This window comes from Rhamphochromis longiceps, linkage group LG2, assembly GCF_057381845.1.
Source record: "Rhamphochromis longiceps isolate RC_006_pf linkage group LG2, R_longiceps_female_GT1.1, whole genome shotgun sequence".
Classification (NCBI taxonomy): Eukaryota; Metazoa; Chordata; class Actinopteri; order Cichliformes; family Cichlidae; genus Rhamphochromis; species Rhamphochromis longiceps.
Window position 1 is genome coordinate 20996253 of NC_140558.1, and position 144179 is coordinate 21140431.

At 45.1% G+C, this 144179-nt stretch overlaps 3 protein-coding genes across 5 annotated transcripts; 1 reads left to right on the plus strand and 2 right to left on the minus strand.

The window, feature by feature from the left end:
- Positions 1-1881: 1881 nt before the first annotated feature.
- Positions 1882-31723, minus strand: arap3 (ArfGAP with RhoGAP domain, ankyrin repeat and PH domain 3). 2 transcript variants are annotated; one of them, XM_085418939.1, is made up of 36 exons: positions 31583-31723; positions 23271-23433; positions 21434-22363; positions 21018-21058; positions 19394-19476; positions 19233-19297; positions 18834-19073; positions 18623-18745; positions 18407-18476; positions 17965-18085; positions 17144-17328; positions 16962-17068; positions 16470-16669; positions 15609-15694; positions 15113-15295; positions 14239-14374; positions 13780-13884; positions 12933-13086; positions 12751-12853; positions 12373-12571; positions 12226-12289; positions 11983-12146; positions 10415-10627; positions 10130-10235; positions 9843-9990; positions 6039-6107; positions 5633-5707; positions 5431-5548; positions 5226-5354; positions 5009-5145; positions 4655-4737; positions 4243-4278; positions 4025-4088; positions 3811-3948; positions 3673-3711; positions 1882-3598 (listed from the first exon to the last, which is right to left on the minus strand). In XM_085418939.1, the coding sequence occupies exons 2-36, from the start codon at positions 23363-23365 to the stop codon at positions 3116-3118; spliced, it is 5292 nt and encodes a 1763-aa protein (XP_085275065.1). In that variant the 5' UTR covers positions 23366-23433; positions 31583-31723; the 3' UTR covers positions 1882-3115. The 2 variants fall into 2 exon arrangements, with proteins under 2 accessions (XP_085275065.1, XP_085275058.1); XM_085418932.1 differs by lacking the exon at positions 18623-18745.
- Positions 31724-36290: 4567 nt separating this feature from the next.
- On the minus strand, positions 36291-52509 carry stard15 (StAR-related lipid transfer (START) domain containing 15). Its single transcript, XM_085418898.1, has 6 exons — positions 52248-52509; positions 40801-40948; positions 38800-38903; positions 38349-38466; positions 38070-38122; positions 36291-37934 (listed from the first exon to the last, which is right to left on the minus strand). The coding sequence occupies exons 1-6, from the start codon at positions 52392-52394 to the stop codon at positions 37719-37721; spliced, it is 786 nt and encodes a 261-aa protein (XP_085275024.1). The 5' UTR covers positions 52395-52509; the 3' UTR covers positions 36291-37718.
- An 8188-nt stretch (positions 52510-60697) lies between these two features.
- On the plus strand, positions 60698-78235 carry arhgef37 (Rho guanine nucleotide exchange factor (GEF) 37). 2 transcript variants are annotated; one of them, XM_085418909.1, is made up of 17 exons: positions 60698-60827; positions 61469-61551; positions 65161-65360; positions 65560-65658; positions 66526-66980; positions 68010-68139; positions 68644-68791; positions 68883-69082; positions 69159-69289; positions 71117-71221; positions 71719-71832; positions 72199-72368; positions 72858-73005; positions 73083-73211; positions 73985-74180; positions 74367-74536; positions 76257-78235. In XM_085418909.1, the coding sequence occupies exons 5-17, from the start codon at positions 66537-66539 to the stop codon at positions 76473-76475; spliced, it is 2304 nt and encodes a 767-aa protein (XP_085275035.1). In that variant the 5' UTR covers positions 60698-60827; positions 61469-61551; positions 65161-65360; positions 65560-65658; positions 66526-66536; the 3' UTR covers positions 76476-78235. The 2 variants fall into 2 exon arrangements, with proteins under 2 accessions (XP_085275035.1, XP_085275046.1); XM_085418920.1 differs by lacking the exons at positions 60698-60827; positions 61469-61551 and adding an exon at positions 63846-64172.
- Positions 78236-144179: the final 65944 nt, after the last annotated feature.

Below are 144179 nucleotides of genomic sequence, written 5' to 3' on the forward strand. Positions count from 1 at the left end.
AGCAAACTCCACATCGTTTTCAAACCCCCGCGGTCTTTGGCTATCAGGTTAAACATGATATATAAGTCACTTTGATAACTTAAAAATGTTATTGTTTGGCTTTTTTCAGTTTTTATTTGTTCGTGAGTAAATCAGTTTGGCTGAGATAAGTTATTAGATTAGATTAAATTAAATTAAATTTTATTAATCCCTTGGGAGGGTTCCTCCGGGTGTTTTTACACAGCTGAATAAACGTCAAACAGAAAACTGATTAAACAGAAGTGTGAGACGGCCAAAAATTTACGCCAGCGTCTGGTTATATTTTCGATAGCAAGGAGCAGACAGCTGAGTTTGACTCCACCGAGAGAGGTCGTGACGTAATTCTGAAGGCTAGACCGTCGCTCACTTCCGGCCTACACAGCTTTCGGAGGACCCGGTCCATTTAGACCGCTAAGGCCAGGTCCTCAGGAGGACGCAGCTTCTGAATTTGGACACCCCCGCTGTTTCCGGCCAGCCAATAATAACGGTGACATTTTTATCCGATAAATAAACACTGTAAAATCCAAGTTATATATATATATATATATATATATACACACACCACCCCCCAGCAGCCCTTTTGAATGTCTCCCTAATTCTGAGGTCTCAAGGTTGGCAAGAATGCTCCTGCTTGCCTTTCCAGTAAAGGTTTTATTGGCGGTTAAAGGAACAGTGCATGAGTTCAAAGTCTCACTCATGGCTCCACCTCCTTCATGGTGTGTAAACAGACTGTTCATATACTGTGCGTAGCTTGTAGTTATAGCATATTCATAACATACCTTCATACCCTGTACACTGTAACATAGATCCATATTCTGTAATATGTCTGTATTATTGCTGAAGCACTTTCTGGATGGATGCAAACTGCATTTGGTTGACTTACTTGGACATGTGCAATGACAATAAAGCTGAATTCTATTCTGTTCTATTCAGACTTCGACTCCACGTTAACCTGTGCCAGTGTTTCAGGTTAAGGGTGTCTGTGTCTGTCTGCCAGAGTGTCAGGCGGTTTCACAAGACTGAAGACCTCAGCAAACAAAGTCTCCATCTGCAGCTCGCACAAATGCATGCACGTATTGACATTATCCTCACGAAACCACCGATCAGCTCGACGGACCCTCCGGTTTACCTGCATACATCCTGTTCACCTGTGAGCTGTTACTGATTCAGGAAACACGCACACCCTCCTCACAGCTGCTGGAGCTTGTGTTTCTCTACAGAGTGACGGACCAGGAGAGACGATGGACACTGAGATAACTACAGAGCTCTTTAAAAGCCAGCGGGTGGGATCATGGTCTTTGCTTCATGTACACATTAATAACTTGTCAGTTTAGAAGTGATAAAGTCTAAAAATTGGACGTAGCTTCCTGATCTTAAGAGTGAAGCCAACATGGAAGCGTGTTCCTTCTAAAATCCAGCAGGTGCCGAACCTTCTGATTGTGAAACAGAGGTCCGTGTGAAAACCGACCATCACTGACCCCTCCCTGTGATCAGTCAGCTGGTATTTTAGCTGACAAACCGATGCTATGGGTTCTCTGCGAGCTTCTGGATGGATCGCTAACAGTGCCGGCACAGTTATGACGTTCCTTTGGGAAATTTGTGTCTTTGTTAGGAAAGTCTGAATAAATAAAGTTGGATGTGATCTTTGTGTTCGAGTTTGCTCTCAGATCTGATTAATTCGGCTTCTTTGAGAGGCTGTCCACACTCTGACACGAGGACCCTTCCCTCGGAGGAAGCAGTTTCTCTGTAAGAAGACTTCCCTGCAGAATGTTTGAATACCTGCTGCTCGCTCTCTGCATCACATCCTGCCAAGCCATCAAGAGGAAGCTTTTCAGAATAAGAGGAAATATTGGATAAGGCATGACAGCTCTGAACCAATCAATTTGCAGCAAACCAGCATTTTAATAACACATCCCAAATCTGTACAGGAACATGAGCACACAGAGGTTTCAGCAACACAAACCAGTGAGGCCAGTCTGGCCTCACCAGCAGCTTTACTGGAACACTGTGGCTACTGGGAAACACTCCCATAAATACACACGTGTGTGTTACTGCAGATATGTTTACAAGTGTCTTTATATGATTAACATGTCTATAAAAATGTTCATACAGCTTCCAAACTAATACAAAGTGATAACTGATGGAAGTACTGCAGTACTATGAACTCCAGCTGGATCATCACATGACTTTTATTATGAAATCCTCACAGGAAATGCAGCATTAGCACTGACAGAGCGACAGGAAGAACACGTTACACTGTCCCAGCAGGAGGCGCCAAACCAACGCATGACTTCCAGACAGCCAATTTAAGACTGAGGCAGGCGCCTCATTGGTCACTTTACACACAGACGTGTAGAACTGACCAATGAGGCGCCTGCGTTTAGATGTGACCAACTGTGTTCACAGTTTGATTTGTTCCACACGTTGCAGCTCGTTTACTTCAATTTAATCTTCACAGCTCCGCGTTTCCATGATGTCATCGTTTGTGTAATCTGATGTGTAATCCCAGAGTCGTCACTGAAGCCGGCTCTCTGTCACTTAGTCTCTTCTAACTTTATTTAAACACATCCGCAGGAACAGCGCTGTGGGTTACCTGTGACACCTTCCTCCTTTACCTGTGTGAGCTTCATCGAGTATTTGAACTGACAGGTTAGAGAAGGTTACTGATGTGAGATATCAGATTAGACTCGTTGGAAACATTAAAATATCATAAAAACATTTTTCACCGTTTGTGAGTCATTCACAATTAAACACGTGTGATCAAACTTCCTGTTACATAAAGAGAACACTCAGCTCTCAGTCTGTTAAGTACAAACTGATACAGCGCCCTCTCCTGGCTGCAGAGGACGCTGCACACACACAGGCTGAAAAAGTCAGAGAGCCACTGATGTTAGTACAGCCCCGAACTGAGCTCCAATCACCTACAGGCGGCCGAATCACATGGCCCTCCTCAGCCGCAGCTTTTACAGTAAAGTCTGCCTGACGGGTCCTGTATGAGGTCATGTGATCGTTGTCTCTGTAACCTGAATGGCTACCTTGAGTCGACTGCTGGCGTGCTGTGAATGGAGGGAGATCATGTGACTCCACTGTTCGGTCCTCAGACATCGTAGGGCCTCTCCTCTTCCTCCCGCTCCTCCTCCGTGGTATTCTTGATGAAGGCGGAGGACAGCTCTTGCAGGAGCAGTTCCTGCGATGGCGTGCAGACTCCCATCAGCGTCTGCCTGCTTCTCACTGCAGGCTGGCTGGCAGCATCTGAATCTGGAGAGCCTGCATCTCCATCGCCTCCGCCGGCTCCTCCGCTACTGCTGCTGCTCTGCTCCAGAGTCTCCACGGAGCCTCTCGCCATCCGGACTACTTCCGGGATGATCATGTGATCCAAATCTCTGGACTCCACGGGAACCAACCTGAGTGGGGGGTGGTCTGGCACTTCCTGGGTCTCTGCGATGCTGCTGGACAGGAAGCTGGTCTCCAGAGACTTCAGGACCTGCAGGCCGAAGTCGCCGACCTCCTCATAGAGCGGCTCAGGCAGGTCAGGAGACTCCGAGCGTTCCTCGAACGAGTCCTGCTGGACCTTCATGGGCTGGAGACACACACGAGACCCAAGGTTAAACTACAGGCTCACGAGTGAGACGAGAGGAAGTACAGAGTACTTACAAAGTACATGGAGAGAGTTCTCCGGTCGTGTAGTTTCCTCTGCAGGGGGAAGACAAAGTACAGATGACGGGTTTGTGCATTTGACCTGTGAGAGTTTACTGAGCATGTCTGAGAAACAGCAGAGATTTGGACCCTAACCAGCGTCTGATTGGCCGACAGCATGCTGCTATTGCTCTCGTCTCCTCTGATGGGGACGAGCGGCATCGTTCCGAACTTCTGCTTGGAGATGTCAGAGGAGGAGTGGCGGCGCAGCACTGGAGGACCCGGGTCATCGTTCTGCAACAGAAGCACATCCATGATGGCCAGCACAGGAGCGACGGCTGATCCCAGACCAGTGTGCAGGTAAACGTACCTGAGCTCTGAGAAGGCTCGTGATCCAATCCCACAGCTCGGCCTCACTGCTGCAGCACAGGTACCTGGTGGAGGGGAGGGGCAGATACTTTTGACTTCATGCAAAACTCAAACCCTCAGAGCTTTTATTTTAATGCACAACGTCCATGTGTGACTGAGTCAAACATCAGCTGCAGGTGAGTGTGACGCTGAGGAGGACAGGTGAGCCCTGATACTTACAGCTGGTGTTTGTCTGACATCACTGTGAAGCCCCACCTGCACAGGAAACACACAAGCCATCAGCCTCTGACGCTTAGTGCTCAGTTCAGACTGCAGGAGTGTGTGTGTGCATGTGTGTGCATGAGTGTGTGTATGTGTGTGTCTATGTGCGTGTGGGTGTGTGTCTGTGTGTTTGTGTGTGTGTGTTTGTGTGTACGGGTTCTTACTATACTGGTGGGGACCAACAGCCCAGGGTTGAGGCCATTTTTCACACTCAAAATGTGGTTTATGTGTGAAGCTACATTTGAGTTCGGTTTAGGTGTAGGGTCAGTGTTAGTCATTCATTTTTGATGGTTAGGGTAAGCAGCTAGGAAAAGCATTATGTCAATGGGAGGTCCCCACGAGGATAGCAAACCAGACTTGTGTGTGTTACCTGGTTGGAGCCTTCAGCTTCTTGCGGATGCCGATGTAGATCTTTAAGGACTTCAGAGCCCACTCCTTCTCAGGTTTGATGCTCTGCAGACACAGATGTTGAGACTTTTGTTTTTTACTATTGTCTTACTGAGATTTGCTGGTTTTCTGTTCTTATTTTGGTTTTTAATGTTTTCCCAGGTGTTACTCGTCTTCTTGTTCTCCAGTATTTTGTACACATTTCTCCTGTTTGTTAAGTATTCGGCCACAGTTGGTGTGGAGCGCCTACAGTTTTGTTGTCCATGTACAATGATATCTATTCTATTCTATTCTTTTTTAACTGTTTGTTTTACTGCTGTCTACTGTTCCCGACTACCTTCTTGTCTTTGAGCAGCAGCAGTTTGTGGTGTCGAATCTGGAACGTTCTCTCCTGGAACCTGGTCCCCTGAAGGAGCTTCGGAGGCTCCTCGCGACACCTCAGCAGACCCACCTTCATGATCTCGCTCTTATAGGCTGACAGGCACACACAGGTGGACACGTTAGCCATTAATGCAACATCAGAAGCTTATTATTGCACAGCTGTGTCCACCTACAGGTGAGGAGAGTGATGCCTTCTCCTTTAGGGACCCTCTTCACCACCAGGTAGGCGGAGCTCGGGTCGGCCATCTTACACCACTGCAGAGCTTGCTCCAGGACCTTCTCTTTGGGGTGTAACGGACGCTCTAGAAACATGACAACAACCAACATGTGAGACAGGTGACCTCTGACCTCCTGAGAGAGACAGGAGTGTTTGCTCACCCAGCTGACCGTCCTCGATGGCCTCGAACGTCATCCAGACGTCTTTGTCCCCAGCTGGGACGTTCCTCATGTACAGAACCTGATTGGTCAGCTCCTCAGCACACATGGTGGGAGACACCTGCACGGGTCAGAGGTCACACAGCTTTAGTAATTGTCATTATTGCTATCAATAAAAGTTCTGATTAACGATGCCCAGCCTTACTTTGAGAGTTATGCAGCAGTCGGGTATCTTCATCTCCAGATAGATTTCAATGATCAGATCACCGGCCTGAGAGAGCTGTACAGAATCAACCAATCAGGCGGCGGTTTCAGACACAGAGGCAAAATCAGCTAAACTTTAAAAGGAACCGCCGAGGACCGGCTGAGGGAACGCATCGCACAAAGGATGATGAAGATGGAGCTGCCAGGCAGGAGGAGAGGAGGAAGGCCTCAGAGGAGGTTCATGGGTGTAGTGAAGGAGGACATGCAGAGGGTGGGGCAACAGGATGCTGGGATAGAGACGGATGATCACGTTGGTCCCAGAGACCAGGACGCTGAATGAAACACTTAACACATGTTCTACGTTCTATGGTTCACCTGTGTGTCTGTGCAAGAGTGAGTTTGTGTACCTGAGTGTCCTTCCAGGTGGTGATGAGGCTGATTTCCAGCTCAATCTGGGTCTGATGCTCCTCATCGATCTGAAACACAAAACAGAACGTCACACACGGGACACCGTCACACACAGGGGAACATGACAAAGAGAGGAGAACGTCACACACAGGAGAACGACACTCAGGAGAACGTCACACACAGGACAACGTCACACACAGGAGAACATGACAAAGAGAGGAGAACGTCACACACAGGAGAACGACACTCAGGAGAACTTCACTCAGGAGAACGACACACACAGGAGAACGTCACACTCAGGAGAACTTCACTCAGGAGAACGACACACACAGGAGAACGTCACACACAGGAGAACGACACTCAGGAGAACGTCACACACAGGAGAACGTCACACACAGGAGAACGTCACACACGGGGGTACATGACACAGAGAGGAGAACGTCAAACACAGGAGAACGACACTCAGGAGAACGTCACACACAGGACAACGTCACACACAGGAGAACGTCGCACACAGGAAAACGTCACACACGAGGGAACATGAGACAGGGAGGACAACGTCACACACAGGAAAACGTCACACACGAGGGAACATGAGACAGGGAGGACAACATCACACACGAGGGAACATGACACAGAGGACAACGTCACACACAGGAAAACGTCACACTCAGGAGACCCTCACACTCAGGAGAACCTCACACACAGGAGAACCTCACACACAGGAGAACGTCGCACACAGGAAAACGTCACACTCAGGAGAACCTCACACACAGGAGAACCTCACACACAGGAGAACCTCACACTCAGGAGAACTTCACTCAGGAGAACGACACACACAGGAGAACCTCACACTCAGGAGAACTTCACTCAGGAGAACGACACACACAGGAGAACGTCACACTCAGGAGAACGACACACACAGGAGAACGTCACACACAGGAGAACGACACACACAGGAGAACGACACTCAGGAGAACGTCACACACAGGAGAACGTCACACACGGGGGTACATGACACAGAGAGGAGAACGTCAAACACAGGAGAACGACACTCAGGAGAACGTCACACACAGGACAACGTCACACACAGGAGAACGTCGCACACAGGAAAACGTCACACACGAGGGAACATGAGACAGGGAGGACAACGTCACACACGAGGGAACATGACACAGAGGACAACGTCACACACAGGAAAACGTCACACTCAGGAGAACGTCACACACAGGAGAACGTCACACTCAGGAGAACGTCGCACACAGGAAAACGTCACACACGAGGGAACATGACACAGAGGACAACGTCACACACAGGAAAACGTCACACTCAGGAGAACGTCACACACAGGACAACATCACACACGAGGGAACATCACACAGAGGACAACGTCACACACAGGAAAACGTCACACTCAGGAGAACGTCGCACACAGGACAACATCACACACGAGGGAACATCACACAGAGGACAACGTCACACACAGGAAAACGTCACACTCAGGAGAACGTCACACACAGGAGAACGTCACACTCAGGAGAACGTCGCACACAGGAAAACGTCACACTCAGGAGAACGTCACACACAGGAGAACGTCGCACACAGGAAAACGTCACACTCAGGAGAACGTCACACACAGGAAAACGTCACACTCAGGAGAACGTCACACACAGGAGAACGTCACACTCAGGAGAACGTCGCACACAGGAAAACGTCACACTCAGGAGAACGTCACACACAGGAGAACGTCACACTCAGGAGAACGTCACACACAGGAAAACGTCACACTCAGGAGAACGTCACACACGAGGGAACATGACACAGAGGACAACGTCACACACAGGAAAACGTCACACTCAGGAGAACCTCACACACAGGAGAACGTCACACACAGGAGAACGTCACACACAGGAGAACCTCACACACAGGAGAACGTCGCACACAGGACAACATCACACACGAGGGAACATGACACAGAGGACAACGTCACACACAGGAAAACGTCACACTCAGGAGAACCTCACACACAGGAGAACGTCACACACAGGAAAACGTCACACTCAGGAGAACCTCACACTCAGGAGAACCTCACACACAGGAGAACCTCACACACAGGAGAACGTCACACTCAGGAGAACGTCACACACAGGAGAACGTCACACACAGGAGAACCTCACACACAGGAGAACGTCGCACACAGGAAAACGTCACACACGAGGGAACATGAGACAGGGAGGACAACATCACACACGAGGGAACATGAGACACAGAGGACAACGTCACACACAGGAAAACGTCACACTCAGGAGAACCTCACACTCAGGAGAACCTCACACACAGGAGTACCTCACACACAGGAGAACGTCACACACAGGAGAACGTCACACACAGGAGAACCTCACACAAAGGAGAACCTCACACAAAGGAGAACCTCACACACAGGAGAACGTCACACACGAGGGAACATGACACAGAGGACAACGTCACACACAGGAAAACGTCACACTCAGGAGAACGTCACACACAGGAGAACGTCACACACAGGAGAACGTCACACACAGGAGAACCTCACACACAGGAGAACGTCGCACACAGGACAACATCACACACGAGGGAACATGACACAGAGGACAACGTCACACACAGGAAAACGTCACACTCAGGAGAACGTCACACACAGGAAAACGTCACACTCAGGAGAACGTCACACACAGGAGAACGTCACACTCAGGAGAACGTCACACACAGGAGAACGTCACACTCAGGAGAACGTCGCACACAGGAAAACGTCACACTCAGGAGAACGTCACACACAGGAGAACGTCACACTCAGGAGAACGTCACACACAGGAAAACGTCACACTCAGGAGAACGTCACACACGAGGGAACATGACACAGAGGACAACGTCACACACAGGAAAATGTCACACTCAGGAGAACCTCACACACAGGAGAACGTCACACACAGGAGAACGTCACACACAGGAGAACGTCACACACAGGAGAACCTCACACACAGGAGAACGTCGCACACAGGACAACATCACACACGAGGGAACATGACACAGAGGACAACGTCACACACAGGAAAACGTCACACTCAGGAGAACCTCACACTCAGGAGAACCTCACACACAGGAGAACCTCACACACAGGAGAACCTCACACACAGGAGAACGTCACACTCAGGAGAACGTCACACACAGGAGAACGTCACACACAGGAGAACCTCACACACAGGAGAACGTCGCACACAGGAAAACGTCACACACGAGGGAACATGAGACACAGAGGACAACGTCACACACAGGAAAACGTCACACTCAGGAGAACCTCACACTCAGGAGAACCTCACACACAGGAGTACCTCACACACAGGAGAACGTCACACACAGGAGAACGTCACACACAGGAGAACGTCACACTCAGGAGAACCTCACACAAAGGAGAACCTCACACACAGGAGAACGTCACACGGGACAACGTCACACACGGGACAACGTCACACACGGGACAACGTCACACACGGGGGAACATGACAAAGAGAGGAGAACGTCACACACAGGAGAACGACACACACAGGAGAACGTCACTCAGGAGAACGTCACACCCAGGACAATGTCACACACGGGGGAACATGACACAGAGAGGAGAACGTCACACACGGGAGAACGTCACACAGGAGAACCTCACACTCAGGAGAACGTCACACACAGGAGAACGTCACACACAGGACAACGTCACACACGGGGGAACGTCACACACGGGGGAACGTGTTGGTGTGCCCCTACGGCTTACTCACTTCAAAGACGTACAGGTAGTTGTCTATCAGGTCCTCCACGATCTTCACCTCATGCTCACCTTTCCCATCCGTCTGGAACAGACTTGGAGCGAAGAGCAGCGATAGGTTCTTGGTGCACATCTGGTTCAGATCTGCGCACTTCTGGACCCTGAAGAACCGCAGGTAACCTCTTTAGACTCATCGTTTGGCTCAGTGTCCTACACTCACCTGCTGTTTTCTACAAAAAGGCAAGTTCCTAAGCCCCACCCCCACCAGGTGTAACCAGTGCAGCTTCTTAGGGAGCTCACCTGTACAGGTGACTGATGAGAGCAGCCAGGGTGGTCCGGTTGACTCGGGGTAGAGTGCGGATGATGTCTTTGTAACGGTCCAGCCTCGCACGCCTCTGAGGGATTTCTGAGCATGAAGAACAAACTCGTTACAGACACCAATCACTCATTTAGACAAATTACAATCAGCTGAAGGTGTACCGCCGACCGTCCCTGAAATATAAGTAAAATCAGGTGATGTTCGGGTTGTGGTCTGGACCTGAACCCTGACAGCAGAAGCACCGCTCAGAAGAAAGGTGGACTCACTGGCAGCTTCCTGCCACAGTGGGTGGAGGTCGACCATGAAGATTGGGTCATCGATCTCTCTGAAGAACCTCTTCAGTACGTCGGTCACGTCCTCGATGAAGTGGTCCCCGATCCGCAGCTTGACGTTTCGAGCGTCTCTGCGGAACTCCTCCATCAGCAGCTTGATCCTGGATTTGGCTCCGTTCTTCCTGTAGATGCCTTCGTGACCCAGACCTGCACAGACCCAGAGCGGCTTCGGTCACACGGCTCTGTTATCCTGACATGAGAAACCAGGGGAACAGAGCTGCGTGCCTCTTTCATCACATCTGAGCACATCATTTATCAGCAGAAACAGTAAAATCACACATAAGCTGGTCTGCAGGGTTTTTCTTCTGGCTCTAAAACATCCTGCAGGGAAAAACACGCCAAGTTCAACCCGGCAGCAAGTCGTCCTGATGACAACGGCAGAAGAACCATGCAGTGAGGTTCAGTCTTCACAATGCATCTAACACACTGCTCCTCCTCCTCCTAAACTCAAGCAGCTCATCGGGGAGGAGCGCAGGTTTGCTTGGGTTAATCACCTGCTAGAAGCACCTTTTCTACCCAGCAGACGAGTATGGTAGAAAATTATAAAGGTATGTTATTTACCTTAAATATACTGACTAAAGTTTTACGGGTTTAATAATAGGGAAGCCCCAAAACATGTGCCAACGGCCCACCTAACCTCCAACAGTGTACCTGTGTCCAGATGAAAAAACACATCAGACATTTCCAGCTGGACATATACTGGAATTTGTACATTTCCACAAGGAGGAACATTCGTCCAACGATTCTTCATTTAATATTGAAATGTTTCCTTCATTTTCTTTATCACAGCCCGTAGAGTGAGGCTTCTTTGTCAAAACCCTCGCAGCCTTACCTGTTTCCACGAAGAAGGATCAGTATTGGATCATATAGATCAGTTCTGGTGACAATGTTCTGCTGGAAGTAGGTCCTCAATTGGAGATATCTAAAATAGTCTGAATTATTAAGATGATAATCAGTCTTTAAATGATCGTTTTCTCATGTGTGAGCGAATAAAAGGTCTTCACATCCTTTGAAATCCAGTGTTTACATGGTTAGGCCCCAGGGTCAAAAGGAAGTACGTGAACTGTATCGTCTAACTCAAACTCCAGTCCTCGAGGGCCGCTGTCCTGAAACTTTTCCATGTGTCCCTGCTGCAACACACCTGAATACAACTAGCAGGTCATTAGCAAGACTCTATAGAAGCTGCCTGCATGCTGAGGTGGCAACTCAGCCATTTGATTCATGTTGCAGCAGCTCACGAGTGAGTGAGCACGGTGCCATAAAAGTACTTCAGAAGTGCATTTTTCCAAATATTTTCATTTATTTAAAATGACCTGAGGAGGGTTAGAGGCTCTGTTCATCTCACTGTCCTGTCACCATTGAGACCTGAAGCTTCCTCCACCTCTTCAGTTCAGTTTAATCAGACGATCCTCCATCAGCAGCAGAGCCCACAGTGGCGTAGCTACAGTCTCCTAACCCCAACCCTTACCAACAAGGAAAGTCTGTCTGTCAGTCTTCCTCACCGTACTGTGTGATGAAGGCGATGCAGCTGTCCACGATGATGGGGATGTCGTTCCTGCTCATCTGCTGGTCTCTCAGAGCATTTCCTTTACCGCCGGCTGCTCGCTGAATGTCGGAGTACCACAGAGAGAAGTCTGCGCGACCGACGCCCTGCAGGTGGAGCGTTCTGACGGGAACACCGAACGCATGTGCGTCAAAATGTGAAGCAGACAACAAACTGAAGCCTAGACCAGACAAACACTCACCTTCCTTTTTCCACCAGGACCAGGATGTCTTTCTTCTCCTGGTTCTCCATCTCGGAGGTGATACCTGAACACAGAGCGCTCCGTCAATAACAATCAGACTCCATCAGAACTATTCACCAGGACCCGGACCGGGACCAGCACACATACTCAGCTCCTGCAGGCGGTTGAGGTTGATGATGTCCTCGGCGGCGCCGTCGTTGCGGGGACAGATGAACAGGTTGGACTTCTGCAGGACAAAGTAAGCCTCCTTCCACTGCTGAGGGTCCAGCATCGCCCGGTACCGTAGAAGCCCGACCCGTTCAAACTCTCGGGTCAGCAGGCAGTGACAGCTGAGCGGCGTGGCAGCCTGGTGACGGTCGCAGCACAAACATGGATCAGTTTTTTATTCAAGGAAGTTTTTAGGGAAAATATTTTGTGTTAGAACAATTTTGTAACATTATTTATTTGATTGTTTGTAACATGAACAGCAGAACAAACGTGTTCAGCTGCTCTGTGAGGAGGATGCAGACGAAATGCGGCGCAGACCTTTCCGATGGCTTTGGTCCAGCTGTGCAGCTCGTCGGACGCTTCCAAGCCAAACTGAAAGAGTTTCTCCGACGTCAGATACAACTCGAAGGTGTAACGAAACCTGAGGGAGAAAAGTTTGAGTTTGACCAGGCTGACCATCTGAGCTTTCTGTTTAACCGTGGAGCTTGGCGAATAAAAACCTGTCAATGAATCCGTTGTTGTTGGAGGAGTCGGGTCGACTGACGCCCAAACACACGATGTCTTTAGCGCTGATCTGCAGGCTGGGATCAGCTGATCGATCCGACTCGTAGAAGACCAGAGACTGATCCACCGAGCACCAGAACTTCTGGAAGTCTGATGATGAGAACAGAGAATTTTACACGAGACTCAGCTATGAATGTTCGTTCCCCTCCTCTTCATCTGCAACATTAGTGCTGCTCACAGGCGGGCGGTGAAGCAAACTGTCAGTGCCATAAATGATTCTGCATACGTCGACAGCTACGTCACGATGCTACAGAGTGGCTGTAGTCTGCTCTGATTGTTATCGTATCAGCGTAGCCTCAAATTCCACAAGAATTCCCAGAATTCCTTTGTGTTTGCTGCCAGTGCGCACACGGCTCAGAGAATCTGATGGAGTTTGGAAGCTGCGCTTCAGCCGTCGGGGCGAAACAAAACCACAATCTGAATAAACGTCTAAGGAGCAACTTTTACTTTGTCAGCACTGCTCAGAAATCAGATAATCCTTATGTTGAGGGAAAAGAGATGTTTGAAAAGAGATGACGTTAAAAAACACCACATTTCAAGCTCGTGCTACAACGTCCTGGTCTGTGGTACCAAGCCAGCAGCCTTTGTGAGCTAACACAGCTAACATCCCGCCCTGTGCTCTGAGCCTGAACACTGAAGCAGAAACCTGCTGAAGACCTGAAAACGTCTCTGACAGTTTTTGGTTTAGGTGAATTTTGGCAGGTGTTGGAGGCGTTTACCGCCTCTTTGTTCTGATCTGAGGACTGTTTAAACCTTAAACCCTCTGACCCCGCCTCTTCCTACCTTCTCTGTTTTTTCTGGACATTGTTCCTCTGTTGGCAGAGCTCGACTTGTAGAGGTACCCAGAGTGAAGAATCGGCTGCATGATTTCATCGTAGACGCTGGGATCTGACCGATAAAAGCACAACATTATCAGATAAACACCGTCAGCCAATCACATCAACGAAAGAGAAATATTGCACAGCTGCGTCTGGAGCAAACTGACACTGACGCAGGTGTTCTTCTGCTGAGCCAACACTCGGAAAACTGCTCAGTGAAGCCGAGCGTGACAGTGAGAAAGCCTCCCTGCAGGACAGCACTGATAACGGAGCGGCTGACCTTCAGCGCCAACGCTGCTCCGCACCGAGCTCAGTCACCGACTTCACACGTTGAATTTAATCGGATCAAATACAACGCCCTGCTTCCTCGCAGCTCAACACTGCAGAGTGCATTAGAGTACAGCAGAGCACAGTAGAGTCCAACCTGATGTGCTGCAGTGATCCGCTAGGTGGGGGTGGCGGCCGTTGGAGTCGTTGGCGAGGTGAGCTGACTCCGCCTCTGAGAAAATCTGAGTCACCGTTTTCAGGAGAGTCTGCTCAGAGACGGCTGAACACAGAACCTGTTGGAGACACGAAGTATCATCGTCAACACCAGAACCATCTCTGCACACTATCACATCATCATCGTTGTTATTGCTGTTTGCTGCCATGGAAACCTCAGGCCCTGCGAACCCGGACACACAAACGCAGGAGCCATCTTCTGATGATGTCACAGATGTACTATAGACTGACAGTAACTCAGTGTGTGCGTGTCTGAGACAGACTCATGGCTGTGCTGCTGTGATTCTGTTTCGCGATTGTTTATTAAGGCTTTAAATGTTTGGATCAGCATGTCAGCTGATCAGGGTAACCTTTGACCTTTTGATGCAGAAGTTTCTTAGACGAAAGGTGTGAGTGAGTCGAAGCCTCCTGTTTTTATCTACCAGCTGCTTTTATCTTCGTCTCTGATGCTTTAAACATTTGGTCACTGAGCCCCTGTGCACTCTGGAAAAAGGCTCCCCCCACACAAAGAGCAGCTGCTTATGATTTGCTGCGGTCTGAGTCTGACCTCATCTACAACATTACGATCTATGAGGCTGACGCGCTCTCCCAGCACCACACCGCACACACCACATGTGTGCATTACAGCGTCCTAACTAGCTTCAGTTATGTTCACAGTTGCAGCTGCATGCAGCTGTAGTTAAAGCTGCATGAAGCTATTTCACGCATGAACCTTTATGACCCGTCTTGTTGTGGCCCTTCTCACCCCAGCATGCCAACATTAAGTGTATTTATTTCATGAAAGCAGTCGGGCAAACCTTGAGCAGCTCCTCCTGGCTGCTGAACGCCGGGTGGGCAAGGCGGTATCGACCCTCGCGATACTTCTGGGCGATGAACTCTCTCCTCTGCTCAGCCGACGCATCGCAGTCCAACTCCTCAGAGACGGACAGACGGGCCGCCCAGAAGTCGTTGGCCCGGTCGTTCCCCAGCATGATGAAGAGCTGGCCCACAAACATACACACAGTATAAGCAAACAAACAAACACAACAGCACGGCTCTGCTTTCAGGCGTCTGTGAATGCTGGTTCTGAACCGGCTGCTCCGAGCTGGTACTTTAGAGCTTCTCTGTCACATTCTCAGTAGCTTCAGTGTCCTTTAATAAGCTTTTCCACCTTTACAGGTGAATACTTCATAAAAACAGGTGGATGTTAGACTACACCTGCCACTAACCCCCCCTACAGCTGAAAGCCTGTAACAGCAGAGAGCCGCACTGACACCAACCTCAGATCGAGAGGCCACCTGAAGCCGCTCTCACCTGAACGATCTCGTTGCTCCACACGCTCGTGTCCAGTTTCAGACTCTGAACCTTGGAGACCATCGTGCCCAGCCCTCTGTGCTGGCCTACACACACACACACACACACACACACACACACACACACACACACACAGTGGGAAACACAGCTGTGACACACACTGGTGTGTTTCATCACTGACTTCTCCAAACACTAGCACAATACCAATGTATCACCTGGTGACGATCTTGCAGTCTTAACAGACTTGTCTCCTAAGTGGCAGTTTCACCTGCAGTGATTCGTGTCTGCACAGGTAAACAGGCTCCTGTTTACCTGTGCAGGTGTGTTTATTGGCCTGATATTTTCAGTGAGCCACAGAAACAACCTCACCTTCAACATGTGGTGTTTTTCTTTCTGCTGCAGGTCTCCATGCTGACCTCCTGACTTCAGAGCAGCTTCCCTGGTGATCTGTGGGGAACCTGTGTGTGCGTGCGTGTGTGCATGTTGTTAGGTTCTTACAGTTGTTGTTGGTTACATTTCTGCTTTGTTAGTTGCTGCTTGTTGGGAATGTTACTGGGCCACTGTTACCTGTTGTGACAGGTAAGAGATAACATCTGGCCTGCCTAACCAGATGTCCCAGATAACGTGAGTCAGTGTGCTTCTCTCTCTGTGATGACACAGACTGTAAATAAGAGATCGATGGGCGGATGAGATGAAATGTAGGCTTTTGCTGCAGGTTGTAAATGTGTTTCTGTCACGCTAGCTCATGTTAGCTGACAGCTGACCGCCGCCGTCATTAGATCAGAGCTAAACTGACAGCAGAGAAAGAGGACTCTGATTCTGGTATCAGTGAAGATGTCGAGCCTCGAGAGCAGGTCGTACCTGCGCAGTTCTTGCAGATGACCACACACAGGTTGATGGAGGCCCAGTCGGGGTTCAGGGCCTTGCAGTCCGCGCACATCCTGTTGGAGCGGTTGGACCAGATTTTCTCGGCCACCTCGTAATCTGACAGAGTTTCTGCGATCGCCTCCTGCAGTGCCTCCATCCAGTCCCGTTTGTCCCGGTCTGAGTCTGCGGTGAAGCTGAGGAGGCGCAGCAAAGGTCATTTAACGACATCTACATTGTTTGTCTCAGCGTTCTCATTAAAACAGAATTACTCAGAACTCCAACTGTGTGGGACAATAAGAGATTTTTCTCATTCAGCGACCCGCTGCTGAGGGCAGGACTCAGTTTGATCTGCAGAGCAGGAAAGCCCAGAGACTCAAACCTGAGTCTTTCTCAAGAGTTTGATTGATGCAGCGTCAGCGAGGCTGGTAACTGCAGACAGTACTGACAAAATCAAGCAGCAGCTGAGCTGAGTTTCAACTCACCCACCTGAAAGTTTTATACGGCGTGATGAGGTCGAAGCTCTTGTGTTTTCCATCTCGGATCGTTGCTCCGCGAGCTTCGATCACCGTGATGCCGATGCCGTTACGGAAACACTGGAGAAACATGGGAAGTGAAATAGTCACAGGACCCTGAGAAAGTCACAGGAAGTCAACTGGTGGCGCCCTCACCTGCTCGCTCTTGTAGAGCCAGATCTGGTCCGTGTTGATGGCAGCGTACACTTTGGATTTTGTTCCTTTGAGTTCCAGGCCCCCATGTTTCTGGCAGTGAGCTCCAGGACCAAAACGCCGCCGTCCAAACACCAGCTGATCTCTGACGTGTTCCTGCAGCGTGGACACCCAGCGCCGCCGCAGCACTGACGCACAGGAAACACATCAACTGCTTTGCCATCATCAACAGCATCATCATCATCATTATGGTCAATACCACCATCATCATCGTCATGACCATCATCATCATCATCATCATCACCACAATCATCATCATCCTCATCATCATCATCCTCATCATCATCACGACCAACATCATCATCACGACCATCATCATCATCATCGTCACGACCATCATCATCATCATCATCATCATCATCATCATCATCACAGCCATCATCAGCCTCATCATCATAACCATCATCATCTTCACGACCATCATCATCATCACGACCAACATCATCATCACGACCAACATCATCATCATCATCACTATCATCATCATCACGACCATCATCGTCATCGCCATCATCACCATCACCCCCATCATCTACACCATTACGATCATCATCACCAGCATCATCGTCATCGCCACCACCATCAGCATCATCCCCCCATCATCATCACCCCCACCATCATCACCCCCATCATCATCACCCCCACCATCATCATCAACACCATCATTATCATCAACCTTGAATTTTGTTGCATTTTGTGTTTTTATTGGGAAAACGTTTACAACAAGAAGAGAAAAATCAGAGAATCTGACGTCGTGTGTTTACCTTCGTTATCCGTCCTGAACACAAAGATCCGGTGACTCGTCACAATTTCAAATTTATTGTCTTTGGCTGGACGGGCCATCTGGATGGCAGCCAATGGGATGACTCCTTTTGGGTAGGCGTCCTGAAACAGAGAACAGGTCAGAGGAGATGAGTCCAAACTGTGCGGTCAGCAGGGCGACAAGCTCTGGTGATAGCAGTGTTTCCTTTTTTTTGTCTTTCCGCTGCTGGGATCAATAAAGCTCTGAAATGTTCAGGAGCTTAATGAGAGGATGCTAACAAGGGCCCACCCTCCTGAACCTGTCGGGGTGACTGTTACGTTAGGAACACGAAGCCTGACAGGCTGAACGCAGGGCGCAGAGTGACCCACGCCTCTGACCTGCAGGATGACAAATTCTAAGCTCGTCCCACGAGGACGGCGGCAACATCATAAAGATCTGAGTACCTTCTCACTGCCAAAGTACATCAAGTTTTTGCCGTCAAACTTCACGAAGCGTTTCTGGAAAACATAGTTCCTGAAAAACACAAACACACACCAGGGTCACATTACCACTTACACAAGAGAGGAGACACATTTAGGTTTCATCCAATTCCACCACACTGAGTGACTTTCAGTAAGGGAAGGAAGGAAGGAAGCAGAGGAGAAAGGAAGGAAACACACCGAGTGTAGGAAGAGGAGGAAAGGACAGTGACGAGGCAGAGGCATGTCCTCAGGAGGAAGGAGACACAGGGAGGAGCAGACAGAAGGACACACAGCAGAACGGGCAGAGATGACCTCTGACCCCTGCCAACCACAAAGACAGAGAGAACAGGGTCAGACTTAGAGTCTCCTCCCACATCCAGGCCCCATCAGCTGTGTGAAACAAACGCACCCCTGCGGAGACAGCTTGTCCAGCCAGCCGCTAATGATGGGCGGGGCTCTCTCGGTCAGGGAGGTGTAACTGGCGTAGGGGGAGATGGTAAGGTCCTCGTCGGCCTCGCAGGGGAGGGCGTGGTGGGGCAGCGAGAGGCAGCGGAGGGAGGGTGGAGCTTCTCCCACAGTGCTGTAACCTGGCGAGTCCCCGGGGTGAAACGGCTGCGAAAAACGCTTCGTCCACGAGAACCTGTGACCCCTGAAAACACAAAAAACTTTATCAACGCACGTGAAGCAGACAGCGTGGGCATGACATCATCACGTCCATTAAAGTAATTCGTGCAAATGTTTCTGCATTTTGAATCGGTTCCAAGGCCACGTTTACGTCTCGTTTCATGAGGATGAGTAGCCGCCTTACCCATGATCCTCTGCGTGCTTCTCCTCTTTCCTCGCCTCCCTTCCTTCATGTCTGCTTCTCTCGCTCTGCACATAAATGATCAAAGCAGCACATTTTATCAGACCTGTGAAAGTCAGAAGAGCGTCTCTGTCAGTGAGGGGGAGGAGCGGTGGCGGTCTGACCTCAGCGGCAGGAGGATGTCTCCGGGTCTGGAAAACAGTCTCACAGTACGGGCTGATCTCGTCCTCGGGGTCGTCCGTGGAGGCTGCCAAACAGAAATGACCGGAGTTAGGATTCACCTGCGTCCCGTCCCTGTCCGTTCTGATTTGATAACATCAAAGTTAAAATAAACTGTGACCAGTATGACAAAGCCGATCTGTGTAGCATGTTAACACTATTGGAAGTAAAAATAACTTGAACTCCAATTTTGAAAACACAACTTTCTTTTTTTCTTTCTTTTTTTAAATAAAGCTCTGACTTGTATTATGAGTCTGTGGTCTGGGAGAGAGTCTGTAACTCTGTCTGAATACAGTAAATAATGACCAATGCTGGGCAATTAATTATATAGTTACTTCTTCAAAAAAGTAACTGAGTTTTGCAAACAACAAAGTTTTTTGCAGCTGTTTACCTAAAAATGCAGCCAAGGCGTTTTTTAAATAAACATTTCAAACTATTTACAGAACAATCAGCTGTTCTGCATCAAATCTAATGCCACACAAATTATTTGTGCCGCTCCAAAAAATAATTTCTGTCCACTATAAGATAAAGGAGAACAACAGCCTGATACCTGCAGGCCTGACAGCAGCAGATGTATCACTGCTGTAACACCTGTAACATTCAGCAGTCACCTCTTTGTTCTGACACACACAACAAAACTATTGACTACACTACACGCTAACTACACAAGATTTGTGCTAAACGCAAATCTCTCACATCTCAAACACCGCCGTCACTCCTAAAACTTCCCCCTTCCTAAACAACTAAATGCCATGTTGCCATATCATTTTTTGATTGGTCAACATGGTGCATTTTTCCACCAATAGGAAAGGGTGGGGGTTTTTTTTGGTGTTGTTTTTGCTCACAGGCAGAGAGCGCTTTCGAGCGTTTTCCTTATAAAACGCAGTTTTTATATAAAATATAAACAACGACAGTATTCAGGAAGAAAACCAAACATTGCAGATATTTTTATCATGACTCTGGTTTTACGTGGCCGATCAACACAATTTAAAAACTGGCATAAAGTCCACACTTTTTCCGTCAGTTGTTCCTTCTGTCCTGCTCACATCTCCAATGGTTGTACACGTTGTCATTAACGTGGCTTCACTCCACATCAGCCGCTTTGCTCGCTAAAACACCGGTGTCGGCACATAAGGACGCTGTCAGAGCCTGTCAACGTTGATTAGCTGCGTATATACGAATGTGAATCGCATTATTGGCTGGAGCGGCCAGTTGCCGGTCACTTACAAACTCACACTGTAAAACAGAATCAATTGTTAACGTATTTATTTTCATTGCAATTCAGGTTAGATTTTTTTTTTTGTGTGCAATGCAGATTTCCTGTGTGCGGACACCGTGACAGCAGTGCGCAATTGCGCGCGCGTGCAGCTTAGAGGGAACATTGTTCTCAAGTGTGCGTGCACTGTCTGGGAACTAGGAGTCTCACACACCAGTCACTAAATAGTTTTATGTTTCGATCAGGCTGACAGGAAACGAGTAATGACGTCTTCCTGTAGGCAGAGCTTACAGATAAGGCTCGACCTGCCTGGGTTTTAGGCTGTTCTGTGCGACTCAGAGCTCTGAACTCACCTCTGGCTGATTCTGAAGAGTTGTTACTTAAAGTGCTGCCACTGAAACAAACACAGTGAAAATGATGAATCATGTCAGGCCTGGGCCTTCACATAAAAACTGATTTTTAACAAACATATCATGGATCCTGGGGTACGCTCGAACACGCAAAAACTCCTTTTCCTAACCCATCCTCCTTGACCTCGATACAGGTGAAGGAAAGATGCTTTAATGCAAAAACATCCAGATGATCGCTTTTAGGAATGATCAGATGGTCTGTAGCTATGAATTGTGGGATGCTTTCATGAAGAACGTGTCTCCTCCGCTAAAGGAGGTGCGGACTTCAGACCGCTCGGACCGAGTCGCAAACCTTGCTAAATGAAACTGAGTATTGGAACGTACCCCGGTCCAAATACTGGTGCATCACGGTGACTAACCTGTTCCTCTCGCAATTCCTCTCAGGTGTCTGTCTGGGTGGAGTGGGAGGAGCCGACTGCTGGCTGCAATAATTCCTCTTCCCACCGGGGGCAGCAGAGCTGTGTAACGTGCCCCAATATATCTCATTGGAGACCATCTCTAGGCCTCCTCCTCGGGGAGAAGCGGAGGGGGAGGATCCAGAGAGCCTGCTGTTGTCATGACTACCCGTGCAGGAAATGAAGGACGGCGCCTGCAAATGCTCTGTGGGAACAGGGGAAGAAGAAGAAGCGCGAGGATTCCCCTGCATCGAGGCGGGGGGGACGATGCGGTTCAGCCTCGGGGGAACCGGCGGTAACCCTCCAGTGTCTGACAGAGACCTGCAGCGGCCATTCCCAGTTCTCTCCCCATGGCTCGACCTTCGGCTTGGTGACGGCGCCTTGTCACTGAGGTCAGAGGTCAAAGCACTGTCTGCTGTGGGCATGTCCGCTGAGCTCAGACTTTCCAGCACAGTGAGGCAGATGGACTCCTGGGAAAGCCTCCTGGGTAGGGGTGGAGCAGGGTCGGGTGTTGGGGTGAACTGGATGGGCGCGGTCCTGCGGCGATTGAAGACAGTTCTCGGTTTGGGGACCGGCTTCACTGTTGGCCTGCCGCCATCGGAGTTTGCCAGCATGGCGGCGAGATCGGGAGCAGAGCTGTTCCTGATCACCTCCTGACGGGGCGACTCGGTGCGACCGCGCTTCGAAGAACAAACTGACTGACAGCGGTCACGAGGGAGATCTGCGTTCCGATTGGCTCTTTGGCCTTCTGTCCTCTCGATGTAACCGACCAATCGTAGGATTCTCTTCCTGTGTCCTGTGGCAGTTATGCCCAGACTGACCAATGCATCGCTGTCGAGGTGTGTGAAGTCTCTAGCCAATAGGAGACCGGCTCGATGGAAGGTGTCCAGGTACCTGCAGGAAGACAGAGGCCTAAAGTAATTCTGATTGGCTAGATGGGAGCTGCCCTTTGATTGGTTGTCAGTTTCTGTGATAACGTGTTAAAAATCACATTTATTGACATGGACAGAAGTTCATTTTTAACTGTTACACGTGCACCCAGTTCTGTAGGCAGCTGAGCCCACTCAGTCACACTGAGGACCACGTGTTTTCATCTGTCTGCATTTCTGAAGTAGAAAAGCAGTCTGTGAGAATGACTGCAGTCAGCCTGAGGCTGTTCGCAGACAGGTTGTCTCCTGTGCGATCGCAGAACGGTGAGTGTGCAGCAGCAACAAGCGGCGAGCTAACCATGCATGGCAATCATAGACAACCTCACACTGTTTTTGTAGCTGTGAGGAGGATGCTGCCCTGATTTTCCTCGTGTGGCCGAGCCATCGGCTCGCTCCGAGTTTGGAGGTAGCTTTGGCGAGCTCAGTACGTATACATTATCTCCGGATGGCAGTGCAGGTAACGAGCCCTCCAGTATGTTCATTTCCATCCATCCAGCCGGAGCCTATCCCAGCTGTCTTAGGGCCAGAGGCAGGGTACAACCTGGACAGGCCACCAGTCTGTCACAGGGATGACACATAGGCACAGACAACCATTTGCACCTGTGGGCAATTTAGAGTTTCCAGTGAACCTAACCCCACTAACTGCATGTCTTTGGACTTTGGGAGGAAGCCAGAGTAGCCAGAGAGAACTCACGCACACACGGGGAGAACATGCAAACTCCACACAGAGAGGCCCCGGCTGTATTTTAACTTATTTAATAGAATATCAATATTTGGAGTCCCTGTATCGATACAACATTGCCACACAAACTATCTGATGATTGTGCCGTTTCGGTTTCCCCCCATTTCATGCTGCACTCCTCAATCCTGACCTCTCCAGATGAATCGCAGAAAGCAGCCTCTCAACCGGCGTGCTTCCATCCAGGGAGCCCATGATGACCAACACAGAGTCCGGACTGGGCTTCATCTCCTCCACCAGCAGGAAACACCTGGGCCATCGCTGACCTACAGCAGTGGCGGATGGCGGTCGTCCATCTGGTGGAGAAAGAGGTGAAAGATTGATCTGCTTTAGATATCATCAGAAACTGGTTTAAGTTCTGCTGCTTCACTAACCCCACACTGAAACCAGAAAACCAGAAACACTGGATCACACACACACACAACAGGAGCCAGCCTCTGTAACCATTCATTCCTCCAGCAGGGGGCGTTAAATGTTTCTTTGAACCGCATCCTCTAATTAAGATCAATTAACAAACTGCCTCCACACACCGTGTAGATGGCACCACTGTCACCTTTGACCTCTGGAGCTCACGAGCCCCTCTTTCTGAGAACTAAAACCACAAAAGAAGAAGAAAGTATGATGTCAGCAGGCAGACACAGCTGCACGATTGTCTCTCTGCGTCTGCAGCAGGCTGACCTTTGACCTCTGCACAGCAGCAGAGAATCAGACAGAGGGTCACTGTGGGGATAAAGGCTGAGGGTTCCTGCCATGAAACCCTGACACCCCTGCTGCTACAAGGAAAAACTCAGGGAACAAACTGTGGGCCCAAAACAGACCCACATCTGGATCATCTGCTGGATCAACAGCTGGAAGTCACACACAGCCAATGAGACAAGGAGAACTCTCCAGCTCGGAGCAGCACGCTTCACTTCAGCGGCTCCCTGCATCCTGCCAGTGTGTGTGTGTCTGTGTGTGTCTGTGTGTGTGTGGGTGGGTGTGTGTCTGTGTGTGTGAGTGTGTGTGTGTGGGTCTGTGTGTGTGTGTGTGAGTGTGTGTCACCTCTCTGTGATGTGTTCAGGAGATGTCAACTAAGAAGCAGATGCAGCTTCCTGTTGGACCTTTAACAATAAGAGCCTGTGAACACAGCAGATATACTGAAGTCCAGGTGTGACAGTAAAACTGCAGGTGTGATGGAGCTGGGGAGAGCTCTCTGTCAGCATCAGGACGTCACTCAGAGAAAGACAGAAGAGCATGTGTCTAACACCAAAGTAAAAATAACTCACTCACACACACACTCACACACACACGGCTGCAGCGTCTTGCAGGAAGACAAAGGCCGAGGAGGAAGTGAGTCACAGCAGCTTCCTCCAGCCGACCTTTTTCCTCCTCCTCCACTCTTCAGACAAAAGCTGCGTCTGTTCTGAGATCAGCCGCCACACAGCCAGGAAACACGTTACACAACAGCTGTGACACACAACATGATCAATGCTGTGTCAATGATGTGATCGTATCATAAATAACACAGTAATGCATGCTTCCGTGCAGTCACGTGACCACAGAGAGCCGCCGAGTGTCGTCAGCGCCAGCATCTCTCTGTCAGGACTTTGACGTCTCCTCAGACTGAAGCCGGCGACCAACAGGAGGAAAGAAAACGCAGGACAGCTGCAGCACCTCGTCTCAGAGCTGAAATCTGCAGCGTCCGTGGACTCGTCACAGCGCACGCTCACAGACTGAAGCTGGTTTTATTTTGAGAGACTCGATGCCTCGTGCTGACATGTGTGCTGGATCGTGCTCTATCTTTAAACCTTCCCTTTCACTGTCGCTGCCATCCTCGTGTCACAAATCCGCCCCGATACCCTCCTCCACAAACTCCACCCTACCTGGACTCTCCCGTCTCTGTGGATGGCTGACCCCAGGTATTTAGGCTCATCACCTTGACCCTCTGTACTCCTTACACATCCACCCTCTCATTCACACATGTATTCTGTCTTGCATCTCTTCAGAGCATGCCTCCACCTCTCCAGGCTCTCCTCCACCTGCTGCTTACTCTCACTACAGATCACAGTGTCGTCTGCAAACATCAGCGTCCACAGGGACTCCTCTCTGACCTCATCTGTCAGCCTGTCCATCAGCACTGCAAACAAGAAGGGGCTCGGAGCAGATCCCTGATGTATCCCACTCCCATCTTTAACCCATCTGTCACTCCACCTGCACACCACTGTCTCTGTCCCCACACATGTCCTGCACCACCCTCACAAACTTCCTCATGTTACTTTTTTCCAGGATAATAAAGGTAGAAACAGAGGAGAGTCATTTTAGGCACTTTGTAAAAGGGGAACAGGAGGTCGGTCGCTGCAGTCTAGTTTACTCACCGTTCACTCAGAGATGTTCACAGATGGTGGTGAATCAACACCAATCCACAGGAAACCACACTGAGTAATAATATCAACATGACTCCTGCAAACATTTCCACATGAGACCTTTTCATGTCTTGATACAAGCACATGCATCTGCTCGGTGGGAGAAACGTTTCATCATCATCATCAGGTGACTTCTTCAGTCTCAGCTGACTGCAGGTTTCCAGCCAGGACATTTACTCATGACTGAAAATGGGCTGCGAGGTCACATCTTTGTTAATGTGCAAACTGTCACGATCAGTGATCAGCGCTCTTTGATTAGTGGTTGTTGATCATTGATCATGACAATTTGCATATTAACAATGATGAAACTGATCTCATAGCTCATTGTCAGTCATTGTGTAAATGTCCTGTTTAAAGGTTGGGGAGACCTGCAGTCAGCTGAGACTGAAGAAGTCACCTGATGATGACGAAACGTTTCTCTGAAAACGTCCAGATGAACAGAATCAACTTTGTGGGAGACATTTTAATGTAAAACTGGAGAGTTTCTCAAATCCAGCAGGAGTAAAAAGCAGGAGCCTGAGAAAAACTGCAGTGACAGAAAACAGAAAGTCCGGTGTGAGAGGAAAAAGAGCGGCCGAGGAGGAAAAACGTTAAAGAACCAGGCAGGAAGTCAGTGAAGGCCACAGATAAAGACCGAGCCAAGGAAAAGCAGCCAGAGGATACAGACCCTCCCATCCGACTTCCACTTTTAAACACTGCAGCTGAGACAGGAGAGAGGAGGGCCGAGCGCAGGCTGACTGAAGCTACAGCTGGAGCTCATGTCTGAGGTTTGGGTGTAAAACCCAGTCAGAGTCAGGACATCGAAGGACGTTCATATTCTGACCACTGGATCCAACACATCTGTCCCTGTATTGATTTAATGTGTACATAAAAATCTTTCACTGGCCCGGCCCACTAAACATCACAGTGGGTTATACGTGGCCCACGGTGTAAAATCAGTGAAACCATCAGCTCTGTCGGTGTCTCCAGCTGATGGTGCTGGTCCTCATGAGCGAGGGGTAGAAGGCACCAAAATCACATTTGTGGTGTGATCTACTCGAACCAGTTTCCCTCCACACACCAGCTGATTCAGGGTGCACAGTGCGGGGTCTGCAGGGGACTGACCCTCCATGTGATTGTGAAGAAGAATCCAATAAATGACAAGAGTCAAACCTGAGGTCAGAGAGTGGGCTTGGAAATGCATGCTGGGAGTCTAATTTATGATAGCTGCTTTAGTTCCGATGATATTGATCCAAAGTGGGGGTCTTTGACACGACTGGATGTTGATTACTGATTAGAACTAGGTCATCATCGACGCCGCGTGGCCCAAATAAAGTCACGCTGAACACAATGGGCCACAAACAGCAGACACCAGGTGTCAAACTCCTCGAACAGATTTTCACAGGAAACTTTACGAGTTCTTCATGGCGGCTGTTAAAAAGAGCCGATTCTGTCTGCTGGCTAAGTGTCAGCCGACCAAACTGCAAAGACACACAAGCTCACAGCTCCAACACACAAACAGGCAGTAACGCAGACGCACAGCTCTGTGCGGTCAGCACGACACCATCGCTAACAGCACGTGAGCAGCCGGCCCGGGTTTGAGTCTGACCCGCAGCCCCCCCAGCTGCTTTCCTGTCATTTCTTTACTGTACCTGTCAATAAAGGCCAAAAAAGTAAAATAATCTTACTTTATTATTGTTATGCAGGTTTGTGTGAGGCAGCATGGATTACTACAGCATGCCCATGTTCTGTTCAGATGTGACTACATCATGTGACTCTGATAACCCCTGAATGATGTGCGCAGGTCACCCTGTGTTTGTTCCTGATGACACCCCGTGACACGCTGCAAGGATGGACGCGGGGATTTTCAGCAGCTGGTCGTACTGCACACGTATCTGCACCAGTTTCCTTGTCACAGCTCAAACTTTGGCACTGACTATTTAAAAGAGTCCCTACAAACATCACTGTCTTCGCTGTTACTGAACCAAGAAAAACAGCAAAGACGTACAAAGGTGTTAAAGTGCTACAACATCAAGCTTGCATAACAACCCTGTTTACACTGTGCCAAATGTTAGGCTGTCTGAGACTTCCTCAGGAGGACTGAAGGCTCGCAGCCTGCAGCCTGAGAGACAAATCTGGTAAAAACGGTGAAAGTCTGTCCGGTGAAGTGCAGCTCTCATGGAGACCTGGTTGGCCTGGCTGAAGCGGTCCTGCTCTGACAGCTGAAATCAGACGCAGAAAAACGTCTTGGTTCAGACGCACCCGCGCTACCTCTGCCGTTCCCATTTCTCCCCAAACACCAAACACACCCTGTCCTCGTCCCATCCCTCCCTCTTCACCTCCCTGACATTGCTCCCATGCCGCCCGCCTCATCACTGGTGTTTCTGTATGTTAGCTGATTTTTCACATGATAAAGACCTGGGAGAGCGAAGCTGGAAGACAAAAAGCTGTCATCTAGGGCTGGGCGATATGGCCTAAAATCCATATCGCGGTATAATTTGAAGCACGTGCGGTAACGATATATATCACGATATATTCTTTTATTCTGTATAATGTATTTTCAACACTATAAGGCACACTTAAAATCCTTTAATTTTCTCAAAAATCGAGAGAGTGCCTTATGTATGAATTCTGGTTGTGCTTACTGACCTTGAACCGATTTGGGCGTGCAGAAATCTGTTAAAAAATGTTTTAGTACAACTTTGGTAAGCCGCACTGCTTAATGGATTGTCAGAGCATTACGGCTGCCGTAGTGAGGAGCTTCGCGGAGTAATCTGGGTCCAAAACTCCGTCAACTTCAGGTCCCAAAGTCAAACGAACACTGAGAGTTAAAAACAGTCTAAATTCTTTCATCTTTAATAAAATCATCAGCGTTGCTGCTTTACCAGGTGTAACAATTAAGTTTAACATCCATGCATCCATGAAAACAGAATTTATTAAATTTAACGGAGTTAGAAGTTAACAGGAAGTTAGCTCGCTAGTTTCCACCTAAACATTTCATACCATGTTCTGACAGAGATTTTTGAAACTAATTCAAACGTACAGCTCTGCTATTACTTCCAACATAAATGAAGACAGAAAACTAAACAGCAGTGACGTTTGCAGGGTTACTGAAGTTGGACTACCTGGTATATAATGTTGTGCTACATGATTGCTAGCGACACAGCTATGTTAGCATAACATTAGCACAGTGAAGCTGGAGGATGAACGCCAACGTGTTTTCCACTCGATAAAAGTTAACGTGAGGGATTCTGGTGGTCAGGGACAAATGCAATCGCATATCAGGATACTATACACGGGCCAAACTTCAGTCAGGAGAACAACTAAGATTTTTCATCCACAATACAAGGTTAGTTATTAATATACTGCAACAACATGGGAATAGAGCAGCTGCGAGAGAATTCAACATTAAGGAATCAATGTTACGAAAGTGGAGGAAGCGCAATTTTTGGCTTTCCCCATATTTCAAAAGTACTTCATCTCTTTGCTATGACTGCCGCCTGGCATAATTTGCAGACGATAATGGTTGTAGCCGCTGCGATGCTTTCTCTCTGGGTCTACAGGTTCTCTCTGGCCCTGCAGGTTCTCTCTCAGTCTACAGGTTCTCTGTGAGTCCACAGGTTCTCTCTGCAGGTTCTCTCTGCCTCTAGAGGTTCTCTCTGATTCTACAGGTTCTCTGTGAGTCCACAGGTTCTCTCTGCGGGTTGTCTCTGGCCCTGCAGGTTCTCTCTGCCCCTACAGGTTCTCTCTGGCCCTGCAGGTTCTCTCTCAGTCTACAGGTTCTCTGTGAGTCTACAGGTTCTCTCTGCAGGTTCTCTCTGCCCCTACAGGTTCTCTCTGATTCTACAGGTTCTCTCTGCGGGTTGTCTCTGGCCCTGCAGGTTCTCTCTGCAGGTTCTCTCTGGGTCTACAGGTTCTCTGTGAGCCTGCAGGTTTGTGCTTGCTGCAGATATGTCGGACCGAGGCGTTGCTCTGTAATGAGGAGGAGCAGCAGAGAGGAAGGCTGGGAGAGTGAGGGTGGGCGAATGAGGCAGTATAATAACAGTGAGCCTCTATTGTGTGAAACAGAGGGCTGATTGTTCCTGAGCTGTGACTGGAACCACACACTGACGCGCACTGGGAACACTGGGAACACTGGGAACACTGGGTTATTATTGATTCTACACCTCTATAGATTTCCTCTGAGCTCTAAAGTCTGATTAATTCTTTATTTAAATAAAAGAAAACTGGTCAGCTGAGCAGTGAATGTCGTGATGCATTCAGTTTTACCTGCTGAGGTTTAAAAAGCCCTCTGCACACAGAGCGACCTCCTGTTTTACTGAGTGTGTGCAGAAACACACGCTTCTCTTACACTAAAAAACTATTTTACAGCTTCCCTGGAAATCAAAGCGAGCCATCAGGAGGTGATCAGATAAACAGGAGTTTCACAGTTCGAGCTTCTCAGGATAAATACATCACATGATCACAGAAAGGCAAAACTGAGCCAAACCTGAAATCCCCATTTAACCACAAACTCCACATGCAGGAGATCCCAAACATGCAGGATCACAGCAGAACTCAGTGAGCGAGTCTATGAAGACAGATGTCTCACTTTAAGAACTGAACCAGGAGCAGCCCTTCAGACCAACCGGCGGAGCAACATGTTCTCAGGGCAGAGTGGCGTGTTCAGGTGGAGCACAGGATTTATTCAGGTGTGTTTTACAGACAGGCTGATGTGAACCTGAACTCTGACCTGGAGCATCATCACTGACTGGACTGGATTAACAGTTAAAGTTTGTGGTGTACATTGTGTGAGGCTGCAGGTAACTATTAAAGCCCAAGGAACGCACATGACTACCTGTGGGCACCAGGTGGGACATTCACAGATGGCTCTAAAATCAGGAAACCTGCTTTCCTCTGTTGAAAACAAAGATTATTCTCTGACACTGATGGCTGTCGGGGGAACTGGGCTCCACCGACCTCTGACCCTGTTGTGTGTCACGTTCAGCATCATTCTGCCCCTGAACCCGTCTCAGGGCCCTGAAACAGTGAGACGAACGAGGAGACGCTTCACTCTGATCAGAGACCTGAGGTACGAATCAGCACAGAGCCAAAGATAACGGTCCAGGCTGAGGTCAGAGGTCAGATATAATCCCACAGGGTGATGATTTTACAAATATTCACACACAGAATTACGAAGCAGAGACATGCTGAGCAATAACCGGACAATAAAACACAAAAACATCCAATCAGAGGCCATGACACGTTGATAAACAGGATGTTACATCACAGGGAGTTTTCCCTTCCTGTTCTGTTCTTCTCAACACAAACACACACACACGGTGCTGCTCTGTGTGTGTGTAACACCTCAAACACTCGGCTGTAGAAATCAATCCTTTCATTGATTATCAGCTGATCAACTGAAATCAAAAAACAGGAAAAGGAACTGATGAATGACCAGCTGATGATGTCATGATGAAGTTGCTCAGAGGACAAGATCAGCTGTGATCATGATGTCAGCAATCACGATGTTGTCCTGCAGCCAGTGAAGGCAGAGACGGACTCCAACAACCCAGCACACACCCTAAAACCAGAACTAGAACCCTGAAACCAGATCATGCACCAAATACACCAGCATCACCTTAAAACCAGAACCAGGACCCTGAAACCAGAGCCAGGACCATAAAACCAGGACCAGGATAGCAAACCTAGACCTTCAAAACCTCAGAGATCCACTAACATCAGAAGCTCGAGTCAAATCAAATCACTTTTATTGTCACATCACATGTGCAGGTACGCTGGTACGGTACATGCGAGTGAAATTCTTGTGTGCGAGCTTCACAGCAACAGAGGTGTGTAAAAATACAATAACATAAGAGAAGTCCTGCTGTCCCTCACACTAATTTACTCTGACTCCAGTCTGGATCCCCTCAGACCCCTTGTGTGAATCCAGACCCTCAGAGACTCGAACCTGTGGCGGGGTCGGACCCGCGGACTGTGCGCGGCTCCGCGGCAGGAGGAGCCGCTTCCTGCGGGACTCTGAGAGACTGTTTAAGTAAAGTCTGAAGGACTGGGAGCGCCTTACCTGCGACCCGGTTCTGCCTGCCTCCTGCTCCGTGTTCCGGTCTCTGTGCTCGGTTCAGTCCGGTAAGTAGTGCGCGCGGCTCTCAGTGCGCCGGGAGGAGAAACTCTGAGCAGCTACGGTAAGCTACACGCGACCACTGCGGGTACAACCTCTGCTCACTTTCACAATAAAAGTCCCAAGGAAGTACAGCTTCCGGTCAGACTGTGTCTCCAGATCCACTTGCTGGCATTGATCCGTAAGTTCTCCAGATCATCAGTAAAGGTTCATGTTCATGTCTTCGTTCTTTTTAAACGTGCTTTAAGGCGTTTGCATTAAAAACCTGAGCAAAGTACAGCTGTTCTCACCTGCTCTGTTTAAACCTGTTATTATTATTATCATTATTATTCTGATTGTTTCTTATTATTAATTTCTTTATTTCTTAAAAATCGTTTAAATGTTCACTAATACATATAAAAAAGACAACAAAAGTAGTCAGGAACAATGCACATATTCATATAGCTATGTATTGCAAGAAGGTCAACTCTCAGTTCTCTCCAGCGCAGCTTTGATTTATGATCATCAGGAAAATGATTAAACTGCACATGCTCAGTTCATTCCACTTCTGATCATACAGAATTAACATGTTCGTGCTTCTGTAATGTAAAAGAAAACTGTGATATCATCTTTATGCATTTGTGATTTAAGAAAAAGCTCCTAAAATATAAAGAAGATGTTAAAGCTGTAAAATGAAGTTAATCAGGAGTTTTATCACAGACCCCTTCATGCTGGCCTCGGGCTTCAGTCGCTCAACAGCCTTTCTGCTATTTAACTGTAAAACGTGAGATGAGCAGGTAAATAAACCACTTGCATTAATTAGGTTTCACAGTTGCTCTGTGGGTTTCATGGCTTCATGTACACTCGTCTGCAGGTAAGTCAGTCACTTCACAACATGAGGGAGTTGTCCCGTGGGCGCTCAGAGGTCCTCGTGGACACTGTGTCCTGTCCTCTCAGCACTAAGGAGCTGGACAGCGGTGGAGTTTCCTCCTTGCTGCCCAAACAACAATCTGAGCAGAGCAGACAGGAAACAGGAAGTGCCTGAGACAATACAGCGCTGAGAGGATCCGGAGCCCAGCTGCATTTTTCTGCCTCTAAAGGAGGATGCAGTCCTCATGAAGCTTTCCTCATCAAGGCAGGAAGAGCGCGCTCAGCAGCACTCAAACAAAACCACACAGGAGGTCACCGGGCTGCACACGCCCTCTGACAGCAGGAGACCACACATACATGCACAGACACAGTGTAAGGAAGAGGACTCCCTTACTACATTTATTTATATTATCTGTATAGCACTTCAGAGCACACCTTTCACTTCATTAAAAGCACATTTTCAAGCACTTTATTTAGCATTGCACTTTAAGCATGGATTTGCACAGTAAAACATTTGCACACAAGAAGTTTAAATATTTGACTATTTATTGGGAATTTTAAAATCAGTTGGTAGGCTTGTTTCAGATCCTGCACAGCTGCTCCTCATCAAGGAATGTGGTGGTTGTCTGTCAGGAGAGAAGAAAGGTGACTGAGATTGAGATTAAGGTTTACCAGTAAGGAAAACTAATGCAAATGTGTGTGTGTGTGTGTGTGTGTGTGTGAGAGTGAGAGAGAGAGAGAGAAATCTAGGAATAAAAGTGGCGCAAATAGGTGTTTGTACGATAGTGATTACTCCCCTTTCTTGCCTGTGTCCTCTTCAAGGTGTTTGGGCAAATGTTTCCCTGGGGGTCCAGACACCATTTAAAGATTCCGGGAGAGACCATGGGTTAAGCGAGTGTGGTGAATCTTTTTGTGCTTGGGTTTTTATAATATTGAGTTTGGTGTAAAATTAAAGTGTGAAATATTTATTAATATAAAAATGTGAAATGTATTTATGCATTTATTTATTCAAACTGGTATATTGTATACTGTGGTGGAAGGTTGGGATTTAAGAATTTACCTGAGAGTGGAAGAATGGTTTAGTCTGTGACAGCTGAACATATTTAAGGCTGCCGGTTGTCATTAGAGGGTTAATTGTGCTGTGAAGAAGCTCGATTAGTGAATTGTTGTAAGGAGAGCTGTATGGCAAATAAATACTTTCTGTTCCACTACACTTCCCTCACTGTGTTTCCAGCCACTAAGGGCCGCCCTGTTATATATACACACACACACACACACACACACACACACACACACACACACACCCCCACACACCCCCTACCTCTCCTGGGTTACCTGCATCGCCCCCGGCAGGCTTCATGAATCAGAAGACGCTTCATCTTTGCCACGGCCACCAGGTTGGACTGATTCAGGTCGAAGGTCACCGCTGAATCAGTACTGTACCGCTGTAAGCTGAACATGTGCCACCTCCTGCAGTAACTTTAACTGTGATATTTTTAAAATCCCCACCGTGATCAGCCTCAGGTCGTCTCACCTGTCTCCTAGTGTGTTCTGGAGGGTTACCTCTACACCCCATAAAAGGATTTAAACACACTGATTCTGAACAGGAAGTTGTTCAGGTGGAGGCACTGCTTCACCTGAGCAGGGTTCCAGGTGAGCTGAGTCTTCATAACGTACCTGTAAATGTGACGGCAGGAAAGAGGTGTGTCCCTCTGGGGTCACCTGGATGAAGTGTGGGAGTTGAGCCTAGACAGAAGGAGGATGAAGAGCTTCAGTTCTTCTCATCAGAGGAGCTGTCCAGCTTCATTCCACCTGTTTGCACCAAAGACGAGCTGCAGAGACACCTCAGGCAGTGACTGTCTGTGGATTTGTGTCTGTGCCTCACTCACACACCTTAATGGGAAGCAGCTGGGCCAGAGATTTGGGCACACACTCTGCAGCTCAGACTGAGTCCACTCGGGGGCGCTGCAGCCTCACGCAGACAGAAGAAAACTGACACGGTTTCTTCCGTCTGTGCTGAGATTACCGAAGGGAAGTGTGAGGTTCAGACTTGGTGTTTCCTGCTCTGAACACAATCTTTGGTTTTCTGGATGATCGGAGGTAAGCGGACACTTTCAGCTTCCTGCAGACTCACTAACAAAAACCCAAACATGAGGTCTGACACAGACAGAGGCAGCTTGTTGTTGTCCTCGTCCTCACATCTTTAATTAATGGAATAAACACAGGGATCAGATTATTTTTTTTACATTTATAGTATATTCCAGGATGTAGGCACCGGTTGCAGGTTCGAGCCCCGGCTTGGACAGTCGTTGTGTCCTTGGGCAAGACACTTCACCTACCGCCTACTGGTGTTGGCCAGAGGGGCCGATGGTGCGATATGGCAACCTCGCTTCTGTCAGTCTGCCCCAGCTGTGGCTACACCTGTAGCTGCCTCCACCAGTGTGTGAATGTGAGAGTGAATGAATAGTGGAATTGTAAAGCACTTTGAAGGTCTCGAAAAGCACTATATAAATGCAATCCATTATTATTATTATTATTATTATTATTATTGTTGCTGTGATAACAAAAACCAACAATAGCATGATTTGAAAGAGCACTGAGACAAAGAAAGCTTGAATCAGGCAGAAAGGTGAGAGGTGTGCTGGTGGCTCAGGGTGTCATGTTGAGGAGAGCCAGGATGAAGGTCAAGGTCAAAGTCAAATTTATTTATATAGCACATTTCAAACAGCTGATGCTGCACAAAGTGCTTAACAATATAAAAATGGTATTAAAAAGCAACAATATAATACAATAATAACAGTAAAAAAACAATAATAGGACAGTAAAAGAATTAAAACAATAACTAAACTAATACAAATAAGGCCAAAATGCTTGGGTCATAGTGTGTTAAAAGCCAGGGCATAGAAATGTGTCTTTAGTAATGATTTAAATTGCTCAAGTGTTTGTGCAGATCTGATATTTAAGGGGAGACTATTCCAAAGTCTGGAACCTGCCACAGAGAAGGATCTATCACCACAGGATTTGAGGTTAGTCCGTGGGATGGACAGCATTAGTTTTGAGCTAGACCTCGTGGTTTTTCCTGGAGCATAGGCAGAGAGGAGCTCAAACAGGTAAGGAGGGGCTCGGGCATTAAGTGACTTAAAAACAAAAAGTAGAAGTTTAAATTGGATCCTGTAGGAGACAGGAAGCCAGTGTAAAGAAGCTAAAACTGGGGTTATATGCTCTCTCCGTTTGGTACCAGTTAGCAGGCGACCAGCTGCATTTTGAACCATCTGAAGACGATGGATGGTGGCCTGATCTAGACCATAATACAATGAATTGCAGTAGTCTAATCTGCAAGTAAGAAAAAGGTGAATAACACGCTCAAAGACGTTAGCCAGAAGGTATGGCTTTACCTTGGCTAGCTGTCTTAACTGAAAAAAACAGGACTGAACTCACCTGCTTAGTCAATTTAAAAGAACCATCAATGTAGACACCGAGGTTTTTTACATGTGTTTTACAATACGAGGAAAGGGTGCCCAGAGTGCACTGGTCAACGCCCTGTAGAGGTTTTCTGGCCTCTGTGAGGAGAAACCTAACTAACTGATGAGGTAATTTATGTTATGTGGGAATGCCTCGGGATCAGCAGAGATTTCTGGAACTGCCTCTGCGACCCGACACTAGAAAAAAAAAAAAAAAAAAAAAAAAAAAGAGGCTGGTTGCAACTTTTCCATCAGCTGCCATTGTAAGAACATAGAAATTTGTAAAGATGGACTTGCAGTGAGCTGAAACATGTTCGCTCATCATCTGTTGACGTAGATCATGTGATCACACATCTTACTTCACGGCTAGACTACTGCAATTCCCTCTATGCTGGCCTAGATCGTTCCTGTCTACATCGCCTTCAACTGGTGCAGAACGCTGCCGCTCGCCTGTTGACCGGTTCAAAAAAAAGAGACCACATCACTCCGGTTCTCTGCTCTCTCCACTGGCTCCCAGTTGCCTTTAGGATTGATTTTAAAATCTTATTGCTGGCTTTTAAGGTTTTAAATGGCACTGCACCTTCTTACCTGTCAGAACTCCTTAGTACTTATCGCCCCAGGAGATCTTTGAGGTCAGCCGACCTGATGCTTTTAGATGTTCCCAGGTATAAATTAAAGACAAAGGGAGAGAGGGCGTTTGCTGTGGCTGCACCCAGACTGTGGAACAGTTTACCTCCTCACGTCAGACTCTCCAAAAGCCTAGAAACTTTTAAAACCGCTCTTAAAACTCACCTCTTTTCATTGGCTTTTAGAAAGGTTTAATTTATTTGTTTTATATATTTTTATTTTATTTTTTTATCAGCGAGGTGTTATTACGAAATTGTGTTCTATTGTATTTTATCTGTATTTACTGTACAGCACTTTGGTCAGCCTTGGTTGTTTTTAAATGTGCTCTATAAATAAACTTGACTTGACTTGACTTGACACTGACTCACACACTGCAGAGCTGATTTAATGTGGTTTTATTGCTCAGGTTAAACATCCAGGAAAACAAATCTGAGAACCTGCAGAAGATTCATGTGGCTTCTGTCCCACACAGATTACAGACTTTAAATATTCAGCACAGAGCCCTGACAAAATCAACACATCATTACTATTATTATTTACACTCTGAACATCTACCAGGACACAGCGACCCTCTCAGAACCGTGGTTATAGTTTGGTTACTTTTTTACCCACATGATGAAAACAGAGCTTTCACCTTTCTGATCAACTCTTACAGACATCGCACAGTTGTTCGGTTAGAAACTCTCTATGAGTGGGGTAAATATTTAGAAATCCACACCCACCTGAACCAAACCCCTACCCGACCAGGAAGTGGATGTTGTTAGGAGGCTAACACTGATTGTCATTAGCTTCTAAACAGACTGCAGGAAGTAGATTCACAGACGAGTTTCTGCTGCACGCTCTTTGTCTCACTGCAACACAAATACAATTCAAGGAAAGATTAGATGAAACTCCAGCCACCTTCAATGTGAGCAGAGGCCATCGCGGAACACCTGGAAACAGCTGTGAGGGCGGTCTCATGTTTGTAGCTGCCATGAAACAGATTCCGTCCGATTACTGTGAGCTGACAGAAGGTTTTCAGAAAGTTGTGAAAAGGTTTGTGAGATCCAGCAAAGCGAGCGCAGCTGCATTCAGAAAGGTGTCCAGCATGAGTTTACCTGATCAAACAAACCAACAAACAGTAAACCAGACAGAGTCCGCCATCTTTACGGCTCCTCGTCGTCACTCTGCTGCGTCTTCTCCTCGCTCAAGCAGCTCTCATCGATGTTCTCCAGAGAGTCAGCTCGCTGCACCGTCAGCTCTGACACGCTGATGCACGGCAGCGTGTTCTGCTCTGGGAACATCCATGGCTTCAGGCCCGGGTTGTGTTTCCTCTTCCACTCCGGGTACTTTACAGAAGCCTTGTAGATCTTCCTCATAGCCTAAGATGACCAAAATGAGATGGGACAGAAACACATTCAGATGGGTCAGAGACACGTTCAGGACACGTTCAGATGGGACAGAGACACAGCCTGATGGGACAGAGACACAGCCTGATGGGAATAGAGGTCGTTTACCTTTGGAGCTACAAACTGGGACACCCTGTTCACCACCCACTTTGGTAAAGAACCTGCAGACAGAGACAATGGTGCCGAGGGTCAGGCTGAGTCAGTTCAGTTTAAACATGAAGCACAGATCGAGTTTACAGAGAGAACATTTGTACATAACACACACACACACACACACACACACACACACACACACACACACACACACACACACACACACACACACTGTATTTGGCCAGTAGAAGAGGTACTGTATTTAGTACTTCTTCCACTAGCCACAGGTCTCACCTCTGGGGTCCACCTGAGTCAGGTAGTAGAGGGTGGAGCTGGTGGCTCCGTTGGACTGGATCAGGTACCCCGTGAGCAGAGAGACGGCTCGGACGTAGTCCTTCTTTGGAGGATATTTCTGAGGTGGACAAAGGAGCAGTGAGTGATTGACTGCACTGTCCACTTGGCAGATATAACCTCACACATCACACCTCAGTGTGCATCTGTATACTGATGATACTGTGCTCTATTCTCTGGAGTGGTATTTACAATTAAAACTTTCACCTACTGATCTGAAGTCTGTGATTGATTGTGCAACCATGAATCTGCTGGGGTCTGACTGGGTCCTAGTGATAAAGCTCCCCTATGGAGTCTGCTCTTCTAATAAAATGTTTTTGTGTCTTTATGCTCCATATGTCACTAAATGAGTATAAAACCCACCAAGTCACAGTCAGAGCAGTGAAATACTGACCGGGTGTTTGACCGAGTAGTTGATGATCATGTAGTCGTTGCCGAGTGGAAGCCAAGATCTCATCGTCACAAAGTCTCTGTTTTTCAGCGGGCTCGGGCATTTCCCTTCAAACAGAACACAAACACATCCACAAAGGTTCAGACAGAATCAGATATTTGGCAACTAAAAACCAGCTAACCCTTTTGGACCAGCACAGACTCCGGCTCAACCTAACCTCAGTTTGATCTGAATTAAGAAGCAGAAAGTTAGAGGCCGCCCAGGTCCTTTAGACCTGAGTCTATTAGATAGATATGATACAAACCACTGCAGCGCAGTACCTGTAATACCTACAGCATGTTCTAATCGCTCTAATAGGATATTATGGTCGACAGTATCGAACGCTGCACTGAGGTCTAGCACTGCTATGCAGATGATACCGAGCTCTATCTGTCCATGAAGCCAGATAACACACGGCAATTAGTTAAACTGCAGGAATGTCTTAACCTCCTAAGACCCAAACTCTTCCACAGCATGCATTTTTAATTTCTCTTTGATATTTGGGCATATTGGGACCTGATGAATGTAAAAACAAAGTATTGCCTGATTTTTTTTTTTTTAAACCTGATTTTTGGGGTGGTTGGCCCGGAAAAGGCCCAACCACAAAAATGAGATCCACATGAGGATATTCATTTAAAATTTCAATAGAACAGTGGCAGTATGTCCTCATAAGTGGATATCAGGCCCATGTAGAGCAAAATTTTGTATTTCGGTCTAGACAACCCAAAATGTGATGTCCACATATGTGGACGCCAGGTCCTAGGGGGTTAAAGACATAAAGACCTGGATGGCCACTAACTTTCTGCTTCTTAATTCAGATCAAACTGAGGTTATTGTACTCGACCCCGAAAAGCCTAGAAATATGGTATCTAACCAGATTCTTACTCTGGATGGCATTACCTTGGCCTCCAGTAACACTGTGAGCAACCTTGGAGTCATTTTTGACCAGGACATGTCCTTCAATGCACATATTAAACAAATATGTAAGACTGCTTTCTCTCATTTGTGCAACATCTCTAAAGTTAGAAATATCCTGTCTCAGAGTGACGCTGAAAAACTAGTTCATGCATTTATTACTTCCAGGCTGGACGACTGTAATTCATTATTATCAGGAAGTCCTAAAAACTCCCTGAAAAGCCTGACAGACACAGTCTCTACTTTTAAGATTAGGCTTCAAACTTTCCTTAGTTATGCTGCAACAGGTGTAGGCTGCTGGGGGAGTCCCACGATGCACTGCGTTTCTTCTTCACTCACTATGTGTTAACAGTCCTCTCTGCGCTGAATCATACCTGTTATTAACCTCTGTCTCTCTTCCACAACATGTCTTTATCCTGTCTTCCTTCTCTCACCCCAACCAATCACAGCAGATGGCCCCGCCCCTCCCTGAGCCTGGTTCTGCCGGAGGTTTCTTCCTGTTAAAAGGGAGTTTTAACAGGAAGTGCTTGCTCATAGGGGTCATATGATTGTTGGGTTTTTCTCTGTATGTATTACTGTAGGGTCTACCTTACAATATAAAGCAACTTGAGGCGACTGTTCTTGTGATTTGGTGCTATATAAATAAAATTTAATTGAAATTGAATCAAATCTTTATTATTATTTATGTATTTATTTATCAGCAGCCACGGCGTAGCCACAGCGGGCTGGGGTGATGTGCCCACAGGCTCTGCCGGGAGCCAGCTGCGCCATAGCGGGCCGAGCCCAGGCCCAGAGGCCCAAGATCCCCCCCGTCCCCCCGGAAAAGGCCCAACCGGTTAGAGTATCTTTTATACCTGTCATTTGAGTGTCATGTTAAACCACATCACTGGGTCTCCCTACTTCCACAACATCGATTGCTACTTCCTCTTGTTCCCTTAGGTCTTTGTCCACCATTCACCTTATTGTTCCCTCTGCCTGTCTCACCATTCTGGTGCTGTGCTGAGGTGTTTTATGGCATGTATTACATCACCGCTCAGTAAAGGAACTAACAGGAGTAATATCCCACGTCTGCATTGACCGTCAGCCTGCCGATGTCATACGTATCGATCATGTTGGTGTCCCACTTCTTCCGGTAGCTGGTGTCATGGAGGACGTCGTACAATGTCTCTGCTGTCACGTCCTTACAGACTATCCTCATCTGAAGCACAGAAAGAGAGAGGGAGAGAGTCAGGCAGAGGTTAGGACCAATCACGCTCAACTCTAACCACCAGTTTCCATGATGGTGTACTGTGACATTTAGATGTGCCATGGGATTTTATTACTTGAACTCTGCAACTGCATGAAATGTTAGAAACATACATATGTTGGGATTGTAGGAGGAAGACGGGGAACTCAGAGGGAACCCACAGTGATGACTCCTAAGAAAAAAAGTTCATGAATTTGAGTCACCTGGTGTCCAGGTTTTCCCTGGTAGTGCTATCTTTAAGGGGAGGGTGTGATGACCCAGGAAACAGCAGGTGTGCTGTGTTCTACAGGAGCTGATTGGAGTGCTGCATGAGCTACATCCACACTGAGTTTCTTCAGTGGAACAGCCTGTCTTGGAGATTCTTTACACCCTTCAGTGCTTCCCAGCACAGGATTATCCCATACTCACAGGAGCACGCTGCTCATGATGAAGAAGGGAGGTCTAGCTCAGCTATTGAGGAAGCAAATATAATACAATCTTATTCCCTTGCCACCAATATTCATGGCTAATGTGCAGTCTGAGGAGTAAATGAACTGCATTTGAATGTCACACATTTATGTGACTTCAGGGATACATGTCTAATTGCATTCACAGAGACTCACAGATCTTTTAGCTGATAAACTTCTTAAACTGTTTAAACTTGATTTTAAACCTGTGGGTTAAATTTTAGACTCTTTAACTAACAGGTCTCCATGTGTGAGAGTCAGCATCTGTTTTTCTAATCAGCTGAATTCTTCTATTGGGTCACCACAGGGATGTTGTCTCTCTCCGCTACCATATATTTTATACACTAATGATTGTCGTAGTACACAGGCTAACAGGCATTGTAAGCCTCCTCCATGGTGAAGAGTACAGGGAGTGCAGAATTGTTAGGCAAGTTGTATTTTTGAGGAATAATTTTATTATTGAACAACAACCATGTTCTCAATGAACCCAAAAAACTCATTAATATCAAAGCTGAATGTTTTTGGAAGTAGTTTTTAGTTTTAGCTATTTTAGAGGGATATCTGTGTGTGCAGGTGACTATTACTGTGCATAATTATTAGGCAACTTAACAAAAAACAAATATATACCCATTTCAATTATTTATTTTTACCAGTGAAACCAATATAACATCTCCACATTCACAAATATACATTTCTGACATTCAAAAACAAATCAGCGACCAATATAGCCACCTTTCTTTGCAAGGACACTCAAAAGCCTGCCATCCATGGATTCTGTCAGTGTTTTGATCTGTTCACCATCAACATTGCGTGCAGCAGCCTCCCAGACACTGTTCAGAGAGGTGTACTGTTTTCCCTCCTTGTAAATCTCACATTTGATGATGGACCACAGGTTCTCAATGGGGTTCAGATCAGGTGAACAAGGAGGCCATGTCATTAGTTTTTCTTCTTTTATACCCTTTCTTGCCAGCCACGCTGTGGGGTACTGCTGTTTTATTTATCTGTATAATGGTCTATGTTCTGATTCTTTAGTTATCCTATTTTGAATATTATATTCTATGTTTCAGTTTATTCTGGTTTAGGGTTTTGTTCTCAGGTTTTGCATTCTTGTGTTTAATGTAGGTTTAGTTCAGTGTCAGTGTCAGTGTCTTCCAGAAACTGGCAGTAGGACTGGGAGTTGAGCTTGACTCCATCCTCAACCCGAAAAGGCCCCACAAGCTCATCTTTGATGATACCAGCCCAAACCAGTACTCCACCTCCACCTTGCTGGCGTCTGAGTCGGACTGGAGCTCTCTGCCCTTTACCAATCCAGCCACGGGCCCATCCATCTGGCCCATCAAGACTCACTCTCATTTCATCAGTCCATAAAACCTTAGAAAAACCAGTCTTGAGATATTTCTTGGCCCAGTCTTGACGTTTCAGCTTGTGTGTCTTGTTCAGTGGTGGTCGTCTTTCAGCCTTTCTTACCTTGGCCATGTCTCTGAGTATTGCACACCTTGTGCTTTTGGGCACTCCAGTGATGTTGCAGCTCTGAAATATGGCCAAACTGGTGGCAAGTGGCATCTTGGCAGCTGCACGCTTGACTTTTCTCAGTTCATGGGCAGTTATTTTGCGCCTTGGTTTTTCCACACGCTTCTTGCGACCCTGTTGACTATTTTGAATGAAACGCTTGATTGTTCGATGATCACGCTTCAGAAGCTTTGCAATTTTGAGACTGCTGCATCCCTCTGCAAGATATCTCACTATTTGTGACTTTTCTGAGCCTGTCAAGTCCTTTTGACCCATTTTGCCAAAGGAAAGGACGTTGCCTAATAATTATGCACACCTGATATAGGGTGTTGATGTCATTAGACCACACCCCTTCTCATTACAGAGATGCACATCACCTAATATGCTTAATTGGTAGTAGGCTTTTGAGCCTATACAGCTTGGAGTAGGACAACATGCATGAAGAGGATGATGTGGACAAAATACTCATTTGCCTAATAATTCTGCACTCCCTGTATTCCCATGGGCTGCCTCCCCATCTTGCCCTGACAGTAGTAAAGGGTGCAGCCATTGATGGTGGTGGATATTCTGTATTTGGGGGGGGTGTTCTTGATAAGCCTCTGTCCTTTGAATCAACTTGTGCTGTTACAACAAAAAAGTTCCAACAATAATTGGACTTTTTCCTGAGGTTGAGAGTTTTTAACATTTCATTTGAAATGACCATTTATTAAAAAAAAAAAAGAAAAAAAAAAGAGGGTTTTTTTTAGTACCATTGCTTGGCTACAGTAATCTGTCCTTGACCAACCAGACTTGGTAACCTGGTTAGTAAGATTTCAGGGAGGTCTCAGGTCCAGTTTCTGGACAGGTGCTGAGGAAGGAAACATCTGTCATGTCTGAGAGGATGGTCTGAACATCCTCTCTTCAGGTCGTTGGTATAAAGTGCCTGCAGTGACGAGACCACAGAGTGTCTTTTATACCTGCTGCTGATATGATGGTTATTAAAGCTAACCTATAAGTGTTGTTGCCATCACTATTGCACTTTGTTACTGATAAAACTTGGGCTGTTCTTTAATTTTTTAAATGTTTGTGTTGTTTGATGTGTGGACATGTTTCCCATTGGGGACAATAAAGTTACCAATTAGTAGTCTGACAAACTGTCTTAAGACAATTGGCAAACGATTTTCTGCAGCTTAATGCAGACGAAACTGTTTCATTAAGCCCCAAATTAGACAACATCCTGGTTCTTTCTCATTGATGGTGAAAGATGCTGCTCAAAATCTTGATTTTTGATCTTTGACTTTTGATGCTCACATGAAGTCTGTGACCCACTCTTGCTTTTCCACTTAAGAAATATCAATCAGAGCTCCCTGACCTGCTGTCCATCTACACCAAGCAGTGCAAGTCCAAAGCTAGGAAGATTATGATGGACCTCTCCCATCCCAACAATGGACTCTTCTCACTGTTGAGGTCTGAACCAGGTGTAGGACTAGACTCTCCCACACATCACCACACGCACCACCACACATTTCCTATAATCCCATAATTCCTAGAATTTATAATCTTTATAATCTCTTCTGCTATTTGCACAGTCTTTACTGTAAATTCCTAAGTTAATTTGTAAATTTTGTAGTAAACTGTAAATATTGTAAAACTTTTCTTCTGTCATTTAATGGTCGGGCATTGTACAGCTACAAGCATTTCACACCCATGTCATACTGTGTATGGTTGTGTGTGTGTGACAAATAAAATTTGAATTTGAATTTGAAATATCACTAAACTCAGAACTGCTGTCTCCATAAATGAATTAGAGAGGCTTGTTCATGCCTTCATCTCCTCCCGCTTAAAATATTTTGATGCTCCTTTCTCCCGTCTGTCAAAGACTTCTATAAATTACCTACAAGCTGTTGAAAATGCTGCAGTAACACTTTTAAATCACTCAGAAATTCTCACTTCATTGTTAAAATCTTTGCACTGGTTTCCAGTTTGGTTCGGATACCAGTTTAAACTCTTACTTTGACTGCCTTACAAGGAGAGAGCCCAACTTATATCATCCTTATAAGATCCTTAGATCTACAGATCGTGGTCTTCTGGTAATTCCACAGAGCTGTTTGAAAACTAGAGGGGATCATGCTGTCTAAATCTCAGCTCCAAAACTGTGGAACAGTTCATCTCCCCCTCTGTGCACCAGTGGCTCTGTGGCTGAAAACATCTATTCAGGCACACATTTGGATAATAATCTTGTGTAATATGTTGTTATTTTTAATATCCCTGAAAAACACTTTGTAATAGATTCTTGTCTTAAAAAGTGCTCACACACACGCACGCACGCACGCACACACATGGAATACTTGACAGATACATTTAAATAACTAAGATTTTATATTTTATGATTTCAGTTTCACAGTGTCACAACTGCAGTGTTGGGGCGGTGCAAGAGAAACCCTTCAGTTTCTTTTGCGGTTTATGTGACGTCACAGTTTTCTGGTTCTGGCTGATAATAGTTTGATTCCTGTGTTTTCTGAATAAAAGAACCAGCGGCTTCCATTTAGTTTTATTCAAATGGCGCCAAATCCCAACAGTGCTGTGTGCTGTAAGGCCAACATCTTAGAATAATCCGCCTCATTCAGAGCTCTCGTGTGGTTTTCTGTTGGGTCTTTTCAGGATAAACCAAAGTGACCTGTTAGCAGAGGAGACACCTGATCAAGTGTTGCTCAGAGGCATCTCAGCAGCTAACCTGAGCAGCTTCACTTTCTCTGCTCTGACCTTATCAGGTGTTCTCAGGTTTCAGTGCTTTAGCATCCGGTTTTATCTCTTTGAACTCTTTCAGGCTCAGACCATCTTCAAACTCGGACATCAGTCATCCTAAAGGGAGCTCCACAAGGATCCATCTCAGGTCCTCTGCTCTTTTATAGTTAGACATTTAACATCTGCTCCATTTCTACTGTGATGACACAAAAGATCATCTTCAGCTTCCTTATTTCAGCAGCTTCACCAACTCAGACCGAGGTTTCTAACAAAGCTCAGCTCAGGTTAGAAGATTTCATCGTTCCCACAAAATCTCCAAAAAAACTAATCACGTGTTCTTATCTAACAGTCGACCAATATTATCAGCCCAAGACTTTATTCCTAGCACAGGGACAGAAACTTCATCTGTTAGTGAGGATAATCCCTGATAATCTGAAGGCTGTGATTGGCTCTGATTCTCTGTAATAACCAGACTGCAGTCGTCTCCATTCTCCTCCATGAGGTTACCTGCTGTATTGAGTTTTTAAGTCCATCAGGGTCGTATTTGCAGTTCTGGTGTTTTGTTGGACCTGATGAGTTTCTGCATCACGTGTGAGGCAAACAGAGCTACAGTGGGGCAAAAAAGTATTTAGTCAGCCACCGATTGTGCAAGTTCCCCCACCTAAAATGATGACAGAGGTCAGTAATTTGCACCAGAGGTACACTTCAACTGTGAGAGACAGAATGTGAAAAAAAAAAATAAAATCCACGAATCCACATGGTAGGATTTGTAAAGAATTTATTCGTAAATCAGGGTGGAAAATAAGTATTTGGTCAATAACAAAAATACAACTCAATACTTTGTAACATAACCTTTGTTGGCAATAACAGAGGTCAAACGTTTACTATAGGTCTTTACCAGGTTTGCACACACAGTAGCTGGTATTTTGGCCCATTCCTCCATGCAGATCTTCTCGAGAGCAGTGATGTTTTGGGGCTGTCGCCGAGCAACACGGACTTTCAACTCCCGCCACAGATTTTCTATGGGGTTGAGGTCTGGAGACTGGCTAGGCCACTCCAGGACTTTCAAATGCTTCTTACGGAGCCACTCCTTTGTTGCCCGGGCGGTGTGTTTTGGATCATTGTCATGTTGGAAGACCCAGCCTCGTTTCATCTTCAAAGTTCTCACTGATGGAAGGAGGTTTTGGCTCAAAATCTCACGATACATGGCCCCATTCATTCTGTCCTTAACACGGATCAGTCGTCCTGTCCCCTTGGCAGAAAAACAGCCCCATAGCATGATGTTTCCACCCCCATGCTTCACAGTAGGTATGGTGTTCTTGGGATGCAACTCAGTATTCTTCGTCCTCCAAACACGACGAGTTGAGTTTATACCAAAAGGTTCTACTTTGGTTTCATCTGACCACATGACATTCTCCCAATCCTCTGCTGTATCATCCATGTGCTCTCTGGCAAACTTCAGACGGGCCTGGACATGCACTGGCTTCAGCAGCGGAACACGTCTGGCACTGCGGGATTTGATTCCCTGCCGTTGTAGTGTGTTACTGATGGTGACCTTTGTTACTTTGGTCCCAGCTCTCTGCAGGTCATTCACCAGGTCCCCCCGTGTGGTTCTGGGATCTTTGCTCACCGTTCTCATGATCATTTTGACCCCACGGGATGAGATCTTGCGTGGAGCCCCAGATCGAGATTATCAGTGGTCTTGTATGTCTTCCATTTTCTGATGATTGCTCCCACAGTTGATTTTTTCACACCAAGCTGCTTGCCTATTGTAGATTCACTCTTCCCAGTCTGGTGCAGGTCTACAATACTTTTCCTGGTGTCCTTCGAAAGCTCTTTGGTCTTGGCCATGGCGGAGTTTGGAGTCTGACTGTTTGAGGCTGTGGACAGGTCTCTTTTATACAGATGATGAGTTCAAACAGGTGCCATTCATACAGGTAACGAGTGGGGGACAGAAAAGCTTCTTACAGAAGACGTTACAGGTCTGTGAGAGCCAGAGATTTTCCTTGTTTGAGGTGACCAAATACTTATTTTCCACCCTAATTTACAAATAAATTCTTTACAAATCCTACCATGTGGATTCATGGATTTTTTTTTCACATTCTGTCTCTCACAGTTGAAGTGTACCTCTGGTGCAAATTATTGACCTCTGTCATCATTTTAAGTGGGGGAACTTGCACAATCGGTGGCTGACTAAATACTTTTTTGCCCCACTGTACAAGAGATCACCAGCTAATCCAGATCAGCTCCTCTGTCTGCCTGAAACAAACTGAACCATCTGAACATTAATCAGACAGACAACTGCCGCCTCCCCCTGTGAATGATTATGTGGAGCAGGTTATTATTAACGTGGAGCTGACCGTTCATGTGGACCACAGGAAGTTTCTCTGTACCATTTCCAGCTCTGCTGCTTTGGTCACTGTTTGCATCGTTGTTGCAGCGCAGCCTGAACGATGACAAACCAAAGTGTTCATGTAAAATATTCTCAGCCAGGAAACACCAGACTGTAATTTCCCCCTGTAGGCATGGAGAGATCTGAGCTCCAGATTTCCACCTGTCAGAGTTTCACAGTGGTCATGTGAGATGGTTTGTTACTGTAGGACGTCACTTTTTTCCACTGCTGTAATCGTGCTGGAGCCGGGGTCATTGATATGGTGATGGCAAGCGCTGTAAACTCTCCGTGTAACTCAATCAGCGAGACTCCGCTCGCCGTTAATCATTCATAAAGTCCCGAGCGCCGAGGCATTGTGTCTGTCACTCAGTCCGTCTCTCCTGCAGGAAACCTTTCAGCTCACTCAGGAGCTGAGCCAGGGTCTGTAGTTCTACTCACTGCCTTGCTTCACAGCACGTTGGAGACGACGAGCAGAGGTTCATTTACTTCAGATAAAATAAAGACACCACGATTACAAAGACCTACAAGTTCCCCCCGAGGTCGTGCACACGTCCCCTCCCCCTTGAGGTCATCCACACGTCCCCCTCCACCCATCATCTCCAGCTTTCATCAGCAGGGCGAGGTCATTTATGGTGCTGGAGAGTTTCATTTACTCTTTACAGCCTTCAGCAGCAAGAGATGTGACTCGCAAACGGCAGAGACTCCACAGCCAGTCACATAAGATGACAGAAATCAGCTGAACAGGTAAAACAGCTCTGTCAGTGCCCAGAATTACCACAGCGCCCTTCAGCTGGTGATAACAGGAGTATCACCCCCCCCAACCCCCACATAGATGGGCTTCTGCAGGTCAGACGTGAGGAAGCAGCCCGTGTTTTTGACTGGGCCATGCAGAAAGCTTACATGGAACCATTAACCAGTAACCATGTCCGTGTTTGAATCCACGTGTGCTAGGAAGACAAATCAGACTGCAGGACAATGTTTTTAATCTCGGTTTTGTGGTTTTCACATGACGGGAAGCTGTGACTTAGGTAAATCAGCAGGTGATCATGTGACCTGTTTGGTCGCTGGCTCCATCAGCAGCTCTGAATTAGTCATGAGGCAGAAGAAGAAGAAATGCCTCGCTGCTTTCCAAAGAGTTTATAAATTATTTACACACAGGAATCATCATCATCACCTCACCATCACCTCTGTGTACTTAGAACAGAGACACTCCTCCTCGCACTCACACTTCCTCCCGTCTGCTCAGAGACTTTCTGTAATTGGGCCTGGGTCACCAGAGAAAAGACGTGAGAGAGAATCACCCAAAGAAGTCCCTTGAATTCACCAAATACCAGCTAAGCGTGTCATCTTGCTGATGTCTTGACTCAGATGCCAGAGGACACCTTTGGTGTAAACAAGACACCAGCAGCGCTAACAAAACACACCAATTACCTGGTCAGGTAACTGGCAAGACTCAGAACTGGAGTTACAGCCAACGACCAATGACTGTGTCACATTTTAACCACAAGCAAACTTTAAAATGTCTTCAGCTCAGTGAGGTCCATTAACAAGAACTTTCCAATCTTCTTATCCAGGTCATGGCCAGGCTGGAGCCTATCACAGAGGTGGGAAACACCTGGATGGGCTGGCAGCTCATCACAGGGCTAACCCAGAGAGAAAGACAACGGTCACACTCACATTCACTAGTAGGTCTACTTAACTAACTTAGAGTCACCAGGTAACTTCACATGAAGGTATTTGGAGTGAGCCTTAATGCTGAATGCTCACTTCACTTCTCTTCCTTAGGTGTGGAAATGCTGGTGTGCACATCCACCTGCACAACACCTGGCTCATTTATCACCATCCATAAGTGTCCTGCAGATTCGCTACAACACTTCCAGCAGCTGAACACGAAACAACAAGACTGTATGCATATTCATCAGATTTACTCTCATTTTTAAGTTACAAGAACATTTTTTATTAAATAACCTTTGTATGTTTTGTGTTCTAATGTACAGCCACATGTGTTGTTTAACCACAGCCAGTCACAGTGCAATGGTAGGGATGGACAAGAGGAGTGAGATGACTGTAAGTACTACAGGAAGGAATGATGGCGGATTCAGGAAACTGAAACAATGAAAGAGGTTATAAATAGATGCAATATGGTGCAAATCTAAAAAGCTTTTGATCAAGAAATACACTTAACTGTTACAGATATTAATTTGATCGAGTCTAGATGGCCCGACCAAGTGATATACGCAGCCTTTAACACCTATTGTGGCAGAGTACTTAATCACAGGACAATACCGGCTCAGGTTATTGAGATCATTCAGGACTTCTGGGGGGTATGTTATAACACTTCAAAGGAGAACTTGATAAGTGCGCACAGCCCAAAATAATCAGTGTCCCCATTGGGTGCTGGCGTATGTATAACTGGGGGTGATTTCAGATTAGATCACAAGATGGACTGCTCAACAGGTAAAGAGTAGCAGGTGACCAAGTGCCACATGACTGGGAGCGGCCGGCCCAGGTTCCAGTGTGATGCACGGCCCTTTGCTGCTGTCAGCTCTGTTCAAGGAGTTACCCACATTCAGTTTCGGTAATACTTTTCTCAAGTGGACCAAAATCATATCCAGTGACCCACCCGTCAGGGGTGCCCTCTTTCACCTGTTTGCCCTTGTTCTCAGGAAGAATCTCCTTCTCCAGCAAGCTATCCGACTTTCCCTCTGCAGAAATCCTCAAATTTAGAGTCGCTCTGACTGAAGCCGAGAGCTTTGGTTTCACTCGTCACTGTCCCCATGCTGCATTAGCTGCTCTAGCCTGAGGTAGGGATTCAAACCTTCAGTGGGTTGCTGTAACATCAGAGTTCTGTACCACCCACCCTCACAGAAGTGACTGAGCAAAGCTTTAACCTCCTTCACACTTTTCGCCTTTAACTTCATGGAAAATGTTCTTTGTGTATTTGAAAATGAACCTTCAGGTGTGACTGCATCCATCAGAGTGATCCAGCTGCACACCATGGATCTGGATTCAAAACCGATTCAGTCGTCCTTTATTCATATAGCACCAAATCACAGCAACAGTTGCCCAGAGAAGCTTCATGTTGTAAAAAAACAGACCCTACAAAGGAGCTTCTTGCTGAGGAACCTCTGACTTTCCTCAGCACCAGTTTGCGGCTGCGAGTGGGTTAACAGGCTGAAAGATGAAGCTTACTCCGAGGATCGAAAGAGCCTGTTAGAAACTGTAAAAATACTTAAACATGAACAAACGCTCAAGTTTGTTTCAAGTCTTAAAGCACCAAACAAAACTGCACACACTCCATAAAGTGAATGTAGGCAGTCTGGGGGCCCACTGCAGCGTCCAGGACCCAGAGTACTGTGATCCGCCCCTGTTCTCACATCAAACAGTGGCTCCCAAGATCTGATTGGTCGTCAATAAGCTGAAACTGGCTGAGCAGGTTCGGGAGGAGAGCTGGTTAAATGTTTGCAGAGCTGCTGAGGTACCTGCCTCCAGGTACAGGTGACACCTGTCAGGTGGGCAGCATCACACATGAACCGTAACAGGAGTTCTGATGAAGCAGGCCTGTTAACCCTTCTGTTACCCACAATGCACCTGGACCTCTGACAGCTGGCACTTTAATGAGGCTGACGCCCTGTGACAGGTGTAGATTTCACCTGTTTGTACCAAAGTAACACAGATTCACAGGTTGCACCACTTCCAGGAACTTTCAGGTGTTTACACTGAGCAACTTCCTGTTTCCACCTTAAAGATAAATCAGTAAAAGTCATCAATCGATTGATCAGTGATCAGATTTCACCGATCATTCGATTGATTGATGGATGTGTTTCTGTGTTTACAGTCCAAGTACCTCATTTACTCCAGTAGCTTCAGCATCAAATCTTTGTGAATCACCATGGTGACCTCAAACTCCAAAATAAAACAACCAATCAAACTTTCTGAAGAGATGATGACACATGATCAAACCCTGTAGTTAGTGACTAACGGACTAACCAACCCACCGACTAACTGACCGTCTGCGCTAGCCCGTGCAGTTCTCAGAGGAAACTTTCACCATAATGTTTCCAGAGTAACTCTGGGATGAAGTAATGGAGTAAATGTACTCAGTTACTTTGAGTATTGCTTTTATTGTGAAGGAGCGCGGTCTTTTCGCAGTAAAAGCGTCAGCGGTGACGCGGCTCACCTTGAGCTTCTGCACGGTGCTGCTGTCCTCCTCGCGCCCCCACACCGTCACCCCTCCCTTGCTGTAGCGGCTGGTCCAGCCCTCCGTGCTCAGGCACTGCTCTCTGAACGAACAGAAGTCCGAGTCGTCCGGGATTTGCACCGGCATCTCCGATCAGCTGCCCACCGACCTTTGCACCTCACTGCGCCTGCGCGCCGCCCTCACACCACTAACAGGTAGCTGCTGTCCCGGCGGGGGGATGTGAGCGGCAGCGGCTGATGATGCCGCTTTTATCTGCTCCAGCACACAGATAGGACGGAGAGAAAGAGGTCCCACTCTGCTGCTCAAACACTACAATACCCACAAGGCTCGGCGAGGGCGGGGCCTATTGAGCACCTGCTGGACAGGTGAAGGCACAGTTGAAGTAGTCCAGGTGGAAGGTTCACCAATGAGATGGAGGACAGAAACACCAACAGGAGATGCACAAATACGACTTTTACACGGACACAAAGACACAGAGAAGCTATAAACCAACAAAAAGAGGTAAACACACAAACACACACACATTTGGAGATTTCACCCCGCCATCCGATGGGTGTGGCGGGGTGAAATCTCAATGGTAACTAAGATGTGATTGTCTGTGTGTCTTCCTCCTCCTGCCTGCGAGGAGCTGCAGGAATCAGAGCGGAGGGAGTCATCTGTCTTCGCGCATCACCTTTGAGGCCCTGCAGCGTGCTGCCTTCACGTTCCTTTGGAAATGTGAGCTTCCCCGGCCGCAGAGAGCTACCTGAATCTCTCTAATCTGAGCTCTAGATTAGCTTTAGATTAAAAACACAAGTCAGCGTTTCCGCCTGTCACCTGGTACAGCAGATAGACAGTGAGACGGTGTAGTTTGGTTGAAAGAAAATAGTTCCTACATAAAACTGTTTGCCCTGACCCCCTGATGGAGCTGCTGAGGTTTCAGTATTTATTTTTGGGAGTCAGCTCCATCACGCTGAAGTAAAGGCAGGCATCTCCCGAAAGGTGGAGAGACAGAGGGCTGAAATATGTCTGAGCGCTTCCTTTAATGCTGACTGTTTGATTTCCAGAGGCTCTTGAAGGCATCGATAACTGATACCTGTTCTCCAGGTGAAGCAGTGGGCGGAGCAAAGTGTGTGCGTGTGAGTCAGATCAGGTGTTATTTTCCATCATGTAACTGAGTCTGTAATGAAGGTCAGAGAGGAGGAGGAAGAGGAGGAGTAAAGTGTGATGAAGGTCAGAGTGTCATGTTCAGGTACTGCCTGATCTGTCAGTGAAACAGATTACCTGGATAAGTGAGTGTGATGTGATGTGAGTGTGCCCCCTGCTGACAGTGCACTGAAACCTGCAGGACTCGGCTCCAACCTTTAACTTCTGCACTTTGATTTTCCAGTTCAGGGGTCATTTCCACTGTAACGAACTCAGTGCTGGACTGTCTCTGAAAATGCTTCTTTTGGGTTTGCTGTGGTTTCTCCAGCTGTTTCCAGCTGCTGTGCTTTGTGCTGTACAAACTAAAGCTGCGTGTGATCTCATGTGGTGCTGTCTGTTCAGAGCAGCGTGCTGCATACGTGCACAAGCTTGGCAGATGATGCAAGTTTATTTTAAAACGATGAGACCCAAATTTCATCCATCCATCTTCTTCCGCTTATCTGGGTCACGGGGACGCTGCCAGATCGCCACCTCCTCCAGCTTCTCTGGGGGAACGCCAAGGCATTCCCAGGCTAGCCGACAGATACAATCTCTCCAGCGTGTCCTGGTCTGCCCCGGGGCCTCGCTGGGGACCACCCAAATTTCATTAGCAATTAAAACCATTCATGTACTTTCAACAGCATCAGGTCTCCTTCTTAACACCAATAAATGTGAATTAATGCAAATTAAATATTGTTCAGATATTATTGTTCCTGTTAAGAATGAGATTTCATGCTTTGGTACAAGCAGTATGGTGGCACGGTGGTTGGCACTGTTGCCACAAAGCAAGAAGGTCCTGAGTTCAATTCCACCATCAGGCCGGGGTCTTTCTGTGTGGAGTTTGCATGTTCTCCCCGTGTTTGGTGTTTGCATGGGTTCCCTCTGGGTACTCCGGCTTCCTCCCACTGTTCATTTCACATTTAAGGTTGGCTGGATTCAACAATTATTGAGCTTCCTACAAGTATGTGTGATGTCATCCTCTTCGTATCCTTTCTAAAATCGCAGGTTTAAATTAATTTCTTGTCTGTAATTATGATGTTGACAAAATGTATTTTAAGCTTTCAGGTTTTCATCATCAGGTCTTCTTATTCTGGTCGCTCATGTAAATCATAACTCCTCCCATCATCACGATTTCTTCTGGAACAACAAGAAAAAATCACAATTCTGTGACTCCTGGTTCTGAAACACTCCTTGTGATAGACTGTTATAGACCGTTATGTGTTTAATTATTGAAAATTAAAGAACACCTCGTCACCTTCCTGTAACTCATGGGAACATGTCTTTGGTGTGTCTCATCTAAAATCAGTGTTTCATCACGGGCCCAGACTGGATGAGCACCACCCTCCTGCTCTGCTGTAGGTGAAGCGGTCAGAGCTCTGTTCCTGGACCATCCTGTTCCTAACCATATACAGTCTTCTGTTGGAATCACCTCATCTCTGCTATTAACTGGAAGAAGGACGTGTCCTTTAAACGTGTCCACAGGTGTGTCCTACCAAAGGTGTCCTTAAAACTGCTATAAAACGTGACTCTCAGGGGTTTTGGAACGACGTCTTATCTGGACCACATCAGGACAGCAGCATAAACTCGTCTCTATCTTCCATGTCCTCACTGTCATGATGGAAATGCACAACTATACTGACACTATCAAACTTTCTGCTCTTGTCCTTTTGTCAAATAAAGCTTTTTTTTTAAGTGTGCTGTGTCTGGGTAAAGGTTAAAAGTTAGTATGTGAGTGTGTCACGTGCTTCAGAGCTGCAGACTTCACACTGATTCAGCTTCAGAGCTGTGAGCCTGTGCTGCCCCCTGCTGCCTGCTGCCTGCTATTGCTGAGTGTGGCTTTACTTTGTTTCTATTAGATCTAAGAGAGTTCTGTTGCAGTGCTTCCAGTTTAGTGACTTATTGATTAAAATTATATTTTATTTTATTTCATGTATTCAGTAAAGGAAATACCAACTTTTAGAATAAATAAACTCTAAGATTATCTTATGTTATTGTGTGTGTGTGTGTGTGTGTGTGTGTGTGTGTGTGTGTGTGTGTGTGTGTGTGTGTGTGTGTGTGTGTGTTTGTGTTTTAAGGTCAGGTCTGAGCTGAACGGTTTGAACTTTATAACACAATCAAACATTACTATGTTTGTTTACACACGTTGATAAGAGGATGAGGTGTGGTGTAATAACACATGTGTCTGTGCAGATTCTTAGTTTATAACAGACTCGTTTTCCTTAATGATTGGTTATTGGAAAACATAAACATTTGAAATTTATGTTTCAGCTGTGTTGTATTGCTTCAATCAATCACCCAGTGCATCATGGGAATCCCCAGCAGCCTACACCTACTGCAGCATAACTAAGGGAGGATTCAGGGTCACCTGGTCCAGCCCTAACTATATGCTTTAGCAAAAAGGAAAGTTTGAAGCCTAATCTTGAAAGTAGAGATAGTGTCTGTCTCCTGAATCCAAACTGAAGCTGGTTCCACAGAAGAGGGGCCTGAAAACTGAAGGCTCTGCCTCCCATTCTACTTTTAGATACTCTAGGAACAACAAGTAGGCCTGCAGAGCGAGAGCGAAGTGCTCTAATAGGGTGATATGGTACTACAAGGTCATTAAGATAAGATGGGGCCTGATTATTTAAGACCTTGTATGTGAGAAGCAGGATTTTGAATTCTGGATTTAACAGGAAGCCAATGAAGGGAAGCCAAAACAGGAGAAATCTGCTCTCTCTTTCTAGTCCCTGTCAGTACTCTTGCTGCAGCATTTTGGATTAACTGAAGGCTTTTCAGGGAGTTTTTAGGATGCCTGGGTCGTTGACCCAGAGTTTTGAGTTTATTATATTATTTATCATTTGTAGTCTTTGGTTTCTTAGAGTTCTATCTTATGGTTTATGTCTCTGTGTCTCCCTGGTCCCACGTCTCTGTTCCCCCTGTTGTAGTGCCTGCCTGTGAGTCTGTGTCTGTAAGTTCAGTCTGTGTTATGTTTCCTGTTTTACTTTGAAAGTCCTTGTCTCATGTAAATGCGTCTGGTTGTGCTTCCTGTGTCTTGTTAGGCCTGATTTGCCCCAGCTGTGTTTCCCTCCTGTTACCAATTCCCTGATTGCTCCCTCTGTGTATTTAAGCCCTGTGTTTCAGTTTGTCCGTGTCATGATCTACCCTTATTTTGCTGTATGTTCTGTCTGTGTAAAGTTTACCTTGTAGTCTCAGTTTTGTTACTTTTTTGGAGTTCAGCGTTAAAGCTGTATTTAAGTTCACCTTTGATTTCTGTGAGTCTACATTTTGGGTCCTTCATGTAGTGATGGGCAGATGAAGCCCCATGAAGCACTGAAGCTTTTCATCCAATTGGTTCACCCCAACGCGAAGCTTCATGAAGCTTCATTTGCTCTAGCAGGACACCTACTGGACGTAAAAATAATAGCTGGCATGAATTTGAAGAGTGTGGCATTTTGCACACAGCCTGTAAATGTCAACAACAAAAGGAGTGTGTAAAACATGTATATTGTAGTGATGGCAGTATACTGTGTATATTTATAGTGGCAGTATGGGAAATGATTATTTGGAAATGCTTGAAATGGAAATGATCATTTACTGTGAGGTGAGGTGTGGTTGGGGTGTGGACAGTGGTTGTGCTTTTGTAACGTTGAGGTATGGACAGCTACACACTGAGGCTTTGAGCCTCAGTCCTGCCTGTTCACATTTTATTCTGTAAAAACAAAATTTTCACTGCTTTTATGACCTTTTTAGTGGGGAGAACATAGCTAGGATTTAATGATTTAACAAATCTTTTGAATCCTTTGTCCTCCACAATGCTAAATGGCTGGGAGTCCTCAATCACCATGCTGACCAGGTCTTCATCTATTTGAGATTGTTCTCCTGAGGAAAGACAATAAAGATAAAGCACAAATATAAATATCACACACGTAACTTATAACAGTTGTATAATATTGTTATATCATTTAGTAACATTACTGCATCCTATATTATCATTGCATTTGATGGCTCACCTGGTCTTGCTCCACAATCGGTGTCCCCCTTATTCTCATGCAAAGCTCTGTAGTGCCTAAGCATGGATGAGGTGTTGTTGTTGTTATATCCCAGCTCCCTGGCACATAGCAAACACTTCACCTTGTACAAAAGTCAAGACAGCTCAACATAAATTGTATTGCACCATCAGTATCATGAAAATACATCTTCTGTAGAAATTTACATACCTTGTTGGGAGGAATAAGATCAAAATGTTCCCACACAGGGGAGGACATCCTCCTCTTCTTAGCTGGCTCCATTCTCTCCTGACTTTCCTCACTCTCATAAACCTCCAAACTGTCTCCAAACTCTCACTAACCGCAACTCTCCATCAAACACCCACATTTTGAATGAAGTCTGAGGGGTTTATATCGCTGTCATATCTCGCGGCAAAGTTCGAACCACTTCATGAACCAGTCACGTGGTACAGCCGGGCAGCGAGGCTTCGGACGTCATCATTTTCAGCTCCTCCCATAAATGAAGCAAGCCTCGATACGCGCTTCGCGGAAACGCCCCCTCCATTACTCGACACACGCTCCGAAGCCTCGATACAGAACGTCCCATCACTACCTTCATGTCACCACTCCTGCCTGCACACAGCCTTCCCATAACACAGTCGTCCAGCCTGGAAGTAATAAATGCATGAACTAGTTTTTCAGCGTCACTCTGAGACAGGATATTTCTAATTTTAGAGATGTTGCGCAAATGGAAGAACGCAGTCTTACATATTTGTTTAATATGTGCGTTGAAGGATATGTCCTGGTCAAAAATGACTCCAAGGTTCCTCACAGCGTTACTGGAGGCCAAGGTAATGCCATCCAGAGTAAGAATCTGGTTAGACACCATATTTCTAAGATTTTTTACTGTGAATATTAGAGATAGTCTCATGGTCCTCACGTCTTCTCTGGTGTTCTCTTTGTGGTTCTTGCTCCCTCTTCACTCCTCCCCCAGCAGGGTGGCGCTCCTCCCCAGCAGACCTTCCTGGACCCCTGCCTGTTTCCTTTGGGCCCTGTTTGGATGAGCATGAGTGAGTTTCTGCGTGGGACTGGACTGAGAGTGTGTCAGTCACAGACTGTGTGTAGAGGAGTGTGAACGAGTTAGCCTTGCCCTGTACTTTTACCCTGGAGTCCCAGTCCCTTCGTCACAGTACATATGTATATATGTCACCTGGTGTTGTAAATAAACCTCCCTTTAATGGCACAATTCTGAGTCCTGCCTGAGACAGATTAATCATATTTAAGACTGAAGCATTAATTAATGGCAGGACTTCTTTGAGCAGTTTTGTAGGAATGGGGTCTAAAAGACACGTTGATGGTTTGGAGGAAGTAATTATGGAAGTTAACTCAGAAAGATCAATTGGAGAAAAAGAGTCTAACTTAACATCAATGGTACTAAGAGTAGCTGTAGATAATATTACATCTGTGGGATGATTACTGGTATTTTTTTCTCTAATGATAAAAATTTTATTTGTGAAGAAGTTCATGAAGTCATTACTAGTTAACGTTAAAAGGATGGTTGGCTTAACGGAGCTCTGACTGTTTGTCAGCCTGGCTACAGTGCTGAAGAGAAACCTGGGGTTGTTCTTATTTACTTCAATCAGTGACGAATAGTAAGATGTTCTGGCATTGTGGAGGGCTTTCTTATAAAGCAACAAAATATTTCTCCAGGCTAAATGATGATCCTCTAAATATGTGACACGCCATTTCCTCTCCAGATTATGAGTCATCTGCTTTAGGGTACATGTTTGAGAATTATACCACGGAGTCAGGTACTTCTGATTTGAGACCTTAGTTTTCACTGGAGCTACAGTATCCAGAGTCGTACGTAGTGAGGAAGTGAAATTATTAACAAGATAATCGACCTCTGTTGGGATAGTGTTCAGATAGCTGCTCTGCTCTATGTTGGTACAGGGCATTGAAGATGATAACAGTGGGTGGATTATGTTAATGGATTATGTTATCTTAAACTTAGTTACAGCGCTTTCAGAAAGACATCTACTTTGATAAAGTCTACTCTCCACTGCTGTGTAATCAATTATTGTAAATGTAAATGTTATCAGGAAATGATCAGACAGGAGAGGGTTTTCAGGAAACACTGTTAGATGTTCAGTTTCTATGTCATATGTTAAAACAAGATCTAGAGTGTGATTAAAGTGGTGGGTGGGTTCTTTTACATTTTGAGAGAAGCCAATTGAGTCTAATAACAGATTAAATGCCATGTTGAGGCTGTCATTTTTAGCATCTACATGGATGTTAAAATCACCCACAATAATTATTTTATCTGAGCTCAGAACTAAATCAGATAAAAAGTCTGAGAAATCAGACGGATTTTTGATTCATTTAAACAACATAATCATCCTGCTGTAACCAGGTTTCAGTAAATCAATTTGTTGATCAATTATTAAGTCATGCACTAACAGAGACTTGGAAGAGAGAGACCTAATATTTAATAATCCACATTTCCTGATTTATTTAAAAGCAGCTTGTCATCACTGTGCCACCACGAGAGGAGAGCAGAGACAGGAGCCTGCTTATCTTTGTTTGGTCTCCAGTTTGAGCCTAAAACTCATTTCATGTTTATTTATAATAAGCCCTCTTCTCCTGTCTTCTTCCAATAATAATTATCTGAGTAATAAAATCAAAGACTAACAGGAGGAGCGTGTAAGTCTGTGCTTTTACCGATAATAAACCTTTGTCTCTGATGAAAACACTGAGCGCGATCCGCAGCCTTCACATTGAAACCTTCTCTGTGTTACATAGCAAACATGGACAGAAACATGTAGACTACTTCCTGTGAGGCCAAACTGAGCCTGTGTGTTAATTAAAGCCTTCATCAGCCTCCTCCTCCTCACGTTTTGAGGACAGACAGAAAGACATGCTGTGATCTGAAACTGGTTTGAAGCACATGAGAACATGTGGAGGTACCTTTGGAGGTCAGATGACAGATACACTGGATAATATTTCCCCAGAAATCCAACCAAAGGTATCAGTTTAAAACTTATTTCATATATTTATTGTCTTTAAAGTGTTTTCATGTCTTTTAATCCTTATTTGAATTAATGCTTTACTTCACGGAGGTGTTTCTAACAGACAGGAAGCAGTGAAGCCGATCTATGGTGAACGTCATCACTCAGGTGTTTGCAGGTGTTTGGTGGTCCTCTGTGTGAGTCCTCGTTGATGCCTTGATGCGCTCAGTGACAGCACGCTGAAAGTCAGACCGGTGAGCCGCTTTTATTCTGAAAAACCGGAATGCTTTTATTTTGTAGAGCAGAAAGCGGATGTCCTGTGTGTGTGTCGATCGAGTTCGTGAGCTGCAGTACATCAACAGGTGAGAGAGACGGCGCGCGCTCAAAGGAAACGGAGAGGTGCGAAGGCGAGAGGATGGAAGGTGAGGAGGTGTCAGGGGGGGAGGTGTCAGGGGGGGAGGTGTCAGGGGGTTCCGCTCCTCTCTGAGCGGAGGACGGCAGAGGGTAGCAGACCTGCGGAGGAGGAGGTCCGCTACTTTCCGGAAAAACAGTCCGTGATTTGTTTCCGCCTGCTCGCGTTAATGATCGACCAGGCTTCGGTTAATCGACGCGCCGAGCAGAGTCATAGGAGTTGAATCAAACGCCGCGCTCAGATCTAACGACGCTGTCATCTTCAGTATCCAGTCATCAGTTACATCGCTGTTCATTGTTATTATTAAACACACAGGTCAGGTCATACACTGTTCTTCCACCATCCTCTCAGAGTAACACACTGATGGTTTCAACACATTTATAGTTTCATTCAATCTCTGTCAAACCTTGTATGACTTATTTATTGTGTTATTTCAATCACTTTCATGTTGTAGATGTCTTTCCTTAGAGTCCAAACTTTCTCCTTAAAATAAACACTTTGGTAATATCAGCAGGTTTAGTCTACAAATGATGGGGTTGATTTAGCCCTCTGCCCATGGACTTCAGTTCTGTTACCATTTTGCCACATGAATCTTACAAAATTAAGTAATAACTTAATTTTGTGCATCTCCTGCCTGATGTGCTTCGGCAGACGTGTGTGTTTCAGGTGTTTGCTGAGTCCCGTGCTGCGGAGTCCTCTGCTGTCCCCGCGGTCCTCGATGAAGATCCATGAAGGTAATTTGTGTTTCTTCTTTGTGGCGTCGCTTTAAGCAGCTGGACACGGTCACGGCTCAGCGATTAGGGGCGGGTTTTTATAATCGATTCATCGATTAAAATCGATTCTGGCTTGGATAACGTAAAATCGATTCATTAAAATCCTGAATCGATTTTTTTTAATATAAATTTATTTTGCCCGAAATGCCAGAATCTCTGGTGACATCTCACAAAATTTCAAGAACCACCAAACAGTTAAGACAGTAAATGAGAGCAGGAACACGGATTCTGCACATAGACTTAAACACACAGCGCGACCCGCGGATCAGAATCAGTTAGATGTCGCCTTTCTCACGGTCGGGGCTGAAAGCCGACAGCTCGCTGATCCTGATGTTTCGGCGGGTTCGCGCTTTGTGTTTACGCCCTTTTTGCGCCGATTCTAAAGCTGTTAGTTTGATCTCTCTCCAAACAATATTGACCGAACCAGCAGCAAAAAAAGATCCAAACGCTTCACATAAACATCATCATGAATTCACTCTGACTTTTACTGTTTTGCTTCCACCGCGATGCACAGCTCTCTCTCTCTCTGTACTTCAAGAACAGTTTCCCTTTTGTCATTATTCGCTTGCTTGTTACGCACAAGTCTACTGTTGTTTACAGCGCTGTCGGCCGCTGTTTTTTTCCCTTTTCCATTCTTCCGAAAAGACAACCTCATTTCTGCTGTTCAATACTGAACAAATTTAAACTTTTTAAAATTATATAAAATGCAAAATGCTCAGCTGTGTCTGTAAAAAAACCCGCTGTAATTTCAGAGGTAATGTTCATAAGGTGATCAATGTTTTTCGTTCGTTTTTGATGTACTGCAGAATATTTTTATAAAATCCCAGGCCAGGAAAATCACCTTCATGTTTTTCTGTGTTTTATCTTCAGCTACTTTGACACAAAGGTATCTGCTGTGACGCTCACACCTGTGATAAAGTCTTGCATGTGTCAGCTTCCTTTTTATTGATACAAAAATATGTAAATGTACTGATCTGAATTATAATATTTCTCACTGTCAAAATTTCCCAGATTTAAATCAAATCGAATCGAATTAAATCGAATCGTGGATCGAATCGATTCGGGACCTTGTGAATCGGAATTGAATCGATTCTAGAAATCAGTGACGATACCCAGCCCTATCAGCGACATCAGCAGTGACACATCTGTGACCCTGTCACAGACACTCACAGCAGTTTCCTGAGTGATTCACTCGCTCCGCTTGAACTCTGCTCTCTGATTGGACGGTTTCTGTCAGTGGTGACGTGACTCTGTGGCCGGTCGTGGTCACTGTGGACCCAAAGAGGCGACTGGACGTGCCTGACAGGAGAGTGTGACCGCAGACTCCGAGGTCAGGCTGAGACACGATCCACCCACGCTGAGTCAGAGTCGAGCTGACATCACCTGAGCTGCTGGAACAACAATAGCAACCAGACTGAGATGTCTGTAGCTTTACTCTGTCCAGTCAGGCTGTGATGGGTCTAGATTTAGACCTCAGAGAGCTCAGGTGTGTCAGGTGTGACAGGTGACACTTTGTACAGCTGTGAGTCAGATTCCTGTCGACAGCACGTATTATAATATTTACTGAAACTAAACAGTAAAATAAACGTTTCCAAATTGACACTGCCTGTAGGGGGCGCCACAGCGGATCATCTGCCTCCATCTTTTCATCCACTCTGATGCGAATCCCCCTGTCGTCTCTGCAGCTCCGCCCATCATCAGTGCATCCTCTCCTCCTCCCCCATCCTCCCCCATCCTCCCCTCTCCCTGAGGTCACCTCGCAGCCTGAGAGCGTTCACACCAAACCTAAAACTTTGTTAGAGTCAGTCATTGGACATTGAAGTTTACTGAGCACGAAGCATCGGATCAGTTTTCCTCACTGTGTGAAGGAAGTGTGGCAGAAGAGACAGGAACCCTGGATCTGCTGCTGATGTAGAGGTCCGTCCCAGGAAGCTCACAGGTAGACGTTGTCAGCTGAGTGAAACCTCTCGCTGAACGATCGGATCGGTGAGGAGCGACAAGGCCTGTCTGTGTCATGTTTCACTCTCAGGTTTGTCATAGTTGCTGTGATTTAATATGAAGGCGTGGTCTAATCCCGGCTTGGAATGTGCACGGCTCTGAAAGCTTTCCAGGTACGAAGCGTACGAGCTCTGGACTCTGAGCAGCGTGTTTGCTCTGCAGGTGGTGAATGCCTGAAGTGTCACGTCACTTTTAAGCCTTTCTTTTCCTGCAGCACACCTGAATCGTCAGCCGATCAGCTGACCGAATCTGGCCCCGCAGCATTCCTTGCCCACATTTCCGAGGATGTTATGAGCAGGATAAGCCGCTCCCGCCCTGCACACTCACCCAAACACGCCGCTGTGAATCTCATCAGCCTGCCGGGCTGCGGCACGAAAACGTCTTCCTGTTTATTCCCACTGACACGCTGGTCATCAGGCTGAAGCTCGGGCTGAGAAGGTGTGAACCTGCGCCGCACACCAACTCTGTGGAATAATAAACTGAAGTGAAAGCTTCGAGTGAGAGGCGCTTTCTGTCAGCTGTTCCTGCCCTTGGACCTGGATGATGTCACTGAGGAAGGACAATGGGATGGTGTGCGCTACGAGGTGAGTCCACCGTTCCCTCTCGGTTCCCCGGGTATCCTGACGTCAGAGATCAGGGCGGTCGGTTTCCAGCCCGCTGACTGAACATGGCTTTCTTGATCCAGGCACGAGGGCGCTCACCTGAAAGTTGGCGGAATCTGACCAATCACAGTTATGTTAGGAGAAGAATAAAGTATAAAACCAAGACGACTCCGAGGTCAGTGTCAGCAGCTCTGCATCAGTGTGTGTGTTAATAAAGTTTGAAGCCTGGACAGGAAACCATCCATCATTCAGGCATTTTATCAAATAAATGTCTGTAAAGTCAGTAACCGTTAGAAACGCGGCACGTGTGCGTGTGAGGGCCGAATCGCATGTTAAAGGTTATGAAACAGAAACTGAACCCAAAACGAATCGCATCAAAGTTGTGACTGAGAATGAACATTTGTCACTCGGAGTCACACAGACTTCAGACCTGCTGCTGTCGACGCTCTGAGGGATCCTTAGGAACGGGGACGTTGTTTTCCTGAGATCTGATTGGGTGGGGATTTCATACCTGCTGATCGCTAATCTGGAGCAGGTTCGGTTCACAGCATCAGTTTATTTTTTTTAACCCCCTTCACAGAAACCTGGAGTTACCGGGGTTACCTGGATCAGGTGAAGTCCTGCTATGTGCTGCAGACCTCAGATCTGACTCTCTGTTTCTAAACGTATCCCCCTTACTGTCAGCCTGCTGCTCCTTGTCACCCCACCCGGCCTGCCGTGTTTGCACTGCCCTCTAGTGACGTCTGGAAGGGGGCGGGGTTAAAGCAGCTTCTTTCACACACAGGATGAAGCAGTATCAGATACAGAAGGATTATTCTGAACTGCGAGTCAGGCAAAGCTGCTCTGTTAGAGTCTGGATGTGCAGTTCACTCACAATACAGGATAAAGTCTTTATGTTTGGGGTGGTGTTCACTTCCTGTCAGGGTCAGAGGTCAGAGAGAACCTAAATGTAAACCCTCTTTGTTCTCAGAGAATCTGAGTGATCCCTGTGAGGAGGAGGAGGAGCAGGAGGAGGAGGACCCACAGCACTTTGTCTCCTGTGAGAGGGAAACTTCAGCCTCTGCTGCCTGAAGCTCTGCTGCATGGACCCCACCGTGTTTCATCAACATGTCCTCTGATTGGTCCTTCCCTTCAGTCTGAAGATCTGTCAGCCAATCAGTTTCTGTCTGGGTGAGCGCCACTTCCTCTCCCCACCAGCTGCTGCAGTCACTCAGCTTACTCAGCAGCACGAGTGTGTGTGTTGTCCTGTGTGAGCCCTCCCACCTTCTTTTCCACTCCCATCCCCCTTCCTCACACACGGCCTGTGTGTGTGAGTCAGTGGAGAAAGTTACACTCTGTGTGTGTGTCTGTCTGTGTGTTGTCCTTGCAGCAGACTTTGCTTCAGTGCAGCGGGGGAGAGGAGTGAGCGAGGACGCTGCAGCTGGGTGAGGATCGGAGCTGAGGGGATCGCAGCGTTTCGGGGTTAAAGGTGAGCGTGTGCTTCCTTCAGTTTGTCCCCGCCTGCATAAAAATGGCTCTGACCCGGTTCAGACCCGGTCTGAGGGTTTTAGGTGATCAGGATTATTTGTGAATCATTGGTTTTCTACAGAGGGTGAAGGAGTTTACCATCAGAGGCAGTGCTTTGGGGCTGTTTAGACTGAGGATTTTAAATCTCAGTTATCCCCTCTGTGGGTCACCGTGCCCCCCCAGATGTTCCAGCCGTGGTGGTGGGGAGGGGGGGGTGGACACTTCCTGACTATTTGTGAAGGCTCTCAGTCATCCAGGTCATTGCAGTCTAAGGAGCTCGGGGTGTGTCTGGACTTCTTAAGTTTGCTTAAAGACGTTTCACCTCTCAAGGAAACTGAAAGACGTGCAGACACACTTCCTCAGTCATTTATTCAGTGTGTGTGTGTGCTGGAAAATCTTTTTCTTTAGTTTCTGTCGTCTGTAGTTCAGAGTTATCTTTATTAGTTATTATTAGTTATTGATGATCTATATTGATTAACAGTGGTGTAGTACACTAGTTTAAATGACGTGTAGGTGCCCTGTGTTTGTACGGCGACTGCAACCGTCTCTGTGCTTTTCTTCCTGCGAATGATGATGCTGTGTGTGAGCAGAGTGCTGATTGGTTGAAAACTCTCCTTCCAGCTGAAGTTGTTCTTTGGCGACCTGGTTGTTTGTGTCAGGCTGAGGACGTCTGTGTGAGTCTTTGTCATTTGCTGTTATTTCCCATGGAGACAGCGCGCCGTCCTCTCAGTCATCAGGGAATGTAAAGTCTGCAAGCTCCAGAGCAGACTGATGACAGCAAAATGCTCAGACATGTAATGAAATACCTGACAGTCTGTTTCTTTCACAGCCGTCTCCATCATGGAGGTGCCCAGGAGGCTGTCCTTCCCACTGGTTCTCCCTAAACCAGCCTCGTCTGCTCGGTCTCCTCTGGGAGCTGCAGGTCAGACAGCTGGAAGCAGCAAAGATCAAACTGGAGGGGAAAAGTTCATCTCAGAGGAGAAGACGCCTGAGTCAGGGGTGATTGTAGTGGTGGAGGCGCCACCTGAAGATGGAAAAGCTGCTCGGCGATTCTCCTCTCAGGACAGTTTCTCAGAGGAGAGCTCGTTATCAGAGGAGAGGCTGGAAGAGGAGGCCAGAGAGACCCAGAGGAGGGCCGAGGAGGAGGAGGCAGCAGCCAAGGAGAGGGCGGCCCAGAGGCAACAACTGGCCATCCAAGAGCTTGTGGAGTCTGAGAGGAGCTACCTGCGCCTGCTGCAGCTCAGCACCGTGACCATCAGGAGCAACCTGCAGCAGCAGCTACAGGTAGGACCTAGGAACACACCTGCCCATCGAAGCAGGAAGCAGGGGGAGGGGCCAAACTGCTTGTTTCAGACGGAGGGCGACCCTAGGGCCTTCACTGAGCCCTGGGATCAGACACAGAAGGATTATTATCGACTGTGAATCATGCAGAGCTGCTTCAGCTTTATTTATATAGCACCAAATCACAACAGCGGTGGCCTCAATTTGCTTTATATTGTAAGCTAAATAATGATAATATATAATAATACAGAGAACACCCCAACAAGGACGTCTGAGAACAAGCACTTGTTCATCGAGCTCATCCAGCTGGGGAGGAAGAAGGGCTGAGGGAGGGGACAGAGATTAATAATAAGCAGTGAATAAATGCAGGGGGGTGTATACAGTCACAGTGACAAACTCTGATAGTGACAATACAAAGAAGCAAAAAGAAAGTGGCTGAACGTAAAGCTACTGCTCACCTGTGCAGCAGGTGAAGGTTTTAGCATCCTGCGCCCTCTCAGTGGCTTCTTATCACCTGCTTTTCATTATGCCTGTTCTGTTGCTTAGTACTGCTAAATGACAGCTTATTATCACTGTGCTAATGAAATGAGGCCTCATAAAACATAATGAAATCAGGCTTTATGGGCAAGAAGAGCTGAGCTGTGGAAACACAGCAAGGGAGCAGGGTGAAGGCGTGAGTGAATGGCGGCTCTGTGAGACAGATGAGCCACTGGATTGTGCATTGTTCAGCCTCCCAGCGCCCAGCGCCCCCGTCTGTCCAGCATGAGCACAGATCCATCTTTATTATCAGAGGTCAAAGGTCAGCCAAGCTCTGACGCTGCTGCAGCACATCCCCATCACTTTTTCAGCGTTCCTCAGATGTTTTTATATACTCAAAATACATGAACACAATATGTTATAATGGGTAATATGGGTTATAATGGGAGCGTATGGGTTGTAATGGGGAACCTTCAGACTTTGGGGTTAAAGAAGTGTCTGATATCAGGTAAAAACCCTTATTTTCTGTCTCCCCTCCACCTGCTCTGACCGAAGCCGCCTCCAGCTGGACTGGACAGCATGTTTCTGCACATCGAGGAGGTGATCGATGTATCGAGCCGTCTCCTGAGCCTGCTGGACCAGAAGCAGCTTCAGTCTGGAGAGCCTGACTTCCTGCAGAGTCTCTGTAAGCGACCTGACACCAGACATTTACTTTGACGTGTCACCCTCACAGCTTCAGTCTTTCTGTCGTTGTAAACAGGAAGTCAAACAGGAAGTGGTTGTTCTTTGTTGTTTTTCTGACTCTTATCCTTTTTCTTTATTGACACAAATTTAAAGATGGAGTATTGTGATTCAGCTCAGGTGAGTTCCTGAATCACACAGGTGTCACCTCTTTGTTTTTGTTCCGGGGAAGACTCTTCTTCACTGACCAGCTCAGCATGTAAAGTCCACCTTAAAGTCAGACGTTGTGGCGCTCTGACGTCTGATAAGCTGATGTTTCTCTAACTTCTCACAGTTTTTGTTGGATAAACACGAGATGATCATCATCGAGAAACCCGGGAGGTAGACAGTGAAAATGATGATTGTCTTCGCTCTTTACTCGGCACAGCCGTTTCCCGTGATGAACGTTAAAACTTCCATTCTGCTGCTTCTTGTAAAGGAGTAAAGGTGTGTTTTCCTTCGCTGACAGGTGACTCGTTTCTCAGCCTGTCATCAGAGATGGAAGCCGCCTATAAGGAGTACCTGGCGCACTACAATCATGTGACGGAGGTGGAGAAGAGCTACAAACAGAAGGAGGCTCTGTGGAACGAGGTTGTCAGAGTCATCAAGGCTGCGGCGTAAGTTTACGGCGCCTCGTATCGCCTTGGACAGGAAGTGCTCAGAGCCGAGGAGCTGACTGATGAGTCTTGTGTCTCTCTTCACCTTCAGGCCTGACGTCAACGCCACGTCGCTGAGCTTCTTTTTGGTGATGCCCGTGCAGCGGATTGCCCGCTACCCCCTGCTGCTGCAGACCATCCAGAAGCACACCGACGCCTCCCACCCGGCCTACGCCCTGCTGGAGCAGACCGCTCACACCTCTGTCGCCTTAAACTGTCGTATCAACGAATACAAGCGCTTCCGGGAAGTCGGTGAGGAGCGTGACTAATGGGGCCGGATGTTGGCGTGAAAAAGCAGAAGGTTTTAACTGTCACTCGTGTTTTCTAGCTGACAAATACAGGAAGACGGAAATGCTGACCATCAAGGACAAGATCGTCCGCCTCAACACCCACAGCATTGCCAAGAAGACCGCCAGGCTCGGTCAGCAGATCAAACACGAGGCCGGACTCAAACCTAAGGTAGACCGAACCCTGAGCCTCATCCACAGGAAGCTCCGCCCACATGTTTGTGAGGAGCAGCCAATCAGCAGAATGCTGTCTTAAAGGAGGAGGAGCTAAAACAGCTTGTGTCAGACAGCACCAGGATGACGCATAGAAGGATTACTGTGAACTGTGGATCATGCAAAGCTGCTCTGTGTCATGGCACAGTGGCCCGTGGAAATGGGATGGACTCAAGTGCAGATTCAAAACCGGAGGCCAGGGGTGAGGTGTAACGAAAAGAGATTTTATTTTACAATGCTCAGAGGCTAACAGAAAGTGCAGACTAGAATCAATGAACATAAACTAGATGTCTGAGGCGAGAGAAAATACTGTGATGATAACTAGATGGCAGGGATAACTGGGTGCAGGTACTGGGCAGGGGAAACTGTGGCGGGCCAGGGCAAAGCTTGCAGGTGGGGTTGCATGGAGGGGGAGGCAGGAGAGGTCCAGGTGGGTGCTGTATGCAATGCAGGGAGGCAGGCAGGAGAGAATGGCAGTTCCAAAACGGAGAGGGATTACCGGCGGCAGCAAACTGGTATCCAGGAGAACTTGGTAGGTGGGTTTCAGAGGCTGACGAGAAAAACAGAGATACGGTTAATACACACGATGAGTCACCAAGGAATGGACATGAGGCCGAGAACTGACTAAAGTTGGCAGATAATCTGGCGAAGACCAGTTGAGTGCGCCGGTCATAAATACTGCTGGTACGATTGCCATCAGGTGAGGAACAACAAAGACTCCACCCAGTGGGGAGGAGCCGATGCTGTGGAAAACCACCCAGACCACGACACTCTGGTGGAGTCCAGGAGTGAGAACAGCAGGTTACAGCTCATGCAAGGCCTCCGTCAATCATACACTGTAATCATACGTGTGGAAGGATCAGCAGGGGGAGCAGGCTGCAGACAGGAAGTGTCTGATCAGACCTCCCACTCTCCCCAGGCCACTGCTGTGTTCACAGTGGGTGTGAACGTCCGAGCCAGAGTGACTGTACAGCACACGTCCTCCATGAGTATAAAAATTACAATCGATGTCTTGCAGTAAGTTACTGTCAAGTTTGTTGGTGCTGGACTCTGAACTGTGGAATCAGACAAGTGGGTTTATTTACAACACCGGTGATGTGTACATGTATAGAGTGAGGCAGGGAGAAGGGGGCTGGGAAAAAGGGGAACGCACGCTCAGTCCAAATCCAGAGTCCACACCCTGCTCACTCTCACTCACACTCATCTGGGAAGGGTCCAGAGACGGATTGTACAAGGGAGATGGAGATAGACGTCAGAGCTAGGCTCAGGGAGATCAGCATCAGTCTGAGCCGGGCTACACTAACATGCATTTGTGTTGGTGTGAAGCTCAGGTGACCACTGGCAGGTCTGATCGACCAAATGCTGTTAGGTGGAAGCACAGCTGTGGACTAGGGAGAGTGGAAGGTCTGATCAGACACTTCCTGTCTGCAGCCTGCTCCCCCTGCTGATCTTTCCACATGTATCATTACAGTGTATGATTGACTGAGGCTTTGCATGAGCTGTAACCTGCTGTTTTCACTCCTGGACTCCACCAGAGCAGCTTTGCATGATCCACAGTTCACAGTAATCCTTCTGTGCGTCATCCCGGTGCTCCTCCTATAAGACAAATGTCTTCTGATTGGCTGCGCCTCACAAACAGCAGGTCTTCTCTGAACCTCTGGCTCCTACTGACACTGACCCCATTACTACACGTTTTAAAGCAGTGTGTCACACAGCTAGTTTATGTAGCGCAGCAGTGTGTGAGCTCAGAGCATCTCTTTAGACCGGTGTGTTGGATGTCTTGCAGCTGGTGGACGAGGAATTTGATGCCCTGGAAGGATTCTTCTATGTTCTGGAAAACGGCATCCTGGAGCTGCTGGACAACGTGGAGATGTACCTGCAGCACCTCCAGGTAAACTCACGGTCACACTTTGTCTTGGCTCTCGACTTCAAAGCTTTAGTGGACTTTATTGACTAAAACTTCAAACCTGAATAAACTCATTTGTAAAACATAAATTTGCAGCAGTCACTGTTTCAGGCTGTGACTCACGGTCAGACGCTATAATTACAGACGTGCAGTCATGAGTTTGTGAGTCTCTGTCAGGAGGCCACACACACACACACGTACCTTTCTGTTTTCCTCATTCTGTCCTTCACACCAACACTCAGCTCTTTGTATCTCTCTGCTGTTTAGCTTGTTTAGACGTTAGCGAGGATGACCCGCCCACATCTCCTGCTCTCCGTCTGCAGCACAAACACAGACTTTAAGAAATGCTCAGAAACGTTTCTTTGCTTCAGCTTCACTCTGATGTGTTTGATTGTACATGTTTGGTTTGTAAAATAACGTGCTGAGGGCGGCGAGTCGTGTTTGGACAGCCAAGTGCTCAGCTGTGTGTGGTTGCTCTGCAGGGCTTCCTGTCCTGCCGCACGGAGGACTTTGACTTGGACATGGATGGAGAAAAGGCACCGATCTGCTACAAAGAGATCACGACGGCGCTTCGACAGTGGATCCTCCCGATGTTTGTGAGTGATTAACTCTGAGAACGGTGCTGCGGTCTTTACAGGTGCAGGAAATGTCGCAGCACTGCATCCTGTCGGCTCGTGTCCAGTTAAGAGGACAGGATGAGCTGCGATTACAGACACAGCACCAAACTTTACAGATTACATCACAGACTTCTCTCTGTGTAAACAGCTTCTGATTGGTGGATGGTCTGCATCCCACCTCCGATCTCCTCTGCACACGCTCAGAACATGATCAGAGGTCAGACACAGGCCGCTGTGTCTCTGAGCGCCTGCAGAGGTGGACATGCATATTTTGCCCCCTGTGAAAGGATGATGCAGTGAACGACGGTCTGCTAATGTCGATCTGTTCTTTGTTCCTTCTTCCAGGAGAAGAGGATGAGGAAGCTGATCCACCAGCCGCTCTGCGCTCTCCGGGACCTCCTGGTGGGCCCGAGGAACCTAATCAGGAAGAGACTCGACAAGCTGCTCGACTATGAGGTGATCGAAGGAAAACCCAACCTGAGCTACGAGGAGCAGGCTGTGGCCAACACGTACAGGTGGGAACTGGTTTCTGTTGGTTCCTGATGGTTGGAGCTGTGAGTGACCTCGGATGATCTAATATCCTCATGTTGGTGTTGTTCCCAGACCATCGTGAAAATGTTGTTCCAGGTTCAACATTGCAAGTGACCAATCACATTGTTGTGACGTTATTCTTTTGCGCGCCAAGCCATTCGTGCATTTATGAAATTCCAATGTTGCAAGGACAATATCAATTCTGCTCACTGTTTATTAAAGGGTTACGGTTAGGGTTAGGGTCAGGGTCCGTTGATCGGCGGACAGAGGCGGTTTCATGCAGCTTAAGTACAGTTTTTTGTTTTACGCCAGTTTTTCCCGAAGTCGCAAAAGTATGATGTCACAACATTCTGATTGGTCACTTGCGATGTTGATCCTGGAACAACATTTAGTATGATGATCTGGGAACAACACCAACACGAGGATATCAGATCGTGCGAGTGACCTCCTCTACTCCCCTCTCCTCCTGACAGGACGTTGAACACACTGCTCCTGACGGAGCTCCCTCAGTTTAACGGGCTGGCTCTGCAGATGATGTGGAGCACGTTGGGGACGTTCAGCTGTCTGCACAGAGATCTCGCAGCAGACATGGAGCAGCTGTTTCACAGCTTCGCTCAGCAGGTGACGTCCTTACAGACAGGCTGATGCACAAAAACACGTTGGATATCTGTGCTCATCCTTCACGTGTCTCCCTGCAGCTCCCTCACAGCAGCCTTTCTCCTGGTGCATTCTGGGAGTGGGCAGAGTCTTCGGTGCTGGAAGGAGCGAGGAGGCTGCAGCATTTATGTCGAATGGTGGAGGACAAGCTCAACGCGCCAGATGCCCAGGTTAGCGTTCAGATCGGCTTTCATTCATTTATACAGCAGCAAACCACCTCAGGGAGCTTTACACTATAAGCTACAGAGCACTATGGGCAACAGTGGACCACTCAGCTGACCTCAGACATGTTTGACATGTTTCAGCTGATTGGTTACTGCTGAAAGGTCAGAATAAAAAATATAACAGTGATTTTATCATCCAGCAAACATCCTTCTCCGAATATTTAACCACACCGACGCGATGGTGTCACACCGACGCGATGGTGTCACACCGACGCGATGGTGTCACACCGACGCGATGGTGTCACACCGACGCTCCCAGTCTGAGCTTCAGTTTCCTGAGATTGTTGGTGTTCGGTGGGGGCAGTGGAGTTTGCTGTGTGAGCGTTGAGCATCGTTCCTGAAGTAATCTGTCTAAAAAAACGCCACCTGTATTTCCTGTTCTGCCGCGTGTTTTGTGTGAACTGGTTCAGCTACTGGTCCCAGTAAAGATCTGAAGTTCCAGTCACGTCACACTTAGCTGGAGGTTATAATACAAGGTTCTGGCTGAAGAATGTGGCGAATCACCATCATACGTCATTCGCAGGCGATAATGAGTCAGAGACGAGGAAGCGGTGAATGTGCCACTTCTGGTTCTTCAACTTTGCAGCTGCAGAACCAGAAGTGTCTCTTTCTGAGCCATTGTTTTCATTTCTGAACACCTTCCAGGTAAATTTGAGCACGTGTGAGTAATTCAGCAGCTCTGCCCTCTCTGAGATCTGACGTCTGCTCGTGTCTTTCAGCCTCTCAGCCCGTCCTCTCAGCGCCGTCTGAAGCAGCTAACGGATAAGCACGGCTCTGGAAAGATCTTCCAGGTGATGAGCACGGTCGTGGGCACCCGGGACCTGGACCTGAACTTGACTAAGGGCGAGCTGGTGGCAGTGATCAGCGAGGCCGACAGCCGTGGAGACAGGAGGAGGTGGCTGGTCGATGCAGGAGGTGAGACTTTTTATGACGTTTGCACTAAAACCTGAGAGGAAGAACTGTGGTGCCATCTGCTGGCGAGCCGCTGTTATTGCAACTGAAACAGACGAGCAGCCAATGGGATCGCTCTGTGAGGGCACACCGGGTTGGTCTGACACTGTCAACAAATAAATGTTAAACTATATTTACATCTTCACGCAGGGAAGCGAGGCTACGCTGCTGCCTCGAAACTCATTCGCTATCACCAGCCAACAGACGAGCCGCCCCCTTCACCACACCCGAACCTGACAGAAGACGTGACCGCACGCAGAAGACACTCCTACAGCCCGGCGGGCAATGCCCCACTGCCCATGAGTCAGCCCTGCTTCCAGGTAATTGAATTCCTCTGCATTAGACTGTCCAGGAGACGGAGGCCACGTGCTGTCCACCAGCGCAGGGCTGCAGGTTGATCATCCAGCTGCAGTCAGAATACTTTAATAATCCCGACAGTCGCCCCGAGATAATAAGAACAGACTGAACTAATTAAGTAATACAACATGTTACAAAGTTCGCTCTGATATATACAAACGGGCAGGAATGACGTCCTGTGTCATTCAGTGGTGCATTATAGGTAATGTCAGTCTCTGACTGCGTGTGCTCCTGTGACTGGCCAGCACGTTGTGGCGTGGGTGGGAGGTGTTGTCCTTATCTTGGACAACACCCTCCTCTCCACCTTGACAGCGTCCAGCTCTGCCTGTTACTGGCCGTCCCAGCATGCAGCAGCACAGAGGACGGCTCTGGTCACGACAGTAAGACTGAATTTGTTGTTGTGCACAGCAAATGCGATGCTGTCACATCCTTGTACGCGTTGATACGCTGCTAGATGGAGCGCCGGACTCTCAGCGGTCTGCTCCTGAACAGTAATGTGACACAGAGTGGCTCTACCTGAGCAGGTGATTTAAAGACAGGTAGCTTGTTGTTGATACTGGATCCTGTCTAAGCTGTCAGTGTTTACAGTGTTTGGCCCACCCAGTAACAGCCTTCACGTGGATCTGACTCGGTCACACGCTCTGGGCTCCTACGACACGCTGCTGATGCTCCAACACAGCATCCAAGGAAGCTTCACGTTTTCATTCAGTGTTTGCACAAGTTTGTAGGGATCATTTTGGTTTGTAGGGATTTTTGTAGTAAATTGTAAATATTGTTGAACTTTTCTTCTGTCATTTAATGGTCGGGCATTGTACAGCTACAAGCATTTCACCCCCATGTCATACTGTGTATGGTTGTGTGTGTGTGACAAATAAAATTTGAATTTGAATTTGAATTTGAATCAGTAAGAATGTCAGATACAATCCTGTTCCACCCACAGCCCGTGGGTATTCTGTGAGGCGTTCATGGAAAGATCTGCTTTGTGCCAGTGCATGCACACGTCTCCAGTAGCAGCAGCAGGCCTGTGTCCACCTGTCCTCACACGCTGTCTTTCTGTACCTCAGAGGCGCAGTCCACACCGGTCTCTCAAACCTACGGTTTTTATACCATCATCTGCTGATTGTTTCTTAAACGGTAGAAGAAGATATGTTCTGTGCTGCCCTCGTCTTACACGTGACGATGTGTGCTCGGAGTACTTCTTCTTGTCTTCGTGTTGATGCGTTGCACTTCTCTGAGCGTAATTCAGTGCAAAATAAGCGCTGCTGCTGTTGAGCACGGTTCATTAGAAAGAGCCGGGTCAGGTGGTAGTAACGACCCCACGCTGGTGTTTACAGCCGAGTGTGTGTGTGTGTGATGTGTGATGACACACTGATGTGTGTAATGCTGCTGTATCAGCCTCTGCAGCTGGAAACATCTGCGACTCGCAGTGTTGTTCTGACCTTTATTTAAACGCCGTCAGGGAAGACGCTGTCACTTCCTGCCTCTGTTTCCTGTGTGCGGTCTGCAGGTATGAAAGGAGCGACTGAGTGGAGCTTAATCACAGATGGGCTCTGTAACGCTGATGATGTGTGTTCCTCCTGACAGCCAGGAGGTGCATGTACGTGATGGAGGAAGGATGTGTGGATACAAGTGACGGTGTGGAGGCGGAGACTGTTAAATGCTGCTTTTTTTTCATGTTTCCAGGTTGTGGGCGCCTACGACTTCACGGCTAGATCCAAACACGAAGTATCCTTCCGGGCCGGAGAACCCGTTCGTATCCTGGAGCCTCACGACAAACGAGGGAGCCCCGAGTGGAGCCTGGTGGAGGTCAGAGGAGGTCAGAGAGGCTACGTGCCCTCCAACTACCTGGCAATCATGCCCGTGGGAGCGGGGCTGCCCCCGAACCCCGGCTTCTTCCTTTAGGGGGGGAAACTGCAGCTGGTGCAGATGAGAGGATGGATGGAAGAGCCTCCCGGGATCAGCTGTTTACAGTCTCAGTGTTAATCCTGCCACTTTATCCAGTTTACGAATGGAAGTGTAAAGTTTCTCCTGTGGCGTTTCCTGCTTCCACTTCCTGTGCAGCGTGCACAGGATCGAAGCTTCAGGAGCAGCAAATGAAGTTTACTGACTTTAGCTTTAATAATGAAGGTTTACTGGTCTGCAGTGATCTCTGCACTAACATGCACAATCATCCAAGAACGCTCTTCAAACATGGCGTCTGTAACGCCATGAAGCTCTGACGGCGTGTCACCTCAAACAGCCTGAACATTTGGACGATGTTCGGTGTGCGGCGAGGACACAAAGCTGTTTTTAAGATGAAGGACGATTTTCATGGCTGCTGTACGGTGAAGCGCTCATTTCCCATGAACCTCAGAGTGATGCTGCATACATGCAGGGTGTGAGCTCTCTCAACGTGTGTGTGTGTGTGTGTGTGTGTGTGTGTGTGTGTGTGTGTGTGTGTGTGTGTGTGTGTGTGTGTGTGTGTGTGAGAACCCTCTTCACCTGCAGCAGCGCTGACAGGTACACAGCGCTCTCATCATCTCAGACTGAGTAATGTGATGTAAATGTGAAACGTCTCCGAGGCCGAGGAAGAACAAGACTCAGCAGGAGGAGCAGCTGGGAGAGGGGCGAAGGACAGCGGCAGTTTCTGCTTTGCCTATGAGCGGATTTAAATTTCGTTGTACTTTGATTCCAGAGTTTTACGTAGGAGTGAAATGGGTCAGGAAAGAATAACCTCCTCCTGCATTCACATTCACCTGACGATGCTTGTTGCTATGGATACGGCTCAGTCAGTGCAGGTCACGTCTGTGGCATTTGCTCGGCCGGACTAAAGCTGCAGCAGCATTTCTTGATTCCCGCACTTTTGGGTCAGAATCATTTGAAAGCATCTCTGAGCCTCCTGATTGGCTCTTAGGTCATAAACAGGAAGCTGAGCTCCAGTAGTTTTGCAGCTATGTTTGAGCACCACAGACTCTCTCCTGGCCTCCTCCTGTGGGGCTGAGCAGCCTCAGCTGCTGTGAGCGTGGAGCAGAGGGAGGGAGGCCGAGAGTCAGAGCTGCTCAGCTGTTCCCATCAGGCTGAATGTCAGGAGGAGGAGGAGGAGGATGCTTCTCTCCTAAAATACCAGATGTCCTCAGGGTTAGTCAGATGGACTGAAACCTCAGCCTGAGAACATTTACCTGATTTCCCCTCCTCAGAGCCCGGTTTAGGATGAGGGGAGCGGTTCATTCCTCAGTTATTTTGGGAAGTTTTAATTCCACAGACGTGCAGATGAAGCTGCAGCGTTCCTTATTTGGAGGAAGTAGATATTTGAACCCATACCCACACGGAAACCACAGAGGGAACATTTCTGGTCAGCATCTTCCTCACATGCTGTTCTCATTTTCACCACCAGAGGGAGGCAGAGACTCGGAGCGTGTGTGCATGATCAGACTAACTGTGTGTGTGTGTATGCATGTTTGGTAATCGTGGCCACAGTGTGTACTTCCTGTTTTGTTTCTGTGTGGTTTCACGAACCTGCTGCTCAGTCGGTCCTGCTGAGTCATTCTGTTTCCTCGATGCTGCAGAGCTGTGTGACCTCTGCTGAGCTGCCACAGTTGTGATATTGAACTCAGTCACACAGCAGGTGGGAGGCTGAGCAGCAGCAGAGAGTGTGGCTTCAATAAAACTAAACTCAAAACTTTTTTGTGGCATTGCATCATTTCATAATCAGATGTTAGTTGTGAGAAGAAGCACCTGAATATTTGTGATGATTTACGACGCTGTGGGGTCCACACCCACTCAGCCCCTTTTACAGTTAAACATCTGGAGACACAGCTGTTCTTGTTCATGCATCATCATCATCAGTGTGCACATTTGCACACAGCCTACAAGTTTTCGCCATCTACTGAATAACAAGCTGAAAGAGGAACCTGCAGTTCCTCTGGTGTCCAGCAGAGGCAGCAGTCCCCATACACGCCAGTGTTTTTTTTTTTTTTTTTTTTTTTTTTTTTTTTGCCTGTCCCGTTTGGCTCTTTTGCCATCAGAATTATTGTCTAAAGGCAAAGAAAGATGCCCAACGGATTTACTTTACCAAATTGACCATCCCAGCCTTGCCGTAATGGTCCATTTGATTCACCTTTTATTGTTTATTTTATTTTCACTTACTGAATACGGGACAGACTTGACTGGGGGAAAGAAGGGGAGAAAGAAAGAGGGAAAGAGAAACAGCTGAGAAGAGGGACGGGGGAGAAGGGCAAAAGACAAAAACCAACAGAATGGGCAGAGAAAAAAAAGAAAAAAAAAAAAGAAAAAAAAATGCAAATATCAATCACCTGGATCACCTGCTGAGAAAGAAAAAAGAAAACAAGCAGAAGAAAACAAGAGTAATAGAATAAACAACATCACAATGATATATGGGAATATGACAGTAAATACTAAATATTAAACATTATTGTGCAGCACATAAGATCAACAGAACACAGTGTGCTTTGAGGTAGGAGCCAAAAAGGGTGTAGTTTGTCTGAGTTTGTGGGTGTGATCACCCGTGTGTACACCTGTGAGCATGGACGCGCTTGTTTTTTGTTTTTTTAAAAGGTTCCTTCATGTAATGATCTGCTAGAGGGTGGGGGGGGGGGGGGGGGGGGGGCACAGCCCCGTCCTCCAGGGCATGAAGCAGGTATGGAGGAGATCAAAACTCCAGACATCCAGAGGCCCCCAGAACACAAGAGACCAAGGAAGACCAACAGAGGGGCAGCCGCGCCACTGTCCCAGAAAGAGCTGAGGAGAGTCCCAGATGAGGGCTCACTCAGCAGCCGCGGAGCAGAAGCTAGGGGGAGTTGCAGTGACGCGCCCGTGAGCTCCGCCGGCAGCCAGCCGTGCCTGAGTGACCGAGCCCCAGGGCGAGAGGCCGGGGGCACCCCACCTCTGAAGTGGCCTGAGCGAGCCCCAGGCTCCAGGCCCCGATAAGCGGCCGCCAAGGAGTGAGCCGGTGTGTACCTGGACGCCCATCCCCGGACACAAAGAACCACCAACGCACCGATGTCTGAGGGAGTCCGCCACTGGCAGGGGAAGTGGTGGGGGGAGATAGGCCTCCAAACCTTGGAGGGCCTGAGATGTCCCCAGAGAGGTGGCGCCTGACACCCAACCTGACATATAGACACAGACATACGGGCACACACAGATACAAACATCCATTCCCACCCTCATGCTCTCATATGCACTTACTCCACACTCAACCAACGTGGAGACAGACATAAAGAGACGCTGTACACACGATCACACTCCCCAAGCGTACTCTAAGAACCGGGTCTAGGTACCCTTGCCCCTGGAGGGGGGAACTGCACCCAGACCCAGGTGGTGTTACCCTTTTCCCTGCGGTGGGGAGAGGCAGACCGCCCCGACTCCGCAGCAGCAGGGAGGCCCCACACTCCAGACCGCAGTCGGACGGCCAACTCCTCCTCCTAGCCCCCCCGCTCCAGCAGGCCGCAGAGAATGGGGGTGAGAGAAGACTCCAAACGCCAGTGTTAAATAAACAGCCTGATACAGGAACAGCATTGGTCTCCATAGATAATTTACTCGTTCATAACAGCTGTCTTAACCCTGTGTTGTACAGAATAAAGATAAGAGGAAAAAGAAAAGTCATTATATGCAGATGACACATTTTTATTTTACTGGACTTTGTTTGAATTCAGAGACAAAAATAACAGCTGTCCAGGTGAGGATGTTTCTGTACCTCACCTGTTTAAATTATATTAAGGCTTAAGGTTTGCATTACTAGGGGCGTGGTCTCTTCGACTGACAGGTGGATGGTGACACAGGTGGGTGTAGCTGCTAGCTTCACCCGAACAGCACCTCAGCACCATGTTTGTGCTGCTTGAGAGTTTTGAAGCATTTTAATGACATCATGTGACCAATAACATTGCTGCGGTGAGGTCACTGTACTAACAGATTGTGCAGGAAGGCGGAGCTCCAGATTTAGTGCAGGGGAAATTTCTAGGATTTTGATTGGCTGTTACTGATTAGGTGGTGTAGCTGATACCTTAGCACACCCTCACGGTCACTTCAGTCTCCAGAAAACACGACTGGACTCTGAAGCTTGGATATGTTGAGTTCAAAACTAGCCGGTGCCTTGACCTCCACCTTTTTTAAATCTTTGTCAACACAGTGGTGAAGAGAGAGAGGAGTATCCTTTATTGTCCATCCTTCTGCATGCACGATGACAGTCATATGGAGTCACACAGAAGTAAGGAATAAGAGACTACAGGAAATGGAGAAACTGTGCAAATACCAGCAGGATGTTGGTATTTATTGACTTCATAACCAGTGATGGTTATGAAGTCTAACGGGGAGGAAGGACCTGTGACAGAACTGGACCTCTCCAGCTGTGTGTGTGTGTGTGTGTGTGGGGGGGGGGCTTCCTGATGAGCTTATCCAACTGATAGTCGATAACACTAACACACAGCATGGCTGACGCCACCCTCAGAAGCGCGTCCTCCGTCTCCTCAGCAGGTGGAGTCTGCTCTCAGTCTTCCTGTAAAGAGCATCAGTGAACACCCAGGTACTTCATTACTGTACCTGTGTAGAACCATGGGTTTCTAACGGGATAAGCTTAGGGAAAACCAGCTTACCAGTAGCAGACTTCGATTGCAGATTTTCAAAATAAAAGTTTCAAAATCAAATCTTTCAAAATAAACCCATGGTTGCGATCCCAAGTTTAACAGGAATTTAACCACAACAAAACCATGTTCATTCTTTTACATTGTTACAAAGGCAAATTACAAACTTCCTGCCCTGACGCAGAGTGTGAGCTGATAGGGATCACACCAAAGAGTTCAAATGAACTGAATAAAAACGGCAGAGTGTTGTGTTGGGTTCTTGAATGAAGACTCCTGCTCATGCAATAACATGAAGCAGTATATTTTTAATAACCATCTTCGAGGCTGTTTCCATGCCAAACCATTTCCCATTTTGTGGGTAAGTGGCGCATGCATATACAATCTATATAGTACCGCCCTATACAATTAGGGCGGTACACTCTCTCACTCGTAGCTGCATAATATTTTTTTTCAATACAGACATACCCAAACATAAACTTTGCTATTTTCATAAACACCCTTTCATCACTCTCTTAACCCAAGTTAAAAATAGTACGGGCTCAAATTGTGGTCATAAATATTTTGTACTTGCAAATCAGGATTTGTAAAAAGAATTTGTGTGTGCGTAAAAAAGATTTGTGTGTAGCCAAAAAATACGTGTGAAACTCTGCACTCAAGTTACAAGTATAAATTTTGACCTTATTTTTCTTCCTTTCATCTGATTGGCCAATGTCATGTCAATCATAAATTTAACTATCCAATCAGATGAACAGATGGGTTTGGCTATTGGAGGAGGCAGGAGGATTAGAGCTCCTCTGCATGTTGTGTTTGCTTTAGTGATGGTAAATTTGATTCTTTTTATTGAATCGAGTTTTAATGAGTCACTCACCAAAGTGAATCGAGTTTTTTGAGTCATTTGATTCACTGAGTCAGTTGACCAGAGAGTGCAAAAAATTTACATTTTCACTCAAACTTAATTAGTTTCTCTTTTCATGTAAATCCCACTGCTAAGATGAATGATTCTAAAAAAACCCCAACTATTTTATAGAGCAAAAAAAAGAGCAAAAACATTTCTAAAATTAAGCAATTTCCTATCAAAATTGCTTAATAAACATTTATTTTGTTTATTTGTATTTTATTAGTATTTTTCTTAAATGTGTCAAATATATATTTTCTCATCTAAATGTCCACTGAGCTGTGAGCCAGGGGGCGGTAATGCGCCTTAACATTGGTTGCCAACCAAGAAGAAGAAGAAGCTGTGAGCCAGGAGGGAGGGGGTGAGTGAGTGAGTGGCTGTATCCCAATTCAGGGTCTGCAGCCTTAAAGTACGCAGCCTCAACGGTCCACAAGGGCCGAGTACTCAAAGACCACTAAGGCCGGAAGTGCGAGGCTTGTGAAATGGGCTCCGTTGCGCTGCCCAGGTTGCCTAGCAACCATGATACTAACAGCTGGAAACGTTTCATACAGCTTTGACAGAAATGAAAGAGAAAATCTTTTGTTAATTTGTTTGTTTGTTTCTACATGAGCTTTGATCATTCTCTGTAAGATTAAGGTCAGCTATTGAACAGCGTATATTTTAAAGTAAAGGCTTTAAGTTAGTACAAACGTCACTAATGTCACATAACTTTGCCGACATGTGGCCAACAGTAATGTTTTAATGTTCTTCGTTATTAAACATTTGCAAATAAATAAGTGACATAATATTCAGTACATACTTAAAGTTTACTCTTCGGGCGCCCCTCATCCGCCGTTTTTCTCGGCAAAATTATCCACACCCATTGCCGCGCTATGCATTCTGGGATATGTTGGGCCACGAAGTCTACACCACCACATCCTTAAAATTCAGGGAAATGAAGGACGCATTTGAAGGCCGCATTTCAAGCAGCCTTTGAATTGGGACAGCCTTCGTCGCGTTGCTGTGACGTAATCGGCCTTAAAATGCGGCCTTTAAGGCTGCAGACCCTGAATTGGGAGACAGCCAATGATTCGTTCGCTCTATGATTCAGCACAGGAGGGAGGGGGTGAGCGAGTCCTGAGTTATTCGCTTACGATTCAGCACAGGAGGCAGGGGGGGTTAGTGAGTCCTGAGTGATTTGTTCGCTCTGTGATTCAGCACAGGAGGGAGGGGGTTAGTGAGTCCTGAGTGATTTGTTCGCTCTATGATTCAGCACAGGAGGGAGGGGGTTAGTGAGTCCTGAGTGATTCGTTCGCTCTATGATTCAGCACAGGAGGCAGGGGGTGAGCGAGTACTAATGGAATTAGTTTGCTAACAGCAACAGGGATGAGTCAGTGAGTCAGTTGGGCTTGTGAATCATGATTCACGAGTCAGTAAAGTGATTCTCGAGTATTGAACGATTCGTTCACGAATCGAACATCACTAGTTCACTTAGTTTTTGGGTCCAGGCAGGAGAGGACCCAGATGCAGACTCATACGCGGAGAAAAAAAGAGGGAACTCAAAACACTGCTTTATTGCAGGCGTGCAAGATATGCAAAGAATAAACTACACTGGGAAATGCTAAACTAAGACATGCGGAGACCCACAGGGAGACACAGCCATGATGGACGATGCGACACCGAACTAACGAGGAACGTAGGAGCACACAGGGATATAATGATAATAGTGAGACAGGGCAAGAGCAACACAACATGAGGGACACAGACGGAGACTATCCTTCTGCTCTTGCTCTTGACGAAGGCGGTCGCACTTTTCTCCTTTCCTCCTCCTCTCTCTTAGCTTCCCTGCTTAGCCTCTTATGTCCTTGTCTAGTCTCTCTCACAGTCTGAAGAAAAAGAGGAATTATGGATTGGATCAACTGGTCCCTAAATGCAATTGACACCCCTTTCTCAACGAGTGCTGAAGATATCTACCTATTCCAGGGGTCGGCAACCGGCTCCGGGTGGTTTGGGAAATTAAATTAGAAGTATTTAGCTGAAGTATATTTTATTTGTGTTTAGTTCTTCTTTTAACTTGTAGTTCTAAATTGGAAGATTATTGTGATATTGAAATATAAAAATAAAATTATATCTTATTATTTTTTCCTCAAAATAAGCGTCACACTCGCGGAAGCTGGTATACCCGCCGAAACGCCTGCATTTATTGTGACTTTCAACCCCAGGTAGGCCAATTATGGATCTTTGGATCCATATTATGTTGGCAGCTGTTCTCCACCGTGAACTACTGTATGTTAAAAACAAACACAGCTCACGCCTCACAGATGACAGCTTACAGTCCTGCCCCGATTTGCAGGTGCTGTGTGCAGAGGTTCAGGACCAGAAGTCCCATTGTAAACATATCACGGCAGACCCGACGATGTTTGCATGAACACGCTTTTCAGCATGTCTTTATCGATCGCTTTTCACACATGGTTGTTGTACGCATACAGCCGGCTGTAGCTTTTCAGCTCACAACCCGACACAGACCAACACAACAGCAGAGAGAGCACAGACTTTAAGGCGGTGAGGCGTGATTGCGGGTGCCGCTCAGGTGCGTCCGACTCCATACAGCGGCACTGCAGACCACGCCCCGCCACACACATTAACCAAGTAAAATACATATTTAGATTTTAGAATTCAGAATTTTTGCAAATATCTATTTTTTTTTAGCAGCATAGTGCTTTTTTTCCAATTATGTTTTAAAAGTCAGGTCAAGGCTCTGTTGTGATATTTTGATACCATGGTAGCATTTACAGGATATTGTTTTATAGTGATATTATACAGGAAAACTGTTACTCAATAAGGCCCATTTACTAGTTGTTTTTCTCTTTCTCTGTGACCCAAGAATTAATGTGTAAGAATCACAGGATGGTACCTCAAGGTTGAAAACACCACAGAGATCACTTCCTTACTCCCATCCTCCCTTCTTTATCTCTTAGAAAAAGGCTTGTTAAAGGCCAGGTGGTTTGTTTCAGAATTCACTAATGAAAGAACTCTGTATTCTATGTCTAGGAGTGTATTTCGCTGGGATAATCATAAATTGTAGCTGAACTGATAAACTATACAAAGGATACTTCTTTGCTCAGAGGGCAGGAAGACGCTTCCTTATTTGGTCTGTACCGGTTTGAACTTAGAATCTGCTGACACACGAACCTTTTTCCTCTATATAAACTGTTGTATTATGAATAAACCTTTGAGTTGATTTTGGGAAAGCAACCTGAAGCAGTCTGTGTTTCCTTGTTCTCCCAAGCTACTCCCGACGTCGTAACTAACGGCATACCTGAGTGTTACTTTGAATAATTTTGAATCTTATAGGGTACCAAGATGGCGGCGCGCACAGACGCAGCGGCCCGGAGCTCCTACACTTTTGCACTTTTGGTGGTACTGTGTATTATTTCACACAGTCTGGGGTTACTTCAATACAACAGAGATGATCTACTACAACTAAGCCGTGGAGATCTTCAACTAACATCCGAGTATCTCATCCCCCCGGAGATCGTTAAGCAACCCCCGGGGCTACCCGCAACAGCAAGCCGCAGGAGGAGACGTTGCGAGCGGAGGCAGAAGAGAGGCAAGCGGGGAGGCCTGTGGGCACGGCTAAAGACTAGTCCGTTTAAACCACCACTCCCGATCATATTCCTCTCCAACGCCCGTTCAATCCGTTACAAACTGGATGAAATACGACTGCAGATTGCCACTCGACGGACTTTTAATAACTGTTCGTGCATGATTTTCACTGAAACCTGGCTGGACAGCGCCATTCCCGATGCGGCTATCGATCTAGCAGGCCGCACCGCCTATCGAGCCGACAGGTCTGCGGACTCGGGTAAGAAGACTGGCGGGGGGCTGTGCATCTATATTAACAACCTTTGGTGCACGAACGTCACGGTAACGGAAAAACTGTGCAGTACAGAGGTAGAACTGTTGGTGTTAAAGTGCCGTCCATTCTATCTCCCTCGGGAATTTTCTGCCGTTTACATCTGCGCTGTTTACATTCCACCAGATGCTAATGCTAAGCTAGCGTTAGCACAATTGAGCAGCAGCATCAATAACAGCCTGGTAGCACACCCGGACAGTGTCTTTATTGCGGCTGGGGATTTTAACCACGCGGACCTGAAATCTGTACTTCACAATTTCCACCGTAATGTGAAGTGTGCTACCAGAGGAGATAGAACGTTGGACCAGGTGTACACCAACATGGCGAATGCGTACAGAGCCCAGGCTTATCCCCACCTGGGTCTGTCAGACCATCTCTCCCTTCTGCTACACCCAATATACACACAAAAGATCAAGAGCACTGGGATTACAACCAAAACCGTGAGAACATGGCCGCAGGATGCTATTCCGATGCTTCAGGACTGTTTCCACTGCACAGACTGGGATGTATTCAAGGTGCAGGACACTGACAATCGTGTCGCATTGGACAGTTACACCTCCACTGTCTTGGACTACATCTGTTTCTGTGTGGACAATGTAACAACTTGGAAACGATTCCGTGTGTTCCCTAATAATCCACCCTGGATGACCTGGTTCAACAACTTATTCGAACAAGGAACAACGCTTTCAAATCCGGGGACCAGGAGGCATACAGTGCTGCCAGGGCCAACCTGAGAAGAGGCATCAAGACTGCCAAGCAGCAGCACAGGAGGCGTATCGAGGCCAGGTTTGAGAACAACACAAACCCAAGGCAGGTCTGGGAGGGCATCAGGGCTATCACGGACTACAAAAGAAGAACACCATCACCCTCAGCCGACAGTTCTACTCTGGCTGAGGATCTAAATCTCTTTTATGCCCGTTTTGACAGGGAGAACACCGACCCTGTCCTGTCCCCTCTCCCCTCAACCGACCCTGCTCCGGTCCTGAGCACTCATGAGCTGAGGCGTGTGTTCCGGAGCATTAACACCAGGAAGGCGGCCGGGCCGGATGGAGTGCTGGGCCGGGTGCTAAAAGACTGTGCTGCGGACCTGGCGGACGTCTTCACCTCTATATATAACACCTCGTTGTCCTGTTCACTGGTACCATCCTGTTTCAAAGCAGCAACCATCGTTCCCATCCCAAAACAGTCAAATGTCACATGTCTGAACGATTTCAGACCTGTGGCACTCACCCCCATTCCCGCCAAATGCCTGGAGAGACTGGTCATTAAACACATCAGAGCTGCTTTTCCACCATCCCTGGACTCGCACCAGTTTGCATACAGGGAGAACCGGTCAACCGAGGATGCGATCGCCACAGTGCTGCACACATTACTGAAGCACTTGGAACACAGGAATACCTATGCACGGCTCCTCTTTGTAGACTACAGCTCGGCTTTTAATACCATCCGGCCATACAAACTACGTCCCAAACTCCACCAACTGGGACTTAACTCCTCTCTGTGCAACTGGATTGTGGACTTCCTCACTAACCGTAGACAGAGTGTCAGAGTGGGTAAGAACACCTCTTCCACCCTTGTGGTCAACACCGGTGCCCCTCAGGGGTGTGTTCTGAGCCCTCTGCTATACACTCTCTTCACCCATGACTGTATTTCCTCCTGCGCGTCCAATCTCATTGTTAAGTTTGCAGATGACACTACAGTGCTCGGACTTATATCCAACAATGATGAGACAAACTATAGGACAGAGGTGCAACAACTAGAGTCATGGTGCCACGACAATAACTTGGTCTTAAACACCAAAAAGACCAAGGAGATCATTGTAGATTTCCGGAAGAGGGGTCATAACAACCATCTGCCTCTCTTCATTGGCAGTGAGGCGGTGGAGAGGGTGAGCAGTTTTAAATTCTTGGGGGTAACTGTGACCGAGGACCTGTCCTGGGGCAACCATATCACCTCAGTTGTACGGAAGGCCCAACAGCGCCTCTACTACCTGAGGAGACTGCGGAGCGCACACATTCCCAGATCTCTGATGTTGAACTTCTACAACTGTGCCATCAGCAGCGTTCTGACGTATGGATTTCTAGTGTGGTTCCCCAGCTGCACCAAGGCCGATCAGCAAGCACTCCAGCGGGTGGTGAAGGAAGCTGGCAGAATTATTGGAACAAGTCTGCCAGAGATCAGTAATATCTTCCCCACTCGCTGTCTGAGGAGGGTGCACAGTATCCTGCGGGACCAACATCACCCTGCGCGCCACCTTTTCCATCTGCTGCCCTCAGGGAGACGGTACAGGTCTATACAGGCCAGAACATCCAGACTGGCCAACAGCCTGTATCCACAGGCTGTGAGGCTCCTGAACTCTCTGCCCCCCTCTCACGGACAATAACCATATCCAACTTCTTAATAGCAATGAACTGGTCTGCATTGGTGCATCATATCTTTATTCTCTTCCCCCTCCTGCCCCCCCCCCCCCCTCTTTCTTAAATAGATAACTATCATATCTGATATCATATCTCACAGTACAATAATATTGAATGGGTTGCATTGTTGTATTTTGTCATGTTTCTCAGGTCTTTGTCTGAATTTCTACGAACATTATTGCTAAGGATTGTCTTATTGCATTGGAGTCACACTGGGTTAAATATGTACACTTGGGTTTTAAGGGGTATTTATTATTTTCTTCTTTTTTTTGGGTTGTATGGAAGCCCCAAATGCAATTTCATTGTTCTTGACAATGACAATAAATAAATAAATACTAAATAATACTATAGGGTAAAGACAAAACTCTGCTTATAGGTGCCCACGCCTCGGAGGAAACCCGATCCACGGATGACCCGGGACGGAGATTTCTTTCAGGCTCCAAAAGCCCAAAGGCGATATAAGGCTGGCGGCTCACAACAGTTTTTTTATGCTACATGGATCATTTTAGTTCAGCTGGGTGTCTTTCCTTTTGTTATATTTCTTTAAGAGTTCAAAATGTGTTCATTACATAAATAAGATGTAATTTTCTCTGTAGCACTTCATGGATTTCATAAGCAACACACCTTAGTTGCTCTGTGGATTCTTAAAAAGCAGTTAAAAACTTTTCTGTTCAAACAAGCCTTTTGTTGATCTACGTATTTTATATTCTTTACATTATGTCAGTGCGCCCCAGGGCAGCTGTGGCTACAATGTAGCTTGCCATCACCAGTGTGTGAATGTGTGTGTGAATGGGTGAATGACTGAATGTAGTGTAAAGTGCTTTGGGGTCCTATGGACTAGAAAAGTGCTATACAAATGCAGGCCATTTAAAGTTTCTCTCAAATCTGAAATAAAGCTGATCCCTCTCTGTCCTCACACACTTGGTATCTGAACTTCTACCCTTACATTTGTTCAGTTTTCTTTTCCCTTCTTTTCCTCCCCATCCCTGGCTGCCTCCTTCGCTCCAACACACCCACCCACACAAGTAGGGCCTGGGGTGCGGGTGTGTCACAGGGGTGCAGGGGAGGCATCCCCCCCCCCCCCCCCCCCCCACCCCGTCCCCTTCTGGCCACCTGTGCCTCAATTTTATTCCACAACTTAGACATCCACATTACTCACACTCTCATAACACATACATATAGGGCCTTGAGGGTGGGCACGTTAACGGCGTCCAGTGGACGATCTGTGTATTCAACCCCACCTCTGGCTCCGGTGCCCACCTCTTAATTTTAAATCCATGTAGACATTGAGGGTTCTCGAGAGGGGCCGTGCTAACACCTGCTGCTCTCTGGCAGCAGCACCATGCTCTCCCGTGTTTTAAATGCACCTTAGAACAACACGCAGCAACACTACACATGAGCGAGAGGAAGGAGGTTTGGGGTCTTCACACACCCCTGTTCTCTGCTGGCCATCGGGACGGGGGGGCTGGGAGGAGGTGTTGGCATCTGGGATGCGGGGCCTCCCTGCTGCTGCGGAGCCTGGGGCGGTCTGCTTGCCTCCACCCCGGGGGAAAGGGTAACATTTTCTGGGTCTAGGTGCCGTTTCCCCCTCCACTGGACCTGGGGTATAGAGTTTGTTTGGGGAGTGTGATTGTGTGTACAGTGTCCATGTATGTCTATCCCTACTTTGGTTGAGTGCTGAGTATTTGTATATGTGTGCATGAGGGTGGGAATGCATGTTTGTGTCTGTGTTTATATGTCAGGTCGGGTCTTACACTCCACCTCTCTGGGAACTCCCAGGCCCTCCAAAAGCCTATCTCCCCTCACCACACTCCCTGTCGGTAACTGATGCCCTCAGGGGTCGGTGCGTTGGTGGTTCTTGGTGTCCGGGGCTGGGTACTCAGGTATGTACCAGCTCACTCCCGGTGACTACTTGGTGGGGCCTGGTGCCTGTTGTTTGGTCAGGCCTCTTCCGGGGCAAAGAGGCCTCTGGGCCTGCAGTTTGGTTCACTCTGGCACAGCTGGAACGCCACTGCAGCCCCCTCTGGCTTCTGCTCCGTGGCTACTGGGTGACCCCTCATCTGGGGCTCTCCTCAGCTCTTCCCAGGAGGGTGGCACGATGCCCCTCCGGTGGTCCTCCTTGGGCTCTCGCACTCTGGGGCCTCTGGAAGTCTGGAGCCTGGATCTCCTCCATGCTTGCTCTCTACATCCTCTAGCAGACTATTACATGGGGAAACCTTTTGAATACAAGCACGCTGATCCACACAGGTGTGCACACGGGTGTTCACTGTTCATAGACATAAACTACACCTTTATTGGCTGCTATTTCCAAGCACATTGTGCACTGTCGGTCCTGCTTGCTACACAACAACATTCAATATTTAGTATTTACTGCTGTTTACACTTAGCTAGATTAACGTGATGGTGTTGTGTTTAGTATGTTGCTCTGTTTTTTTTGCTTGTTTTCTCTTCTTTTTCTCTCAACAGGTGATCTCCCTTTCCCATGCCTCAGTCATGTCTGTCCCATCTGTAACAACTGGAGAAAAAAACAACAACAAAAAAAAGAACGACTTAAAGTTTAAAGATAAAGTTTCTCTCAAAACTGAAAATAAAGCTGATCCTTCTCTGTCCTCACACACTCGGCATCTGAACGTCTACCCTTACATTTGTTCAGTTTTGTTCATGTAGTGAAAGATATTTTGGGGAGGATTTTACGTGATGTCCTCGAACACAGCGCGAACATCCACACCTTTCCAGCTGATAATTAGAGGAATTATAAGAAACATTGGGGGAAATGAGAAGTACAGGAAGAAACAGGAGAGAGGAGATGGTTATATCTCTACTTAGATTCAGACACACTGGTTTGAATAGCACATTATTTTTAATAAAAAAAAACACTGTACAAAGGAGTGTGACTGCAGTAAGGAACAGGAAACAACACATTTTATTGCATTGTCAGAAGTATGATATTGAAAGAAGACAACTGATCAAAAAAGCTGGACGATATGAGAGTGAAGCTGGACTTGATTGATTTATTTCGTACAAACTATATAAGTGAAAAGTATCAGGCTGTATTTTGGTTTTTAAGGCAGACCCATTTGTGCGGGAGGATTTGAATTTTGTTTTTGTCATTTTGGTCCACACTCCACACCAGTTGGTGGCTGTAATGCACCATTTTGCTGTGAAGAAGAAGGAGGAGAAGAAGACAACGACGACATCATTTGGCATTCCTTTCTCATCCAAGGTGGCCCAGAGCGTGAAGTGGCTAAGCACTGCAGAGCGATTTGATGTCTTCAGGAAAGCTGCTCATTTTACTATTGCCCTTCAGAGAGTGGATCATGCCACGCTGCTTCTGTGTTGTAGTAGCCTTGTTGTCATTTTGCAAACGTTTATGGACTGACTCCTCGTTTTATGGTCTTTTACTCTGAATTGTTTGACATATTCTGATCATGCTTTTATAAATAACTTAACCGTAGGGTGTATTTGTTCCATTTGTCTTTTAGGGATTTGTTTAATGTTTGGTTGTTTTGTTGCTTTAATGGAGGTGCGGCCGCTTTTTGAGGGGCTAGGCTTAGCGGATGGCTGAACTTTTGGCCACATGTCGGCAAAGTTGTGACATTAGTGATGCTTGTGCTTTCAGAGAGAGAGAGAGAGAGAGAGAGAGAGAGAGAGAGAGAGAGCGAGAGAGAGACTAATTATAATAACAATCGAATATTACTTCAAATGTATTTTGTGGAAAATATTTATTTTTTTTGGCTAAAAAACAGTGGGCTCATGTAAAGAAACTGGGATTTGATAAGATAAGATACCTTTATTAGTCCTGCAAGGGGAACTTTCATGTTAAGGCTGCCGACCTAACTCCCCCCAGACTGAGCTCCAACAGGGAGATCAGTTTGAGAACAGAAAAAAACACCTCTGCACATAGCACATGAAAAAACTCTTAATACACCAAAGAAACACATGACAAGCAACAGGGGTGGGTAAAGGGTGAGAGACAGCCAGTGTAGACAGTACATCCAGCCCTGCAGCATAAGCGCTGGTCTCCTTGAGCCACCGTCTGCATCGGAGGGGGATAAGCGCCAAAGGCATTTGGAAAGGGAGGGGGGATGAGTGTGTGTGTGTGTGTCCAGAGTTCAGCTGAGACAGTGTCCTTCGCCCTGCCAGGCTAAGTAAACAGTCTTCCAGCCAACACAGGTGGCCTTGCATGGAATGGGAAGAACAGTCTAAACACAGTCGTTATCAGGGTGTTGTTGTTCAGCTCCAGCCTTGAGACCGCAGCTGGCGCCAAAGGGGTATCGGCATGAAGTGATGGTGGTTTTTACTTTAGTGCAAACAACTCATGAGCATTTCACAGCTGTTCTAGCAGTCTGACACTGGTCTCTCAATCTCCCGTTGGAGAGCTGTGAGCTTCTCCATGATGTTATCAAACTTACGCTCTGTGATGTTGTTCAGGGTTAAAAACCCCGAAATATAATTAAAACTTTATATGAATATTTCAGGGGGAAGTAGTTTTAAAAGACTGACTCATTTAAAGTGGAAAAAAATATTAATATATAATATTTTTATAGCACTTTTTGGGGCGTGGCCGTTTTGTGGCCTTAGGAACACTTAAGGATTGCTTTTTAAGGATTTTAAGGGTTAAATATGACTTTTTCTGGGTCACAAAATAAACTTTTAAGATATTTTCAGGTGAGAATGTAGCTGTGTAAAGTTCAAATATCTGCTCGATTTATCAAGATATCACATATTTGCAAAAATGCTCAGATGTTTTCGGAGACGTCCATTTTTTTAATGCTCTGTGGCAGATTTTGAACATCTGTGGCATCTATTAATGTCAAATCTAGCCTTTCTTTAACAACATAAGCAAACTGCTTTTATATTTAACCACTTTCCTGTTTAATTACATTTTACATAATAATAATAATAACAATAGTATTTGTTTTGTTAAAAATGTGTTTAAAAACAAGTTTTGTTGTGAAAGCTACAGGGAGTGCAGAATTATTAGGCAAGTTGTATTTTTGAGGAATAATTTTATTATTGAACAACAACCATGTTCTCAATGAACCCAAAAAACTCATTAATATCAAAGCTGAATGTTTTTGGAAGTAGTTTTTAGTTTGTTTTTAATTTTAGCTATTTTAGGGGGGATATCTGTGTGTGCAGGTGACTATTACTGTGCATAATTATTAGGCAACTTAACAAAAAACAAATATATACCCATTTCAATTATTTATTTTTACCAGTGAAACCAATATAACACCTCCACATTCACAAATATACATTTCTGACATTCAAAAACAAAACAAAAACAAATCAGCGACCAATATAGCCACCTTTCTTTGCAAGGACACTCAAAAGCCTGCCATCCATGGATTCTGTCAGTGTTTTGATCTGTTCACCATCAACATTGCGTGCAGCAGCAACCACAGCCTCCCAGACACTGTTCAGAGAGGTGTACTGTTTTCCCTCCTTGTAATTCTCACATTTGATGATGGACCACAGGTTCTCAATGGGGTTCAGATCAGGTGAACAAGGAGGCCATGTCATTAGTTTTTCTTCTTTTATACCCTTTCTTGCCAGCCACGCTGTGGAGTACTTGGACGCGTGTGATGGAGCATTGTCCTGCATGAAAATCATGTTTTTCTTGAAGGATGCAGACTTCTTCCTGTACCACTGCTTGAAGAAGGTGTCTTCCAGAAACTGGCAGTAGGACTGGGAGTTGAGCTTGACTCCATCCTCAACCCGAAAAGGCCCCACAAGCTCATCTTTGATGATACCAGCCCAAACCAGTACTCCACCTCCACCTTGCTGGCGTCTGAGTCGGACTGGAGCTCTCTGCCCTTTACCAATCCAGCCACGGGCCCATCCATCTGGCCCATCAAGACTCACTCTCATTTCATCAGTCCATAAAACCTTAGAAAAATCAGTCTTGAGATATTTCTTGGCCCAGTCTTGACGTTTCAGCTTGTGTGTCTTGTTCAGTGGTGGTCGTCTTTCAGCCTTTCTTACCTTGGCCATGTCTCTGAGTATTGCACACCTTGTGCTTTTGGGCACTCCAGTGATGTTGCAGCTCTGAAATATGGCCAAACTGGTGGCAAGTGGCATCTTGGCAGCTGCACGCTTGACTTTTCTCAGTTCATGGGCAGTTATTTTGCGCCTTGGTTTTTCCACACGCTTCTTGCGACCCTGTTGACTATTTTGAATGAAACGCTTGATTGTTCGATGATCACGCTTCAGAAGCTTTGCAATTTTGAGACTGCTGCATCCCTCTGCAAGATATCTCACTATTTCTGACTTTTCTGCGCCTGTCAAGTCCTTCTTTTGACCCATTTTGCCAAAGGAAAGGACGTTGCCTAATAATTATGCACACCTGATATAGGGTGTTGATGTTATTAGACCACACCCCTTCTCATTACAGAGATGCACATCACCTAATATGCTTAATTGGTAGTAGGCTTTCGAGCCTATACAGCTTGGAGTAAGACAACATGCATGAAGAGGATGATGTGGACAAAATACTCATTTGCCTAATAATTCTGCACTCCCTGTATAATCCAGATTAGTGGCCTGTTAAATGGTTAAAGTCTAGGTTGGCTTTATACTTGAGAAGTAAGTAATACAGCTTTTCCTTCTAAAGAATTAAGTTAAATTCCACAGTTGAATCATAAGAAACATTATGTTACATATAAACCCTGCCATATGTTAGATCTGGTCATTTTGCTTATTAGAAACTTTATATATTGGAAGTTAACTTTTAACAAGCTTGTAATGATTATATTTAAATTAGGTGGTCTTTTTTTAAATGCATATCTCTTTAGGCCTAAACTGACAGTGCCAATACCACACATTCAGACACAGTAGTAGATGGTGTTACTATGTTAGTCTAATTTGGTTGTATGGGGTCTACAGTGACCTTCTGTGTTGTAAGTTACAATGATTGCACAGCTATTAAGGATCAAATCGGTTTCTGAAAAATGTTTAGTTTTTTCTCCCTCTGCTTGCTTCTTACTGTCTTTGAGGCTCGGGACCAGCACTCCTGTTGTTGGACAGAAAGACATCAACTCAGTAGTAAGTATTTTGGTTTTCCAATATATTAGCAACTGTCAGTGACATTTATATTAATCAGGCTGAACTTTAATCATTCTTTAGATCAGCCTGTTTTACTTGTTGTTTTATTTGTGCTTTGGTTTGGGGAAGTTGTTTCTTTACTGATCTTTTCCTGTCTTCTGTTATTAGACTTGAGATATGACTGCACTATGCTGTTGCTGGTGACTCCAGTTAATTCTACAAGAGATGCTGGGTAAGTAAACAAACAACAACAGTTTGGTCTGCATTTATTCAAAGATCACATCCCCCAAACTTAGTTTAGAGGGTCTACACTGTAAAAAGTGAAGTCGCAAGTTTTCTAACAGCAAAATTTGTTTTGTGCCCAAATCATTTTGCACATCATTGATGAAAGTTATTGGCCATGTTTGCATAGCCCTTTTTAAAATGATGCTTTCATGACATTATTGTGTGTTGGGTGGTGGTCAGGGCTATCCAGACTGACAATTGGGACATTGAATGTCACCTCTCCGGTGGGAAGCGAGCCTGAGATTGCAGAAAAAATGTTTTAAGCAATTAAGTTCATGTTCCAAAAAATATGATTGTTTTCTTGCAGGACAACAGGAGAGATGAGTCCTCTGTCACAGATGATGTGGTCAGTGAAGATGGTCGCCTGCAGGTTCAAGCTCATTGCATCTCCAACCCACATCCACTGCCACTGTACTTAAGGGAAGTTAAAGACTTTCTTCTGCACCTACATTTGGATCACCTCGATCCATGAAAATAAGATTTAGAGGACAGATAAAGAAAAAACTGAATTATAAGATAAGAGAGGATGAGAGGAGAAAGAAAGAAATTAAAAATCCAGCCCAGGGAATATCGTGGGGAGTGAGAGTTTTTTAAAGAGAATGAAAGAAGCGAAGGAATGATAGAAGGAAGGGAACATAGATTAAGAAAGTTAAAAGAGTCGGAAGGTGAAAAAGAAAGCTCAGAGAGAGCACCTGTAAATCAATCTTTTTGAAGGTGTGATTCACTAACCTGGTTTCCAACTGCAGTGATTTCTTCTGATGCCTTTGACAGTATAACAAAATGTCAGTCAGGATTAAGAACTGGGGACATAGAAGAACATGTGAATCTTTGGGATTCTCTTCACTCATGTAGGAAAAGAACTAGAAATTAATTAGTTCAGCCGCCGTTTGTCAGCTGTAACAGCTCTGACGTAGCAGAGAGAGTCACTCAGGGTGATGAAGACTTTTTAAAAAACCCTGTTTGATCCAGTTGTACTGACTGTTTTTTTTTTTTAACGTGTGGCTCATGTTTTCCATGTTAGCCTAAGCCTTCCTAGATGAGCCTAAAGATGAAAAACTGTCAAAAATATGTTTTAATTTTCCTTTACCCTGCTAAACTCTCACTATATAATATATTTTTACATACATGTTTATGGTAGTGTACAACAAATGCTAGCACTCCTCACCTTGATTAAAGCTTTTGAGAATGACCTCTGTCCAGTGAGCAATATAAATGCACTCAAGGATGCAGGGGATTAATGGAAGAAAAAGAAAAATGGAAAGCCAGAGGCAGGGTGATAGGTTTGTAGCTTGAACCTATCCGCTGGAACGTTGAGGACAATATAATTACACAGCGAAGCAAGACACGAGTAGGCAAAGTTCTTCATGTTACTCGTGCACGGGAGAGACCGGACAAACGCCGTTCCTTCGCCTGACCCCAGTTGCTCTCGTCCGTTCTCCCGTACCACTGTTCTTTTATTGAGGTTACATGAATATGCATAGGTTCATTAACATATGACGTCTACATACACACAAAGAGTACCTTGCCTGTGTGTGTGTGTGTGTGTGTGTGTGTGTGATCCAGATGTGACCCTGTGAAGACTCCCCAAAGCTGGTGCCAGGAGTCTAGCGGTCCATCTGAACAAAAGGCTCTTATACTTAAACAGATATACGTGTGCTTGCTATACCATAAATCAATAAGAAAAGATACGACCTCTCCTAGGAGGTGTGATCTATGCCAGAACACTCTGTAGAGGAGTGAACGCACTCCCCCTTCATGCTACACAGAGCTGTTACAGACCTCCTAGGATGAGACATTCTTTCAATCTACAAATAATTATACACCTCTAAGCATATATGGTTAAATATTTCTAAGCATAAATGACAATCAACAATACAAATCTAACATTTCCCCCTTTTTGACCTTTATGCTAGAAAAGTTCCCAGTTATGAATACTTCATGTCTGACAGTTTCAATGCAAACATTTTTATACTCAGCATATGTCAAATCACCATAAATTACTGAAAAAATACACAGTTTAACAAATGTATTAGCAGTTATCCCATTACTCATTGATCTCATCCAATGGCAAACTGCATCCTACAAGCAAACAAAGAAATTATTAATTTAATAGTGAAAATAAGAAAGTAACATTTTCAAAAACAGCTCAGCTTGGTGGTGCTTCCTCCGGGTGTGCAAATCACATGTCTCTCTGCAGAGTGGTTTGAGTTCTGCAGGGCGTCATGAATGTCTCTTCCAGTTGTTTCCATCATTGTCCATAGGACCAGAGTCCAAATGTATGTAGAATAGACATTCAAACACCAGTTGGTTTTGTTGTTTGTCAACATGGGTCTCAGCTATTTCCAAAGCTGCAGACCTCATAGGAAACTGCTGTTATCACCACCATAGCTTCTGGTTCCTGTGCTTTTCACAGAATCATGATGTCATCCTTAGACTCCCTCTGCGCTGTCGATGGAGCTTGGCACGCTCCCCTCATCCCTCGAGTTTTCATGTCCCAACGCTGCTGAAGATTTAAGGCAGAGCACGTCGTACACCTTAGTTGCCTTCCTCAGCGTCAATATTGAATCTTTCATTTTATTTAAATCTTGCTGTGGGACGTCTCCTCTTGATCTCCTGGAAGCTCAGTAGCACAGCTCTCCGTGTGATGTCTGCTGTGCTGAAGATGATCTCTGATCCTCCTGAAGCCTCTCTCCTGGCCTCAGCTCCCATCTTGTGGACGATCCTCTCAGGCACTCCTTCTCGTCATGCATAGTCCTGATTTTGGGCCTGCTGGATCTGTCTCTCTTAGGTGAGAGTTGTCATGTGTCCATCTCCTCTGCCTTCCTCCTGGTTCAGCTGTTTCCGGCACCAGCTTGGGTCCTATAAGGATGAGCGTCGTAGTCAAGGTAACCAAGAGGGTCCTGGTCGCACACAGATCCGTCACGCCTCGCACTTGGTTGCCCTAGAGTTGATCAGAGGCTGGAGACAAGTGTCATGTGCAGGTTTTCTCAAATCAGTAAACTACAATTATTTTCATAAGTCGCCTCAGACATGGATCATCCCATGTACTCAGTCAACATTAATGTAATCAGTGACTGCTCTTAAGCAAAGTCACTCCACTCATATATTACTATGAGCTCAATAGCCCATCGTCAACTATTCCATAAACAATCCCTTATATATTTTTCTCATGTCACTTGTCCGCTTCAGCTGAATCTTCTACACGCAGTCATAGAAAAACAAACATTAGCAACACACATTGATTATCCTGGTGGGCAGGCGTCGCCCATCCACATTCCAGAGGTGCCATAAAAACACCATAAAGTTAGCCAACCCTAGCCGTGGAAAGAATGTCATTCACATATAAACCCAGAAATCCTGTAGTAGGAAAACATTAACTAATCCTCTTATAAATCACATGATCAAACACATGATTAACCATCTGCTGTAAAAAGAAATGTAAATGTTAGCGCTGCGCAGGTGTGTACACTTTCTCACAGTAATGTCTGTGAGCAACACAAGGTAGTGAATGACACACACATAGTAAATTCACAGACAGAGAATTTAAACTAAAAAGGTTAAATTTTCAGAGTTCACAAACATAAAAATGGCATTTAAAAGGTTAAATGATCACGCAACCTCGGATGTTGCTGTCATCTTTCTGCTCCTGTAAAAGGAAACACACATAGATTCATCTGCACCTTTGTCAGGTGGGGGTTAACTTCGCACAGTCGTGTTACGTCAGTAAAGTCTTGTCAGCTTTTGTCAGCATTTACCAGTCAGTCAGTTTTTTTTTCTTTCACTCATTCATTCATTCAGTCATTCTTTCTTTCTTTGCTGATAGTGGAACCTGTCGTCGCATTTAGTTTCCACTTCCAGCAAAATGACGTTATTTCAAAAAGAAAAAGAACTTTAGATCGGATTACATCGCTGCTGAATCCCTTTTAGGCCGGGACTTTCATTTAATATTGTCCCAAATAAGTAGCTTTCTCCTGAGCCCATTTCAATGTGGAGAAAACTCACTTGTAACAGCTTTCTCGACAGGTCGTAAAGCACTTTCAATTTCTGACGTGCAGATCTGCTTAAAGAAAAGAAATAGACAAACAAAATCAGTGCCTGTTCAAAAATGAAAAATAACAGAGATTATCAAACCAAACTCTCAGTGCACTGTGAAAGTATCAAAATAAAAAGGCCTTGTTAAGTCATGACACAAGCTCCTCATCAACTTCACAACAGGAGAAGAATCATCAGCTAGATTCACTCCAAACCAACCATCAGCTGCACAACTCACAACATAAGCCTAATGTCTTCTTTAACTTGTGAATTTAATCACCAGGTCTGTGCTCTTCACTCATTTAGGCCACAGATCTATTTTATTCAATTTTCCTTTTTTCCCTTCATCATAAAACATGTGACATGCTGTCATGCACTTCACAAAAGAAGTTTGTTCTGACGTATTCAGAGTTGTGTATCTAAATACAGGATTCACTCGCACATCAAAGCAGGAAACTCAGTGTTTTAGAGTCTCCACTCAACACACAACAACTCCAACACATCCCATTCACTCGTGCTAGAATTCAGTCACCTTTCATTAATCTAAGAACGATCAACTAATTTGAATCAGCTATTAACCCACTAAGTTGACAGGACGACAGAAATGCATGTTCAAAATGTTATCACTAAAAGAGAATTTCCCTCATACAGTAAATTTAGTAGTAAACTTGTGCTGCATCAATCAAGCAGGAAGCTTCTCCCAATTTACTATATTAACAACTAAATTTATTATCTGATCACTGGTTGGTCAAACCAGAATCTTTTTTCCCACAAAAGTTTAAATTGTTGTCCTGCAACCTAGAGAGTCAATTTTTGCGTTGGATAAATTCAGTATTTGATAACAAGTGTCTGCTAAATTGACACTATTTTAACACTGATGAAAGATAACAAGCTAATTTTCATTGCATGTGTGTTTGTGTTATTATGCAGGTTTAATGCATGTCTGTGGAGCTGCATATCCAGCAGAGCATGTTCTCTGCCTTTCCTACACATTTCTCTGCTATTATTTGATCACTTCTTAACTAATGTGCTATGAGTCCACTGGTCTTTGCATCACACGAGGTGACTTGGATAAGATGATAAACAGACTCACACGCTTAAGATGTTGTCTAATCTTCATAAGCTCTCTTGTGTTTGGAAGTGTTAGTAGGGTTAATGCATGTTGTGCTTGTGTGTGTGATTTTGTATATGTTTCTTTTTCGCAGTGTTTCAGACTCCTTCACAATTTTCCAACTTAAGCAGTCAGTTTTCTTTTCCCCAGGTTTGCTAACCCAAATTTTGATTTCCCACATTAAATAATTCCTATGTGTTCTCACCTAGTCTTCTCACTCTGTTGTCCTCTCACTCTTTTTTCCTCTCCCACTTCAACAGTCCCGGCAGTTCTCCTTCAGCTTTGTCCTGTGTTCCACTGTCTCTTCTTGCCATTTTACTCCACAGGTGGCAAATGTCAAACTCCAACTGTTCAGTTCTCCTCAAACGTTTTCTTCACATGCACAGTGAAGTTTCAGCTTGTTGTAGACACAGTGCCATTCATCCGATCAGTCAGGATGATGGGTTTGCTCTTCTTTTCTGATGCTGTTTGTCCACATTGCTGCTGCTTTGCTGGGACTCTTTGCTTAGGACTTTCTGCTGTCTTTATCTGCCATGTTATTGCTCTTTGGAGCTGCATTCTTCAGGGAGGAGTGAGCACTTGCTTGTGAGGTTGAGAGACACATACACATTAGTGATGGGTCGTTCGCGAACGAAATGGCTCTTAGAGCCGACTCTTTGACGTGAACGACGCGAGCCGGCTCCTTATCGCGAGCCGTCACGTGGGGTTTTTTTTTTTTTTCTTTCTCTCAGCCTCTCTCTCGCACTTTTTTTCCGCTTCACTCTGCACGCGAGCCTTGTGCTTTACGCTGGGCAGAGGGGGGAGGGGCGGTAGTTACACTCAGTAGCACAGGAACAGAGCCAGAGAGAGAGAAAGAGAGGCAGGGACAACAACATTAGAAAGGTATAGTAATCATCCACAACTATTTTCGGTTGCAGATGATAAAGGATTGAGAAAGTTTATTTATGCAGGTCCATATGACAGAGAATATGCATGTTCTTTTAGTTTTCATATTATAATTTATATTTAATTGTGTTGTGGTTTGCAGTGTTTTGTGTTCTTTTCACTTTAAATTTGTGAAAGGAAAAAGCTGAAAATTTAAATAGTTAAAACTTGAAATGTGAATAGTTGATTTTTGTATTATATGATTTATTTATTACATTTTATGTGGAGTGAATAAATAAAAGTATATTTACGGTGGCCCCTAGAGACAAAGCACATACAAACTTCAAATCACATACGAACTCTGAAGCATGTACAAACTCCAAAACACGTAAAAACACGTACAAACTCCAAAACACGTAAAAACACGTACAAACTCCAAAGCACGTAAAAACTCAGAAGCATATAAAAACTCAGAAGCACATAAAAACTCAAAACACGTACAAAAGAGAACAGAAGTGCTCCAGGATGCTGGGCGCAGTGTTGAGCCTTTGTTATCTTGTGGCTACACAAGCCAGCAAGTACCAACGACCGGATTTGGTGTGTGGTAATAACAGGTAAATGAACTTTTTTTTAAATTATTTGAATATACATATGAGTGCCTGTGTATAAATACACAAACAATACACACATGCTTTCAATTGTGTCATTTAAGTGATCTAGTAGCTCTGCTTTGGAAGTTCAGTTCATGCTAGAAATGTGTTTTGGAGTTTGTACGTGTTTTGTCTCTAGGGGCCACCGCATATATTTATATATAAACATATATAAATAAAACCACTTGTTTTTACGTTAGTAATTCCTTTTGTGCATAATTTTATATTATTGTTAATAATAAATTAATTAAAGCAACAAAACAACCTGAAGAGCCGGTTCGGAGCCGAAAGAGCCGGCTCTTTTTAGTGAGCCGAACCGAAAGAGCCGGATCTCTAAAAAGAGCCGGAAATCCCATCACTAATACACATTGCGCTGTAAATAAGTCAGCCAGAAACTTGGCCTGCATGTTTCCAATGATGTTAAACTATAACTTTCTTCCGACTGCTGCATGTGGAAAATTGATTCAGGTCTGCTTTTCACCTGAAAGTGACAAACTAAGACATTTTCATTATTATCATCGCTGCTTAATCAACACACATCTCTCTCTCTCTCTCTCTCTCTCTCTCTGTGTTTTTGTGAACAATCCTTTCTTAAAAGCAGAAAATGAAATTGTGGTTGTTTTTGGCTGATCAACACAAAACCTTTTCCCTATGATTATTTTTCATCTACAATATAAATTCTTTCTCATTTTCATCTGCATAAATAAATCACATGGCTGATGATACCATGGTGATCCATAAATATGATCACCAGTTTATTTAATTATTTTTAACCCAAAAAAACAAATAAACAAAAAACATGATGCTGATGCTACACACACACGAGTCAAGGTGCAGGAAAACTGCTCACGGAAACGCTGCACACTCCAGTTGTCACAGTTATCAGAGCTCTGTTTCCCTCTCTTTGAGTAGTTCTCAGACAGCTCTTGATCTGATAATGTGTAGCTTGCTCATCAGCTCAGAAGAAAAAAACCGCAACGCAACATCACACAGTAGTTGCATGCTCTGCCCACAGTGGCAAAGTCTTACACTTTCATATTCAATTCAGCTTCTCCATCATGTACTTTTAGATGTTTCATACAGGGTTCAGCATATTAGTTGTTTTCACAGGTGTGCTCTATATCTCAACAATAGCTCATAATAAGACGACAGTCTTTCACACAGGTCAAGTGCCTCTATGCACTTCATTAGTTTAAATATTTATCTATATCACTTCACCTCATATGTCATTTTACAAAATTTGAGCAACCACAAGCTTAATGTAGATTACTTTTAACAACTATCCACCTCAATTAAATCTATGGTCTGGCACACAGGCTGCTGTCGATCAGGGCAAGCTAAAGAATAAACATTTTGTGTCAGCAAGGGGGTGGGGGAAAGCCATTCACCAGAGCATATCTTAAGAGCTGCTGATGTGGGCTGGCCCTCTCCACACACTCTTCAAGACTGGTGTGTTTTCTGAAAACTTCTCTCTCTCATCTTTATTTAAATACTTTGTGCTGCCAGGAGCAAAGTCCAGCACAAACGTCTGTCACGTGTTCTGCTCCGCACACACTCACACAACAACAACAACAAAAACGACGATGACAACAATGACAACAACACAAAATAGGCCTATTGTCCAGCACAATCTGGACCCCGCGGAACTTCTCAACACCCCACTGAGCGGTGGAGAACTCAGTACAGTACCCCACACAGCGGTCTGTATTTCGCCCCACTAAGACGGCGAACAAAAAAAAGTTCGAACTGCGCAACTCTGCGACTTAATGCTTCTGTACAAAAAACCCCACTGAGCGGCTTTGTACATCGCCCCACTTAGACGGCGAATTTTAGCCCCACTGAGCGGCCACGGACAATGCCCCACTGAGCGGCGAAGACGTAATTTTAGCCCCACTGAGCGGCCACGGACAACGCCCCACTGAGCGGCGAAGACGTACAGTTATAGAGTTGGACTCTAAACTTACTCGGCGTTGCTTAGCGTGTAATACAGCCTCGAATCCCGCCGATCATCATTCATCGAGGAGAAAAGATAGACAGTTAATCCACAGGAACTTCCTGGCTGACGTCAGTCTTTCAGCGTGCCCCTTCTCCCCTCGGTGAATGCCGACTCCAGGGATCCGACATCGAAGGACCAATTAATGATAGGTTTGTAGCTTGAACCTATCCGCTGGAACGTTGAGGACAATATAATTACACAGCGAAGCAAGACACGAGTAGGCAAAGTTCTTCATGTTACTCGTGCACGGGAGAGACCGGACAAACGCCGTTCCTTCGCCTGACCCCAGTTGCTCTCGTCCGTTCTCCCGTACCACTGTTCTTTTATTGAGGTTACATGAATATGCATAGGTTCATTAACATATGACGTCTACATACACACAAAGAGTACCTTGCCTGTGTATGTGTGTGTGTGTGTGTGTGTGTGTGTGAGATCCAGATGTGACCCTGTGAAGACTCCCCAAAGCTGGTGCCAGGAGTCTAGCGGTCCATCTGAACAAAAGGCTCTTATACTTAAACAGATATACGTGTGCTTGCTATACCATAAATCAATAAGAAAAGATACGACCTCTCCTAGGAGGTGTGATCTACGCCGGAACACTCTGTAGAGGAGTGAACGCACTCCCCCTTCATGCTACACAGAGCTGTTACAGACCTCCTAGGATGAGACATTCTTTCAATCTACAAATAATTATACACCTCTAAGCATATATGGTTAAATATTTCTAAGCATAAATGACAATCAACAATACAAATCTAACACAGGGATAAATAGAGTCAGGCTGGGCTGGGGAGATGCACAGATACATTGAGGAGAGGCCAGCAGGAAGGACAAGTATAGATACCTAAATAGAAGGCTTGGAGATTGAACTACAGACAAGCTGAAAGAGATGAATGGGCAGATGGAGGGATAAATACACACAAAGAATTGAAGGCTGGATAGTGTCTGGCACAGCAGCATTCCAATTTGATATCTGTTGCTGTGATCTAATGTAATGTTTCCATGTTTCTATTATTCTGTCTGTTCTGTCGTGGAGTAGAGTACTTGCTATTTTCTTTACACACACACACACAACAACAAAGACACTTAAACTACTTATTGTTGAGGTGCCTGGGTCGACCCAGTGTTTTGTGTTTTATTATATTTCTTTATTATTATTATTCATGTTTTTTTGAGGTTATATTTCGTTTTTCTGGTTTCAGTCAGTGTGCCTTCCTCTGTTTAGTGGCAAGTCTGTACCTTTTGTGTGTTTCCTTTTTATTTTGATAGTCTGTGTTTGTTTGTCTGTGTCGTGATCTCCATCTTCCCATGCTGTGTGTTCTGCCTGTCAGCCTGTTTTTGCTTGGTTTATGTGTCACAGTTCTGGGTCATTTGACGCAGCATTTTCGGTTGTATTGTGGTATTTATCTGTATAATGGTCTATGTTCTGATTCTTTAGTTATCCTATTTTGAATATTATATTCTATGTTTCAGTTTATTCTGATTTAGGGTTTTGTTCTCAGGTTTTGCATTCTTGTGTTTAATGTAGGTTTAGTTCAGTGTCAAGTCTGCGTCCTTGTGAATTGTTTCCTGTTTTATTGTGAAGGTCTGTGTCTCATGTGAGTGTATTCAGTTTTGCTTCCCCTGTCTCGTCTTGTCAATTACTTCCAGCTGTGTTCCCCACCTGTGTATAATCTCCCTGTGTTCTTCGGTGTGTATTTAAGTCGTGTCTACTTGTGTAGTAGTTGCTGGTCTGTCTGGGAATCTTCTGTAAATCTCCCCTGAAGTCTCCATGTGTTTTTTCTGCCGTCCACCTTCTTATGCCTCTGCTCATCCTCCATGTTTGTGTCCATGTTTGCTGTTTAGTTTTTCCCAGTATAGATTAGTTTTAGATTAGTTTATTTGCCATTTTTCACCTTGTGCTTTATTCTACAATAAACCACCTTCACATCTCAGCGAGTGCTTGTGCTTGGATCCTCATTTATTTTCTCCACACGGCTCATCCCCTTAGCTGTGACAGTACAGACCAGCCAGATTATGGATCCAGCAGCAATCGCCCCACCCGAGAAGCTTCAGGATGTCCTAATCGACGCTGCTTCGAGGTTGGTTAGCCTGTGGCTGGAACATGAGTGAGAAGGATTTCTCTGCGCTGTGGAAGCCAGGCTGCAGCAACTTATTTCCGGTCACCCCTGGCTATTGGACTCACTGCACCTGCTCGTAAAGGATTTCATCCTCCATGAACTTCACCTTTAACCCCCGCCGCTACCGCTCGCCTGCTCGCTTCGGCGGAGGATGTGCTGACCGACCCGCCGGGCGTGGAGTTACCCGGCCCTTCGGAGTGATGTCCTAGGAGGAAGCGGCGTTTGCGCCGCCGGCGCATCACCCCACAGCTGGATGTTGAGACTTCAGAACTGCTGGATGTGGTGAGTGAAAAGAACTCTGACACTAAGACATTTCTTGTAGCAAGTGAGAGAAATTGTGTTTTTCCCGGCTCACCTACAACTGCTGTAAATAAGACTGGTTTTCCCGAGACTGCAGCTGCCCTCAGTTCAGTCTGCAGCCCTCCTCCAACACCTGCAACTAGTCCAAAATGCCGCACCACGTCTTTCAAGCGGCACCGGATGACATGATCATTTTATACCTGTCTTAGCCAACCTTCACTGGCTCACCATGAAATACTGCTTCATTTTTTAAATCCTTTTGTACACTTTCAAAATTTTAAAAAACTTGGCACCCAGCTACTTAATCGACCTCCTTGACTTATATACCCCCAATAGAGCACTTAGATCCTCTAATCAATGGCTCTTGTGTTAAAAATCACAAAGTGCTTCACAATAAAACCAGAAATACAAATAAAATAAAACTGTGAAAAAATTATTAAAAGTTTGTTTGTATAAAAAGGTCTTCAGCTGCTTTTAAAGGAGTCCATGGAGTCTAGACAGCGTAAAGACTGCAGGGAGATCCACAGCCTTGGTGCCTGAAAAGTCCCCATGTGTTTTAAACCTAGTACGTGGGAGCAACCGTAACCTCTGACCTGAAGACCTAAGTGCTCAGGATTAAAATGAACCCTAAAATTTACGGGCAACCAATGAAGAGAAGCTAAAACTGGAGTAATGTGTAACCTCTTGTGCCAGTTAAGTCTTGATGCAGCATTCTGTACAGACTGAAGGCGATCCACAGCTGATTTGTTGAGACACGTAAAAAGACCGTTACAATAATCCAAACGAGAAGAGAGGAAAATCATGAAGAATCATCTCAAGTTCTGCCTCTGACACCAGTAGTCTCAGTTTAAAATGTTTCTTAGATGATAAAAACAGTTCCGGGCTAGTTGCTTAGTGTTTCTCAAGAGACATTGAACCGTCAAATATAACACCCAAGTTTCTGAGACTCTACTGAAATGAAGGGTCTAAAAACTGATATGCTGCTTTATTTCTGAGAGCATGTGATCGGGTGCAATAATCAAGGTTTCTGTTTGATCTGCATTTAACTGGAGGAAACTGTCATTTAACCATTGTTTGATTTCTGACAGACAGTCATTGAAACAAGACAATTTATAAAACTCAGAAGTTTTGAAAGAACAGTAACTGAATATCATCAGCATAAAGATAAGAAATATTATTGTAACGTTTGATAATTTGGCCTAGAGGGAGGATATACAGCAAAAAGAGAATAGGACCTAAAACAGATCCTTGAGGTGCCCCAGAGGGCAGAACTGTTTCAGACAACACATGATTCATACAGACGGTAAAGGATCTCTCAGAGATACGACATAAACCATTTAAAACAACATCAGTTATCCTAAACAAGTCCTTCAGCCTATTTATCATGATGCTGTAATCAACAGTATCAAAAGCAGAGCTGAGATCCAACAGAACCAGAACTGTGTACTCTCCAGAGTCTGCTGCCATCAGTGTCACCACACACTTTAAGGCTACGTTCACACTGCAGGTCTTAATGCTCAATTCCTTTTTTTTTTTTTTTTTTTTTTTTTTGTCTGCTTGTTCACACGACAAATAAAACGCACTCAAGTGTGAACGCTCAAAGCGGCTGCATGCACAAAAGAAGACGTCACACACAGTGCGCTCTGTTTAGACCCAGAGCAAACGGTATTGTTTGACTGATGGCCTTAATATAAAGACTTGTTTCAGACTTTACGTTTCCCAATTTCTGCTTTAAGTTATTTTGGTATTTACATAATAATGTAAATAACCTAATAATTATCCTTATTGCTGTTTTAGAGAGGAGTGGTGCTTCAAAGGATAGTTGCAGATTTCTGTCAGAATCTGCAGATTATACAGTACAAATAAAATGTTCACGTTTCTCCAACGTTGTCTTCCCAACAGTTTCACTGGATGTCCAGGAAGCGTTCACGATGTCTTCTCCGGCGCTGATACTTGGCGTCTGTCTCATGTCTGTGACGTAAAAGACGGATTTAATGCAACATGACCGTCAAACAGCAGTCGCTTTCTAACACATCAGATATGTATCTGATTCAGTACCACATACGAAAGTGACCCAGGTCCGATTTGAAAATATCGGATTTGTGCCGTTCACACTGTCATACCATGATCAGATATGGGTCACATTGGGTCAGAAAAGTCTGATTTGATGCACTTTCGCCTGCAGTGTGAACGTAGCCTAAGTCCAGACTGGAAAATGTCCAGAACATTGTTCTTCTCAAAGTTGTTCTGCAACAGTTTTTTCCAAGATCTTTGACACCAATGGTAATTTTGATATTGGCCTGTAACTGTGTATCACAAGTTAATCTGGCTCTGTAATAAACAGAAACAAATGATCCCTGTTGTCTTTGCTTAATGATTGGCTTGACAATCCACATTGCTGGCATTGCATCTTTCAATATGTTTGTGGGTCGATTTGAATGATCCAGGTGTAAGTGCTCAGCCTCTACTGCAGATGTGTCACAAGTTAATCTAGTGGCACTTGGCCACAGGTGGCAGCAGTGGACTGAACTCCATTTGAGACTGCTCCAGCTGCTATGTGATAGTCGTAGATCTGCTACAAATTGCAGATCATATGCAAGTTTTGGAAATAAATCAAGAATATTCCTTGCTTAGCATTAAAAGTAAACATGTCTAGCTCTCCCCCACACTCAAAAACAGATGACAAACCAACTGACACACCTGAGTTACTCACTTTCTTAAATCCACTCAATCACACCGGCTCTGATTACTAATCACTGTGTAACTGCTGTAAATCCAAAGTAACTGCCATCTCCTTACAAATGTTTATTAGATTAACCACACTTATACAGACTGCATAACAATCAACTCTCTCCAGCTATGTTGATGTATTTCCTATATTGGCTGAAAATGTTCATTTCCAGAGAAAAGACACAGGCAGACTGTGTTTACAGGATGTGATGTTACAACACTAGCGAAATAGACCCTATGCACGAGAAAATGCTAACTTCCTGGTTTGAGACCGGATGTGGGGTTGCACATTTCCGGTAGCTTTGTGGTCAATCGCTACTGCGAAGAAATACTCCAAAATCATGTCCAAAACTCGAAAACGGAAAGATCGCGTTAAGTTACAAAAAGAACAGAAGGTGGGAACACTCACCACTGTTTTGTCATAAAAAATCTCATGATCAATTTTGACATTTAAAAGAGTTTAGATCGATCAGTTGTTTACATCACTCAACACAAGCAGAACTGCATTACTGCATGCAGAAGACACATCGTCCACATTCAGAAGCACATCTCTGTATAGTGACTGGTCTTATGATTTAAGACATTCAAACTACAGGTGAAGAATAGTCAAACCAGATGTTTCCCCCATTATGTCGAGATCAGCTAGTTAAGTACACACCTACACAGCATGTTAACAAACCGTGAAAAAAGCCACACAAAAATGAATGATTGCTGGTAAGGGTTTCTATACATTAGTATGTACGAAGGGTATTGAAGAAAATATAATCTGATCAAACATTATTCAGCTTTAAATATTGTTCAGCTTTAAAGTTACTGTGCAACTGTGTAATAAAAATGTGCTCACGACTTTGGCCTTGAGAGCGATAAGAAGCGATCGCCTCATCCTGCAGGTGCAAGATATCTGCAAGCGAAGAGACTAGAACACCCAAGGCCGATTTCCTTTTATGGAGTTGTTTTTCTGCTAATGCAGCACTTTCCTCACAACCCCCTCCTGTAAGTTTTAGAGAATATATACCCATCCTCACAGCAAATATTAGGAATCTCCTGATGTGAGCTGTGTTGAGAGGTTGTCTCTGTCTCAATAAAAGTTCACTGATTCCCCATCTGCTGCAGGTGTCCGGTTGTCTTCATTCTCCGCCAGCCTGGTTAAGTCAATTCCTCCTTAACATCTAAAAGAACCTATTTAATGAAGGAAGACGGGTTCACTTTGTGTTTAATATTATTCTATTGCTGTTGTTGTTTTTTTATATCCTTCAATTGGCGTCACGAACAGGATCCGCTCCAGGCCAAACTGGAACGGATGGGAGGAAATCGGCCGTGGTCTGAGTGAACGGAGTTTGGACAAAAGCTGTGTGCACACAAAAACAAGGTAAGCAGACCTTTTATTTCTGCTATATTGAACATTATAAAAATACTTAGTGTCCAAACTCCTAGTAATTCATAACCAAAATTGTCTGGCTTACTTAAGGCTTGTTGAGAATCAGACAAGTGAATAAGAGATAAGTGAATAAGAAATAAGTGAATAAGTGAATAAAGATAAGAGTGAACTGAGGTCTGACCACGGTTGCAGCCGACGGGTTGCTCTCCGGTGTCGGATACATACCTCAGTGCAGGTCTGGGACCTTGAAAGGGTTTATTAGTAACGCCTTTCTAAACAAATTAAAAGGTTAAAGGCCTTGAGAATATTTTTTAGTAATATTCTCTAAACTACAGAAGGGTTAGGAAGGCCCAGAGGACTTTATTAGAAAAGATCCTCTAAAACTTAAAAAGGAGAAGTACTGGTTGGAGTCCAAAGGAGGGGTCCCTTTGATCAATAGGAGAAAACGGATCTCTTCTTAAAACCCCGATGATTTTAGTGTTTTAAATGTTTTGATGTTCTGTTTGATATTGGACACACATAAATACACGCTGAATGCTTGCTGTGGAACACTGGGCAGGACAGTTGGTTCTCCGTTGTTCACAGATTACACAATTAAAGGAACTAGGTTCCTCTTTTGGTTAAAATAATACACCACACATAGAATTTTTTTTTTTACACATTTATTACATACATAAGGAGGGTAATGAGTGACTGCAGGTAATGTATGAAGTGTGAATGAGACGTGTGAACAAGGTGACAACCAACTAGCACCCCTATCAGGAAGCTCTAGGCAAGGTTACCCGCCAGACTCCGGTTTGGTAGAAGCCTGGTAACACCTGAAGGGATATTTCAGTGCTGACTCACCTTTAAAGCAGCGCCCCAGCTGTTAGTGCCTAACAGAGGCAGAAACCCAGCTGGCCCAAATTCTCCTTTAAAATCAATAAATAGAACATAAATTACCGGTGTGTGTAAATAAGTTGTATAAATCTGTTAGATCTGAAACTCCTGCTAAAAAACTTCCTCTCTACAACTCTTTTCTCTTCTCTCCCTCTTTCTCTCAGTTGGGATTCTGTGTGTGTATGTGTGCTGGAGAAATAAAAAAAAAGGAAAAGGGTCTCTCTCTCTGTCTCTGTGAGAGGAAAAAGGTGGGGGCCGAGTGAGCCCGCGGGGCCGAGCGGGTCCGCGGGAGCGAGCGTGTATGCGGTATGAGGAAGAAGGGAGTGAGAGGGAGCGAGTGAAAAGAGTAATCGAGTATTTGGTGATTTTTTTATTATTTCAGAGGCACTGGGTAAGAGTTTTGACTTTAGCTGTGAGAGTTGTGAAAAGAGCAGGTTTTTCTTTTGTTGTAGACTGTGAGTAATCGGTGTTTTTCTGCCTATTGTGCTGCGTGGAAGACACAGAAGTGTAGAAATGTTTGTGGTTTATCTTTGTTTGACGTTTTATATAGAGTTGGTTGATTCAGGGTGATTTCTCCCGTTTAAGGGAGGAGTTGCATTGTGGTTATGTTAAAGCTTTGCTGTAGGGGTATGTGTGTGATTTTGTGCTGGCTTGGCATGTTTAAATGGATGCATAGAAGTTTGTCAGTGAGAAATTGTTATGGTGGGGTTTTAAAGTTAGTAAAGAGTCAAACAACGCCCACTGTTTTAAAAAGGCCCAAAACATCATAAAAGACACCTCACATCCTGGCCACTCCCTGTTCGAACTGTTGCCCTAAGGCAGACGGTACAGGGCAATCAGAGCAAGGACTAATAGACTCAAACACAGCTGTTATCCAACTGCAATGACACATCTGAATACTACAAAAATGTCCACCATGCCACTCTTGTGTTAATCTATGCACGGTCTGAAGCATGACGGTGGGAATACTTAGTATTTTAAGTATTCTATCTATTTTATTGATTGAATTTTATTGTTTTTTATATTTGATATTACTAGGGATGATGCAATGATCGGGGACCATTCTTAATGTCGTCGGTCTCATGACAATGACAATAAAGTTTTTGATTTTGATTCTGATTCTGAAATACACCCTCCTCAAGAGTTCAATGATTTAGGCAGTTATGTTTATACAAATACTAAATGTATGTTTAGTGTCTTCATACAGGTGTTTTTTCTTAACCTGGAAGCCTGAGTACGGCAGCAGAAGACAGGCCAAGCTTTGGCTATAATTCACGGCTGGACACCAGAGTTGTCCTCACCCCTCCCGGTAAAACAAAAAAGAGAGAATGTAGTTTGAGGCGGGTTTTTCTTGCTGAACTGCTCTGGGTGCTGTGTCCCTGAATCTCACCAGTGTTAACCTCTGGCGGAAGACATGGAGAAAAGGAAAAGATGTTACTGGTAAATCACTGAAACAAATAAAACCACACACAACCAGAGAAAGATATGAGAAGGGTGAGGAACAGACACATGTGCGTGTTAGAGAAATGCCTCGTTTGAGAAAAAGTTAAAGTAACCCATATACAGACGCACCCATACATGCAATGAAGAAACAGCTTACATACATGTGCACGTACATGCAAGGTTAAAGTAGCGACACTTAACATACACCTGTTTTTAAATGATATAGTTTATACATTACTGACAATTAAACGCTTTGGGTTGCAGGACAACAACGTAACGTCAAAAGACAAAGACACTGGTCTGAGGATTAAGTGAGGACACGACAAATTTAGTGGTTAAAAGGGTCGACTTGGGACATGTTTTTGTTGATTGTTTAAGACAAATGACTACTGAATGATAGGAAATTCCTTTTTAGGTTTCTAAACAGGATCTTAAGAATTTTAACACGTACCTGTGTTGTCCTGTCAACTTGAGGGGTTATGAGTTGATTATATGGTGAAAAAAAAAAAAAAAACAAAAACAAAAAAAGGGGGGAGACGAGATCTCGTTGTTTCTCCCCTCTCGGGATAACACAGCCAACACAGCACAGCCAACACAACATCATTTTCCTGTTCGCCTGTTTTGTTTTGTTTTTGTTTTTTCTGAGAGCCGAAGCTGACCTGGACTCCTACCCTCCCCTCTACCATCGTTGCCCTCTCCGCGACCATCTTTGACCCTTTGACCCCTGAAGGCCACAGCAGCTGGACTCACAACAACAACTTGAGGATGTCAACAGTGCTGCAAAAGAGTGATCTCATGCAGCAGAGACGGAGAGCACTAAACCTAAAGCCCGTTTCACTACACGGGGGAAATTCCCAGGCTGCGTCAGCTGACAGAGCTGTGACGAGACGCGCATTAAGCCCGGAGGAAAAGGGACGGTGAGCAGAAGGATGCTGACCTCTGAGAAGAGCCGAACAGCAGAGCTGCAGAAGGCAGAAGCAAAAGGGTCAAGGTACAAGGAGAAGATGCAGGCAGCTGCAACAACGGATGAAAACAGACCCAAAGAGGAGGGGAGGACCCTAGGCCATGCGTCAGGCCGCTGGTTTACCTAAACTACAGAACAGGAAGGTGATGAACACAAACATATACCAACACACGAACACACACTTCTGCATGCGCCTACTTAGAATGAAGGGAAACACACACATGAACACTTATGCACTTGTTGAGGGAGTAAAAACTGATACATACCCATGCACTAAAATCAAAATGTTGATTTAATTTACTAAGAAGTGACACACAATGCTCCAGCTGCTGCAATGAAGAATGCTTTACTGACAAAGGCTCAATGCTGCACACAACAAAGTCAAATACAGAATTTGCTATAATAATAAGCCCAGAGGGCATTTGTGTGGTCTGGGGAGCAGAGTCCGGAGCGGTTTGGTTATGAAAATGATGCCCGTGCGAGATATCTGGGGCTTAAGGCCTCGACTTAATTGTTTACTCTACACTAAAAAGAAAAGAAAACACTCTGAGCAGTGGTGCAGAGTGAAAACGAGGAATTAACAGTGTGAGTTTTATTTCAGAGCGCCACGTCATTGTGATGGAGATTTAATAAAGGAGGAACACACGGACAAAGAAGAAGAGAAGGGGGGGCAGCCCTTGAACGCGATTGCCTGAGGCATTAAAGTTCTGTACTAAATTCTGGTTTCCAGTGTGAGAAAAGTCACGCAGTGCCAGTAGTAGAGCTAGGTTGAGTAATGATGCTAAATTACTGTAAGTAAATCATCGTACACCGTTCAAGTTTCATGATAACGGGGATCTAGACTTTGTTGAACCCTAGGCAATTTGAACAGGTAAAAGTCGAGTGACCAAGTAGCAGTTGAATAAAAGTCATTGAATAAGTGTTGAAATAAACTGGCAGAATTAAGAGAATTAAAACATTTCAAGAGCTCAACTTACTTAATGGTTCAATTTTGTTTCACGAACGCAAAACATATAGGTTTATGAATATGAAAAGGTTGAGGTGGTGTTGATTTGACTCTGTGTAGGTTTAGGTTGGTATTTTTATTGATGGGAAGAATATTCAGTGACAAGTCCTAAGACCCGGGCGTCTGCATTTTGTTTTTGTTATTTTTCATTTTATTTTGTTTTATATTTACTGATTTTTGTTTGTGAATCTTTTCTTTAAGCAGATCTGCACATCGGAAATTACAAGCATTACACGTCGGCGAGAAAATTGTTGTGAGTTTCTCCGCATTGAAATGGGTTCTGGAGGAAACACTTGTGGGGACAATTAGAAACGAGAGTCCCTGTTTAAAAAAGGATTCAGCGAGGTAATCCAAACTCAAGTTCTTGTTTCTTTTTGAGATGACGTCATTTTGCTGAGTGTGGAAACTAGATGCGACGACAGGTTTCACTATCAGCAAAGAACGGATGAATGGATGAAAGACTGGGAATAAAAACAAACGGACTGACTGGTAAAAGATGACAAGACTTGACCATGACTCAAGGTTAACCACCTCCACCTAGATAGGATAAAAGGGTGGATGAATTTATGTGGGTTTCTTTTACAGGAGTAGAAGGATGACAAAATATTCGAGGATGAGTGAACCTGTAAATGCCATTTTTGTGTCTTGTGTTGCTTACAGAGGTGACTGCGCAGCGTTACCATTTACATTTTCTTCCCTACAGGGTTACAGTTTTAATGTTTTTCTATTACAGGATTTCTGGGCGGATGTGTGAAGAAACGGTGTTTATGGGTTAGGAGTTGGGGATGCTATTACACTGTATTCTGGTGAGAGTGTTGGGGGAGACACACCCTGTCTTGAAAACTGTGATTCTTTTACAGGAAATGTTTTATAGCACCTATGGAATGAGGATGCCTGACTACGGTCAATGTGCTGCTAATGTTTGCTTTGCTTTGGTGAGAGGGGTGCAGTAGAAAACAGACAAGTGACATGAAAACAAGTAATAATAACAAATAACAAATTTGGGGACAGTTTGACCTAGAGCCCACTAACTGGCCATTAGGGGCTCTCTCTCTCTCTCTCTCTCTCTCTCTCTCTCTCTCTCTCTCTCTCTCTCTCTCTCTCTCTCTCTCTCTCTCTCTCTTGGAATAACATTGCCCAAAGGGTGAATAAAGCAAATTGTGGCAATAATAGTGATTTAATGATTGGAGAAACCTGAACATGATACTTGTCTGTTGAGCTGAATCGTTTATTACTCTTATGATTTTCCGGTGGGACTATGAAGATTTTTTGGTACAGATTGCAGGTTGTTGCTCTTTAACTCCTAGAACACGCCCTTGGCGAGGTGGGGGGAACTGGACCACCTTTCTCTGCCCCATCATCCTCTATTGGAAGACATCCAAGCTAAGTAAACATGTCTTGGCCCTTTCCCCCTGAAATGACAGGCAGGCAAAGATGTTGCGTCTTTATTTGCTTCCTGGCCCTGGGTCTCATTCCCATTGGCATAATCCTGATCGTGAGGGTGACGAACATTATCGTCTTTCTCTTGTTTAAATGCTTCTAGACTGGTTGTTTCTCTGTGGTGTTTTGTATTAGGTTTGTTATTAATTGTTTCCCTCACCCACTTCCTCTTGAAGGATATATTTGGTTGAACTGTGTCTGGTCGGGTTGTGAGGGTTAAGCGATGTTCTCAGGGTCTCCGGACTTAAGCCTGAGCGAATGTGTACTCCCACCACTGGATATAAATTGTTTTTTTCCACACCCCTTCCTCACGTTTTACCATATTCACTTTTGAATGTCCTTAGCAGTTACCGTTCTGAGTTTATTTTACGGTTGATTTATTCTTTCACATTTTCACGTTTATATCTCTCATTATTATAGTATACTCTGCACTCTCCACATTTTTATCATTACTTATGCTTTTTGGTTGCTAGGTTACAGGAACTGTTAATTTTGTGTCACTACCCTGGTTGCACTAACTCGTTGTATCCGTGTGTGCAGGACAGCTGTTACTGCTTTCGTCGGGAACCGAGACTGCTTGCAGCCGACCCCTGGGCAGGGTGGTGCCTGGACTCTTTTCTCCTCATACATATAAAGACAAATGATAAGACCCGAGGAGTTTTTCGAGCCAGGCTTCGACACGTCTCTGTGTTCCTTTGAATGTTACTTATTTTTGTGTGTTGACCCATTTAAGATGGGTCAAAAGGGGGATTTGAAGAAAATATAATCTGATCAAACATTATTCAGCTTTAAATATTGTTCAGCTTTAAAGTTACTGTGCAACTGTGTAATAAAAATGTGCTCACGACTTTGGCCTTGAGAGCGATAAGAAGCGATCGCCTCATCCTGCAGGTGCAAGATATCTGCAAGCGAAGAGACTAGAACACCCAAGGCCGATTTCCTTTTATGGAGTTGTTTTTCTGCTAATGCAGCACTTTCCTCACAACCCCCTCCTGTAAGTTTTAGAGAATATATACCCATCCTCACAGCAAATATTAGGAATCTCCTGATGTGAGCTGTGTTGAGAGGTTGTCTCTGTCTCAATAAAAGTTCACTGATTCCCCATCTGCTGCAGGTGTCCGGTTGTCTTCATTCTCCGCCAGCCTGGTTAAGTCAATTCCTCCTTAACATCTAAAAGAACCTATTTAATGAAGGAAGACGGGTTCACTTTGTGTTTAATATTATTCTATTGCTGTTGTTGTTTTTTTATATCCTTCAGTATGTTGTGACTTACCTTCAAAATTACAGTGGTCCCTCACTATAACGCGGTTCACCTTTCACCTCGCTGTTTCGCAGATTTTTTTTTTTTTAGTGCAAGTTTGCAGGCTTTTTTTTTTCTTTTTTTCTTACATATCACATTGTGTCATGTGTCCTGATCGCTGCAGACGATCTCCTCTGACGTCTCTCCTGTACAGTACAGAATCGCTGCATCGATCGCTAGCAGTGTGACTCTGCAGTGCAGTACTGTATGGCCACGAAACGTTTTGCACCGTCAAAAAATAAAATTGGCTACTTGATCTCACCTATCGCTGGTTATTTTTAGAACATAACACCCGCGATAAACGAGGGACGGCTGAGAAATATAACATTTGAATCCCTTTTCTCTTTTGCTCTGAGGCGTGGGGGAAAAATATCGACAAGTTGATGAACATCATTTACAGATATATTGGGTAAATGCCCAAGACATCTATAGAAATGTAAATCGCCGCTTGATTCATTCATTTGCTTAACTTGTTTTGGACCGTAAACAAGGCGCGAATAGGACACCGGAAACAAAGCTCCCCACAGGAGTTTCCGCGCCGGAAGTAGCATATGCTAACGTGCACATATTTGTTCAAGACGTATTTCGTTGTTATGGGAAGAAATATTATAATGATCATGAACAGCAGGAGTGGTGATTTCTATAACTTTGTGTATATAATTTTGCATTTCTTACTGATGTAGGCCAAAAATAAATGCATAATACCATTTAATTTATTTTAAAGGTTTATTTGCAAGACACAAAAACAGTCAAAATAGAAAGTTCCAAATGTATCGTGCATGAAACGAATTCTAACATGGCGATAGAGCCAGGTGCAGATGTGTCACAAATTAATCTGGCTGTAGGCTGTGGCACTTGGCCACAGGTTGAGCTAATTGACGCAACTCCATTTGAGTGCACAGCAAGTAAACTACACGCTGTAGTTGTGAAGCGAAAACACTGAAATCGGAGTAATAACACGTACGAGGGAAACGATAACGACGACAAGATTCTCCCAATCGTTTACTCTTGCTGTCCTGTGAGCAGCATCGGCGTGGTGTTAATAGTTTGCTGTTTCCGCGATCGCCTCCTGCGTGAGAATATCACCAGGTAAACTCGCGGCATTTTTAAACATTTAGTTGTTCAACAGCAACAAGACTGACGGTGTGTGTTTGAGGGACCCTCACAAATATCACAGATGAAATATTTAGTGTTTATTTGCTGTTTTGTCGATAGCGGTTCCTGAAAAGCAAGTCTACCACACGTCTGTTCGACCAACGCCAGTTAATCTGTGACGCCAGTTAATCTGGAACACCGGCCCTCGTTCCCCTTTTTCCTCTCTTGAGGGTGGAAGTCCTGCCGGTTGTGCACAGTAGCACGCACTCAGGTGAGGAACACACCAGAGGAGGAAAAGGTTTTCTGTAGCTCTCCCAGCTGTCACACTAGCTCTCCATTGAGTCCTTGATGTTTAACAGTGTATCCCGATCATAAATTAAAGCAGCAGAAGCAAAGTCAGAATACAAAAGAGCAAAAATTATATTGCAAATAGGGCTGGGTATCGTCACTGATTTCTAGAATTTATTCAATTCCGATTCACAAGGTCCCGAATCGATTCGATTCAATTCGATTTGATTCGATTCAATTTGATTTGAATTGAATCTGGGAAATTTTGACAGTCAGAAATATTATAATTCAGATCAGTACATTTACATATTTTTGTATCTATAAAAAGGAAGCTGACACTTTCCAGACTTTATCAAAGGTGTGAGCATCACAGCAGATGCCTTTGTGTCAAAGTAGCTGAAGACAAATCACAGAAAAACATGGTGGTTTTCCTGGCCTGGGATTTTATAAAAATATTCTGCAGTACATCAAAAACAAAAGAAAACCATTAATCAACATATAAACGTTACCTCTGACTTTACAGCGGTTTTATTAGAGACACAGCTAAGTGTTTTGCATTTTGCATAATTTTAGAAAGTTTACATTTGTTCAGTAGCCTGTTGAACGGCAGAAATTAGGTTTTATTTTCGGAAGTATGTAAAACGAAAAAAACAGCGACCGAGAGCGCTGTAAACAACGGTAGACTGGTGCGTAACAAGCAAGACGGGAAACTGTTCTTGAAGTACAGAGAGAGAGAGAGAGAGCTGTGCATGAAGTGTGGTTTTTTTATTTTATTTTTTATTTTTATTGTGGTGGAAGCAAAACGGTAAAAGTCAGAGTGAATTCATGACGATGTTTATGTGAAGCGCAGTTTGGCTCTTCTTTTGCTGCTGGTTCGGTCAATATTGTTTGGAGAGAGATCAAATTAACAGCTTTAGAATCAGCGCAAAAAGGGCGTAAACACAAAGCGCGGACCCGCCGACAGATCAGAATCAGCGAGCTGTCGGCTTTCAGCCGACCGTGTCCGTGCAGTCAGGTGAGAAAGGCGACATCTCACTGATTCTGATCCGTGGGTCGCGCTGTGTGTTTACGTCTTTGTGCAGAATCCGTGTTCCTGCTCTCATTTACTGTTTTAAATGTTTGGTGGTTGTTGAAATTTTGAAGGTGGTGGTGGGGGAGAGGGAGGTCTGGGCTTCTCTGCTTAGGCTGCTGTCCCCATGACCCAGCCCCAGAAGAAGATGGACGGATGGATGACACTGTTTCTTCTTATTTATAACATTTGTAGTGGATTTCTGTTTGTTTTTGTACTGTAATACATTTGGGTGCTGTTAGAACCATGTTCTAAGACAAAATATGGCAGCTGCATATTTACCAAGTAAAATTCTGTTGACAGCTTCAGTATTTACAGATGAAAAATAGCTGCTGGACTCCTACAGCAGCCTTCTATGTCCCCACTGAACCCTTCCTGACTACAACACCAGTTATTACCGTAATTGTCGGGCTATAAGCCGCTACTTTTTGCACAAGCTTTGAACCCTGCGGCTTTTAGTCAGGTGCGGCTTTTCTATGGATTTTCCATGATTTTTGTGATATCGTAAGACGATTTGTTTTGTTTGTTCCGCTGTTGTACGGCACTACGTTGCCTGGCGGAAGGATCGGGGTTCAAGAGTGGTATGTTAGTCACATGTCCGTCCGCCAGGCAACGTAGTGCCGTACGAAGTAGCGCGAAAAACAAACTTCAAAGTAGCGCTACGCATTCAGCGGGAGGCGTGGATGACGAGCGGCGATAAACTTGCGAAAAGCAAGTTATGCCCAACTCCACCGGTGGATTCTGACAGCGTGGAAAAGTGCGAAAACATTCACGATCACCAACGGATTTTGAAGGGCTGGACTGCTGCATGATGGAGAGGAGGACACCGCCACGGCCCTTCTGAGGGTGTTCGACTCTGACACTGACAACGAGGATTTCTTTGGTTTTGAAAGTGACAACGAAGGAGAGAAGCGGAGAGTGGATGACGAAGCCATCCTGAGCCTGTTCGTTTCCGACATTGGAGAAGAGGACTTTGGTGGTTTTAGAGCGCAGGAAGAAGAGAAAGATGGTGAATGACTGACTTTTCTTCTTGTTAAAGCCGTGTCACTGCACCTGAGCCTAAAAGGTAGTCCGAATCTATTTTTCTGGTGTGCTGTAGGTTACTGTTATCAGTGTTGGGCAGTGTTGGGAAGGTTACTTTTAAAATGTATTCCGTTACAGAATACAGAATACATGCCCCAAAATGTATTCTGTAACGTATTCCGTTACGTTACTCAATGAGAGTAACGTATTCTGAATACTTTGGATTACTTGATATATTATCGTGCTTTTTACAACAACGTGAATGTACTATTGCTGTGTGATTTATTAATATTACTGAAGGTCCGCGACTCCGAACTGTAGTAAAGGGACCTCTGACTAATACGGCGGGGTCCCTGTCGGCTCATAGCCGAAAAATAGCTTTACTTTGTTGTGTGGGTCAATTTTTCTTGCGAGAGACAGAGAGAGGCGTTGAAAGACTGCTCCAACGGAACTTATTGTTTTCGGAGGAAAACACGAACACGGTGTACAGTCGAGTCTTAATAGCTTACTTACAACTGGGCTCGTCAGGCACTCTTCTTGGCTGCAGTGGTTATTCCGTTCCAGGCGGCAGCGTTACGGTTGCCATGGTTACAGGGCGACGCTCTCTCTCTCTTTCTGCGACTGTGTGTTTCCTGGGTGAGAGAGCGCCTTTTCGTTGTTGTTGTTGTGCTAAGCTAACAGGCAGAATGCTACAAGCATAGCTCTAAAGAATGTAGCATCATGGGCAGTGTAGTCCGTGTTGCAGGGAGAATGGACTGCCATACACGTTATGTGTCTGTGAGCGCGAGGAGGGAGAAAAAGGCGAGTGGAAAGGTACGAGTTGTCGTCGAGGAAAAACGAGAGCTGGAAGCATGTAAATATAATAATAACCACTGCAGCCAAGAAGAGTGCCTGACGAGCCCCAGTTGTAAGTAAGCTATTAAGACTCGACTGTACACCGTGTTCGTGTTTTCCTCCGAAAACAATAAGTTCCGTTGGAGCAGTCTTTCAACGCCTCTCTCTGTCTCTGCTAGCAAAGTTGACCCACACAACAAAGTAAAGCTATTTTTCGGCTACGAGCCGACAGGGACCCCGCCGTATTAGTCAGAGGTCCCTTTACTACAGTTCGGAGTCGCGGACCTTCAGTAATGGTAATAAATCACACAGCAATAGTACATTCACGTTGTTGTAAAAAGCACGATAATATATTAAGTAATCCAAAGTATTCAGAATACGTTACTCTCATTGAGTAACGTAACGGAATACGTTACAGAATACATTTTGGGGCCTGTATTCTGTAACGGAATACATTTTAAAAGTAACCTTCCCAACACTGACTGTTATGTACTACATGTGCAAATATGTACCCATAACTTGTTTTTCAAAATATTAATAAAAGGGGTGTGTCTCCAAACAGCCATCTCTTTCCTGACAATTCCCTTTGTGCATATTCTCTTACATATGATAAGTCAACATTGAAACACCTGCGGCTTTTAGTCAGGTGCGGCTAATGTATGTACAAAACAGGATTTTCCCCTGATTTTAGCTTGTGCGGCTAATATTCAGATGCGCTTTGTAGTCCAGGAAATACGGTAATTATATGCAAAATAAACAAGACCTAAAACGGGCTGAGCCATAAAAGTGAAGCTGCTGCCTCCTGTCTTCTCCTCATTACTTATGTACAAAGTACGTGTGTGAGATTCATTAACCATCATTGCAGACAAAAAACACATCTGCACTGTAAACCAGCAAAACCTAATAAAATGCATGGACTTCATTCTTTAGCCCTTAAAATAGTTTGAAATATAATAAAATTCTATGAAGCATTTTGACATTTTGGTCGCTCTTAACTTGGTAACGGAGGTTTTGTACAAATGAGTTGCAGCTCTGTTTTATGTTTCCTCTTTCTTATATTCTAACACTCTTATTTTTGAAAAAACAAAAGAAAACAACCTAGATGAGTGTTCAAAGGTGGTTGGGATAAAAAAAAAAAAGAGAAGCAGATTAATTCCTAATTAGCCTTTGTTCATTAGACTTTAGTGATAATGGGGCAAATGGTAAGATGATAATTAGATTAAAATGCTAATTAAAAGTAAACTAATATTCTCTCCCAGCAAGCAGCTTTGTGAGCCCTGGAGGGAAATGTACAGCACAGGGTAATTTGTGACTCCTAACCTTGAATATATTGTATATGAAAAGTAAAAAGGTGATATAGTGCTGGTTTGAAAACAAGCTTTTGAACTATTCTAAATACTAGACACTGGAATTACAAAGAAAATATAATTGTGAATAATCAGTTCCAATATTGGTCAGAGTGCTATGGACCGATGCAGACCTGTGAAAATACATGCTGTGATTCAATAGAACCACATTTATCATCATTACACTGAAATGTGTGTTTTCTGTCAATGCAGAGGAATCCTGGCTCGATACTAAGTGCAGCATTACCTCAGCATTCTGGACTTTAATCCCCAGCAAACTGTCGATACCAAAACTCAATGGTTTGTTTGGGGGTGGCATGATCCAATATAGGTCAGTTCTGCTCCTGGACTGAGGTGGAGGTGGAGAGCCATGATTTGGGCTGGATTGCAGTTGCTTACCTTATAGTGATGAGTAGAGGGAAAGACGTAAAAAAGACAAGAACAAGGAAGACAGTGAGCTATAAAAACAGAAAGGTTTGTATAATGGACATACAACTGTTCTGAAATCAAGATTGACTTTGCTGTTGCTAACTTTGTATGTCATTGTTGAAATTAATAAAACAAAGTTGGAATAAAACAAAGGTTTCATCGATCATACAGGGAGACTGAGGTTAGCAAGAAAGCAAGGCGATTGGTTATGAGTCAGGATAACGTCAGCAGCTCGGGAAACTTAGAAGAAATCAAGTGAGCTGTTGCAGAAAATTAGTTATGGGTGAAGATCAGAGGTAAAGACTTAGTTCTATTAACTTGACAAAGTAGAACAGCAAGCACTTTGCATTTTGGTAATTTGGGCAATTTGCCAGCTTATTTTACAGCGAGTGAATCGAAAGTCACAAGGTGATGACCGGGTCACAAATGAGTCTAATAAACACCATCCAGTATTAATTTCAGTGTTAGGTGGCAATGCAGCATTCAGTGTGTTATATTGTGTGCTTCAGTAGCTGGTGGCTTAGAACTGAGTTCAATTTGAGTAATAATATCACAATTAGAATGGAAAAATAAACCTGATACCAGACGGAACATGAAATTGAAAATGAAAAGAGGTGAAGTGTGTGAAGAAAGGGCAGCACAGGGGGTACATGGAGGCACAAAAAAAGGAGTCTAACAGAAGACAGAAAGGCTCTTAAGGAAAGAGGAGAGGAAGTAACAATATTAGAGAGGTCACAGGTCAAGTGTGTGATGCAGAAATGAAAAAGAGGAAGGGGTACAGATGCTTCAGAGGTCACAATCGACCACATTTGAGAAATCCTGTGATCAGTATCTTGCACTTAATCTGATCAATATGTAAAATCCATAAACAGACTCCTGATTGTCAGTAAGACCAATTAAACAGGTGTCCGTCTTAGCACCTGTGCACGTTTTCTTATTTTATGTAGCGCTCAGTTTTAAACGCACAGCACAAAGGGGTCTATGAGCCAATCCTCTAAAAGGAGGAAACCTAATTCCAATCTGTCACGTCAAAGTGTCAAAAACTGCAGTTCCTCAAGCAGGCGCTCAAAGATGGGTCCAAAGCTGTGAAACTTTGTGCTCACTGTCAGAATGTGACTGACGCGAGTGATAACTTCAGTTTGATTTATGCAGCTCCAAATCACAACAGTATCCTCGAGGTGCTTCGTACTTTGAGGTAGGAACCTCTGCAATAACACGGAGAAAATCTCACAAGTCCACAAACCGCTTTGACGAAGCACTCGGCAATAGTGAGAAGGAAGACCTCCCGTTTACCAGGAAGTAACCTCTTACAGAACCAGGATCAGTGTGGTGAATGTCGAGGTAGGACAGAGAGAGAGACATCATGCCAGTTAGTGTAGGTGTATAAACACACAGTGAGTGAAAAGGTTGTTTAACAAGAAATGGCCAGTGGATCATGGGAAGCCTCCAACAGCCTACTGCAGTAAGTAACGGAGGATTCATCAAACTGGGACCAAATTTCACAGGTCAGCGTGTGACATGACGTTAAAAATCATTTCATATCTCAATAACAATATACATCACAATATAGTGCAGTTTCTGTAAATTCGGGGAATAGTTTATATAATCGCCTCATATGTTTTACACTTAAATAATCAAGTGTATTTAAGTGTATTGTGTATTACACAGTGCATCATTCACACAGGAAATAATCGAGTATAACACGAAACAATAGGAATTTAAATGTTATTCAATATGCTATTCAACATGCAGCCCTAAAAGTGGTGCCTGAACGCTGAAGGCTCTGCCTCTGTTTCTGCTTTGAAATATTCTAGGATGTGTGCGTCTGTGTGCTGCACCCGTTTTATGGATGCATGTTGATAAGCTTGCTAGCATAAAGTGCTAATTTAGCAATCTTGTCCAAAAATAGTCGCATCAATTCCCGTTCATTTCCTATGGCCGATTGCAACAAACTGCAGACCTCTTAAAAATAATGAGAACACGTGCTTTACATAGCTGTGTGTGTGTGTGTGTGTGTGTGTACTCACCTATTAGTATATAGATTAAAAAAAAAAAAAGTTGTATTTCACATGAGAGAACTTGTGTTCAAAGATTGAAGAAAACTATTTAAATTGTCTTTGAATTTAAGCATTTGACATTCTTTGTGTTTATTCTGCATTTACTTCATTATATTGCAGAAATGTCTCTTACTAGAGTTGGATGTTTCAAGACCGGTATCAAGACCACTTTTACGTGGTCTTGGTCTTGTCTTGGTCTCGACGGACTTTTGTCTCGGTCTCGCTGTTTCGGTCTTGCGTTCTCAAATTGACATAGTGTTCGGGAGATTTGGAGTCAACAATCAGCGGAGCGGGGGGTGGCTTACTGGGCTTAAGCCCGGGTCATTTTTTCAGAAGCACGGGGTCTTTTGGAGTGTAATTTGTTAGTTAGATGCCTGACTGACAACTGTATAAAACAAAAACAACACACAAAGCACAGAGCGCACCGTCGTAAATTCCCCCTAATTTTGGTATGATCTGAGCTCAGGCACTAGGCGACTGAGCGCAGCACCCATGTGAGCGAGGGGGGAGAAGCTGCTGCCTGCAAGTTTGCTGCAGACAGAGGAGAGCTTAAGTTTGACCAGGTACCAAAGCAAATCATTCGTACTGAACTAATAATGTAAATATGACGGTGTATCACAAAAGATTGATATCAAACTGAGGTATATAAGGTAAAACACAGAGCCTGTTTCTTTGACATGGGAAAATCAAGAGATGTCAACCAAAACACCAGGAAAAGAACTGTGGAGCTCCATAAGTGTGGCTCAATTTTGAATACAATTTGGTGCCATTTGCAATTACAGATAGTTTCTCTCTTTACTCTTAAAGTTAACATATGTTTTTTATATTTATCAATCTAAAAAAATAAACATTTAGTCTGATTTAATGTTACAATGAAAAAAGTGTTTTTATCTGAAGAGTACATAAATATCTGGTTTCAACTGTATATTTGATGATGTTGGTGTTTGGCTTGATTGTCAGCACAAAGAGGGAGAGAGAGGAACAGAGGGGGAGAGAGAGGATGACGACAGAACAGAGATGGAACAAGAGCAGGTGAGAAACATATGTTAGTCAAATGATTGTTTGCCAAAACTCAACACACACACACACACACACACACACACACACACACACACACACACACACACACACACACACACACACACACACACTTCTATATACATATGCAGGACACCTTAAACTAGTGTTTTAATTAAACAGCAAGGCAGAACAAAGTCGGGCCTGTATCAAGACATGGGGACTAAACCCCAATTCAACCAGACCCAGAACTGATCAGGAATTAAAAGTCATTCTTTTTTGAACAAAACTCAAAACAGACCATAATAATCTTTCAGTCATTATACCCTCACTTAATTTCCTTTCGCTGCTCAGCTCTCACAAAGTGGCCCAGTTATGCTCCAATCACTCCATATTGTGGCCAATCACATGCGAGGATATAGGATAATATCATTATGTGAAAAACAGAGGGTGAGAGACGCGACAGTCAAGTGGAGCGTCCGTCTGTCCTCTCAGTAAGTGAGTGAGACAGACAGCGGTGAGGAGGGCTGTGCGAAAGCAAAAACACATAAATATGCCTGACACCCGTAAACGAGGCAGCATCTGGCTTCAGTTTAAAGACTTTTTTTGTCTTGGTCTTGGTCTCGTCTCAACTTGGTCTTGTCTTGGTCTCGATACCCTCTGTTCTTGGTCTTGTCTTGGTCTCGGATTAGGCGGTCTTGACTACAAGTCTCTCTTACAAGCTTAAATATAAAGTTGAAAAAATGTAATTGCAACCAGGCAACTGATCAAGTAATTGTGATGAATCACGATTAATTACAGAAGATTCTGCAATTAATCAGTTAACTGTTTTAAATCTATTGACAGCACTGCTAAAAAGACTTTGGGATTCAGAAATAAAAGAACTCATAAAAAAAAGAATTTGCTTAACTGGCAACAGGTCAGTAACATGACTGAGCAAAAGATTTGCACTATTGATAGGTAGAAGTTTAAGACGTAAAGATGGTTCACCAGTCTGCAAAAAACAGCATCTACAACAATTTCAGCTTCACAATTTCAATTTCAGCAAACTTTACATAAACATAAAACTTTACATAAAAAGCAAAACCGGTTCTTTCATCCACTACTATTCCAACTTTACTGACAACAAGAAATATATTGAGTAACTGAATCACATCTTCCTTTTCAAACTTAGGTTATTTCTTCTTGGCCTTCAAAGCACTAATACAAGTCCAGCTATTGAAATCTATTGATCGTGTATCATCTATCGAGTCAGTTTCTCTTGTAGTGTAAATCAGTTTGGGAACAACACCAGGAAATATCTGAATCACGAAGTGGTTATAACAGGAAGCCTGGCCAAGTTAATAAGGAAGAGTTAATAGGGGAAGTGGGAAACACGGGGAACATGACAAACACTGGAAATCTTGACAACATTATCGGCGTGACAACAAATTAAGTGACAGTGGGGTGAGTGATCAGCAGACTGAGTTCAGGTGGAAGCAGCAGTGGAAGACAACTCAGGGCAGACGATAAACAGGACTGAAAATTACCAACAGGAGAGTATAAAAGTCTCAGGAATAGAAGAGTGAAAGTCTAATTTAAAAGAGAGAGATTTAAAAGAGATCACAGATTATGTTTCAACAGTGCCCTCTAGTGGAAGCAGCTGCTTTGAATGACGCAAAGGGAAAGGTGGGTGATGCAGGTCAGAGGCAGACTGCTGTATTTCTAAAACATGTTGGTGAGATTCGATCAGTCACATGACTCAGTGAGCTACTCCCCTTTCTGTGCTGCATGATCCATCTGACTGTTTCCTTGGCACGCACAAGATAAACATTACTGACAGAAGATATAAATAAATGTATATTCCAGTATTTTAGTAAGTACTGTCTTTGTTCCAGGCACTCTGTGTGAGGTATGCTGTGCCAGAGCTTACAGCCTTAGTGCCACCATGACTGTGATATATGGCCACCTCTCCTTCAGTAATTAGGACTAACCGTTATGATTCACTGAAGCTGGCAATTCAAATTAAAAGCAGTGCATTAGCAGTCCACGCTAACATAATTGGCTACACTTTGAAGGCAGTATAATAATCACAGAGCAGGAACCCCTGGGCCTCCTTGCCAACACACAGGGTTAGCAACCCTGAAGTGATTAAAAACCTGTCATGTATGAACGAGGAAGGAGAAATCCAGTGGATGTTAGACTGAGTGGCAAACAGCCTTCTTATTTGGCAGGTGATTCATACGAGTAGATTACGTACTGTAAAATCTCCACCAGTTTCTCCAAAGTCGTGCTGCTGAATATTCTTACTTACGAACGATGAAGAAGATGTAACACCTTTGGCATTAGCAATAGTGAATTACCACCTGACTCATTTCTATGAAGCTATGGAACTTAACATCCAGTACATTACTGGTAACCAGTTTACACCGAGCTATTCTACAAAATGTTTTCAGTCTTTACAGAATTTTGGCCCGTTTGAAGTGTTTGGGTACAAAAATGGAGTGTGTTTAACTAAAACGTATAATGCCACAATGGATGAGACTTACTATGATTTGTAACATTTGACCTGTGGGTAAAACAAAACCCAACACAGTACAGGGTTGAGCCTCATTTGTTCCACTCGTGTTAGCTCTGATTCCAGTAATACCCGGCTTCTCCAAGAGCACCAGAGCCTTCTCGGCTTCTCTGACAAATTCAGAGGTAACGCCACACATCACCTGAGCATTAAAGAAAGAAAATCACTTTCAGGTTCTGTTGGAAAAGACTTTCTCAGCCATCTCTGCTGATGGCACAATGATCTAACTAAGCAAAGCTACAGTCCATTTTCTTTCAAACTGTGAGGTTACAGTTGTGATTCTATTAAATCACTTTTCTCATAAAGTTATCGTGTCATTAAATCAATATCAACATGACTCTCTCTGGCTTTATTCCCAGTGTGTCTTTCGTCCCCCCTCACCCCAAAGTGCTCACAGCAAATGGCTGCATGTCGCCCCCCCAGTCTGGCTCTGCCTGAGGTTTTGTCCTGTTTGTCCTGGTGTTTTCCTTCCCACTGTCGCCAAGTGCTTATACATATATGTGATGTGTTATGTGCAATGCTGTGTTAACATCTTGAATAGAACACCTGGCAAACGTGAACACTTGGAGGATGTTCATGCAGTTAGTTTACAAAAAAGGTTTGGGTTATATCTGTGATTTATTTATTTGCTCCTGTCTTTCCATAATTTTTGTTAGGAGCTGTATTACAGTGATGTCTCACATACTTTGACACCTTTCTACAGAATGAGTGACAGCTTAACAAGTGGTAAAGATGTGGTGTTGATACTGACAGCCCACTGAGAGCAAGTGCATATGGTTTGCATGTCTGTTAGGAGAGACATGCAGTCAGACGGACACGTGTGCTAATGAGTACAGTGTTTTCAGTGTTCGCTGACATCTGTATCAGTGGCAACCATCTGCAGCTCTCATCTGCAGGAGACTGAAGGACAACAGTTTAATATACACTCAACAAAAATATAAACGCAACACCTTTGTTACTGCTCCCATTCCCCATGGGATGGACGTAGAGACCTAAAATTCATTCCAGATACACAATATAACCATCCCTCCCAAACAGTGGTCACAAATCAGTCCAAATGTGTGGTAGTGGGCACATCTGCTATATTGAGATAATCCATCCCACCTCACAGGTGTGCCACATCAGGATGCTGATCTGACATCATGAGTAGTGCACAGGTGTACCTCAGACTGCCCACAACAAAAGGCCACCCTGGAATGTGCAGTTTTTTGCGCCTCTCCAACGTGCCAGACGCCATCGAATGTGAGCATTTGCCCACACAAGTCTGTTACGGCGATGAGCTGGAGTCAGGTCAAGACCCCGATGAGGACAACGGGCATGCAGTTGAGCGTCCCTGAGACGGTTTCTGACAGTTTGTGCAGAAATTGTTTGGTTGTGCAAACCAATTGTTCCAGCAGCTGTCTGGGTGGCTGGTCTCAGACGATCTTGGAGGTGAACCTGCTGGATGTGGAGGTCCTGGGCTGGTGTGGTCACACGAGGTCTGCGGTTGTGAGGCCGGTTGGATGTGCTGCCATGTTCTCTGAAACGCCTGTGGAGACGGCTTATGGTTGAGAAATGAACATTCAATGCACGGGCGACAGATCTGGTTGACATTCCTGCTGTCAGCATGCCAATTGCACGCTCCCTCATTGCTTGTGGCATCTGTGGCATTTTGCTGTGAGACAAAACTGCACATTCCAGGGTGGCCTTTTGTTGTGGGCAGTCTGAGGTACACCTGTGCACTACTCATAATGTCAGATCAGCATCCTGATGTGGCACACCTGTGAGGTGGGATGGATTATCTCAATATAGCAGATGTGCCCACTACCACACATTTGGACTGATTTGTGACCACTGTTTGGGAGGGATGGTTATATTGTGTATCTGGAATGAATTTTAGGTCTCTACGTCCATCCCATGGGGAATGGGAGCAGTAACAAAGGTGTTGCATTTATATTTTTGTTGAGTGTATTTTTTGTGAATTTGTAAATCTTCCACATTTTGGTTTTTAAAGACTAACGACTCCAGACCTGTCGGAGAATTCTGTGCCATATCTCTCATGCAGCATCTCTGTGTAGAGAAAAGATCGCCAAACCTCAAAGAGGACATAAGCATTATACATATAAAGGCTAATTTACACCACCGAGCCCTGCTCTCAAAAACTGACATAGATGTAACTCTGTGAGGCTAGATTTAAGACATAAGTACTTAAAAACATGTTTAGCCCTATTTTTTTTTTTTTTTTTTTTTTTTTTTTAGTCAATACGTGACGTCATGTGGGCAGTCGGTCTGTTGCAGCTAATAGCTTTTTTTTATTTATTTATTTTTTTTATTTTGTCCCGTTTGGATATTTAGCCATCAGAATTGTTGTCTTAAGGCCAAGAAAGATGCCAAGTGGATTTATTTTACCAAGTGGATCATCATGGCCTTGCCATATTGGTCCATTTGATTGACCTTTATTATAATTATGTATTTATTTTATTTTCGGTTGCTACAAACAGGACAGACATGACTGGGGGATAGGACAGGGAGAAAGAATGAAAGAAAGAGAGGGAAAGAAAGAAAACCAGAGGGGAGAAGAGACGGTGACAAAGGGGGCAAGAAAGAAAGAAAAACAAACAAAACACCTGGATCACCTGGGCCCTATTTCAAGAAGCCGGTTTAGAAAACTCAGAGTGAAAAACGACACTCAGGGTTGAGTAACCCCGAACTGTCCAACTCGGAATATTCGGTTTCAGAAAGGCTGATAACAATTAGTTCAATCAACGCGGAGTTGCTTTAACCCCAAGTTAAGCGCGCGCACGAGGATACATAAAGCCCTGATTAGTGGAGCACAGATTAAGCGAGTCACCATGGAGACGGAGGGAAAGAAGGCGCGGTCAATGTATTTTACAGCGCTTGAGGCCGAAATTCTGATGGCAGCATATGCCGATAACATGCCAATTTTGCGGAAAAAAAGTTACACAGCCTCAGCTGCAAAAGAAAGGGAGCATGCATGGCAAAACATAGCCGACAGAGTCAATGCGTGAGTGTTAATTTAAACATTGATCTAGGGATTTCCACCCATTTAACACGTTATTTTATCATGTTATTTTATTTGTTATTTTATACATTTTATTTTGTGACGTGATGTGAGCGCAGGTGCAACCCAACAGGCCCCAAACGTGCCTGGCAGCAAGTAAAAATGAAATATAAAAATATAGTCCAAACAGGTAAGGTGTAATTGTAGTATGAGCCATAGTGCTTGGTCTGTTTGTCCGATGTAAATCAATTGCAGTTAGAGGCTACATTAATTTTCTTTCTGTAAGCACTTATTGAAATTATCTGAGCACATTACAAGTACATATTTGCTTACTCTGTATGCTCAAATGTGACCCCGTTATAGCCAACAGAAAAAAAGCGGAGGCCTGAAAAACACCACCACTCACAGAGGCTGAGCAGTTGGCCCTCAGCCAAAACAGTGGGCGCCCTGTGGCTGAAGGCATCTCTGCGGGGACATCCTCTGAGTCAATAACCCCGCAAGACACAAGTGCCTACATAGGGGGTAAATTCAAAATAATACATGATGTGCATACATCCTTTCTTCACAGTCACCTTTGCAGTGCTACTCATTCATTTGATAAACTCTTTACCATAATGGATTATTTTGTAGTGAAGTTATTTTCCTACTGATTTTGCCTTCCCTCAGTCTTGGTTGTCTTTGAGAGCATAATGACAATGAAGTGTAAGGTGATTGGTATGTTTGTTAATTGCCATTTGGTCCCTTGTAAGTTATAAGTGACCTGTATAAACCTCATATTCTATCAGTTGATGGTGGTGGTGTACTGCATCTGGTGCAGCCTCCTGTTGAGCCAGACCAACATGCAGTTGTGAGTAATACTCCACAGATTATATGAGTTTACAGTAGAACAGCAATGTTGTTTATTTCTTTACTACAGGAAAATAATGAAGAAACATTGACAGCTGTTACAGAGGAGGAAGCAACAGAGACACTTTATGAGGTTTACATCTTTTAATACTTTGTGTACAGGAAATACAGGCGACCAATAAAGCCAGTTGAACAAAAAATCTGTTTGTTCTTCTTTCAACATGTTGAGGTGATGGGTCAAAGGAAATGATTGTGACATATGGTGTCTCTGACTGCGCTTCCATCTTGTATGTCCGTGGGAGGGTCAGGATGTTCATGGTTTGGATCACTGCTGATGTTTGGTTCAGAAGGACAGTGTTCTCCTCTAATTGTGGCAATGTTGTGAAGAATCACACATGCCACAATAATGTCACATGCCCTTTCTGGGGTGACCCTGAGTCTTTGCAGGCACTGGAACCGGGCCTTAAGCATTCCGATAGTCATTTCAATTCTGGCTCTTGTCCTGCAATTAGCCAGATTATATCGCTGCTGTGGGCCCGGTTCAGGGTCAGGGTAAGGGGTGAGCAAATAGGGTAAACATGGATACCCCCTATCACCAAGCAAGTAGCCAGTGAACTCTCCTAAGACAGAAGGATACACTTCAGTTCAAATGTCCCTGAAGCAATTGGTCTTTATATATTTTAAAGTATTCTCAACTCACCATGTCCAAATTTTGTGCTCAGTGTACATTCACGGAATATTTGTGAGTCATGGACAGAGCCTGGCCACTTGGCTTCCACATTTGTGATAATGTTGGCAGCATCACATATGATCTTCACAGTGCAGAGAACACGAATTAGCATCCATTACTATAATGAAATAATTTGTTAGTTTGAAATGCTACAGGGAACTATGTACCTGTACATTGATGCTGTGGAAAGACTTCCTGTTCACATAGTCTCCTTCATTTACTGAAGGAGCAATGATTGGAATGTGAGTGCCATCTATACACGCCTGGGAACCCTGAAAATAAATGTAAAATTTAAGTAGTAGTCCAAGTATCACCACATCATACATTACGTTTTGGTCATCCTGATACCTGCAATTTTGTGGAATCCCTCTTTGATAAATCTTGTGGGTCTGTGACCGGGGAACACCACAAACGAGTACAGGAGACGTTTCAGTGCAACTGTAACATTCCTGACTGCCCGACAGACGGTAGCCTTGGAAGCGTGCTCAGCGTCATCAATATTATACAGAAAGCTCCCGTTTGCAAAAAACCGAAGTGCAATACAAATAATATGTAATGAACTGAGAGCATGTCCGCGATGTGTCACATGCGTAATATATGGCCTGAGGATGTTATTAAAATAAATTATAGATTGTGCTGAAAAACGGTAACGTTCGCACAGAAAATCATCAGGAAATGATAAGATGTCCAAACGCGCTCTGATCACTCTCTCCCGGTGGAGAGCTCTGCGGAGAATTTGGGCTTCACGATCTACTGGCTCTTCAAGGAAGGAGCACGCCATGTCCGACACTTCCTACTGTCAGGTTTCCGACAAAGGGGCGGAGACAGTCAGGGTTAGTTGTAGTAAACCTGCTAGGGGGCAGGTTAGCTTCACGGCGTGTGTCGTCATAGTGACTCACTCAGGCTTCAGCTGAACTCGCTTTGTGAAACCGAAAACCCAGAGTTTTCGTTAACTCAGGGTATACTTACTCAGTTTTTCCACTAAACCGGCTTCCTGAAACAGGGCCCTGTATGGAGAAAAAAAAAAAACAGAAGAGAAAGCAAACAACAAAGAGCAACATAATAAAAAAAACAATAAACTAGCTAGCAGTAGATAACAGTAGATACTAAATATTAACACTAGCATCCCCCAGGCTTCTACCTTTCTACCTATAAAACCCGAGAGCAGCCAAATGGCTGGTAGGCTTTTAGCTAGGCTTTAGCTTCAGCCAAGTGGAAGCTAAATTGGCTAGTCATTCATATGTAAATTGGGTCGTTATCTGGGAATTCTGGAGGGAGGGGAGTGGGGGTGTGTGATTGAGGGCGTGGGGGAGCTGCTAAAAGCTGTGCACTTCCTTTTGTGTTTCATCTTGATGCATTCTCAATCATCCAGGGAAATAAATCTCCAAAAGTCACCAACTTGGAGTGTTTCAGTTTGCCATCTTAGGGAGAAATCAACACACATGGGTGTATGTCCTTTGTTGCTGAGATTTATTGATAAAAACAGTACAAAAAACCAACCATTTGTACACATATTTACAAATGGCCTGCTGAGTGGTGCATGGAGCATGTTCATTGGTTCATGGACCTCCCTGAACTAATGGCATTTATTGCAATTGTCATCTTGCGGGGGATTAACAGGGTTCCATCTCTAAATGACTGCTGGTGGGCAAACCTGGGAAACCCACAGATAATTGGAACTATGGCACGAATCATGTTATAAAACACGGCGACTGGCCAGCGCCGTGTTCCTCTGCGGACAGTGTACTCCCGAACCATCTGGTCCATCACATCCACGCCACACTTTGTTTTGTTGTAAAGGGAGACAGTGTTTGGCTTCCTTTTGGTGGTGTTATCAGTCTGAACCACGCTGTGCATGCTGCTAAGAATATAGACTGTCTTCTTCCGTTTGGCCGCATATGCCGTCAGCGGAAAGAAAATGCAGAGAAGACTCACCACTCAGCAGGCCTTGGAAATGATCCTGACGGAAGTCGACCCTTGTGACTCGGATGGAGAAGACCTAGAAGTTCAGCCGGATTCGGACTCAGAGCTGTCTGATCAGTCTTCCGGTTAGTTTCATTTCATGTTATTTCCTTTTTCATTTCAAACAAGTAAGTGGATGTAGTTAGTAAGTAAGATATTTCAGACATTATTCTGATACAGAGGAGGAGATACTGGAATTATAATTAGTATCTATGCATACATTTGTGATTTTGTTTGACCTTCCCATTTTGCTCACAATTTGAATTTGTTCACACTGCAGATGAGGAGACTGCTTCTCCACCGAAAAAGAGAGCTTGTTTGGGGACTGAGACAGCGAAAGATGGCACAGTGTGGCGTGAAGAACATGTGGGGACCTGTCTCCCTTTCACCCCAATAGAAGCGTACGCTGCAGATGGAGAGCCAACGGCTAAGGCCAGGAGAAGTATCTCGAGTCGCCTTCAGAGCTTCCTGTGTTTCATCACTCTTGACATGCTTCGTAGCATTCAAGAATGGACTATTCAACATGCACAGCAAACGGAGCATGTTCATTGGTTCATGGACCTCCCTGAACTAATAGCATTTATTGCAATTGTGATCTTGCGGGGGGTTTACAGTGTTCCATCTGTAAATGACTGCTGGTCAGCAAACCTGGGAAACCCACAGATAATTGGAACTATGGCACGAAACCGCTTCCAAAACATCATGCAACACCTACGCTTTGATGACAAGTCCACCCGCTGTGATCGAGCAAAGACTGACAAGTTTGCTGCAATTTCCAGTGTGTGGGGATCATTTGTCACCAACTGCATCACGTGCTACAACCCTGGTCTACATATCACCGTTGATGAACAGCTTTTCCCATCAAAGACTCGGTGCTGTTTCCTGCAGTATATTGCAAGTAAACCTGACAAGTTTGGGATCAAGTTTTGGGTGGCTTGCGACCTAAAATCCAAGTACATTTGCAATGTCTTCCCATATCTTGGCAAGGACCCCAATCGTCCCACTGGGGAGAGACTTTCTGAAAATGTAGTAATGAGGCTGATGGAACCATTCCTAGACAAGGGCAGAAATGTTACCAAGGACAATTTTTTCACATCGCTTTCACTTGCACAAAAACTTCTTAGACGGAAAACCACCATCCTCGGCACAGTCAACAGGATTCGCAGGGAAATTCCTCAATCCACTAGACAGACAGATCGCAATGAATTCACCACTCAGGTATGTTACAGGTCTTTTGTGGTTCTATGTTTATGTGTTTCATTGTGTGTAAAAGGGCTATGGAAATAACAATTTATCTTATTTCTTAGGTGTTTTCAACCTCTGCTGCCACACTGACGGCGTATGCGGCCAAACGGAAGAAGACAGTCTATATTCTTAGCAGCATGCACAGCGTGGTTCAGACTGATAACACCACCAAAAGGAAGCCAAACACTGTCTCCCTTTACAACAAAACAAAGTGTGGCGTGGATGTGATGGACCAGATGGTTCGGGAGTACACTGTCCGCAGAGGAACACGGCGCTGGCCAGTCGCCGTGTTTTATAACATGATTCGTGCCATAGTTCCAATTATCTGTGGGTTTCCCAGGTTTGCCCACCAGCAGTCATTTAGAGATGGAACCCTGTTAATCCCCCGCAAGATGACAATTGCAATAAATGCCATTAGTTCAGGGAGGTCCATGAACCAATGAACATGCTCCATGCACCACTCAGCAGGCCATTTGTAAATATGTGTACAAATGGTTGGTTTTTTGTACTGTTTTTATCAATAAATCTCAGCAACAAAGGACATACACCCATGTGTGTTGATTTCTCCCTAAGATGGCAAACTGAAACACTCCAAGTTGGTGACTTTTGGAGATTTATTTCCCTGGATGATTGAGAATGCATCAAGATGAAACACAAAAGGAAGTGCACAGCTTTTAGCAGCTCCCCCACGCCCTCAATCACACACCCCCACTCCCCTCCCTCCAGAATTCCCAGATAACGACCCAATTTACATATGAATGACTAGCCAATTTAGCTTCCACTTGGCTGAAGCTAAAGCCTAGCTAAAAGCCATTTGGCTGCTCTCCGGGTTTTAAAGGTAGAAAAAGCCAAATGGCGATCCGTGGGGGTTTAAACGATATTGTGCAGCACGCAAGATCGACAGTGCACAATATGCTTTGAGGCAGCAACCAAGAAAGGTGTAGTCCGCGTCTGTGAACACCCGTGTGTACACCTGTGTGGGTTCGGAATGCTTGTATTCAAAAGTTTTCTCCATGTAACGATCTGCTAGGGAGTGTGGGGAGCCACAGCCCCGTCCCCCAGGGCATGAAGCAGGTATGGAGGAGATCCAGGCCCCAGATATCCAGAGGCCCCAGAGTACGAGGACCCGAGGAGGACCACCAAAAGGGGGGGAACCGTGCCACCCTCCTGGGAAGAGCTGAGTAGAACCCCAAACGAGAGGTCACCCAGCAGCTACGGAGCAGAGGCCAGAGGGGGTGCAGTGGCTCGCCCGCGGGCTCTGCCGGCAGCCAGCTGTGCCAGAGAGGACCGAGCTTCAGGCCCAGAGGCTAGAGGCCTGAGGGCACCCCAACCCCTGGAAGGGGCCCAGCCGGGCCACAGGCGCCAGGTCCCGCCAATCGGCCACCAGGAGTGAGCTGGTACATACATGAGCACCCAGCCCCAGTCGACAAGGACCATCAACACACCAACGTCTGAGGGCATCAGCCACCGGCAGGGAGTGTGGTAGATAGATATAGTTTTATTTCAAACATGCCAATATAATTGAAATAACAAAAGAAAAAAAGAGAACAAAAAAAACAAAACTTAAAAATCAAGTTTTCATGTATATATCTTTGTCTACAGAATGCGTGTGCTCAAAAAGGAGGTGAGGGGAGATAGGCCTCCGTACTTTGGAGGGCCTGAGATGTACCCAGAGAGGTTGAGTCTAAGACCCAACCTGACATATAGACACAGACGAACAGGCGCACGTGGACACAAACGTGGATCCCCACCCCATATACACAACCAAATACTCGGCACTCACCCAACGTGTAGACAGACACAAATAGACACTGCACAGACAGTCACACTCCCCAAACATACTCCATATCCCAGGTCTAGGTACCCCCGCCCCCAGAGGGGCAAGCCGCGCCTAGACCCAGGAGATGTAACCCTTCTTCTTGGGGTGGTTGCAGCTAATAGCTAACGAATGTCAGTCTAACTAGTGAAAGAAACAGATAACTCAGAGGAAAGTAAAAATGTGTTTAATGGGATCACTTTTGTGCTGCCCTTAACTGCAAAAATGAGTTTTATGTTAAGAAACTAAAGATATACTGTCCACTTTCACTGTCTGTCTCTTTAGCAGTAGTGGCTCTATGTTGTTTGCCTATCTGCACTTAAATGGGAAAATGTTTGGGTTTGTAAAGCACTTCATGAATGAGGACTGTGTGACCCTGTTTGAGTCAGGTGACAGGTTGATCTGGAGTCAGAAACTCTGATCCAGCTGCACGGAGTGGCACTGACGTGATCAGCACTATTTTATTCATTAAAATCCAAACAGTTTACTACTTACACAACTACACCACAAACATAGCTGAGGCTCTTCCTGGGAATCGCATCAGCAGAGTGTCTGCAGCAAATAGATCAAAATGTGCTTTGGACAAAAGAAAAGAAAAGTGGAGGCTCTGAGGAAGACATGGCACAGTTTTTGGAGACCTTCTTTTTCCCCCTCACATCATCTCACTGACTGGAATACTTCATATTAAACGTGAGGAAAAGCAAAGCCCAAATGTAATTGAGGTAACTGTAACATGGAGATTTTTTTTTTCCTGCGGACACGTTGATGGATGTTAAGATTTCAAATAGTCTTTGGTAAAAAAACTGTTTTTGGTGTGATACACGTGTACTAACCTGTTATGTAGTAAACTGTTTGGTTGTGTTGGTAAAAAGAACACTTTATTCCATAGAAGAGTGCTGATTGCATCATGTGAACAGCTGCTTTGTTAGCTGATTGAACTGCTCGGCACATCGGCTTGGTGACGACAAGCTGGAGTCTAGCTTGTTGGTCCGGTGCATCAAACAGGCTGAAAAAAGGCACAAATATTGGAGAATACCAAGATAAAAACCTTTGCTAACCCCTAAGAACACAAAGGTTTGTTATTGTTATATAAAAAACATATTTAGTTTCCAGACTAAACCTGTTTTTAACAACAGGTTAACAGTAAGAAGTTAACTTGTCAACAAGCTTGGAAAAAGCAAGGTGGGATTAAATACTTTATTTTGATCCTCCTTTAGAGTTATTAGATCCACAACTATATGACCTGTTTTCACATCATAATGGCAGAATTGCTTTTCCCACAGATAAACAGACATCAGGCATAAATAATGTTCAATTAGACATCAGCTGGCAGTCTGTATGTAACAATACCTTTTCATGCACCACAAAAAATCAACAAAATTTACTTCAAGGTCTTGGACACAAAACAAATCCCACTTATAAACTGTAATGAGCTTTAGTAACATTAATACTTGTTTATTCTGTCCCAGCAAAATCGAAAGCTGCCTCTGGCTTTGGACCGGGTCCTGAAGGAGACCTGCCCAGCATCCTTAGCAGCCCCCCTCTGTACTTCAAGATTACTTATCCTGAATGACCATACCAAACGCCTCCAAAGGTTTAACTTAATAACTTTATTGATCTTTAAATAAACAAATAGATGAAACAGGGTCACTAGGTTGACTTGCCTTGTAAGTGTAAACCTCTACACCAGGGGTCGGCAACCTTTCTGTTGGCGAGTGCCATCTAAAATTTCCTCAGAAGTCAGTGTGCCATATGATTGCATTAGCAATAAATTTAAAAACACTATATATTAACAGTTACACAATATATAGAACCACTTTATAGAATCATATTTGTTCGCAGATGTTGGCAGCTATCAGCGAATAGTTATCAGCTATTTTGAAACCAAAAAAATACTTTTTATCCAGAACAGCAAATGAACTGTACAACAGAAAATGCAAATGCTATTTATGGTCTCCTCAAAACAATAAGAAAAATAAACTGAGCCAATATGGCATGTTTGTTAATACACATGTTAATCTGATCTCTGGTCCAGAATTCAGACGGCTACCTGAGGACACTCTTCATGTGAGTAAAAACCTGCTCACACAGACATGTAGAGCCAAGTACTGTCAATAAGGCCTCTGCAATGTTCTGAAGACAGTTAAACTTGTCAGGTAGTGATGTCCAGCAGGTGAAAATGCAGCTCCATGAACACGCACAGCTGTGGATTCCAGCTGCTTCGATGTTGCATTAACTGGTATGAACTCAGCCAGTTAATGTGAGACAAATCCAGCTGCTCATTAAAGCTTTCTGGTTTGATCAGAAAATAAACATTGGTCCATACGCCTGAAAGTCCTGAAAACACATTGTGAATTCTGTCTCGAGTCTACGGATGTATCCGTGTATTTCCACGGTGCTGATTGCTGTGCTGAGCGGAAAGCTCCTGAAGCATTTGAAGAGTCGGAAAGCTAACAACGTCCCTCTCACCAGTAGGTTAAATTATTTTTAGCCAATTACAAGTTGAATCTGGTAGTTGGGGTTGTTAGCTAAGATACCGTCATTAAGAAACTGCACAACTAATGTGTCTATGCGAGCTGATTTGCAATGTGCACTGCTGGTGTGGCCATGTTTATTTATTTATTTTTTAATGCACCTTCTCAGATTAATTCACTGCGTGTCGTGCCCAGGGCTGGACTGGGACAAAAAAATCTGCATTTTGACTGGAGACCGGCCCACCAGGTATTAAAGCCATAAAGCCTTTGAATGAAAACAAATGCTGTTGTGACAGTGATGTACAGTCTTGTTGGTATATGTATGATTTCTATACATTTTACATCAGATAAAAACTTTGGTTGTAAGCTTCAGATAATTATTTAATAACAGCCAGACATTTTAAATGAGAATAAGGAAGAAAAGTATATCTTTGTGCCCCCCTTTCCCTGTTAATGCCCTACCTGGCCCCCTGGCAAAACTTTGCTAGACCCGCCCCTACACAGTTACTCGCTGTCAGCTACGTAGAAAAAGGATCCTGGTGTTATTTGTCTGCCAGAAACAGTTCATAACTTCCCCTCAACTCATTCATGTCACCTAAAAGGTAAACCTGTTTCTCCATCACCTGTTCAGCTCTGATGATTCAGTAAGGACATCTCCTGGTTTCATCTTCATGTTTCCCTCTCACCACATATCCAAACCGACATCATGACCAGCAGTTTTACAGCTGTGGCTCCAGCAAACATCAGCTGATACTAGAAATTAATATTAAATCAATTCTAACAACAGCTGATCAAGCTTAAACGTGCTGCTGTTGTTTAGCGCAACATCTGCTGGTTTCCGCTTTCTGGCGCAAAGTGGGCGATAAACAAACAAGAGAGAACAGCCGATCAGCTGATCATTGATCAGTTTCATGATTGAAGTAGGAACAGGAGAGAGAGGGGAGAGAATGAGAGAAGAAGAGGCAGCTGTGTAGCGTAACTGTGATTTGCACAGAAGTCCAATAACAAAACACCACTCGGGTTCAGATCGGAGGGCCGTGACTGGGAGGAACGGCCAGTCACGGAGGAACCTTGTTGTGGTGTTGAGTGGATTGTTTCAGTAAGATTAAAATAACTTTGGATTTCTCTCTTTTCAGCAGTCCAACCATCTGAGCTTCTCACCTTGTGATTGAACAGAGAAAACATGAATCAGGTGCTGACAGTGTTTTTGTGAACATTAATTCCATTTTCATCCTTAGTAAATATCCTCCTTAGTCTTCTTTATAGACAAGGGTAAGTTTAAATGTACACTTTACTTTTTCCTCAGAGAATTGGGTGTAAATTTACTTCTATTTTTTTAATTTAAGGTAATTAACACTGAAGTAATAGTCCTTTGCGTAGGTCTGTTGTCTGCTGGCTTTAAAATTTCACGAAGAAATTGCCTTCATAAACCTAAACATGAGAAAACCAAGACTAGAGACACATTACATCCATGGACCATGAGGTGAGAATAACAGATGACCGGACAGAGGTTAAACTAGCCTAAAACGCAACTAAATCCTGACTAATATGAGCAACACAAGAACTTAACATATTTCCAATATAAGAAATCAAACATTCAGAATAAACTCAAAGTGCTGGGTCACATAGCTGGGCCCTGACAATAGTCTGCTGTGTGCCTTTCTCCTTCTTTCCTCAGTTTCCCTGTCTCCTGTTTGCCTCGTCCTCTCTGTTTCAGCTGATGTTTATCTTATTATTGTTTCGGGCCTCTGGGCTTGTGTGATCAACAGGTTATTTCTACTGCACTGCACTATCTACACTGAGCTATACTGTGGGGAAAAAAACCCAAAAACCCAAACTGCCCTACATATCTGCTTCATTTCTTTAAAGGAATGGCCATGTATGCTTTGCTGTCACCATAGTCTGTATCATTTTCCATAAGGTGCATTTACTAATATCAGCTTTTAGGCCTGAAAGGCCTGCGTACATAATTCAAGGGCTACATTTCAGAGCAGTAATCCCTACAGTTGTAGGGAAACATTTGTCCAACAATGTGGACTGTGCACAAAAGACTCACATAGCAACATGATTCAGCCATTGGTGTTTGACTCCACATTTTGAAACCCCAGCATTAGCATTTTGGCTGTAGCCATGTTGGTGTTTAGACAGTGATATCAGTCAGTGCTGGCAAGCTTGATGATCAATACGGTGGCCCTGAGAGGCCAAACGGACTGCAACTTCAGAAAACACTTGCAAAAAGAAAAATGCTGCAAAAAGAAAAACGCTGCAAAAGCACACAAAGCACAACGGAAATAGGAAAAAAGACAACGGAAATGTTTCTGGGGAGACAATAACCGGATGGACCAGTTGCACGAACCAAAACATGCTAACAAGAGCACTGGGACTGGGAGACACTTCAAAGAAGTGGAGCGGCCAAAGAGTAAACTTTCAAAAGTAAGTTCTAACAGTGGCGTGTCCAGCGGGGTGGCCTGGGGGTACACAGGCCACCCC

Coding starts and splice junctions, on each gene's coding strand:
- arap3 (XM_085418939.1), bottom strand. CDS start 23,365: ATGAAGCCCAGTCCGGACTCTGTGTTGGTCATCATGGGCTCCCTGGAT. Junction 5,549..5,632: donor ACTGCTGCATAACTCTCAAA/GTAAGGCTGGGC, acceptor TGACCCGTGCAG/GTGTCTCCCACCATGTGTGC. Junction 4,279..4,654: donor AAGCTGAAGGCTCCAACCAG/GTAACACACACA, acceptor TTTCCTGTGCAG/GTGGGGCTTCACAGTGATGT.
- stard15 (XM_085418898.1), bottom strand. CDS start 52,394: ATGCCGGTGCAAATCCCGGACGACTCGGACTTCTGTTCGTTCAGAGAG. Junction 40,949..52,247: donor GCACCGTGCAGAAGCTCAAG/GTGAGCCGCGTC, acceptor TCTGTGCTTCAG/ATGAGGATAGTCTGTAAGGA. Junction 38,467..38,799: donor ACTACTCGGTCAAACACCCG/GTCAGTATTTCA, acceptor TGTCCACCTCAG/AAATATCCTCCAAAGAAGGA.
- arhgef37 (XM_085418909.1), top strand. CDS start 66,537: ATGGAGGTGCCCAGGAGGCTGTCCTTCCCACTGGTTCTCCCTAAACCA. Junction 68,792..68,882: donor AGAGTCATCAAGGCTGCGGC/GTAAGTTTACGG, acceptor CTTCACCTTCAG/GCCTGACGTCAACGCCACGT. Junction 72,369..72,857: donor GCTGTGGCCAACACGTACAG/GTGGGAACTGGT, acceptor TCCTCCTGACAG/GACGTTGAACACACTGCTCC.